The sequence below is a fragment of the Chelon labrosus genome, assembly GCF_963514085.1.
Source record: "Chelon labrosus genome assembly, chromosome: 10".
Taxonomy (NCBI): Eukaryota; Metazoa; Chordata; class Actinopteri; order Mugiliformes; family Mugilidae; genus Chelon; species Chelon labrosus.
In genome coordinates, this window is record NC_140360.1 from 25,751,235 (window position 1) to 25,890,779 (window position 139,545).

The 139,545-nt window shown below is 40.9% G+C and overlaps 7 protein-coding genes across 9 annotated transcripts; 2 read left to right on the forward strand and 5 right to left on the reverse strand.

The window, feature by feature from the left end:
- The first annotated feature begins 3,498 nt into the window (after nucleotides 1-3,498).
- On the forward strand, nucleotides 3,499-11,669 carry LOC311494681 (L-rhamnose-binding lectin SML-like). 2 transcript variants are annotated; one of them, XM_084553859.1, is made up of 10 exons: nucleotides 3,499-3,689; nucleotides 5,077-5,145; nucleotides 6,293-6,325; nucleotides 7,527-7,631; nucleotides 9,136-9,271; nucleotides 9,816-9,925; nucleotides 10,014-10,058; nucleotides 10,185-10,317; nucleotides 10,400-10,503; nucleotides 10,992-11,669. In XM_084553859.1, the coding sequence occupies exons 2-10, from the start codon at nucleotides 5,136-5,138 to the stop codon at nucleotides 11,015-11,017; spliced, it is 702 nt and encodes a 233-aa protein (XP_084409985.1). In that variant the 5' UTR covers nucleotides 3,499-3,689; nucleotides 5,077-5,135; the 3' UTR covers nucleotides 11,018-11,669. The 2 variants fall into 2 exon arrangements, with proteins under 2 accessions (XP_084409985.1, XP_084409984.1); XM_084553858.1 differs by lacking the exons at nucleotides 3,499-3,689; nucleotides 5,077-5,145 and adding an exon at nucleotides 5,282-5,417 and having other exon boundaries at nucleotides 10,992-11,667.
- An 835-nt stretch (nucleotides 11,670-12,504) lies between these two features.
- On the reverse strand, nucleotides 12,505-21,933 carry atp6ap1a (ATPase H+ transporting accessory protein 1a). Its single transcript, XM_084554215.1, has 11 exons — nucleotides 21,793-21,933; nucleotides 20,837-20,963; nucleotides 19,307-19,381; nucleotides 18,912-19,105; nucleotides 17,878-17,918; nucleotides 17,568-17,653; nucleotides 17,321-17,470; nucleotides 16,997-17,154; nucleotides 16,184-16,234; nucleotides 14,960-15,197; nucleotides 12,505-14,171 (listed from the first exon to the last, which is right to left on the reverse strand). The coding sequence occupies exons 1-11, from the start codon at nucleotides 21,921-21,923 to the stop codon at nucleotides 13,962-13,964; spliced, it is 1,461 nt and encodes a 486-aa protein (XP_084410341.1). The 5' UTR covers nucleotides 21,924-21,933; the 3' UTR covers nucleotides 12,505-13,961.
- A 359-nt stretch (nucleotides 21,934-22,292) lies between these two features.
- tafazzin (tafazzin, phospholipid-lysophospholipid transacylase) lies at nucleotides 22,293-28,810 on the reverse strand. Its single transcript, XM_084553665.1, has 10 exons — nucleotides 27,308-28,810; nucleotides 27,059-27,187; nucleotides 26,932-26,977; nucleotides 26,770-26,855; nucleotides 26,615-26,695; nucleotides 26,475-26,516; nucleotides 26,230-26,292; nucleotides 25,249-25,301; nucleotides 25,062-25,139; nucleotides 22,293-24,632 (listed from the first exon to the last, which is right to left on the reverse strand). The coding sequence occupies exons 1-10, from the start codon at nucleotides 27,414-27,416 to the stop codon at nucleotides 24,531-24,533; spliced, it is 789 nt and encodes a 262-aa protein (XP_084409791.1). The 5' UTR covers nucleotides 27,417-28,810; the 3' UTR covers nucleotides 22,293-24,530.
- A 935-nt stretch (nucleotides 28,811-29,745) lies between these two features.
- LOC311494574 (mitochondrial carnitine/acylcarnitine carrier protein) lies at nucleotides 29,746-36,662 on the reverse strand. Its single transcript, XM_084553672.1, has 9 exons — nucleotides 36,509-36,662; nucleotides 35,363-35,449; nucleotides 35,042-35,169; nucleotides 32,839-32,929; nucleotides 32,417-32,534; nucleotides 32,176-32,248; nucleotides 31,976-32,085; nucleotides 30,659-30,780; nucleotides 29,746-30,570 (listed from the first exon to the last, which is right to left on the reverse strand). The coding sequence occupies exons 1-9, from the start codon at nucleotides 36,608-36,610 to the stop codon at nucleotides 30,508-30,510; spliced, it is 894 nt and encodes a 297-aa protein (XP_084409798.1). The 5' UTR covers nucleotides 36,611-36,662; the 3' UTR covers nucleotides 29,746-30,507.
- Nucleotides 36,663-39,191: 2,529 nt separating this feature from the next.
- On the forward strand, nucleotides 39,192-43,398 carry ndnl2 (necdin-like 2). Its single transcript, XM_084553776.1, has 11 exons — nucleotides 39,192-39,260; nucleotides 39,507-39,569; nucleotides 40,181-40,303; nucleotides 40,402-40,465; nucleotides 40,912-40,991; nucleotides 41,127-41,215; nucleotides 41,357-41,436; nucleotides 41,548-41,590; nucleotides 41,664-41,726; nucleotides 42,667-42,781; nucleotides 42,876-43,398. The coding sequence occupies exons 2-11, from the start codon at nucleotides 39,519-39,521 to the stop codon at nucleotides 42,969-42,971; spliced, it is 804 nt and encodes a 267-aa protein (XP_084409902.1). The 5' UTR covers nucleotides 39,192-39,260; nucleotides 39,507-39,518; the 3' UTR covers nucleotides 42,972-43,398.
- A 137-nt stretch (nucleotides 43,399-43,535) lies between these two features.
- Nucleotides 43,536-59,072, reverse strand: LOC311494630 (6-phosphofructo-2-kinase/fructose-2,6-bisphosphatase). Of its 2 annotated transcripts, none has more exons than XM_084553775.1 (14): nucleotides 58,973-59,072; nucleotides 53,948-54,073; nucleotides 52,638-52,734; nucleotides 52,474-52,540; nucleotides 50,816-50,890; nucleotides 50,671-50,727; nucleotides 50,125-50,246; nucleotides 49,450-49,657; nucleotides 49,208-49,354; nucleotides 48,985-49,089; nucleotides 48,227-48,356; nucleotides 47,754-47,816; nucleotides 47,417-47,481; nucleotides 43,536-47,116 (listed from the first exon to the last, which is right to left on the reverse strand). In XM_084553775.1, exons 1-14 carry the CDS (start codon nucleotides 59,037-59,039, stop codon nucleotides 47,057-47,059), a joined length of 1,389 nt encoding a protein of 462 aa, XP_084409901.1. In that variant the 5' UTR covers nucleotides 59,040-59,072; the 3' UTR covers nucleotides 43,536-47,056. The 2 variants fall into 2 exon arrangements, with proteins under 2 accessions (XP_084409901.1, XP_084409900.1); XM_084553774.1 differs by lacking the exon at nucleotides 58,973-59,072 and adding an exon at nucleotides 56,867-57,341.
- A 7,081-nt stretch (nucleotides 59,073-66,153) lies between these two features.
- Nucleotides 66,154-91,234, reverse strand: LOC311494019 (neural cell adhesion molecule L1-like; the record flags this gene model as incomplete). Its single annotated transcript, XM_084552858.1, has 26 exons — nucleotides 66,154-66,412; nucleotides 68,583-68,655; nucleotides 68,747-68,878; nucleotides 68,974-69,123; nucleotides 69,321-69,434; nucleotides 69,544-69,714; nucleotides 69,808-69,930; nucleotides 70,680-70,938; nucleotides 71,305-71,411; nucleotides 71,803-72,028; nucleotides 72,121-72,191; nucleotides 73,468-73,677; nucleotides 74,577-74,678; nucleotides 76,077-76,204; nucleotides 76,411-76,570; nucleotides 76,704-76,864; nucleotides 78,150-78,261; nucleotides 78,366-78,509; nucleotides 79,186-79,317; nucleotides 80,517-80,701; nucleotides 81,143-81,260; nucleotides 82,016-82,186; nucleotides 83,196-83,318; nucleotides 85,803-85,975; nucleotides 87,189-87,283; nucleotides 91,064-91,234. 26 exons carry the CDS (start codon nucleotides 91,232-91,234, stop codon nucleotides 66,154-66,156), a joined length of 3,870 nt encoding a protein of 1,289 aa, XP_084408984.1.
- Between the last annotated feature and the right edge of the window lie 48,311 nt (nucleotides 91,235-139,545).

Here is a 139,545-nt window from a genome sequence, read left to right on the forward strand (position 1 = left end):
GTATTTTGCTTTTTCATAGTCATGGTTTAGTGTTTAGGTTTTCTGCTTTTTTATAGTCATAGTGTTTAGGTTTTCTGTTTCCTGTTTTATTTTGCTAAGTTCTCGACTTCCTGTTTTGTTACGCCATGTTTTCTTTTGATTAGATCATTGGTTTCACCTTGTGTTAATTCTTGATTTGCTTCACCTGTGTCTCGTCACCCCTGCTCCTCATGTGTATTTATAGCCCTGCCTTCCCCTTTGTCCCGGTCGTGTCATACTGCTTGTTACTGCTTGTCATACTGTTTGCCATGCCATGTGTTTCTTGTTAAGTGTTTCATAGGGATGGGCAGAACGAGGCTTTGTGAAACAACGAAACGTTCGAAGCAATTGCGCCGGAATTGTGTCGAGGCTTCGAAACAATCCGACACACGTAACTCCATGGTGACATCTAGTGGCCTGCTTTGCTGACACCACACTTTGACCATGAAGCGCAACTGCTTCAGACAAAGAATATAAATAACCGACATGGAACGCGATGTTTCGTCAACCGCCACGTGGTTCAGTGGTTAACTCACATGCACGCGGCCTAAACGGCTGAGGTTCGATTCCCTGCTGATGCTTAAAATGTCTGAACTAGTTTATCCCTAGAGTAAATTGAGCATTTTATACATATAGATAGGTTTTATTTGTCACATGCACAGTTATACATAGTACAATGCACAGTGAAATGTACTGCCAGTTACAGATGTTTTGTTATTTCAGTTTCATAGTATATTATCCTTTGGGATATACTCAAGAAAAATGTTACAGTGGTTTTAAAATGTATGCTTATGGCCCAGGCTTTTTTTTTTTTGGGGGAACATGTTGTAGGGAAATAAAGGATAAATGAATGAAGCAGGTTAGACTAATCAGGTTCAACATAAATTTTTATTTAAGAATAACAGTTGTTCTGCCGTCTTGGCATTTAATCTGTTTCTTGTTTTGGAGTCTCTATATGTCGTTATCTCTCAAAATCTCTCTCCTCACAAAAAACCCACGAAGATAGGATGTGTTTGAATGACTTTTAAGCATTGTGGGACTTGGCTAATTACTCGGCTCGGCAAGTGTGCCACCAGGTGAAACCAGTTTGAAACACCACGAAGCCTCGCTTAGCCATGGTCACGTGACATGGGCGTTTTGAACCACACTTCGAAACACTTTTCGAAACACTTGCGTTTCGGAAGCTCGACCCTGTTTCGAAACGTCAGCTTCGAGCGTCACACCCCTAGTGTTTCATGCCAAGTTCATGTCATAGATTTGATGCTACGTCATAGTTTTGAGAGTGTTTTTGATTCTTGGATTTCCTGCAACCTGAGCAGCTCTTTTTCTGTCCTAAATCCCAACCCCTGCTACCCCTTTGTGACAGTTTCTTGCAGAGAGACTACTATCTCCTCTGCTGTAACAGATGCATTTCATGTATACGTCCTTCAATGCAAGTCTATATGCTGAGTAAGCAGAAATGCCAACAGGGAAATTGATTTTTATCTAGTGAAGCTGATGAGGAAGTAGCCACACAGAGGGGAGGCCCCACAATGTAGTGGTTGGAAAAGCAGCACTGGGACTGTAAGGTCACATTTTTGCATCCCCCTGAAGTGCCTTGGCTAAGCAGCCAAACGTGTGTATTGAAAAGCTTTTTTAAGTTAGGCTATGATGAATCTACAGTGGTTATTCTTAGATTGTCATGTGATGTAATACTTGAAAACAAAACACTCTAAAGTGTTTTTTAGCTACGTAAAAATGTTTTTTCTAACTTTCACAGGAAAAGTAAACCTATTTTTATTCAGGAACTAATCATATCTATCCATGTAAATTTAGGATACAGTTACAAGAATATAATAGATTTTAATAGAGATGTACCTAATATAATCATAAAGTGTATGCACCGTATAACTGAACTGTTGCATGTATTGCATGTATTTTGAGACGTAGTGCTTGGTGTAATCAAGGATTAAAGTTACAACAGAGATCCACCAGCTAGGTTTCAGAGACCATGTACTACTGCTGGACCAGATGTAATAAAAACAGCCGAGTGAAACATATGACATAACATATCACATATGAAATCATATGTTAAAGTTAGTTTGGCCAGCTAACTAGTATTATTGTTACGTGTTTAAGAATTCAATAAAAAATGAAAATGTAGGTTTGTCTTAATTATAGAGCCACAGAGTAAGACATACAGCATTGTGTAACTAGTTTTTGAGAATGCAAATGGAAATGACTTGATGGTGATATAAAAAATAATGCCATAACTTCATAAAGTGCATCAAACAGAATAAGAAAGGACTCTTTAAAGATCTTATGATGAAAATGTATGTTCTATAATAAGTATCACTCATCATAAATACAAGTATCTGTGTTATAGCCTACGTAGATGACCTTTTGCAGGGAAAACCCTGCAACATGCCAGTTATCCAATCAGTGATGTACTGTATGTAAAACAAAACTTTCTAATGACCACACTGCATGCACACTGTCCAACTAAACCATGTAATTTAACTTTTAGCATCAGATTAAGTGGCAGTAACAAACGTATTTCAGTCATGTTACCAAGTATCTTCAAATATAAAGAATACTTAAAGAATGAAAGGATAGCCTCTGGGAAATCCAACCTTTAATAATGTTCATGGCCAGTGACTCTAATTTGCATCAGTTTGAATGATGACCTAGAAAAACTGCAGAATCTAAAATGTTTTGACCCCATGTTACATGTCAGAGCCTTGTCACAGCCTCTGCACACCCACTGGTTTTGCAGTGGCATTGCAAGTGGAGGTTGGTGCTTGTACACCTTGACACTGATAAATGTTTTCAAGCCCAAGGTAAAAGGTACACACGGAGAGGCCTCAGACGTCACCACTGTCTTGCTGCTAAAACTCACCGTTCTGTCTTTGTTTGCCTTTTTATGTAAACCTTAAATTTTTTGAGCTCTGGTCATGACAGCTTCTTGTGTAAAATGTTTCTAAAACCTGGTGACTATTTCCAGGTTCACATAAAAATGGGTAAAGATTTGGGGCATTTTGGGACATTAAAATCTGACAGGCGTGCACAGATTCAAAGAGCTCAGATGTTGACTCCTTTAATCAAAGTTCAAGCCAAGCTTTCTTAGTTCTTGGCGGTGAGAAGAATGACTACTCTGCCGTCACTAATATACGGTAGCTGAGAGAGCTCAACTTGAGAAAGTACATGCAAATGCAAGCAAATTAAGAAAATGCTTGAAATACTCACGACACAATTGAAAACAGAAATGTGCTGCAGAAACTCAAAACAGTTTCCGCTCATTTCCACTCATCAGCAGCAATCGTCAACAATTTCTTGCTGCTTCTTGCTGCGTGTTTTCGTGCTTGCAGGTGTTGTGAGTTTTGGCAACGGGTTTCGGCTTTTGGTTGTGTCGTGAGTACACGCCGTATAACTCCTCCAGAAAATGCATCATTCAGTTTGACACTGCAGAAGCATTTGCAGGTGGATTGCTGTCTGGCAGACACATTAGTGAGATAAGAAGAGAGGACAATAAATGAGAAACATTTCAACACTTGAGCTTTTGTCTCAGTATAATTATAATTGACTGACAGTTTCATATTTCCTGGTGCATTTTGGAGCCTCTTTGTGGCTATTTTTAGCTCATCTCTGCCATTTTCATACAGCCTCTAGAGAACAACAGGATTAGAGCCTCTGTAAGTAAAGAAGTTTGCACTGTTTGTACCGTTTGCACTGTTTTGTATTGCTTACATAGGCTTGCACACACACACTTTATGCTCAGTCACTTGTATTGTTCATAGTCTTGTGTATTCGTGTAGCTCCGTGGTCCTGGAGGAACGTCCTCTCATCTCACTATGTACTGCACCTGCTATATGTGGTTAAAATGGCAATAAAAACATCTTAGACTTTGACTCTGGAATCAAAACCTCTGAAAAATGACATAAAAAAACAAACAAACATAAATATGTGTTAACCCACAAACACTTCTGAAACCAGAGTTTTTACATCATGTATTCATTTTAAATAATCAAAATGTTTCTCTTTTTTTTCAAATTGCTCCCCACTGACCTAAAAACACAGAGGAAGGACAGATCCCCACAGTTTCTGGAACATGCTTCACAAGGGACACGTTAACAAATTGTTGTTCAAATTTATTAAAATTAATTCACATGAGCAAATATCTTTACTGCAACAATCCTGTTGTATGCATATGGTTGGCTCTCAAAGACAAAATACCTGTAACAGTTGTAGATTTCCATCTCTTATATCCTTCCGAGCAGAGAAAGACAGGTGTTGTAGGAATGTTGTTCGGCCCGTCTACCAGTGAAGCCGAAGTTGTTTTCCATGGCTGCATTTGTGCCTTTATCTTAGAAAGTTTCCTCATTTGCATATCAACATCAAACTGAGCCACAGTCTGCTTCCTGCTGGGGCAGAAGAGACGCAAACTACCCTATAAAGGAACATCTAGAGATGTTAGAAATGAACAAATAGTGCAATGTGAGAAGTGGTTAGCACTGATGCCTCACAGTGAGAAGGTCAACTTGCATGTTCTCCCTGTGTCTGCGTGGGTTCTCTCCGGGTACTCCAGCTTCCTCCCACCATCCAAAGACATGCTCATTAGGTTCATTGGTGATTCTAAATTGGTGTGAGCGTGAGTGTGAATGGTTGTCTGTCTCTCTGTGTTAGCATCTGTGTTAGCCCTGCGATGGACTGGCGACCTGTCCAAGGTGTACCCTGCCTCTCGCCCGATGACAGCTGGGATAGGCTCCAGCAGACCCCCGTGACCCTTAACAGGAATAAGCGGGTATAGAAGACGAATGAATGAATGAATAATCTAAAAATATATTTACATATAAACATATGTAAAACATATAAACATATTATACATATATGTATAAACATATATTTGGTTTGTTTAGCACTTTTAAGTGTTCCACAAAATTCCTTTTGTTTTCCTTGATAGTTTCGATGTCTTTAGTATAAATCTACAATAGAGAAAATAACAAAGAAAATGGTAAATGGTAAATGGCCTTGCTTTTATATGGTGCTTTTCTACCTATTGGTAATCAAAGCGCTTTACAGTCACAGACACATCTACCCATTCGCTCACACAAGCACTCTGGCTTTTTGGCTGCTACAGGATGTTTTCTGGTAAGTGTCTAAAATATCTTGTTTCCTCATTCACATTTAGCTTCAGGTGTTAAAACAAGATAATCAGGATCTTGATCTGACACCAGGGTTAACTAGTATTATATCTGTTGGATATGAGGAACATGTTTAGGTTTTTGGATTGACTTCTTGTTTAGCACATGGGCCAACGGAGAGGATAAATAGCATCAGTTTCAGCCTCCCTCAGCTCAGTTACTAACCTCCAACCAGATCCTGCCACATGATGCTCTGCTCCAGACTCAGCGGAACACTGTGTGAGTACAAAACGGACTGAAGAGAGAACCAGGAAACTCACAACTTATTAACTAAATCCGTCCTGTAGGTCGACATGTTTTTATAGACTTCTTGAAATTCTACTTTGCGCACTGAGCTAAATGTTTTGATTAGGTGTCCTAAAAGTGTTAAAATCAGGTTGACCCATTCACAAGGGAACCTGTTTTCTTATATATCTGCAGTACAGGTTCCAGAAACGTTTAATTTGACTTTTTTGCCAACACTTTATGACCTTCAGTGTTAAAGCAAGCAGTCTAAAAAATCTGTACTAGTTAATTTTTTTCCAACTACATTTGGAATATTAAAGTTTAATAAGTCATGGGTTGTTCCTGATGGAGTAAGCAGAGCTCAAATGTAAACCTACTTATCAGTTCAAATCATAGACTGTACAAATGCTGTATATATATCTTTATACAGTCTATGGTTTGAATATTTGTTACTGGAAGAAGCAGATACAGTCAGTCACTGAGGAATAAAATGAATTTAATAGCCTTGAAGGTGCATCTGTATGTTAAGGGCTTACAGGGTTAGTGTGTTACAACTTGAATACTAACAGACAAAAAGACATTGACGTTTATAACAGGACGTGACTTGCCAGTGTTTTCTTTTGTCTTATTAAAAAAAAAAAGAGAAAAAAAAGGCAAATATCATTTATTAGAATTAGAGAAACTGAGCCTCAGTCATGTGTTTATGACTTCAGTTTCATTTTACAACCTGGCAACACAGAATCAGTTACTGGCAAAATATGTATTTCCCATTGAAGAGTTACAATGTCAAACACCGTTAAAGTAGAATTACACAGAAGTAAAAAGATGTGACTATATAGACTAATATGGAGCATTCTCTTGTTTTTCAGTGCTGACAGCAGCCTTTTTGCTTATGGCTTCAGGTAAGTCTGTGTCTCAGTGTTGAATCACAGAGCTTGTGTACATATGTGCACTTAAATTGCCCCCCAGGGGATAAAGTTTTCCGGAATCTGAATCCGAAATCTTTAGTTCGGCTTACTCCATGGTGTCTCTAAAATGCCATCTAACAAAACAATAATTTTTTAAATGTCTTTCGTTCGTTGTTTCACATTCTTGTGCACTGTGTGTGATGTGCAAACCCAATTTGCCTCAGCTGTCATTCATGCATCATGTTCTAGAGCAGGGATGGGCAACTTGATAATTATAAAAATGTATCCTCTGCGGCACTGAATCAGTTGTAATGACACAGTTGGCCACTAGACAGCGCCTCTAATCCAGACGCAGCCTCGCACACGCTTCCACTGGAGACGTTGCGCCATGACTAAGAGCGGAGGAGAGAGAAAACTTGATCGAGAAAACCGTGTGTGTGTTTCAGGTGAAATGGGAAGAAGATTATCTGTTCACAGAATTTAAAAGCAAACCTAATGTTAAACTCTTTCCTAGTGTGAAAATGCACAAATTAGTTCTTGCAATTAATGTTTGTCTGCTGTTCTGCAGCTTTCTGCCATCCTTGAGATGGATAGTGATTTGTATGTTTTATTTTCATGAACCCTTTGCACTGAAAAAGAAATAAATAAATAACAGTAAGTGGTTATTTTTTGTTTATATATATATATATACACACAAGTTTGATATAAAAAAATTATATACTGTATATATATATATATATATATATATATATATATATACACACACACACACACACATATTTAAAATGGCAATTTTATCATATCTGGTTAAGTGTGCGGTCCTATGTGGCCCTCTGGTAGTGTCGATGAAAAATTGTAGCCCCCTCCATCATTTAAGTTGCCCATCCCTGTTCTAGAGGAACTATGACTTGGAAAGGAGACTTGAGTAGATGGCAGCCGCCTTCAGTCTATACAGGAAGCGACAGAAACCAACCAGACCAGTCTGTTTGTGCCTTTGTAAATAATACATGACTGAACACTGTGCAGATATGATCTGACATGAACTTGCTTTGGTATTCCCCACAGTTCTCCGATGCAGCTCCAGCATCCTCCTTGTGTGCTTTGTTTTTGGTATCATTGATACCAAAAACAATATATGTATTCCTCATTTATTTGACTAGTATTCACTAATTCTAAAACATTTTGTTCATTTCAGGCTTTTCCAGTGCCCAGCATATATTTCCCCACATTGTTACCCCGCTGTCCACAGAGAGAGTGATCACCTGTGGTGACCATGGCAACGTCCAGCGTCTGAGCTGTGGTATGACTGAACAACTGAAACACATATTCAACAGTCAGCAAGCAAACCCAACAGAGCAGAAAAAAGAAAGTTTGAAAAAAATCCACGAAAAGGCCAAAACCCGAGTCACAGCCTGATATTTTCAAACAACATATCACTGGACATCAGTATTCTACTAATAATCCAAATAAAATGTCTCATGTATCCACCTCAATAAGAACAGACTGACCTGATCAGAAGGAACTGTCAATCAGATTGAGAAGGAGTGCTGTAAACCTTTGGTCATTTGTTAAATAGGAAAAGAAAAGCAGGTCCATATATCTTTGGACACTGTAATATTTATTTTAGCTATCTTATTAGAACACATTCAAGTTACAATTATACAATATATAGGTGCTTAAAGTTCAATTTTAAGGGTCTTGACATCCACATTGAAGGGAAAGTGTAGGAATTATAACCATGTTTATTGACAGTGCCCTATTTTTAGGGGCTCATGTGATTGGACTGTTTAGTCCTTTTATTCCTTCACCTGTTAAGCAGGTAAAATGTCTGAGATTGATTCCCAGTGTGTCATTTGCATTTGCAAATGGTTACTGTAAACCACAGGTGTCAAACTGATCCGTGAAAGGGCCGCTGTGGCTGCAGGTTTTCATTCCAACCATGCAGCAGCACACCTGACTTGGCTCAATCAATCAACTGAACTGCCTTCACGCAGTCATTTCAGGTGTCCTCTTGCTTGATTGGAACAAAAACCTGCCAGCCACACCCACTGCATGAATGCTGCATGGTTGGAATGAAAACCTGCAGCCACAGCGGCCCTTTCACGGATCAGTTTGACACCCCTGCTGTAAACCAACAAAGTGCAATTAAAGCAAATCTGAGTGCAAGTAAAACCAGCTCATCATTAGATTGCAAAATCAAAAGAAGGCCATAGCCTGACATGCACCTCCCCAGAAATGTAACTACGCACCATGCCGACGCAGACTGCAAGAGCTGTGATTGGTCCGCTTGCTAGTAGCGTGGTAGCATGTTTCCGCTTAAGTATTTCTGGCTGCTTCTCCATCTCCGCAGATTTCAAAGTGATTGTTTTGGATGCAATACAAAAATGAACCCGACTGGCGTTGCTACTGAGCGAGTCAGACTGACAAACGCACAAGTATAAATTGCTTGCACCGGCATAGGCTGTCTGTGTCAGTTAGAGGTATAAACCTCAGTGTTAACCAAATGAAGCAAAGCTGATTGGATGACAACTGACAGTACAGATGGACAATGAGACATGTTCCTTCTTCCTCCATGAGCACATGCACAGATGTAGTTGCTGGAAATAGTGTCCATCAAATGCACTATTTTTGTTTTAGTGAAAATATTTAGAATTTAAAGTGGCCTTTTTTAAAAAAAGTTTCACTGTTTAGTAGCAACAGAAACTAGCCTCAACTTTGAAGTTTTTGAAGTTTGTTATATTTTTGCTATTTAAATATATTTGAGTTGGTTTAACTTCTTGTATCCCCTGTTGTCTTTCCGACAGAGAGCGGAGTGATCGTTGTGCAGTCAGTCCTGTACGGACGTGCAGACAAAGAGACTTGCAGTGAGGGGCGACCCCATCATCAGCTCACCAACACAAAGTGCTCTCTGCATGGAACTCTGGACGTCCTCAAGAAAAGGCAAGCTAAAGATTGTGGAGCAGCAGAACTGCTGTGGTCTGGCTGCAAAAAAACTCTTATTACCACTGGGTTCCTCTGAAAATAAGACTTTTTTTAGTCATCCACTGAACTGTTGGCATGTCTTAGTCGTCCTCAAATCGTCCTCAATTTCATCAACTCTGTGTTTGTGATTTCTCTGAATGTCTCTTAGAACTTCTTGTTTTTAAAACATTCTGATCATTTCCAGGTCTAGATATATATAAGACAGATTGTCAGTGTGTTCTCAGACGTTTAGACTGTGCTCTAGATGCAAAAAGTAAAGAATGAAGAACTGAAATTGGTAGCTAAAGATACCAATACCCCATGAGTCTGATTCCAAAACACAATAAAAACTGTTTAACTAGTTCCGTCTAGATTTCAGTAACTTCGGATAAATATTTCAAATGGCTGAATGCAATCAAACAGACCAGCCGTTGTAGTAGCTTGATTATGGATCAATAGTTAAATGATGTAAAAAAGTAAAGAATAAACTGTCTAACAGTACTGGATAAATGTGTCCCTGCAGATGTGACGGGAAGACTGTGTGTGAAATAAACACAAACGTGGTCGGCACTTCTGATCCCTGCTATGGCATCTACAAATACGTGGACACCACCTACGCCTGCTTCCCAGCCAGTTCAGTGTCTTTTGTGAATGTTAACAGTGAATCAGAGCTGCACATGAAACTGCACAGTGTCTAATGTGATGTCTGTTATTTTGACAGTCCGTACTGTTGCCTGTGAACACTCTTTGGCAAACCTTCGGTGTGGTGAGAGCACTGTTTCTACTTTTCTTTTTTAAATATATTTGTATTATTCAATAATGAAATACATGTTGTTATTTTTTTTTTTTTAAAGTTTTTGCACCTGAATGTTTCATGTTTCCTCTGTGTCAGATGAGGGGCAGGTGATATTTGTCTACGGGGCAGATTATGGACGCCGTGATCAGACCACATGCATTTACGGTCGTCCTGCCAATCAGATCCAACGTGTCGACTGCTCAAAGCCCACAACAAAAGTTGCTGAAAGGTACAGATGTCCACTCATTTTCAGATGACACCCATATTTTCCACTGAAGCTGGTGCTGATTTGCATGAATCTGAATTCACAGCTGTGATGGGAAAAGCAGCTGTGCTGTCAAAGCACGCAACTCTTTGTTTGGGGACCCGTGTGTAGGCACTTACAAGTACCTGGAGGTCATTTACGGATGCCAGTGTAAGTAGCTCAGAGGATGTGTGGACTGTTTCACTTTTGACTGGAGTATATCAGAGCTTAATAACTGGTAAAAAAAAACACTTGACGCACTTACTGTATCTTTATATGTGTGATATTATTGTTACATCCAAGACAAAATAAACATTTACAGATCTCTCTTCCTAGAGATCCAACAGTCTGACTTGCTGATGCAGATGGACACCAATATCTAAACCTAAAGCTTGACTGGTCCACTGAAAAAAAATTAACTACAGTGTGTGAATGTCTGTTCAGTTCTAATAAAGATCAACCATCTCTCATTCTTAACCAAACTGTTGCTGATTAACAACGTGAACTTTGGTTTAAATGTTCCAAACTAGACACTAAGTAGAACTGGAGTTCACAGGAAATGAACTCTGATTTCTAAAACAGTATAGTATCTGTAGTAATAGAACATTTAATATACTCCATTTTTTCTGAAATGTGCCTTTCTGTTTGTGCTTTTGCAGATCCCTCAGCTGACTCATATAACTGAAATGGATAGTAAATCACTAATCAACAAACCAATCAAATCAAAAATCAGACCATTTGTCATAGGTCATTGGCCACATAATGTAATAAGAGGGAAAGGGGAAGTTTTTGATTCATCTGTTCTAATGTTCCAAATCATTTTAATAATCTAATCTGTAGTTTTCTTTTTACATAATTAATTTTAAAGTATTCTTTCTAAAACTGGTCTTTGTTCATTTATAATAAATAACTTGTTCACACCTGTCAGACAAGACTTTTTTTGCTCTTTGGCGTCTGCAGGGATGCAACTGACAATTTGTATTTTGATTAATTAGCAGAAAAAATAATAAAGTTTTATGTCTGAGGAAATCGTTGATGGCCTCATCCTTTCATCATAAAAAGCTAGCGCATCTTCTCTGAGCATCTTCTGTTCAAGTGCTAATGCTGCTGTAACAGGTCAGTCCATTTTTGCTCTGGTTTTAAGAATCACCATACGTTCAGGTTTGGGCTTTTTCAGATTCTCCATTTCAGCGGAAGCCACCATAATCAGGGATGAGTGTAAATACTGCGATGAATGGAAGTTGTACACAACATACAGTGCATCGGAGTATTCACAAGTATTCAGTGATTCACTTTTTCTGAATTTTAAGTTACAGCCTTATTCCAAAATAGATTGAATTCATTTTTTTCTTCAAAACTCTATGCACAACACCCCATAATGACAGTGTGATTTCTTTTGTTGATATTTTTGCAAATTTATTAAAAATAAAAAAACTAAGAAATCACATGTAGATAAGTATTCACAGCCTTTGCCATGAAGCTCAACATTGAGCTCAGGTTCTTCTTCTTTCCACTGATCATCCTTGAGATGTTTCTACAGATTAATTGGAGTCCACCTGAGGTAAACTCAGTTGTTTGGACATGATTTGGAAAGGCACACACCTGTCTATATAAGATCCCACAGTTGACAGTGCATGTCAGAGCACAAACCAAGCACAAAGTCAAGGGAATTGTCCGTAGACCTCCAAGACAGGATTGTCTTTAGGCACAAATCTGGGGAAAGGTACTGAAAGATTTCTGCTGCTTTAAATGTCCCAATGACCAAAGTGGCCTCCATCATCTGGGAATGGAAGAAGTTCGGAACCACCAATACTCTTCCTAGAGCTGGTCGACCGTCTGAACTGAGCGATCGGGGGAGAAAGGCCCTAGTCAGGGAGGTGATGAAGAACCCGATGGTCACTCTGTGAGAGCTCCAGCATTCCTCTGTGAAGAGAGGAGAACCTTCCAGAATGACAACCATCTCTGCAACAATCCACCAATCAGGCCTGCATGGTAGAGGGTCAAGTATTGAGCAAAGGCTGTGAATCCTTATGTACATGTGATTTCTTAGTTTTTTATTTTTAATAAATTTGCAAAAGTTTCAAAACTTTTTTCAAGTTGTCATTATGGGGTGTTGGGTGTAGAATGTTGAGGAGGAAAATGAATTAAACCCATTTTGGAATAAGGCTGTAACATAACAAAAAAACCCCACTGAATACTTTCTGGATGTACTGTAGTTATGCAATCAACGCCGTGGATTAGATCACTGCATCCCTAGTCCTCTGACAGGTAGAAGATACTCTCAAAGCCTTAAAATATGCTTTGTTGCACTAAACAAACTTGAATCACCTGAAAAGACTCTGGATCTTTAATGACGTTTTAATGGGTTCACAGCAGCAGCACGACAACGGACCACACTCAGGACCATACATCATTGATATTCACTACAAATCATGAAAACAGAATAAATTAAACAGAAACATAGGTTCACATTGAGCTTCTTTCAGTGCACATCTGTTGTGAGAGCTTCACTTGAAAAAAATAAGACGGCCATAAATATCATTAAAACAACTGGAAATGTTTGACTTCTAATGCTTTATCAACTTCTTCATCCAAATGTCCCTTTGATCAAGAATACTAACGTTAATGGAATGCAGTATGACTGATTTGTGTATTCCCTTCATCCAACAACAACTACATCATCTATGCAAACCATCGTAAACACAAACACAAATTACAGATGTTTTACCAATAAATAGCATTTCATAATTCATTTTATACGTTATATTTGTCCCTTTATGTACAATTATTGTCTCCCATTCATGTGTTACATATTTATCATTTCAAATCTCAGAGGCTTAATACAAATGTACTGCTGTTCTGAAGGTATGGGAAAGTGTTTTGTGTTCTCTTGGTGAAAGTGTTTCACCACATTTGATACCGTTTCCTTTTTTAGGAAACAGTCCAAGTTTATTTTTTACTATTTTTAAAAGGACATGCAAAATAATGTAGTAAACTAAATGTGTGAACAGAGCTGGTACTTCACATGCCTGTTTTCTGCTTTCAAGTCACTTTCACCCAGAGATTGTACCTTAATGCTGCTAAGAAGACGCCCTTATTATGCCGCCTTGGCTTGTTCACACTAAACTGACTCAGTGTGTGCTCTCAGAGAACATGTCTGTGTTTTGGAATCAGACTCATGGAGTGTCCTAAAATGCTATGACACAGATTTCTCCCACTGCCCAATAAAAATCACCAGTGAGAGCATCGCCAATTCTGTCTCTGTACCTTTCACAAGAGGTGACACATAAACCTGCTGTGACTTTGGAAACACCTTCAGAACAGCTGTAACTATTGTTTTTTCTCCTCTGCATTTGTCTTTTACACAAACTCACTAACTGAGGAGAAACTGAGGCTTCCTGAAAATCTGATCTTCCAGTCTCAGGATGCACATTTTAGCTATAAACTGACAAGTTATTCAATGATGAATAAAACCTCATTATGACAACACCACTACTTATTCTGTATAATGTCCAACCACGGATGAATGGGGACAGGAATGTAAAGGGTGGGAGTGGAATCATTGCAGTGAGAGGGGTAGAAAGGAGGACAGGTGGAGTGTAACATCAGGGGACAGACTGCAGGTGTGTTTACTCTGTCTGGGGCACAGAGATGGCCGGGCCCTTGGGGTCATCAAAACGGTCCATAGTGCGGAGCTGCATGATCATGTGCAAGCCGTATGTGAGCACCAGGACCATGAGAAGGCTGGTCATCAGACCCATCCAGATACCAGGGGAGAAGAAGCCTGCACAGTCACTGGCATATGAGAATTCACTGCCGGTCACATTGAAGCCCTGGATCTGTAGAAGGTTAACAAACAAAACAAAACTGATGAGACTGAGGCTGCTTTTGGATCCAGATCTGGACTGAACGATTGTGCCTCTGTGTCACTTTAATGCAACGGAAGAATTCCCCAAATCCAACTGATTCATTAACACATGCAGCACTACTTTAGTTTTGGATGGACAGATTTTGTAGGTCCTTTCATCTAATCGAATCTCTAATAATTATTCAATTTCATTGTGAGACCAGAACAATCCTTGTGTTCAAAAGTACACACAATAACGCCTCCAAAGTTCACTGACGAGGAAGTTCACAAGATAAGTTGTGGTTTTACCAGCAGTCCAGCTAGCAGTAAGGTGTGGTAATTGTGATGGTGATTTTGTTATCTCAAAAAGACAGACAGACCAACCGTTTCCTCCTATTTTCTGTATTCATGAGAGACTATGCTAATCTACAATCATCACTTCAAAATACTTTAACAAGAGAGTCAATGCCTTTTGACAAAAACACCAAACTTTCCTTTAAATTAATTAACAGCACTTGTATAATCCAACACAATGCATAAAAGGAGATGCCTTATTTTTACTTAAGTCAAACCAGAAACTCCTCCAGAGGAAAGAGAGGATACTATAATAATTTCTACTTAAGTTTTGCACTGATGCTTCTATCAGACAGACTGTGTGGCATTAACAGCTTCAGTCAGATTTTGTTTTTTGTCAGTTAAAATACAAAATATTTCAAGACACTTTGTAGTTACTAACGAAGTATGAAGAAGAGAGCAGTGAATATTAAAACACAATCTTACCTGGATGTCCTCAAAGGAGACCCTCCACTGATTGGCTGGATCTTTGTTGGAGCGAGGGACAAGCAGCGGCCACAGGAAGCTGCTGACGGAGTCACAGCGGTACGAGTACTCTGCGGGAGCATAGATGTTTCTGGTCCCGTTAAACGTGGCCTTGGTGTCGTTGTACTCCAGCTCCACAGCGTCTAGTGTGAACCAGCGGCGGGCAGACACCTGGTAGTGACGCTGACTCATAACAAAGCTGGACACACACACAGAGAGCAGTAGATTTTAGACTTCAGCTTATTAAAATGAGCAAATCCTCAGTTAAAACAACATAAGCCATAGAAATAACCACTCATTGCCATAACATGAGGTACAATAGTGAAAACAAATGCATCTGAATAAAACAGACTTGCACTAAATACACCATCATGACCGTTAATGTTCAGTTCACGTTGAAACAGCATCAGAAAGGTGGTGATTACACTGTTCATTTTGGAGGATGTAGTTTGTGGTGCCGTTAACTAGATTTAATTAAGGTGTTTGTTATTTAGCGTAGCCCACACACTAAAAAGAGGTTGTGTTATGACTGTGGTGACATATGGTGCGCGTGTGTGTGCCGTCTGCCTGTGTTGTACTGTGCTCCCTCCCCGCCTGCAGGGGTTGCTGCTGCTTCTTTTATTTTTCAGCTTCCTGTGTGCTGGAGAGTGAATGGAGACCCTTTTGTCCTGTGAACCAACAATGCCGCCGACCATCATTTGTTCGGGGCCTTCATCTGAGAGTCTTGTGTATCCATGTGTTTTTAGATGGTTGAAATAGTTCTGAAGCAATCCAGCCAAGTAGGGATGAAGAGCCAGTTTTATTTTCCTGATGTTTTTCTCCTGTTTTTGATCTGGGAGCCTAGGGAAGGCCTACTGTACCTTTTTCCCATTTTAGTTTATTCAGATTATTAAGTTCAAACTTGTGTTTACTAGTTTTTTTGTCGTTGTCGTTATTTGGCCATGCCCACCGCAAAGCTTACTCATATGATGGTACATCACAATAAAATTCAATAGTACTACAAACCACAGCCTCCAAAGTGCACAGCTCTCTCAATTATTTTAAACCAATGCTGAATACCATGACCTTCATGGAGCTAAGGTTTAGTGCAGGAATGCATTCATTTTCACTAGTGTACCTAATGAACTGGCAAGCAAGTGTATATGAAAGGGTGTACTGTATGTCCTGCACGTTGCCCACACTTACATCAGTTTGAAGCTGCGGCAGTCGAGGACATTCTCATAATTAAGAACCAACCTGCAGAGAACCAAACAAGAAATGAGAAAAATGGTAAGATTTACTTTAAAAAACAAACAAAAAACAAAAAAAAACTGGCATTTCACATAAAAATAAAGACTTTAATTACTTCTTTAAATGCTATTATGTACTCCACAGAATTTAATTTTATGATCCTTTAAGACATGGCTAAGATTATTTTCAGAACACGTAAAGATTTGAGTTGTTGTCTTAGGGCCTACACCTTGTATCATACATCTGTGCCACCGGTTTAATTCAAATGTAGTACAATGAACAAGCTGTTGCATGAAGAGCTGAATCGAATGGTCAATGGTCAACAGTTTTGCTACTAACTTATTAATTTGGAAAAACATGCACAAAATACACCTTCTATGTTGAAGTTCTAACTGCTGATATTCTTAGTCTTTTATAGAACTGAACATCTTCCAGTTTTGGTCATGTTGAAAATGTGGCTCCATCTTGGTAATTTTCTTCTATTGAAAGAATTCCGTGTAATATTTATGTCATATTCCCAATGCTCCACAGCTGACAGGACCACTTTGTCAAAACTATCTATTCTGCTTTATGGCATGTAAACACATACCTTGACAGAATTTACATTGGTAAGTTGGAATCTCTGATCAGAATGATTTAGAGTTGATTGAAATCATTTTGTTGATATTGTTCATGTTACATTAGACAAGACTGGGCATGATGTTACATGTTTTATAATTTTTTCATTGCTTTCTCATTGCTCCTTCACTTTTTAAGTATATAAACTACCTGGATTTGGCTTTGTCACAGCTCGAGCCATGGAGTTTGGGGCTAACACCTTCTCCAAAGGTAGATGAGGTCAGGTCATGATCTTCCCAGCGACCGCTCCGAAGGACGCTCACTGATAGACCTTTAGCCCACATGAGGATGCAGGTGTCCTCCCCCTCCTGTGGAAAAAGGAAAGAGATGGGATATCAGACTTGAAATTAGAAGTCAGGTTATACTCTAAACTTTTCTTACTGTCAGCAACATGTTAATCCATCTGTCAATACTTTCTGTGGGCTCTATCTGCCTCATCCTGAGAGTTATAGCTGGACTAAAACAATGAAACACCTTAAACTCCACTGGAGCATAGATCCCAGCCTTCTCCTTGATCCTCTGCTGCCTCTCCCTTTCTCTCTCCCTCTCCTTGTATCCACCTCTGGCCTGCAGCAGAGAGCGTCCTCCTCCCAGACCTGCTTCCATGGAGAGAGACGCGGCCTCCTGCACAGAGACAGAAAGAAGGGGCAGTCAAAACGTATAATTAATAAACACCCACATATGAACAGTGACGGTAACTACACTGACGCTTCAAACTCACCCGTGAGGGACGCAGCGCCGTGTAAATGGCTGTGTATGGAACAGACTGGGCCTTCATGGTGCTCAGCACCTGACCAATCACCTCATCTGAAAAATAGGATGTTCCTCCGTTGGCAAGGTGTTGTCAAGCAAACTTTTACATGCTGAACAACATGCTGATTGATTATCCAAAACAAACAGGTGACTTAAAGAGAAAACACACTCAATACAGACACATTAAGGGCTCACTTAATAGTTTGACAATATACGTGGATCACATGGTACGGGCTTCAGAGTCATCAGAGGATTTACAGATCATGTGGCAGACTCACCATTTCCACTGAGAATCTCTTTTGCAGACATCAGATCAGCTCTGCAGAAAAAAAAAATCAGAAAGCAACAATGAGAATCTGACAGAGAAAAAGAAAGTGGTGAGGGGAATTATCAACACAGATAAAATCAAAACACAGATCAGATAAAGACCTGTTCAGACAAGGGTTGAGCGTTATGTACAAATTTTCTGTGCAGAAAAAAGTGTGCCAATTTAGTACTTTTCATTTCTTCTATGAATAGAATGAATAAAGAAATAAATCAGTAGAATAATCCCCAGACTTATAACAAGTAAAGTTAAATAACTGGCAAAATATTGTCCCATCTGACCAACAATATTAAAATGCTGTCTACAGTCTAAACATACCGGAGAAGGAATGTGAGGATTTATGTCACTACAATAGAACACTTTGTATGAGGTGTATAGGGAAAACTTCATTAGGGCCCTCAAAGACACCTCAAAGAAACTGAACAGCTGCTGGAGGCTGTGTAAGCTCTGAGGAAAAACTAAAAACTAAATGGAGCAATCTCCACGTCCGCATTCAGGTTTTTCAACCTTTAAGAGTTCTCTAAACCCTGAGAAAGCCTCACTGACATGTCTCCAAGCCTTCACCTGATCATAGCACTTCTTTTGTGCTATGATATGAAGAGGCGGCGGACAACAACCAAACAACAGCTAAAGACGACTTCATTGCCATTTAGTCACTTACTTTCTGTGAGCTAGAAGTCAGAGCAACAACATGCATTATATGTTGAACTCTAGCTTCAAGTTCCTATTAGTGCACAATCTGAATTGTACTTCAAAGGTTAAATGTTCACCAGGTTAAAATCCTGTAAATTAGCTACATAACATGACATGAATAACCCACCAAGAAAACAACCAACAATAGTCCAACCTTAATTCAGCCTATAGTTACGTCTCTCAGAGAGTTAGATCAGTAAGACCAGAAAATATTCTCTGAATAGTGCAGATATGTGCAGTTTTCATTTATTTCCGGTTTAACCATCACTGTGATTGTGTGTCCAGTGTGCCTACCCGATGCCGTAGGGCAGCCTGAACACTAGCAGAGCAGGCGAGGAGGCATTCAGTCTCAGCTGACTCAGAGTCTCTGGGTCCATGTACAGAGGGGAGGTTTCTAATTGGTCCTGCAGCTGACCAATCACTGCACTGGATGCAGGCCAGGACACAGCAGGCAACACCAGAGGAGAGGACGAGGACATCAAAGCTCCCTGTGACACAGAAGGGAAGTCAATGGCACAAGCCTGGGTATAAATAAAAAACTGCAACACACCTGTTACTGGATTCATAATTTATGTGCTACTTAAGTTCAGTCTGTTTGCTGCCTTTAATGTGCAGCAACAAAAACTCAAAGTAAAACATCACACAAGATTAATAGAGAATCACATCATAAAACACAACGTTGATCTTACCTCAAGGTTGGGAAAAACGCTGTCCTGCTTGTTTCCAAAAGCTCCTCCATACATGGTGAAGTCCTCTATGCTCATCTACAAAGAGGAGTTTAGTAAATAGTTTAATGTGTTTTATATGCACATTGCAAGAAAATAGAAATATTCTGAATTCAGATGAGAGTAAAAGAGTCACTTTATGACCCCACTGAGCTGTTGAACATTAATAATTATGTAAGAAACAAAGCATCATTGTCCTGATAACTGGGAGTCACCAGCACATAGCGAATCATTTATTTCTCAAAAGTGTCTGTACTGTGTAACTAAGAAAAAACTGAGGTGCAAGAATTCCTGTGTGACATCTGGATGTTGTTCTCAGAAATGAAAAGTGTCTTTATTTCTATAGAGAGGTGTGTTTACTTGTACATGATAGAGCTTCTTATAATAAACTTATTATGTACCAGTTCATGGTTGTATCAGAGAACAAAAACAATCAATCAGCAACTGGTTTTAAAATGCAGTCTTTGTTTAAAGTTAGTTTTCAAGCAAAAATGTCAGCTGTGTGAACCCTTCCTGGTCTTAAGTTATTTATGGCGTGAGATATTTACAAAAAGGTCGACTTTCAGTTTGGGAGCCTTTGTTCAGAATATTTTACCACTAATGTTGCATACACCGATCAGGCTTTGGGTCCTATGGGTTGAGGGGAGGGGCCTCTGTGGATCATCCCACAGATACTTGATCAGTTTGGGATCTAGTGAATTTGGAGGCCAGGTCAACACCTTGTGCTGTTCTTCATGTTTTTTGAGTTGCTCCTAAACCGTTTTTGTGTGTGTGTCTGTGCCAGGCTGCATCCTGCTGGGGATGGCTGCTGCCATCAAAGAGTGTCATTGCTATGGGGTGGGGGTGTCTGGTCTGGTTTAGGTGGGTGCTACATGTCTAAGTAACATCAACATGAATGCCAGGTCCAAAAGTTTCCCAGCAGAACACTGAATTGTCACAAGATGGTCAATGTTATTCAATTCTCCCGTCTGTGGTTTTAATGTTGTGACTGATCGGTGTACCTGTTTATGATAATTATTTATGACACGAACTGTCTTCTGGGAAATGTATTTATTTATGATCTTTAACAACTTAAGGCTCATTTAGAGTACCGTGGGACACAGACGCCGTAACCTGCGAACATAGTCAACGCCGGTGTGAGCCATTTATACTTGTGCGCTCAACAGGAGGAAACAGCCACAAATACTAAAGCGGAAACACACTACCACCAAGTGGACCAATCAGATCTCGTCAATCTGACGCATCAATCTGACACATTAGTCTGAACCGCCCATTATCCTTATCCTTGTTGAGTGTCGCAGGAGGCTGGAGCCACAGAGTTTGCGTTCTGTATCTGATATTTTTTCAGTTTAGGGGATTTTATCCATTTTTGTATTTTGTATAAGTTTATCTCAGGTTTTGTTCATCTGGGCAGTCTATAAGTGCCTTAGTTGCATACCAATAAAAAATAAATAAATAATGCACTTGTAATTCAAGTATGTGTGTGGTGTTTACCTTGTCCTGAAGGAACAACACTACATTTCTTGGACCGACTTCCAGAACTTTCTCCAGGTAGGAGGTCAGCTGCTGCTGTCCAACGATGTGTCCTGCTGTAGGAGGGGACTGCCTTGGTAGAGACATCCTGGAGATTCAAAGATGGAAGAAGTTCACAGATCATATACTGAAGTATCAGAAGCTATAAACCAAACTACTTATATGACTGGATATGGAAAACAAGATTCCTGTAAAACACACAGACAATCATACTTATTATATTTCTGGCTGTGTCACTTTAATGTACATGGCTTTGGACTATTTCAGAAAGAATGCAAAGGTGATTCTCAGCCTTCTGCAGCGCAAACACAACATAACACTCTGATGGAAAACCACAGAAAGTGAAATGCATAGTTTGTGACCTGTCAATGCAAAAATCTACATTTATTTTCGGTTTATGATTCAAATGTATTTGTCTGTTTGGTATCCGTTTAAAACAACAGCTGGTTGATATTATGTTTTGTGTTTATCTCAAGTATAATACAAAGTGAACAGGTAAGTGTCATTTTTATTTATGTTTATATATGTATACATGTTTTTAAAAATGTGTTTCATATTAAAATATTATCTAATCTCACCTATCCCATGAATTAAACTGTTTTCTTTCCAGCAGCATTAGCTTGCTAAATGAAAGGTGTAAATGCACCTGACAGTCACTGAGGCTACAGCAAATTCTCATGTTACGTCGCCTCGTGTAATGCCCTATTTTATTTATTTAAGTGTTTAAATGAAACATTATCCGATCCGTGGAGTGTTTTCATAATTTAGCAGAGGAACCAATGAACCAGTTTACATCCTACTAACATCATTTGACACAGCTAACCGTTAGCTGAAGACGACTTAGAACGTCAAACCCCGTTAACCCACGGAAACGCCACTGTGAGGGCAAAAACATCCGTGATATCAACACTACTCACCCTTCGCTTGTCCACATAATGAGTGGTACCTGCTCATCGCAATTTCCAGTGTTAAATATGCTTAAAAAACCGAGGAAAATGACCAAAGGCGCAGAGATGCGGTAGAGCTGCAGTGTCCCTGACGACGCCATCTTTACAATCTGTGACAGCAGGTGACGTTCGTGACGTTCAGCGGGATCACGTGAGGAAGATGACGAAGAAGCTCCTCTGCAGCGAAGAGCAGTTTTTTATTATTAAATACCATGTCTACATTTTATATATTTATATTTAATACGATTATATTATAAAGTAACTATTTTTCATTTCATTTCATTACAATTTTTTTATTATGGAATATTTTATTTTCTTAAATTCTGTTTTAATCTCTTAATTATTATTAAATGACATTTATTTCATATTGAACTTTTCAGTATTTACTTTGAATTACTAATAATTCAAAGTAAAAGTAATAAATATGTAAATACATCACATATGAAACAAAACTAAAACTATATGGTCCTTATAAAACATTTTCACTGCCAAGCAAACCAGTTATCTCACTCTTCCTCCCTATTAATTGTTCTATTTGTTGTTGTGAGCATGCTTTCCTTAATACAATGTACAGAGTACAAGACAAACAGGTGTAAGGAAAAAAATACTTGTGATAATTACATTGCACACTGATTATTAAATTTCTCTACAAATTCTACTTACTTATATTTTGAAGTAAAGCTATTTTTTGTACATATATAGAGACAAAACTTTCCTTCTGCTGCTCAACTGAAGATAGTCTGCAACTGTGTTAATTCAATTTAAACAAGTAAAATACAGCACAAGGTCATTTAAATCAATGGCTGCTTAAAACCAATGCATTTTAAACAGTTTAAAGAGTTAGTGTGGGAAATCATACCAGTACATCGAACATTAAATTACTACTGATAGCTAGTTATCTTAGTTAAGCAATAAGACTGGGCACAGGGGGAAACAGCTAGCCTTAATCTTTTGACAACACCTTTGAAAAGATACATTTTAAACTTTTTAATTCATTAATTTTCTTAAAAGTGAAGTTAAATCTCCAGATGCAAATATACAATGTACATTACATTTTTTATTCTTTGTCATTATGAATTGTGCAGAAGTGTTTAGAGATGAGGTGCAAGCGGTACAAATTAAAATATAGAAAAATCGAATATTTTATTGGCATTCACAGAGTAGGAAAGAGTGGCAATCACAGTAAGGCGGAACATTTATAAAACAACCACACACCATCCAGTTGTGGCCTTTTCTCCCTTATAAAAGCCATTGATGTTTATGATAAAATGGGTTATTTACACATCTGTGACGGGGCAGCATTCAGAGATTCTAATGATCTACAGGACAAAAAGAACTGCATTTAATAAACAATCCGAAAAAGAAATTACTTTGGTTAGTAAGAAAGGATCAGCAAAATCGATTTGAACATAAAGAGAGACTACAGGGAACAAGTGGTGCACTGAAGGTTTAACTGATTTTAAGATGCATGGATGTATGTAAAGCATTATCATCACACATCCTGACAATCATTTACTCTTCCTCTTCCTGAGGACAGCGAGAATACTTCTGCTGATTCCCTGATTTTTCATTAATTACAAATAAAAAAATCCAGGTCAATCCATGTTCATACTAATATTTAGTACTTCAGCAAACAGCAGCTTTGTGTAAAGGTCTCCTAAATATGGGGTAAGAGTTTGGTCTGACCCCATCGCCAGACAAGTACATCAAGATTGGATGATTCTGCAAAACCACTGATTACATTCAATGACACTTTCTTTTTTGTCACTTGGAAAGCAAATTACTGTTATAGTGTGTTCAGACAAGACAACAAGAACACAATTCTTTTCAAGAATTTTAACTATTTTAGCTTTTCTTATTATTGATGGAGTCCATCATTCCCACACTGGATTTAAATGACTTTCCTGTGCAGGAGGAACTCAGAAGAACCAAAGAAGCATGCAATCAGTGTAAGTGAATGTAACTGTATCTAACTGATTTCAGCCTTATTGCTAGCAAAGTAATGTATTTGTCAGCACTGCAAGATATTATTAATCATACATGCATCTACAAAAAAAAAAAAAGGTGATTAAAGACGTTTTCCACTTTGGCATTGAACATAAATTGTGAAGTGCTGAATCATCCAAAACTGATGTCATTCCTAAGGCATTGGATAGGTTGATTGTACCAGTGAGGTAAAGAGCTGAAACAGCTGAGCAGCTCAACTGAGCTGTTAAATGAGTAACACTGATAAAATTCAGTCCCTTGTAGAAATTAAATCTGGAGGCTCTAACAATTAATGACCTTTTTACTCGTCTGGACTAAACCATAAGTATATGTTCATCAAGTAACTTAATAATTCATCTTTTTTGCCTGTGCCATCCTAGGAGGCAGTGGCGTATCCTAGCAACTAAGTGTGTTAAATTAATCAAAAATGTGGTTAAACGTGCTTTTGAACAATGGTTCAAATACAAAGGAGTTTCTGTTGCACTTATCGTTGGAGAAATTAACATCAGTTTGTTCACCGGCTGAGATCCCGTTTCCAGAAACGTTCTGGAGCTTCTTAGGACTTTGCAGCGTGGAAGCGCTCCATCAGAGAGAAGGGGGAAAGCAGACCACAAAAAACGGCTCGGTATTTAAAAAGGTAGTACCCTCACAATAAAGGTAAACAGTTGTAAGTCCTGTTGGCTGTGAGGAGTGTAACTAGGCAGAGGCAGGGCAGCTGGGACTCAGGATTTGGTCTGTATCTGCCCATGGAGTGCCTCGGCCTGAGCTTTCAGGCTTCGAAACTCCACCTGGATGAAATCAGTCAAGGTCTTCCTCATTTCCAGCTGGAGGGAATATTTAAAGGAAGAAATTGTTGTAATAATACTTTCTTTCAAAGATAACCTCAAGTGACCCCAACAACACAAATAATTGGCAATTATTTTGACATTCATTACTTTTTACACTTCAATTTACAATAAAAGTTCAAAATAAAATGCAACAACCTCAATGTCTTTGGGGTTTGGATGGTTGGCTGGACAACAGGACATCACTTTTTCACCGTTTTGTTTTTATGTTTCGTAGTGAAAACCACTAACGAAAAAATGCAGAATGCAAAACCTCATAGTGGAAGTTTTTATCAAAATGATAAAACCTAAATATTTAACTATCTGTAGAAATCTGTTGGGCTTAAATGGTGTGTCTGTACCAGAACTGCAGCCTTACTCAACCTAAATGCATAAATTGTGTCCATAAGAAATCCATTATGTCCTCACCTGGCTCTTGTTTTCAGCTCGAAGGGATTCAACAAGTTCTTTGACACTGAAAGGTTTCCCCACCAGGACTGTGATTTTCTGGAAGCAAAGCAGCAGTTAAAACTACAGCCACGCACTGGAAACAAAAATGAATGATGGAAAAAACACATAAACACAATATTCTAGTGTTAGATTTAAGTGGTTCTACCTTCCCAGTCCGAGGAATGTAGGGCGTCACATTTGGCAAAACGTCGCTCAAGCCTGAGACAAAAGCAGAACATGTAGAAGACGGCTACTTTAGTTTTCATTTAAAGCAGCCAGCATTTTGTTTTCCACGAAAAGACGCACATTTTTAATGTATGTACTTTAAACTCTATGTAGCTCTCAGCTTCAAACCCCCTGGTTCCAGCAGTGGCGTTTTTTAAGTACCAGACATTACATTATTAAAGAAGGCGCAATCATTTTACTTAGTTCTTGTCAATTTGTTTTTCCGGTAAATGTTTTGGGCTCTAGAGACTATTTGGGGACAACAGGATGGTGGAACAGTTGTGTGGGATTGGAACATGCCTCCCAGTGACTGTAATGTGTAAATCTGACTGAGCAATGCCACAAGATTTATTTCTCTTTCTTTAAATTTGGACATATGTCTCTAATTGACAACAATAAAAAGCAACTTTTAGATCTGTCAGCCAAGAACAGAAAGTCTCCAATATCTGCCAAGGCTGCAGATGGTAGGTCAGAATCAACAGCATGAATACATGGAGACAACCAAGTTTGAGTCAACAGTCCAGAGTATTGCTGCTGATCATCATGTGCATCCCTTTGTAGCCACAGTGTATCATCTTCTAATGGCTGCTTCCAGAGGGATAACTCTGCATGCTACAAAGTAGTAATAGTTTGAAACAGGTTCCCTAATCATGAATTCAGTGAATGTTGAACGACCTCCTCTGCCTCCAGATCTGAAGCCAGTGGAAGACCTATGTGACGTGGTACAATTTGAGATACGCAGGGTGAATGTGCATCTGGCAAATCTGATGTGATCAGTCATGTAAACCTGGAGCAGAATCTTCCTTACTCCAAAGGCTGTTTTGAAGGCAAAATGACCAGGATGACCAGGATTAGTGTGGAGCTCCTCATTAAGTTCTCACCGAGTGTATGTGGTGGGAACTGTTGATAGCGAGTTACTCACCAACATGCCAGAGCGGCAGGATAACTGGATTAAGGGAGCACTCTGCTATCAGCCGACCGACGCCTAAAACACAAATGAGAAATGTTATCTCACTGAGCACCTCAACTACAATCACTTCATCGCTGACAATTACAAAGAGTCATTATACAGACAACTCACAAACCTACACGGTACACTCTTACTGTAGGTGGTCAACAGGTGTCATTACAGCGACACAAACACTCAAAATCATGCGTTCAACTCACCCCATTTTAAGCGTATGAATTCCTCAGTCATGTTGACTTTGCCTGTTAATTGAGAAAAGAACGGCTTATAAAAAAAAAAAAAAAAAAAGAGAGGGGAAAACAACTGTAACAATACAATGTGAGGAGGAGGGTTAGCATACCTTCTGGAAAAATGTGCACCCATTCTCCTCTGTTCAGTTTCTCCAGAATAAAATCCATTCCTTTCTGGTAAACACCATCGCCTGAACAAATCTCATTGTGTGAGTCGTTCGTTCAACAGACTAGAAGAAAAAGGTGGAGGCAAAGAGATGCTCACCTCTGCAGACGGGAACACACTTTCCACGGCTGAAGAATCTGGAGTAGAGCTCTTTTGTGAAGCAAATGTCAGATGCTGTTGGGGTCCTATTGCAAGTAAATAAACTATAATCGAGCTAACCGATATAAATGAGTGACTGGGATGAGGAATGATACAACTCACCACCGCATCTTGTTGAAGGTCCACAGCTGTCTAAGATTCAATACACCTGTCACACACAGGAAGTATTAATATTAATTTAACTACATGAAACAACAGTTTCAGTTTCAGATTGCGCATCTGTTCTTACCCCAGATATGTGGGTCGTCCATACAGGACTGGTGGTTGGACAGAGTGATGAGGGGGGTGTCAGAGGGCCTCTGATCAATCAGGTTCCATAAAACCTTGTGGTTGTGGACTGTCAGGGAGTTCATGTACTCTGAAGATGGAGAGATGACAAAAATGAGTGAGCAGAACATCTCTGTGTTAGTTCAGCAAAAAAAAATATTACGTGTGTATGCACTGTATATATATATATACACACACAAGTACAACTTACTGGTCCAGAAGTAGGAATAGGAGCCCACCATGCCCATGATCAGTGTGCTGGAGATCCTCCATGCCAGAGCAGGGCACTGTGGGAACGGCCATTTGACCTCCAGGGGCATCGCAGCACTCGACAGACACTACATCCACACATACACTAACCTGACACAAACACAGAGCCAAAGAAATAGTAAACAATGGATGTTATATTAAAGGAACACTGGAGTTTGTACACTTCAAATGTATAAAACAGAAAACATGTGCGAGCATTTGTAGTATAGGAAATTAGTTTTTAGAGCTGGATTCCAGCTGAGGACTGAAATTATGTCTCGGATAAATTTTGACATTTATTTTTAAATCATTTAATGTGTCTTTTGAAAGCCTCTTCAGGTTGCTGTATGAAGCAATAACCTAAGCTAGTGTAAACTAAGCAAAGATAGTGACAGATCCAATTTTAAATTCAATTTCCATTTTATTTATATAGTGTCAATAACAATTTAATTGGTGTCCACTTTACAGAACCCAGAGACTGAAAACCCCAGAGCAAGCACTAAGATGAAGGTGGCGATCCAAAAAACCCAATTTTAACAGGAAAAATCCATGAGCAGGACCCAGCTCATATAAGGGGACATATCTCCTTGAGGCCAGCCAGACAGAGAGACAGAAAACAAGGGATGTGGGACAGAAGAGACTGGAGGACATGAGGAGAAGAGAGCATCAGGAGTGACCAGAATTTATCTGGATACAGCATACATGCAGCAGGTATTATACATGTACAAATGTAAGATTCGGGCATCACCAGCTGTGGGAGATTTTACTGAAAGCCGTTACATTTTAGGAGTGTAGGAATTAAAAGTCAGGACATTTTGTCAAAAACGTAATCAAATCACTACAGAACTCGGTTACATGTATAGCACCTGTACAGCAAACACTTGAAAACTGTATCAGTCTGTAATTGCCATACCCCCATTTATCAGATGATAAGCTGACAAAACACTACTTAGTCTACTTAGTCAAAAGCGACTGTCTGTAAAGAGTCGTTTTCAGTCATACTGTCTTGCTTCCAAGTCTCTAGTGGTGAATTTACATTTCTCTTAGACATTTGAGGGGTTAGTGAGGTCGAGTCCGCTCAGGTCAAAATATTCTGGGCTCTGTACAACAGCTAGCTTAGCCAGCTAGCTTAGCCAGCTAACCACTTGCCAAAGTTTACAGACACTATGTGAGACGCGATAAATACGCCAACAAATAAGCTAGCTCTGTAGATATAAGTTCATAAACTGTAAAATAACAAATCAAAGCATGGGCTTCTGTCTCGGCTAAGGTTATACAGTGGATACAATCACATATTCATTCAAAACCTATTGCCTATTTACACATCACTGACACTCTGTAACTTAAATTAGCCAACAAACGGCCTTTTCGCTTTTAAATATACAAATAAGATGTAGAGCATCTTTGCATATATTACATCTAAACACGTTAAAACTCACTGAGTGCAAAAAAACCCATCACAAGATCAAAGATTTATCTCACCTTTCTTCTCCTGACAGCCTGGTGGTTCACCGACACCGGAAGAGACCGTACGCGCACCGAATTGTGGGTATTGTAGTTTTCAAGAATTAGACGTTTTAACGTGATAGTTTTTCATATTTGTAACTTGTGGTGGGCGTCCCTTTGGCTTTAAACGTATTCTCTCGGACTAGGGCTTCATGAATAATGACAGCGGAGGTCACATACTGTTAAACCGCGTTGAATATAGTAACACCACCCGCTTCCGGGTTGAGAAACTCGGATCTATGGGTAACGGATGCTGTGAAGTAGGCCAAAGGTCACACGGCTCTAGTGTGTTGACCTCCTGATACTCTTTAACCTAGGCATACACGAATGAATAAAAAAAATAAAAAAAATAGGAAAATAAATAAATATAATGACAAAAAAATTGAACAGAAGATATCTATGCCGTTATCAGAGCATACAGAAACCTAAAATTAAGTTATTATTTGCTAGAGAATATTTTCTCTGTAAAATATCCTTTATGTGCTGGCAGCTTGCAGTTCTCTGTGCTGCGTGTTCAGGAATGTGACACAAATATAATGCCATAGACTGGATGGTGAATATGATTATTTATGTAAAACAGAAAAATACCAAATCTCCCATTTGTTCTTTCACTGTATTTACAACAAAATAATCATTTTGTGATGGAGAGGAATAAACAAATGGCCCAAGGCTCAAACTGAACAAGTCACATTTGTCGCATATCCCCCCAAACTAGTCACATGTATGATTGTATCATGATTTTTTATTTTTTGCAGACTGTCTATATCTAGTTTTGTTTGTTGTCAAAGCTTCTGCTCCACCCTTTCCAGTGTTTGCATTTTTTCCACTCCCAATTTATTCTGCCTCAGCTTGAGCACTTTTGATACCTCACTAAAAGGCTCAAGATCTATATTATTCAGATTATTTTATTGAACATTCACCATGTAAACATAATATCTTAAAGTACTAAAACCAGCATACCGACTCAGGAAATCTAAGAAATACAGGTCCTCAAGGTTTGATGGAAATCACCTCAAGATCCTGACTATTTTAGACCACAGAGAGGTAATTAAGCACTGATGTAAACAGCTGACACAGTATTTTATACAGCAAATTGAAAACATTTTATTGAAATACTCATTCACAGATCTTATAAAACACACACTGTCCAAACATATTTATTTACCTTCAGATAAATGAATATACTGTAATTTTGGAAGTGTCAGATTAAACCATGTAAAACTAAAGCGAGTTAAACGATCTTATGTGACATTTTACAAACATCACAGTTTCCGATTCTTAAATAGTGACCAGACTCACACCCTTCCACGTCCCTCCAAAGAAAACTATATATATAGAATACTGAATAAATAAACTGTACGTATAAATCATACATTCATAAATGTGCATTAAAAGGGCACAGCTTTTCACAAAGTGAGTGTAAAATCTTGATTACGAAGGATGAGAATTAAAAAAATTAATTTGTAAAATTAAATGTAAAAGTACACTTAAGAATACAATAATCATTTACATTCCACATTCCTGAGATGTGACTCGAGAGAAACAATTCACTCACAAGACTGTTTGAGGTACGGAGAAGCTCTGCTGTAACTCAGCACAGAGTTTTGCTTAAGAGAGAAGCTGCTGTCACTATCTCTTCATAACAAACTAACTATTTCACCAGCTGGGTGCGAGAGTGTTCAGTCCCTTTAATGCCACCTCAAACCCCAGAAAACAGGCCTAAGAGAGAGAGGAAGACAAGTTATGATGTACTGTATATATATGTACAAATAGAGATATTAGTTTATATTTATTATTTAGGCATTACCGCGTTGGCCGGGAAGGCTCTTAGAAAGACAGCATTGAATCCCTTATAGAGGCCTTTAGGTCCTTCTTCTCGAAGCAGCGATCTCAGGACGTCGACCAGACCCCTGTACTTCCCATCTGCAGCTAAACCCACACACGCACACAGAAGGTAAAGGGGAGCAATCTTCTTTGTTAGTGACTGGCTTTATAAGTGAACATTTTTCTAACATGAGATGTAGCAGAGGTGTGATGATTTTAGTTTTGATTTGTGTAGCTTTATATTAATATATCAAGGGCTAGATGTTAATTGGACAGATGCTTTGCAGAGAAGACAATTAATGGATTATTAGGGTTTTTTTTTTTAACTTGGTGTAGCGTTCCGTTTTTTTCTTTGATTGATTAAACAAACATGTTAATTAGGAATGTGAATGTTAAAATTCTGTGACGAGTGACTTAAAGGATTACGATTAGCAATGACTAATCCCAGTTTAAATCCATTTAACAATTACGGTGTCAGTTTATCTGCTCTGTGCAGGAACTAGAGGTCAAGTAAGACAGTTAGCTCCTGAAAAAAGTTGTCCTTTTCACATATTGTTTTGCCAATATTAGGCACCTGTAAGCCTGCTTTCAGGAGTCACCTGAATTTTGTTCAAAGGATGTAGGAACCAGGCAGTGAGGTCACTGTGAGAACAGGATCTCTGGAACGGAGCAAACCACTGTAGCCTTTAAATACTAGGCTGACTTAATTTCCTATTTTTGATTCCAAGACATGTTGAATTGTTTCTGGTGGTGGCAGCAGGATCAAATCTAGCATGGTGGAAAGTGAAAAGCAGCCCTTCCTCATTAACAACCACGTGTGCTGTTAACTCAAACAGCAAAAAACAAAGACTGAACACTAAAGTACAGAGGATACAACGGAGCTAAGCAGAATAGAGTAGTAATTTAGTCTTTCTGTAAAGTAATTAGTAATGGAAATATCTTTTATATATGATTGCTATGATGTTTTTTCTTGTTTAACTGATGTTTAACTTTCCCAACACAGTGTGTCAGTTAGTGGAAGAGCTGATAGACACAGTGTTAGGACAGTTGTTTCTCCACTGCCAGCCTTGTCAGCTGTCGAGCTAAATCAGCTGTTTAGCAGCATAACTCAAAAAATTAAAAAAAAAAAATGTTTACGCTTGAGTGGTGATGACGAAAATTTCAGATACATTACTGTCTGCTGTTATTGCAGCATAATACACGGAGTACAGCAGTGATTCTAAATATAGATTTTTTTTCCTGTCCCTTTCTGTCTTCTATAAATCTCAATACATAGCTTTGCATGGACCTCAGGTCTAACCTGTCTGGAAGTTGGATTTGAGGACGTCTGGAGGAAGAGCGATCGTCCAGTTTAATATTCCCGCTACTCCACCAGCTAGGATGATGTTGGGAGTGCTGAGCTGAGAAACACTGACACACAGAAAGAAAGTGAAAAGTAAAAATTACAATATCTCAAAAATATTGGCTCTCAAAGTCTCTGCTGTCACCATGGCAACTGACCTTTGACCCTCAGGAGTCAGGAGGTTTTTCAGGCATTCATATGTCAGGAAGTACAGACCGTTAGAAGGCACATCTGAGACAGAAAGAAGCGCAAACATGTGAGGTTGTAAATCCGTTTTGGATTCAAAAACCACACCTATGAACAAAATCAGTCTTTTTGCTCCCTCTGCTGGAAGTTGCATTACATGTCTTAATCCCTGCCGTACACATGTAGATATTGCACATACACAGTTAAGTGTACCTCTGATAAGAGTCAGTAGAGTCCCTTTGTAGACACTGCGGATCCCCTGCTCCTTATAGAGCCTGGCTGCACAGTCAAATGGACCTGCATACTTAGACCCTCCACTGCTAGACTGCACCTGGAAAGCACACATTTCGAAACTAATCTTGACCTCATACACTTAAAGATAAACATACAACGAAGCAGTACTTTTATACTTTTATGTATTCCTCTTGTCTTTGTTTGGGCTTTGTCCAGTGCTGGAAATAGAAGTATGACATGCTAATCTACTTTATACTTTCACTCATCTAATTTTCAGAGTGGAATACTTTTTATTCCAACGCAAATGAATTGCAAATTTTTGTAAAGCTCATATTTTTGTAAAAATATATTGTTTGTTTGCATGTTTACACACACAAACGCACACACAAATCAGACCTTACCTGCAGTAAACATTTGATCCTTTCACCTGGAGCCACAATCACAGTAGTGAAGACTCCTGCCAGACAGCCAGACAGGAATAATTGAATCTTTCTAAATAGAACAGCATAGAACAGATTTCAGTACACAATAACTATCAAACAGCACAGAGAAACATCATCATCAGGATACAGTTGCTTATTTCCACATTCACAGCAACAATGTCATTCATTTGGAGGGGTATAAATCCAATATTCTCCCTCTCTTTTCTACACATACTACAATCCAGGGTGGCCTTATTGCTGCCAAGAAGCAAGCATCAAGGATGTGGAATACGGTCCACACCCTGACCCTAACCCATTGATTCAACGCTAATCCACGTGATCCAGTGCAACTTAAGTGTACAGTCCATATGCCTTTGGCTAGTCAAAGTGATCTCTCTGACCAGCTCATTTTTCACACGGTAAAAGTTACAGACCGAATGTCGACTTGGTGTGTTGTGGCAACCCTGTGCACCTCTGCACAGGGTTGTGGATGTGGACACAGGCCCAATGAAAAAGCCTTAAGTCAACTGGATAACCGATATTCGGCGCTGAGCATTATGCCAGTAGTAGATTAAAACAGTAACAGGCTGTAAAACCAAAACAATGAGCTGAATGATTCTAAAACACCCCACGGACCTGAGAAAAACTGCAGAGTTGTGGGATAACATCACCATGAGTTTTAAATAGTTCATTAATGCACTGCTGATGTAAAAGAATAAGGGCAGATTTATTAAAAAAACAAGCTATGTTAAACATTTTCCATAAATTACTACGATATTTCTGCATAAACAAAAACCAGCATTAGCGCATTAGCACACACTTCATGTTATAGTGCTTGTACGTTTAGTGTTGATGAGGTGGATGGAAAATACAGAATGTAACAGATGACAAATAAACACAGTATGCTGCCAGAGAGGTGGAAGAGGAACAGGTGAATTCTGCTCTCTTAGCTGAACGTGATATGAAAACTTTTTCAGAGGTGAGACAGAGGCTGCGAGTCGCTTCCAGCACGTGCAACACCGATATAGACGGAGAGGCAGAAGGGGACACATGACAGGAGCTGACAGTGGGGACGGTGGGTGTCTGGGTAACATGAGAAAAGGGGGTGTGAAGGGGGTGTGCTGCTGCAAATGAGCGAATGGCAGGGGAGGAGAGGCAGGCGGGCATATATATGGTTATATATAGAGCTGTGTTCCAGGTATTGCAAACACACTGGAGAGAAAACACTCTCACGAACAATGTGTGGGAGTGTACTGCAATCATCTAGGGGACATTCTGGCATGTCGTCACTGCAACAAGTCACTGTTTGATGGTTAGGAATGGGTTAGTTCAAGTTGGATACACAGTGTGAATGTCATATGGATAGGACTGGGACATGACCGAAAGATTGCCATGTCTCTTAGCTCTTTTTTCTGACTATTCAACTTTCTAGCATGACTGTCACTTCCTGCCGTCAGATGGGCTTGTGTTCATTGTGTTCATGAGCAAAGTCCATATGAGAGCCTCTTGTTCACAGTCTCGTAAGTGGAAGTTTTTGATAAGTCTAGAAGTTGTTACTTGATTACTGATGTTTTCAGAAATGATGGAGGTGGACAGTGAGTTACTATATTGTAATAAGTCATATTGATTTTCTAGTAATTTTCTTATATATGTGAAAAAATGCTGACATTCCCAACAGCGTCATTCTTTCATAACTCCTTTGCAAGCTACCCAGTCATAGCTTGCAAAACAGTTATCCTTGGTGGCTCCTAAACACCAACAGTTGCTTAGTACTGGTGTTTTCATGACTGTCTGTTTGAGAGCATGCAACAGCTTATATTCTCATTTGATTGGTTTATATGCCTCCAGGGCCCATATTTACGCTACATTTAGTATGCTACGTAAGTCTTGCACATTTCAGCTTTGGAAGCTTAGAAATGGACTATGTGAAAGAGGGTCCAAAGGTATAGAAAGAGAAAAGTTTATGTGTGTGAGTACTTATATTACTCATGTTGTGAGGTCATAAATCAATGTACACAGTCACGTTGTGCAGATGCTTTGCTCAGAGATTAAAATCAAGTCCCCATAATCTAAATGTCTCGTTTTAGGCTTAAGTTAATGTAGTGCCAAGGAAATTAATGTAAGTCATTCCAGCGTCCTCCGAAGTATTGGAAAAACAGCTGTGTGTGTGTGTTTTACTAACGTTAGTGGTTTGTCAGGATTCGTCTGCAGGAGTTGTTTTCCCAGACCGAAGCCAAAGAAGCTTATGGCCATCATGGGAGCCACGCCTGCCAGGGGAGCCCCCATCCCTTTATAGAGTCCGAGGATGCCCTGGACACACACACACACATAGGGGAAAGATGAAAGCATCAACACAGTGTGAACTTCCTTATAAGACATGAAAGACACAGAAATGTTCTCCACATGAGCTTCAACCGCAGATCTACTGTTGCTTTTCTTCTGTGATCGTTTAATGCCAATACTTCATTAACTACGCATTTAATTAAGTAGCGTGTGTGTTCACCTCTTTGGCTACAGTCTTGCGGAAGCAGTCGTACGTTCCTGTGTAGATCACATACTGAGCAGCTTTGGGTTGTGTCTGCAGTCTCACCTGAAGCACACAGATTGATTAGAAAGAAGGATAAACACAGATACACAAAGACACTGATCATGCAGTTTGAAAAGGGTGGATTGTTGAGACAAACACAAGATAGGGGAGACACCCATCGATGCCGCTGCTACTGGTCACTGATAAAAACACAAGCTGGCTGCATCCTGTCTCTGACAGTTACTGTGTGTGCCACACTTAGATAAACAGTCTCACATTATGAACAATCAATAGCTTAACAACAGTGTCACGCATAAACTGAAACACTGTTGAAATTAAGTTCCATTAAGAGGAAAGACTACAATTTTTAAAGGAATGAACAATAAATTATTTATTAGATTTTCACAACAACTTGGACAATTATTTTCTGATAAATGCTATTTTTAAAGACTTTTTTGTTATTTGACCTTTTTTTAAAGTAATATTTTTATCTTTACTTGTCATTTATTAGATTTTAGTTAATTTGTATTCACTTCTTATGTTAAGTCATTATTGTGTCATTGTTTTATGTTTTATTTCACAATTTTGACTTTATTTTATCATTTTAACACACACACACACACAGACACACACACACACACACATACACACACACACATATATATATATATGTCTTAAACATAACTTTTGATCTCATAAATTTTGTTTTTATCTCATAGTTTGGATTCTTTGACAAACTATATGACAGTTTTTTAATAATCCAAAAACAAAACAAAAACATTCATCTTTTATTGGAGATAAAATCTGAACTCTTCTGTTTAAAAATACCAATACTTGTGCAGCATTGCTGCCACAGTGTCCATTCTTCCATCTCCTTGTAGCTGTCTCATGACCTCTGTGACGTTTTAAGCTGATTTATCAATAATCTCCTCCACACCTACACGATTACTGACTTTTCCTGTCTGAAGCAAAAACAGAACAAAGCCTCTCAGCACGGCATAAAACAAGAAGTAGTGGTTATGGGATGATTCGGGGATGTTCTTTACGATTTTGATAAACCTGTGTTAAAGTACAGGTCGACCTGCAGCACAGATGGACCACACAGTCTGGACTGTTATTCACCTTGATGGTGTCCAGAGGGTGTCCGGCCAGCAGCAGACAGGCTCCACCGGCTCCTCCAGCCACGAAGTTCTTGAGCGGAGAAACTCTTGCTTCTTCGCCCATCCTGTCCCCGCATGGTCAGAGCAGACAGCCGGGCCGTAGTCCACCTCTCACAGCTCAGACAGTCTGCGCGCACTGGACCCGTGTCACGGTGAGGGGAGGAGTGAGACACTCAGCTGTCGGTCTGCCAAGCTGGACTTTGCTTCAGACAGCTGAGCGGAAATGAAAACTACTTTTCCTGTTAACACTTACTCTACACATGCACATTCAACTCGACAAAACACCACTAAACTCATGTTTTACTCATAAAACACTCAAAAGTATGTGTCTATGCTATTCTATAGCTACAATAACTATCTACCGTGTAGAACAAAGAAACGGCGACATCTGGTGGTAGAAATGAAAAACTTTTTTAAATTAGTGGTTGGGGGGAGTAAATAAACGTCAAAAACTGTGTAGAACGCACATTCTACATATTAATATACTGTTTTATTATCAAAAAAATAAAATAAAATAAACAATACTGGAAACTGGACTGGGTCAGTGCCTGGTTTCAGCTTTATCTAAATTTTCTTGTAGTATCATTCATTAGGGGAAGAAAAGAGGATCAAAACAAATTTACACAATTTTCAGGTCAGTATCCGGTCGTTACAGACTCTAGTCATGTGAAAAACCACCACCACCCACATATGTTTTAAATACAAACTTAAACTCCCCAGCAGTCATTTACACCTGAAGAGGCTGCTTGGATGGTTGGTGAAATGTCTTCAAGAAAACTCAAACAAGACAAATTAATTTGTTTTACCTTTGATTTATATATACCATGACCTGGATGACTGAGGACCTTCACAGACAGATCTATTTTAGTACTTTGTTTATTTGCAAGTATTGGCGTCACATGTGACACTGTGGAGGAAATGTACTAGTAAGTAAAACTCCTTTAGTATAGAGTAAATGCACAAAAGTATATTCAGACAAAAGCACTCAATACAGAAAAATGGCCCCTGATATAATAAAATGATATCATTAGATCAATATAGTAATTTACAGTAATTTATTATACTAATTTACAGCTTTTCTAATTTAGCAAATACTTTAACAGCAGGTTAAAAGTGATGAACTGCAAAATTCACACAGCCAATGAGTATATTTGTTTTGTATAACTTGATGATGATTATTGTGCTACCTATGCTGCTGGGTGGATTCATTTATGACTAAGCTTTTCCGCGCTTCATGAACTTTGCAATTAAAATCTTATATTTGCATTTACTCAAAGTGGAGTAAATGTACATACTTTTCACACTGACTGTGGTCCAGGAGGAATGAACTGGAATGAGCTGCAATGAGTCATTTATCAATCATTTATAAATCATCTATAAGAACACTTGGGTTGCCAGGTTAATAAACGCCTGCATGAAACTTTACTTTAACAATATTTATAAAAAAACGTCCCTCTCACCCTCTTGGGGGTGGTATCTGCATCATTCTCTCAAGCTTGGGTCCTCTACCAGAGGCCTGGGAGTTTGAGGGTTCTGCGCAGTATCTTAGCTGTTCCTAGGACTGCACTGAGGCTTCTGATGTTGTTCCTGCCTGGGATCTGTTGGAGCCACTCCCCAAGTTTGGGGGTCACTTCCCCGAGTGCTCCTACTACCACGGGGACCATGCTCGCCTTGACCTTCCACATCTGCTCCAGCAGTTCTTTCAACCCTTGGTACTTTTCAACCTTTTCGTGTTCCTTCTTTGTGATGTTGGCATCAGCTGGTATCGCCACATCTATCACCACCGCCTTCTTCTGCTCTTTGTCTACCACCACTATGTCCGGTTGGTTAACCAGGAGCTGTTTGTCAGTCTGGAAGCTGAATTCCCACAGAACCTTGGCCCTGTTGTTCTCTGCCAAATTCTGTGGTGCGGCCCATTGGGATTTGGGTACTTCTATTCCATACTGGGTACAGATGTTCCTGTACACTATTCCAGCCACTTGATTGTGCCTCTCCATGTACGCTGACCTAGCATCTTACACCCTGCTACTATGTGCTGGACTGTCTCAGGGGCATCTTTGCACAGTCTCCACCTTGGGTCTTATAATTTACTCAGGATACACCTCCAATAGGCTTAAGACTTACCTTACATTTACCAATTACCTTTGATAAGACCGTTCTTGACACTGTTATCAGTACTTTCAACACAGAACAAAACGAAGAAGAAAAAATGCAGCATGTGTCATGGAAGCATTAATGAGCCAGGTAATATTAAAGGGAACTGGCCAGTTCAAATGATTAAATATGAAAAAAAAAATCCTAAACTTTAAAGTTGATAAACCAATTTAAAAATTAATAAAATAATCAATAAATCTCACTGAAAAAAGGTTTAATAATGGCATCATTGCTACTTTCCACTTCAAATTATTAGGCAAGTTGCACTTTTGAGGATTAGTTTTATTATTTAACAACAACAGTGCTCTTGGTCAGTTCAAAATGTTAATAAACTTCCAGTTCAAATGTTTGAACTGGAATTTAAAATGAACAGACGATGGGTTAGAATAACCTGAGGGGGGCAGTAATGAGACATTATTTATTTATATCTTCCGTAAAACCTTAAAGAAGAAGAAAAATAAATTAGCGCATGCATTTTACGTCATCAGCAGTCGCCTGAAATCCTAGTCGCGGGAGTTCGACAGTTTAGAAAATCACCAAGGCGTTTGCATTTAAGCAAAGTGAGTTATTATTTTAGTTTGACTGCTTGTTTATATCTCTGGTGGTGAGACTGCTGCCTGCTGAGATGGAGAAGTGGATGTTAAATGTTAGGACTGTTAGCTAGTTAGCTAATGCTGTCTGTCTAGCCAGCGTTAGTCTTGTCACTTCCGCGTCATTATGTTTTGTTGATGTGATGCGTTTTCCTCGTTTAAAGTCATATGAAGCACTCTGACATTCTTTCTCTTCCGTTTTACTATGTTTATCAGCGGTGTGTCGCCATGACGCAGAGCCAGAGGCTATCAAACGCACATAGCTCCTCTCAGAGCAGAGTAAGTATCCTACAATATAAACATGTGGCGATTGTATGCTGTCTAATTTTAGGGTGCCATCCCCTTAGCTTTTGATTCATGTGCACATGCAGCGTGTATTGTTGTGAACGGCACCAATTTGAAAATAGGAAAACTTATGAGGAAAAGTAAATGAACACATTTCTTATAATACTCCACTCTCCAATGGACGTGAATGACAAGTAGCAGTATCATTCACTGTTTCAGATTTTTGGAAAGAAAGTTGAATTTTACTACCATGATCCTGTTTATACCACAACCAAACAGATCCAAAAACCATCTTAACTATCTCAAATGAAGAATTTGAGAGAGAATTTATGGACATATATTTTAGTGATTAGTCAAAAACGTTATTTATTTGTTTTGGTATGGTGTTCAGCTGATCTGCAACCAGTTTAGTAAATGCTAGTAACCCAGAAAGCCTCCACCCATATAATTCAGCTATAGTTGTAGCTGCATACCGGTTTGTATCTGGTCTTCAGCCCCACCCACCTCCATATCAATTACTTTTTTCACAAGCCAGTCAGTTACGTTATAGCTTGTTTGTGTTGTGTCGATTTGAGAATGACTTCAGCTTATATTTCTTCACATAGAGGCAACAGAGCACTTTGACTGCGCAGGAAGAGGATGATGATGATGGAACTTTCACTCAGCCAAGTATGTCACAGGTTCAGAGAGGCCTAGAGAAACTCACGTCTGCACAGGTTGACCAAAAGGTAATCAAATGGCTTACACATAGTGTTGTATGAAAAGATTGAAAAGCTTATTTCGTTTTATAAATGAATTCTTTCACAGACCTCTGTCTGTCTCGCAGGCTGCTGAGGTGGTGCAGTACTTCTTGGTGAAGGACCACAAGAAGATTCCTGTACGACGAGCAGGTACAGCTGTGTAATGACAGACATGCATGTTCACTAAATGACTCTGTGCAGAGCATTCACTACTGGTTTTAATCCACTGAACTTTAATATGAAATATAAGAAGTAAGTAGTCTTGATGAACAGAGAAAAGATGTGAAATGATATAAACATGTACAATGCAACGACAAACTGGAAAAGCAGGCACAAATGAAAGAGGTAAAATAGACTTTTGAAATATATAAATCTGTATCAAATCATGAATCAGAACAACAGGGGATACCAGTCATCTAATCATGACACATTTTCAAACTAACATATTAGGGGTTTTCTTGTCCTAAGTAAGCTTTGGTCTCAATTGCTCAAAATCGGACCTTGTCTTGTAATTAATTTGTTATGTTTTTTTTCATAATTAGAAAGCAACGAGAAATGAATGGCGTAATGACACTTTCTCTTCTTTCTTTTTCCAGACATTGTGAAACATGTTTTGAAAGAGTACAGAAACATCTACCCTGAGATCTTAAAGAGGGCAACACGAACGTTTGACCAGGTTTGTTTGAGTCCGAGAGGATCAATGTCAGCACTGACATCGAATGGCAACTTTCTAATGTCAAAGAATTATCACATTAAAATAAAGAAACAGTTACACAGTCACAGTCTATGTCTTTTCCAATTTTTCAACCAGGTGTTCGGGCTGAAACTGGTTGAAATTGACCACAGAAGTCACACGTATATACTTGTCAATAATTTGGAGAAAGTTGAATCGCCGATCAGGTAAATATACTCTACATATGTGATTTTCATTTTGGTGTAACTCTTATTACTACTATTGCATTGATACATGACAGTATTCATATAAACTGTATTTATTTTTAACACATTCTGACCAAAATCTTTGTTTTCTTTGGAGTGTAGTACCCCCACCAATTCAAAGATGGGTCTGCTGTTTGTCATCCTGAGTGTTATTTTCATGAAAAGAGGTGCAGTCAGAGAAAGTGAGTGTCAGCTTTCATCTATCTATGCCTCTTTTCAAGTCGGAAATGATTACACATAGTCCAATTACTATATTCCCACTTTCCTCCAACAATATTTGTTTTTGTTTTTAGACCTTATCTGGAATACTCTGAAGAAACTCCGTGTTGACCCAGGGTAAGGCAAGAATTTTAATATTAGTTTAAAATTTCGATTTGTTCTCTGCTATGACAACATCAAATCTCCCCAGAGAGAAACACGAGGAGTTTGGCGATGTGAAGAAGGTGGTCACAGACGAGTTTGTACGTCAGAGGTAAGAATTAACATATGCCATGTCAGGTCAGTTAACTAGAGGCCTGTATTTACATTGCAAGAAACCACCAAGACGTTCACAGTAGTAACTTTAAGTTGATAACCTGTAGTATTTCTCCCCAACCCATTTAAAAAAGGGATCGGGTTACTTCATTGATAGCTGGAGTACTGTAAACGATGTGATAGTGCACCTCCCCCACCACTGAAAATGTGGGCATTACCAGGTTAACTGGTTCTGAGGTCCTGCAGTCAGATGGTGGCTGACTCCAGTAACTGACTGCATGTGAGATATGAGATGTGTCTTTAGGAGGTCAGCGGTTCAAGCCTGTCTGAGATCATTGAATTGTACTGGTGTGTTCAGAGCCACTGTCTGTCAGACCATAGACTCTGGTTTATACCACACCACAGAGCAACAAGAGAGAGGATGAAACTGGACCACAGCAGCAGAGTGGCTGGATCCCCACTCTCTCCAAACATTAAACATTATTATGTGCCGCTTCATGTCTCATTGATTTTGGTTTATTACAGCATCATCACATTTCAACACTTAAAACACAGTCAGGATGGGTTTTACTTGACAACAAGTCATTGAAAATGTTGCAGAGCCACTGACTGCTGTCTATCCAGTGTGTGTTAATGTTAAGATGGAATATGAAATACTAGGGTTGCAACAAATTATATATATTTTTTGTCAATATATTAAAATATGGAATTGGATGATTTCCACTGTTAATGCAAACTGATCCCATATTTTAAAAATGTACCAGGAATTTTTAACATTTCTGACGCTATGGGGATATTACTGTCCTCTGCAGGGTAAAATTATGTAGTGTAACTGCACTTCTTGCAGAATTGCTGTCCCTTTATTTCTTTTAGATGCTATAATTTGATTAACTGCTAATTAATCTCTCCATTAATGTTAATATGCTTACTGCGTGCAGGTACCTGGAGTACGTGCGAATCCCTCACACAGAGCCAATAGAGCATGAATTTCGCTGGGGTCAACGTGCTGACATGGAAGTGTCAAAAGCCAAAATCCTTGAGTTCATTGGTCAAGTAAGTATCTTGTTTAGAGACCTGTTGTTCTTAAATTTAGTCCAACTGAATATTTATAACTAATATCATTGTTTGTCTCATTGTTTGATCTCAGCTTTATGGACAGGACCCTCAGAGCTGGAGTCATCAGTACAGAGAAGCTCACTCAACCCCCAATTCAAACCAACCCAGCAGCAGCAGTCAGAGATAACTGCACTACTGTCAGTTTCTTTAGCCTTAAACGTCCAGTGTGCAGGATTCAGGGGCATCTAGTGGTGAGGTGCAAACTGCAGCCAGCTAAGCCAGTGTTTAGTTAGTCTGTACTGTTACGAACTCCACTGAAAGGTAAAATAGATACAACAATTTGTAGTTACAGGTGATGGATACATTTCTGCAAGTAAATCTCCTCTAATTCTGCACACTGTTCTTTTAAACATTTACAATGAAAGAGAAGCTTTTTTTTTTTTGCCAAATTGTTCATAAATTGAACATTGTACAGATTTTGAACCTCATTCATTCTTAATTTTAGTTTTGTAAGCAGGTAAAACATTACACAAGAAGTCAGCGGTTTTATTTTTATTGCCTTCACATTAAGGTAACAGTTAACTTGTTCATAAAATAAAATATTTTCTAACAGATCCAACAGCAGTGATTGCATTGACTGACATGGTCTCCAGTAATTTCTCCCTAGCGATCTCATTGCTGTTGCACAAGAAGACACTGTTTGCTGTTGGTATCACTCAGACGCTACATATTGCAGAGCTCAGGCACAATTGCACGTTTACACGGACAAGAGAAGAGCAGTTTGACAGCTGTGGCCTTAGACACAGTCTGATCTGACTGAACAGAAAGCACCAATTTGCTCTTCTGACACAGACAGGAAGAACTGAACGTAGTTTTCTAAGACACTGGTTACACTGTGTGGACAGAAGGACATGCATGTATATTTACACTGTCAAATCAAAATAAGAATCCCTGAGGAATTTATTTTTTTCTTTATTGCTCCCTCAGGTTTCACAAACTAGAAAACTAGAGGCCTGCATTACATAGCAACATGAACGTGTTAGTTGGCTATCTGTAGGTTTAACTCTGGTACAGTGACATGAATCTGGCACACTTTGAGACAGTAGATCACCATGATAACCTCGGTATAAATATTGCACAGCCAACCAGAAGAAGATTTAGAGATTCATTGGTCTGAATACTCCCTTTTTATATTATTTATCATTTATCATACCTGTATCCAATGGGTTAAGGTTAGGGTTGTAAACTACTTTGGATGAACTGTTTATTTAACTATAAGTCATGCCATCCTTTAAAAGATACATTTGAAGTGAAACCCAGCTACTTTATTAGTTTTACAAACATCAAGGTTTCAGTGTTAAATAAAATAAAACCAAATGATCATAATTTATTATAGAAACCAACAGTTTGAGAAACTATTTTGAGGCAGTAAAGTTGTCTGTGGAAAAAAAATACGGTCATGAAATAATTAATTTGTGAAAAGGAACAACAAAGGAACAAATTAAGCGTAAAACATTTCAAAATGAGTTCATTAAGAGTAGCTCACACTGAATATTTTGTTACTACATACTATTCTGATTAACAGATGATTTAAACTTGATTTAATGAAAATGTTATTTTTATTATTTTGTCATTATCATTATTATTCCTTTACGGCTAGTTGTAGTTGTGCATGTGCTTCACCTTCCTGTATAACTCTTATTGCTTATGACTTCTTTGGCACTGTTTTTATATGTTTCCAATAATATTGCTTATAAGTGCAAATCTTAAACGTGAACATGCCTTCAGCAGAATTACTACATCGGACTTTAACAGAGCCAGTCGATAAATTCATGATACCAGTTCTCCATTATCACCGATGTATGACTCAGTGAGGCTGGGTGACCTAAAGACAGCCAGACTAAGCTGATACAGGCCTCTGATTCAAACTCAGAGATAAACCTGACCACAACATTGATACACTGAACAGATCATCACAACCACGGACAGTAAAGTTTCACAATCAGCCAGTCATCTTTAAAATATTTTCACATAGAAAAACAAGAAAATCAGATGCATTGCACCATAAGTGTTACTATTGCACCAGATCCAAGTATTAAATGACTCAATTAAAAAAGAAAAGAAATCACTCACACACAGGGAGAGTGTGTGTCTGTGTATGGAGGGTGCATAGAGTAATGATGTAGATTTTATTTATGAGGCACATCGTGATACTGGGCAGTTTAAAGGACCAAATGTCCACTCTAGTTTTACACTCAAAGGATTGTGGGGGTGTTTGATTTGCATCGTGTCAACTCTTAAAGTCCAGATTACTTTCATTTAACATTTATATGAAAGAAAAAGAAACAGTACCAAATCATTCACTAGGTTTACATGTACAAAATATTACTTTTTTCCAACGTATTATGTAAAAGACAATATTCCAAATTAGCTGTTTACCTGGTTAAATTAAAGTGATTGGTCCACTAATATTCCTGTTTACATGCAGCAGGAGTTTTTCAACAGCCTCCGTGTTTCAGCCGTTGAAGTCCTCTCTGTGATATATTAGACTGCTGTAGTTTTACGCACAATACCCACAGCAGGCAGCGAAGATCCCCACCCAAATGTATATCCCGAATGCATCTCATTCATTTCCAAATAATGCGCCAATATCAGCAAATCCCACGTCTTAATCTGTAAATGGCTATTAGGAAAAAGGCCTAATTAGGAATATACTGTTTATATGACCCGTAGCAAAATCAGAATATTGCCATTTTCAGAATAAGTGGAATACTAGTGGGAATGAAAAGCTAATGACTACAACGAGTCCCAAACCCACAGGCCATTTCAAGTTATAGGAATAGCTTGGCAGCATTTCAACTGTCCTAGGACAGTATTCACATGCCCAAAAGCAGAGTGGAAGAGTTTTTGTTTCGTCTCTAAAACAAAGGCAGTTTGTCTTGAAGACGTTTCACCACTGTTGCCATTGTTTGGATAAGCCATGACCTGAGTGAATGAGAATATTCACAGATTTTGTTCCCCAGCAGCTACTCAGCAGGTAAACACTGTCAACAGATATACACAGTGGGAATTTTGTACTACTGGAAAATGTTTACTGGTTTCCAAGCCAAATAATTTCAATTTTTTTTTGGAAAAAAAGGAATTAATTAGTATTTCTCTCCAGCGTTTCCAAAGTTAAAGCAGTGCAGATCAAGAGGATACGATAAAACCACTTCATTAAAAGAGCACAAGTCATAAACTTCCTCGTTACAGATAGTTGATGTTGTTTACCGTTTTTCATTGCGTGTATTTTCAAGTCTATTCCCTAATTTTTTCTAAATCAACGCATCGAATTTTTTTTGTATGGACAGAAGTAACAAATATGGCTCACTGCATATGGGCATGTAAATATTGTTTTATGATGCATTTGAACATTTCGAAACGTATTCAAGGAACATTTTGGATAAAGCTCTTGTTTGCGTTCTTGCTGAGGGTCCAAGAAATAAATTAAAGCCACATTCTGGAGTTTTGACCACTAGTAGTGCTGTGGAGCAATATTTCATTTGTAGTGTGCGTATGCAAAGCAATTTAGAGCCTGCTGGTTTTTGGTAAGGCACCAAATTCAAATTCAAATTTTGTTCAGGTGCTTCAGCAGGGTGTTTCAGCTACAAATAATAATATAATAGATTAGGTTGACAGGATACAACCTGTAAATTACACAACATGGTTAGGCTGTTTCCAGACGTTATGCTAAGATATGCTAAATCCTACCAATCTTCTCATCTTACTCTTGGTAAGAAAGCGAAAAACTCTCTATTGTCAAAATGTTCCTTTGGAGGTTCAGACTCTGTGCCACTGTGACCGCTATTAACCAAACCACAGCCGACCAAAAACCCACCTTGATCAGCAGTGGCATTAGATACTCATAATGTAGACACAAAGAAACATGTTTGAAAATGGCTCAGATCAACTTATCAGATCAAGGTACGGCCGACTGAATAGTTTCACATTGGTTAATCCATCACAGGTACGGGAGAGGAAAACCAGTGGCAATATTCAAGATTATCCAAACAGAGCTACAGGTCATCTGGCCAGTGTTCAGCACTAAAAGAGATCTCTTCATTTCAGACATTTGGCCTGAGCCCTGCATTATAAAGTGCATTTACAATTGAACCAGGTTGACATAGAATAAATGCCTAATTTTCACAATAACATTGATCTCTAGGATTACTTAAATTAAAAAATTAAAAGGCCACTTTCCATCAGGAAATGAAACCCGTTGTGTGTCCTCCTCTAGATGTGCTCAGGGACCGTCTCTAATGCCTCCGCCGGTTCTCTGTCCACATCCACGTTCTGAGAGAGACACAAACTGATGCAGTCAGTCTATGTTTGGATCAGGAGGAACTCTTTCTTAGTATATCTTAGTAAGATTGTGTTTGTTCTCCTCACTTTTCAAAGTCATAATTTTGTCCTCTACTTTTATTTTGTTCACTGGGTTTGTTCAGGTTGGCTGGCTGTTTCAAACATTTAATGATTACCGTTTGGTTGCTAACTGGTTATTGTCACAATACAAAACACTTACAGCATCTTTAATTATCACCATATGTCCACAGCAAGAAACCAAAAACTACTGCTAGTAATATTTTAATTTACCACTGGCTTGTCCCTGTGCGTGTTCACAGCTTCAACGTTGAGGAAGACAGACTCCACTTTACAACCTGAGAGAAAGACAAACAGCAACAGAGAGAGGCTGTGAAGTATGCGTCTCCTAAAAACACTTGCATACATGTTTAAATTTACATATAGAATATGCTACAATTTATCCAGAGGGGAGAATACATTTCTGAATCACACATCAGCCATTCATGAGTTGTTCAAGACTAACATTTCCATCCACAGAAAACAGAGACATAATAACAAGGTTGCCCATAACTAATGAGGACATTAAGGGAAGAAGGGCAGACAGAAGCAGACAGAAGAGAAAACTGACCGTAAGCAACTGGGGTGAGTTTCAGAACGGTGTGGAGAGGACACTTCAGGTAGGGCAGCTCATCTGAAACCCACAGAAATGTCATATTCATTTCTTCATTTCCTCATTCACAATAGGATACTTGTGAAAACGTCTATTATCATAGTTTCTGAGGGACAAAGTAATACAGAGTGAAGATCAGTGTGGGATTTTTGTAGAAGCCACTGTTGTTTATTAGGTAAAGAGTGAGGGGTAATAGCAACAATAAAAAAACAACTATGTGACATAGATCCACTGGGAAAAATTACTTAACTTACTTTCAAACAAGAAAGATTTAAGTTCTTCATTATAAACATATTCTTGTTTAGTTATAGAGGAAACAACCAACAGGAGGAAGCAACTGTTTCTGTGGTTTTCTAGTGATTGAATCTCACTAGAACCCCTAAAAAAAGGTGTCAATCTTCATCTAAACATCTTTTTTTTTTTTTACTCACTAGCACTTTTGTCCAGGAAGTAGGCCAGCAGACATCTCATGACAGCCTGGTGACAGATGACTAAAACGTTCTCCTGCCTCTCCAGCTCCATGATGACCGGCTCCAGACGCTGGACGAGGTCCTCGTACGACTGGTGGTAGAAACGGTAGAAACGACACACAGATATGTCAGTCAAGTGCAGTTATATTGTGGTTCCAGCTGACACAAATATGCAGCTAAAACACATACGCCACAAAGAAAGAGATTGTCATACATTAAGTGCACGCTGTTATTCAGCTTGTTTCAACTGGTCTTAATTTGTCCTGATGCTGCTTTTGACAAGTGGTTGTTTATTAGCAGTGTAATGACAAGACAAAATGGACACTGCAAATACTTTACATTATATAAAAGCTTTGTCATCTTAAAATGAGCCAGAATATTTTGTGTTTAAAGTCACCTCTGTCACTGACGTTAAGTAATTTATTGCTAGTTTTGCTAGTGAGTTTTTATTTTTCATATATGAAGCTGGACAGGCTTAAATCTCAGTCTTTGTACTAGCTTATTTTAGGTTATTTTGTGAGGGCTAGCTTTATTTCAGTTTCAAGAAAACAGGTAATTTTATCTTACACTACTTTAAGTAGTGACTACAGGATATGTTTTATGTTGTTCTGTTTGGATCAATCTCGCTATGTAAAATTATAAAATGAATCAGTAGCAGCATCTGATGCTCAGTGAGATGACAATGTCAAACCCAAGTTCTGCTCTCAGCCAACTCTTACCTCTCCTTTAGGGTAGCGGTAGCGATACTTGTCTTGATCCCTCAGTGCAAACTCCTCTGGGTAATTCTCCTGAATCTCCTCGTACGTCATCTCCTCACAAACCCCCTGAGGTGACAGACAGACTCAGAAAGGCTTTTCACCACCACAGACAAACAGAAAAGCGTCTGTACAACTGTGGTCCAACACGTTGTCTATAGGAGCTTCCAACACTTGCAACACTCACAGCGTCTATCTCATTGAGGGCTTTCCACTGCTCGTACTGGACTCCCAGAGCCTCTGCCGTCTGGATGGTCCTCTTCATGTGGCTCGTCCACACCTTCAGGTCACTGATGGACTGGCCACGCACGTATGTACCCAGAGCACTGGCAAACTGACGTCCATATATAGAAGAAGATGATGCTCAGTCACGACAACAGAAACAGCGTACCGTGTTACGTGTGCTTTAACGAAGCACAGACTTCTAACCTTTGCCCCGGAAGACGAAAGCCCAGAGTCGCCCCCAATGCGACCCACGACGTTGAGTTCACTCTCTCCATGGCGACACAGGTAGATGGATCTTGGGGTGACGTGGATGTTCATGAGGTAGTAGACGATCCTGCTTTGAATGTGGTCCTGAACCCGGTTTACGAGGTATCTGCTGCCCACGTTGAAGATTTTAATGTAAGACAAGTTCCTGTATTAAGAGAGAGAAGAACAGGACATTATGAACAAACCACCAATGTATTTGTCTCTCTACACTTTCTCTAGTTTGTGTGTGGCACTTGTTGCTAAACCCACTGGTTTCACTGAACATGTGTCTTCAGTAGGAATCTTTGATAACTCACAAATTCACACATATCGTTTTATTTAAAACTGATTTAAGTATTTACTGTAGGTTCAAGGATTTGTTGAAATTCGTCTAGTCGTTTGCTACTCCCTTTCTGCATTATAACTTAAGACTGTGTACTAGTGTGATAAACTGTTATTCAATCATAACTGTATCTATTGCATCTATTGCATCTATTCCCTTTTTTTAAACATGCCAACGGTGGTTAGCATGTTAAAGGTTGGGGAGAGATGGTGGCTATGGCAAATGAATGAGTTGTGGATGAGAATCATCCAGTACTGATGTAAAGCTGAGATGAGATCAGTTGCTGTCACCTGTCCTTGCTGTCATCCAGAGGAACGTAGGTCAGCTTGTAACAGTCAATCCTCTTCAAGAAGTCAGCTACCGCCTCCTCTTTGTCACAGTCTACATAGTCCGGGCTGCTCAGCTTCACTTGCTGTCATGAGAAAGAGACTATGAGGAGGGCTAAGAGTAAGGCAAGTCAAGGCTGCATAAAAAGTCCGTAGCATTGTTGATTTAATAAGGTAATAAATGAATTCACTGCATGTACAGCATCTAAGGTGATTGCAAACAAACAGGCAGCTTAAATTTCCTGAAGAAAACACTGACAGTGCAAGCCTGAAACCAGACGGAGAGTTGTTCTCCATATGTGCAAACCATCTTGTTTTAGAGCAAATGCCACACCCGATCTTGCCAAGACACACGTGACCTGGCAGTATGTGACTGGCACTCTGGCCAGAGGGTGCATGTTTCAATCTGTTCCACCGACAGCAAATAACAAACACGCTCTGCCTTGGCTTTAAGCCCAGCTCTCTCAGGGATTCCGTGTCCACATCTTTCCACACCCACTGTTCACTTACTTTAATATTCTCAGCGATTATTTCTGGATCATCACATATCGACTCCACGAAGAAAACCTGAAGAGGCAGGAAAAAACTGAAACTGTAGCATCATTTTTATTTACAGATGTCCATATTTAACAGAGCAACTAAACATGCGACAAACCTTGTATCCGTTCTCTTTGGCAAAACTGAGGATGACCTCTCTGCGATCTGGGGTCGTGTTGGTGGCATCAAAAACCTGACGGGGACACATGAGAGAAGATTTTTAATAAACTAAGGATATAACAGGTATTCTGTCCAATTATTTTCTACATTTCTAAAAAAAACAAAAAAACAATCTATTTCCTGTCCACTGATTATCATTACACATCTGATTTGTATCACTGAACCACAGCAGATAAGATTCAAAGTTATAATTCTTAAGATGTTCATGAAGTCACTTTCAATTAAGGGTTTTATTGTATTCAACAGTTTCCTGTTTTTGTTAGTGCCATAGTCTGCCATACATAAGGACGACAGAAACTGGAGCAGCATGTACTCAAGTATAATTTTTATCTCACTGATCAGAGATAAAAGAATTTGCTGATTATGCCAAGCCAACTTTTCATAGTTAAACAATCACGAAAATACAAAGCACTTGCCAGGATATCACCAACACAGCTTCGTCATCATAAACAACATGTTCACTTTCAGCCTTGGTTATAAATGTGTTAGGGGGTTAATTGTGAGTCAGGAGCAGCCACAGTGAGCTGACAGGTGCTGTTGTTCACCCACAACCAGGATCAGATAAGTGACTTTTGTGACAAAATAGCACAGCTTATTATAAATGGACTAAGCAATAGAAATTAAACTGGCTGTGCGGCTGTTATTTCAGCACCATGGAGAGCACCTTCTGTGCGATTGTATAAATCAATGGATGATCCATGTATTTTTCTACCTAAAACAAAGATGCAATCCTTTGACCCTGAACTGGACTTCACTGTTATAACTTTGTAGACTACGACATGAAAAAAAGTAGTAAATAACAACAATAAAAACACCCAAACATTTAAAACCACTTAACTACGCAGCTTACTTAATCAAAAATCAACGACCAAATCATCAACGATAAGAGATGACCAAATCATCAAGGCAACAAATTCACATCAGAGCCGGAATGTGGCGCAGCCACTGCTAGTGGAAACCCCGGGCAATTGGCATTTGGGATCATGTAACTCCAAGTCAGATGGGCTGTTCTAACATATAAGGCCACAATTAGCCGGTACATTTTTACACACATTGCTTGTGGCCTTGTGGCTCACCAGGCTGGACCATCTGGCATTTGCTAGAACTCTTCCTCCTCAACCTGCTAATTTGCTACCAGTGAGTGGATTTCTCACAATATTACTGTTGTTAAATGAAACTGAAGAAGAAATCCAAGTCTGAAATACTTGATCTTAAAGGAGCTGTGAACACAACACCATCATCACTTATTATACATCCAGCAGATATGGAACAAGATTATTATTGATCTGGCAGAGATACTTGGCTCTTAAGCTCTTTAGCCCTGTCTACAATCTCATTTCCAGCTCTGTGTCAGCTGTTCGATGTTGAGCAGGAAGTGTAAAGTGGCTTTGTATTGAAAACAGCTTCCTGCTACTCAAAAGGACTCCATGAACGTGATGAGATTTGAGTTGTAGGCCACTAAAACAGGTACAGAAAGACCACTGTCTGTAGGCTCATCACAACCAGAGATATCACGTATGTGCATTGTAACTTAATACATTGTTATCACAACAATATTGGCTGCGAGTGTCATTTTAATGGAGGTGTCTCACTCACCACCACCTGACCCAGGTCTCTGTTGAAGTATTCAGAAACATCTTGCAGAGCAGCAAGGGCACAGGCTCTGTGCACACAAACAGAAAAAACATCAGTAACGCAGTCTGATTTGGATCACGGCTACACTTACTCATACTTGACAGCGTAAAGCTGAAGGCTCATACTTGCGTATCTTCATGGCCTCCTCGTTGTCTGGTCTGAAGAACTCGAAGCTGTTGTAGGAACGGGTGGCATCTCTTCTATACTGTCCAACATTAAAGACTGTGAAAGAGAATGTTACACAGTGTCGTATGTCTTTAGTAAACCACAAAAACCTGATTTAAATTCATCATTTAAGCGTAATGTTCTATACTTTGTTTCAAAATGGCATCCCCCACTGTGGGATAAATTAAATGATTACCTTATCTTATCCTATGTACCAGCAGACCAGTGAACATACACTGATCAGGCATCAGACATTATGACCACCTTCCTAATATTGTGCCTCCAAAACAGTTGTGACTCTTCAGAGAATGGACATGGGCTTTCAGAGGGTGTCCTGTGGTGTCTGGCAACAGAATATTGTTAGTGGGGGCCTTTGGGTCCTATGGGTTGAGGGGAGGGGCCTCTGTGGATCATCCCACAGATACTTGATCAGTTTGGGATCTAGTGAATTTGGAGGCCAGGTCAATACCTTGTGCTGTTCTTCATATTTTTTTTGAGTTGTTCCTAAACCGATTTTGTGCGTGTGTCTGTGTCAGGCTGCATCCTGCTGGGGATGGCTGCTGCCATCAAGGAGTGTCATTGCTATGGGGTGGGGGTGCCTGGTCTAGTCTAGGTGGGTGGTACACGTCTAAGTAACATCTACATGAATGCCAGGTCCAAAAGTTTCCCAGCAGAACACTGAATTGTCACAAGATCATCCATGTTTAAACCACATTTTCCCTGAGATGAAACACTGAAGATTTATAGCCTGAGCTCTTCCAAATGAACCGGGACACAGAACAGTGCCCAACTGCTATACCACGACATATCAGCAGGAAAATCTCTTTCTTTATGACAAGTATAAACTTCTCCTAGAGATAAGCTAATAATACAGCTTTGTAAACAGTCTGTTTACAGCCTGCTCACGTCACTGTTAAGATAAAAACTGAACACAAGTCCAAGTATTTTAATGATGTTGTTTTAATGCTCTAGTATCTTTGTGGAAGTGCTGGGGTCAAGCCACTAGAAAGTGCTCCTCGAATTTTGTTTACACAAGTTAGGCTACTAAATGAAGCTCCCACACACATGAAAGAGAAAAATATGTGCAACATAAAAAGGAACTGTTTAATGAAAAGCGTATTCTGTTGCTGTGCATACTGACTCGTGGAAAAGGATAAAAACATTTCTCCAGCTCAGCTCAGAGTCCAATCTTTAAGCATGATGACTAGGTGTTTCAGTCAGTCGCAGTGAAATCTGAGCTTCAGTGTAATCCTGTGCTGTCAGGTGATACCTTTGGTTGTAACCCCGATCCAGTTCAGGTATCTGGTGAGCTTTTTAGAGATGTAGGTTTTTCCTCGAGCTGGAAGGCCCACCATCACTATCATGGTGGGGGAGTTGGTGAACTGGGGCACCGACGCTGAAACACACAGACACAGAGACAGAGTGTACAATGACTTTGATCACTTAATCATTGCAGGTTTATGGAGGAGTAGAAATTGGGAGGAGTGCATGCGTGAGAGGGATCACCATCTGCTATTTGAACTAGGTCAGGGAGTGTAAGGGGTTTAGGATCATAGGGTGAAATGTATTGGTTTGATTAGCTTAGCATAAAGGCTGAGAACATTTCTATATTGTTATATTGCTACTTTCACTCAAGTAAAGAATACATACCACGACTGTAAGTTAATCAAAAACTACTTCAGTAATCAATATCCATGAAGATGTATCAATCCTCTCATGCAAATGTAGACAAGAAAGCAAATGAGAAAATTCCTACTAAATAAATGCCTAAATAAATAAACAGACAGCAGCAGTCTTTGAACTGAACCACTTTATCATTAACCATGCTGCGGTCACTGCACTTGCACAGTTTCATCATGGATTTATCATTTCAGTCTTTTTTAAAAGCAAAAACATCAGAAATGTTTTATCGTACGTGATGCTGCCTTCAAACTGAGTCGTGTTCACAGACTTTTTGGGTAGAGTCCATCTGAACAGCGCCCTCTAGTGGCATTCACAACCGCATAACTGGACCATTTACATCTCAGTCTCTCACACACACACACAAACACACATTAAGTTACCCATGGGTTAGCTTGCTAAACTCTTAGCCCTGATGGCTGGCAATCAACAAGTACTTAGCAACGGTGTTCTCACGGGACGGCTGATACTACAGCGTATTTTGTGCACACGACACTGAAACAACGAGCTCCCAGGTTCCATCTGAACACAGGTTGACACCTGAACAGGGAGTTCTGGGACTATTGATTAGATGCAGCAAGCCACCCAGAAACACTGCCATAGTTATGATTAGATAATATAATTTCATCCTGCATAAAACCAATTATTTGATTACGTAAATAATAATTAGTTTTCTCCCCTGTCTTAGGCGACTCTCCTCAGGCCTAATTATTACAGTGTAGTCGGTGACTCAGTCTGCACTCTGTACAGTAATGCTCACTGACATCTCTGATCATCAGCTTTGTCACAGTGCAGCACTAACATTGCTTTTCCCACACATTACTGAACTGAGAAATATTTTTCTCTCGTAAAACTGTTGATCATGTTTGGATCAGGCCTTCACTTTGTCTGTTCACGCTCCAGCTACTGTCAGCACAAATCATTTAAGACTACTTTTCTTATTTTTGTAAAATAAGAGTCACAAGGTTTCGTACAGTTGATCAGAAGAAAATATAATTTGAAAATGTCAGTGCTTTCTGGCATTTTCTAGATTATTTAATCTAGCAAATATGCAGCAGATAAATCACAATTTCAGGAACTTTTTTTGCTACTGTATGGTACGTGTCCACGGGATTTGTCATTACCATGCTTTCCACTGTAGCACTGCACTGCATTGGAGACTCCCCGAAAAACTAGCAAAGTCCATCTAACGTCAAGACAGATACAGTATCCTCACGACTCGTTTCTCCTCTGTGCGTTTTCAGAAAAACATTCCACTGAACTGGTTTCATAATAGAAATGTTCTCAGTGAGCCTTCGTGTTGAAAACCAGGAGCAGACAGCTCATTAGTAAAAGCGCTCATCCAATGAGGGGCAGTCCCAAGTGTTTGGGCGGGTGTAGGGTGTAGCGTGTGTTTTTGCAGGTCAGTAGCCATGGAGAAACACTTGATAACTGCTGCGTGAATTTTCTATTGCGGAACAGCCTAGTGGCATTAAGTATCCAAAGCTGGGAAGATGGCTATAATTACGGGCACACTTCCAAATGCCTCTTATTTTCCAGGAGTTACGTGATTGAAAACAATAATACGGGTTTTACTTTGGTCTGTCATCAACCACAGCTAATCTGTGACAGCTGATATGAGCAAACCTGAATGTTGTAAAAGTTAATCTGTTCTGATGAGAAACTTAAGAATTCACAGCACACTCAGTGACGTAATGCAATTACCCAAGCCAGCAGTCAGAACAGGTTCACGATCTGTAACTTTCAATTTAATGTGCAGTGAGGTGCTGCGGTGTGCATCTGTGATTAAAGAGAGCAGCAGCAACAGCACCAGCAGGCTCAGATGGACAACACACAGTTCGCAGTGAAGGTATTGACTGATTTTATCTAAGCTCATACTGATCAATTCTGCCCTTTGACCTCTTACAAAACACCTCTGTGCATTTGTGGCTGCTTATCAGTTTTAGCATTTAGACATTTTATTTGTGTGTTGTTGCATGTTATTTCTTCTGCCATTGTGGCCCCTCAGAATTATCCGTTGACCTGGTTAAAGGCCCTGACTCCCAGGTTAAGAACCCCTGGGTTAAACTAAACCGTACATAAAGTTGTTAAATTCAGCTCCACTCTGAGCAACTCAAGTAGTAGAATACTGCTCACAAACTGATTCACCAGCACAATAGTGTCGTATAAAATAAGTGCCAGTACATGTTGTCGACGCTGATTATGCAATCAAATACTTTTATTTAAGTAAAAGATATCAGATATCTAATTATATGAAAGCCTACCCTGCATCGCCTGACAGTGACCGCATGGGGTGAACGGCCGTCAGGTCTCTCACACGCAGAGTCGCTGTGTCCTACATATGTAATCCTCTGAACAACAAACTGTTTAATGAGCATGGCTGATCTGAAAAATGTCTCATCCTTCTTTTAATGCACAAGTCTGGACGTGTCAAACTAATTGACTACTAACGAAAGCCAGGTGACACAAAGGCAGGCATTGCAGTATCCGCGTGTGTGTGTGTACTCACAGCCTCTGCGTTGACTCAGCCTGCTTTTCATCCATGGAACCCATGTCTTCTCCAGAGGATTTTGAGTAAGTTTTCTCTGCGTTTGCGGCATGGCTTCAGCAGCCAGGTTAGTGTGTCAATGTGCTGCAGCTGTGTCTCCAGGCTGTCCCTGTGCCTATGCGTGCGTTCAACCAAGGGAAGGACTAAAGAGAAGCCTTTCAGGTGAGCTTTCACATTTTGAACTTTCTCCCACGCTGTCACTGTGGGAGGTGTGGGAGGAGTCTGAGGAGATTACCAGTCAGTACACCTGTTTGGTTTGTTGCAGAGGATGCAGTCTCCAATTGGTCGGTTTATATGTCAGTCACGGTGAGAGTCCCAGTAAAACCCAGGAAGAGTTTATTCGCCAATCACCAAGTGGAACTCTAAACTTTGCCACGGCATACAGGAAGTGACGCAGCGTGGCAAATAAAAAACAAAAAAAACTGTAACAACCATACTGAGCAGCTCTGTTGTGATTTTTGTTATAAGACATCGGGTGAAAAGTCTTAAACTCGCCTAGTATGGGTGTGTGTGTGTGTGTGTGTGGTTGTGTAAGTGTTAAAAATGTACAAAGCTGAGCAGTCAATTTGATCCAAAATAAATATATTCAGTGACTGTTGTGATAAATCTGCAGCTGATTGAAAAATACAACCTATTTCTGATGCGCCAAAATAATTATTCAGATTTTTCTCAGTTGTGTTTTTTTCTGATGTAGTATTTAGTTTATTTCACGTTTTATAGATTTAAAAACAAATGTGAATGTCCGTTTCTGGCTAATCCTGTGTGAAATTAGCACATCACAAACTAAAATGCGTCACTCAAATACGAACTTAGATAAAATAAAGCTTGATAACCACATAAACAGTTTACAGGCTCCTGTCTGTGTCTAGGGTCTCTTACAGGGAGAGAAATGTGGTCTGTTTACTTTGTGTGCACTTGTATGTTTGGTCTCTGTGGACTTAAAAAGTGACATGAAGAAACATCTGTTCAAATCGTTAGAGTCAACCAGATAAGGAGGCACATTTTTGGGGAGAAAAATTGTTGTTCGAACACTTCAGCGGGCATTTTCACAATTTCTGATGTTTAGGAGGCTGTTTTAGGGATATCTGATATAGTTTAATGACAAACCCCTGAAGAACAATATCACCAAAGCCAGTGGGTTCGTGACAGACGCAGAGAAGGCTTCTTGTCCTACTGTTATACAAGGATTCTTGTATAATAGCCGGCCCTCTAAGTATAGAAGTCAGCAGCTTGCTTTGTAATGTCACTGTGACTTTTAACCACCAATCTCCAGTCAGTTCATCCTCGAGTCCAAGTGAAAGCTAAACAAGTAATTCAGAGAAACCCCCTCAAAGTGGAGGCACAACAGTGACAGCATTTACATGACAATATTCCTTTAAGCTGACTGAAATCATTCTGATCAGAGATTCCAATGCGACTGTCACACTAACCAAGATGGAGCCACGATTTCAAAGAAGCCGCTCACCGTGATTCTTGCTTCCACTCCTGTTTTTCCGCTTTCCACTGCAGACACACATCAACCCCAGCACACTGTTTTCATATATACACAGAGCTGAGACCATTTTGGAAAAGACTTGTTTTTGTCCGGGTAAGGAAAACTCCCTTTTAACAGGAAGAAACCTTGAGCAGAACCCAGCTCATATGGAGGGACCCATCTAATTGAGGCCGGACCGATAGATACAGAAATAGAGAGAGAAGAGAGAGGATAGGAGGAACGAGATAAACATACATCTTTCATAGATACGTACATCTGACTAAAGCTTACATGTAGAATCTAAACGTGAACATTTAACTGGTGTCCAACAACAACTTTCCATCCTGTGCACATCATGATATAAATCCAGCCATGCATCCACCGCCACTGTCACCTCACATGACTATGAGCAGCAGAGTTCACATTTTTCCCAGGAAACTGCTTTGGAACTGAGTCAAGTCATGCAACGCCTCATCCAGTGTTTGCAATTGGAATGAGGTTAGGGAGTGTATGTGTGCATGAGCAGGATAAAGATTGAGATAGATAGATAGATAGATAGAGAGAGATCTGCATGTTGTTGAATCAAACCTCACCTGTGCTCTCACACCGCCTGCGCCGTTGTTGGCACACCTGAGGCACGCTGTGCAGCTTGGACTCCATTTGTTTCTTTACGTGAAGACTCACAAGCCACGTGTATTTTCTTCTGCTCACACTACTCCCCCAACCCCCCACCCCAAAAAAGCCGGACACCCCCCACCAAGCTGCAGCCATGCCTCCTCCAGCATGCAGGTACGGCCCCCTATAGCCGTGTCCCCTACGCACGCTGCAGCGGGAGACACGCAAGCAGCACATGCTTGTCCCATATGTTGGGTAGCTCCCAAAATCCCATAGGCTACCGCGAAAATACCACAACATACTTACATAACATTGCACAAGTGAAGTGTGTGCTTGTGTGTCGGAGTGTGTGCAGACACACGGACCGCGTGCGCACGGAGCTGGATGTGATCTGATTCAAATGTTCTCTCACTTTAAAACCACAGATGATCACCACGCGCTCCGCTCATGAATCAATGAGAATGATCAACAGTTCGCGTCACGGCGTCGCGCACGCGCACACCTTCTCTCTCGCACAGTGGCGGACAAATGAATGAAATAAGAAGAAGGGCTGCCGTGCCATTATTACACAACTGCTGTTTTTGGTATCCTGATCTTGGACCACCATCAGCTGTGCGTGTGTGTGTGTCGCCGTCACTCACCGTGCGGCCGCTGGAACCGGAGCGTCCTCCCCGGGCCCCCCTGCGTCTCGGTTCCGTCTTGCGTAATCGCCGCTCCGTTCATCCTTCAAATCTATTCCTGGCGGATCGTGTGTGTGTTTGTGTGTGTGCGCAGCGTGTGTTGAGGCAGTGTGTGTGCATGTAGCATGTACGGACTGTGTGTCCCTGCCACTCCGCCGTTGCCGTGATGGTGACTAGATGGACGCAAGTCGCAGCCTGCCTGATAGTCCCTAAATAGCTGCTGTTCCTCCTCTTCAGTGTGTTCCGTCTGGTTTAGTGTATCGTCAGCTGGCCGGTCACACACACACACGCATGCATACATATGCGCAGACACGCCGCCGTCTGCGTCAAACCAGTCCTCCAGGTTTAACCTCTCTCACCGCGTCCTTCTCTGACAGTGAACTGCACACACCAGTCACTCAGCAAATAACTGTCCCATCATCCGCCATGCCTCTCTCCTCTTTATTTGTCCTGTCCTGCGTGCATGGGTGAAGCAGAGCGTCCAGTAAGTGAGCAGAAAGTCTGACTTATTCATTGTTTTGTTCCCACGAAACAGTCACAGCAGAACTTAAAGAGCCACTCCACCCATATCTCAAAGGTCACTTTACTAGATAAGGATGCGGACAGTCACCAGCAGCTGAGTAATACGTTTTCCTTATCACCAAGGGCTGCACAGTAACTTCTATGTGTAAACATACTATACTCCTTTCCAACTAAACTGATGAGTTCCCTCAGCCAGTTACAATTTAGACTAAGTTATACATGCATTTACGATAATACACAAGGAAACACTGCAAATTTAGTTTCTCTTTCCCTTGTACATCAAGACGCAAAAGATAGTCAATAGAGCATGATGCACCATATGATTACATTGCCCAAGAGCAAACAAAATATTTAACACTGATCAACCTCAGCAGTAAAATGCTGGCTGCATGCTACATCATCATTAGTATAGCATCCACTAGCTGTCTGAATTAAATCAAGCTTTAAGACTATTTCAGATGTTTTCATTGTACAGTTCTACTATTTAAATCTGAATACTTCTTTCTCACACACCCACATCTGCTGGTTAAATGTATGAGTGTATCAAGTATGGGTCTTAGCTTCATATCTTTCAGATTTGTCACATTCTGTGGCAGCAGTGATTAAAGGGAGTGTTGGGAGGAAGGTTTCCAAAGGTTGAAAGCACGTTGATGTGTTAACCTCATGACTGGTCTTCATGTCTGGAGTTTGCCTCCCACACTTGACATAGTTTAAGCAGTGAGTTAACTAACTGGGGCGATGTGCTACCTTACAAGCTAATGACTGCTGTCTGAGGAGGTGGATGAAGAAAACACTTGTTTGCTTGACTTTTTATACCAATCGTCACCTCATTTTAACCATGACCACAGTGGTTATTGTCATAATCATGACAAAAGTCTCTTGGCCTTAACACAGAAGAAGTTCTGACCACGAGAATTTCTGGATAACCAAGCCAAATCACAAAACGTTGCACACTTCATCAGTATTTTGTGGCTTTTTAATTGTGTAGTTTAGAAAACATCTGGTTTTGTGAGTCCTGCAGAATTATGGAGGTGCAGAACTGATTTGCTGGAGTAAACAAGAGGAAATGTAGGATTTGTAACACCAGGTGAAAATGTCAAAATGACTGCAGGCATACTATGAGTAAATTATTAGATATTATATTATTATATGATCATGCTGCAAAGCCAAACGCTTCATGTCCTGCAGCATGAGACACAAGTGGAGAATGGTGCACTGCTGCAGCCCACTGCACTCAGTGTCATAAAGGGTATAAGATAAGTGTTTTAATGTTTGGCCGTCACTACACGGAGACTTTTGAAAGTATTCAAAAAAGGAGAGAACTAATTCTTCCTCTTACAGATGGAAAGTTGAATAGTGAAATAAATGGCTTGTGGACCATTTTATTTACGTACCACTTTTGGCTACAGGGGTCGCTATCCTTCTTCTTTTTTTAAAATCTTTACTGAAGGCTTTTACAACGAGGACCTAACCAAGAAGGCAGAAAATGTACTGAGCAAAACTTAATGTGGTATCTTTAGCTTAGCATAAATACTGGCAACAGCCAGCCTGTGAAGGTAACATAATCTTCCTATAGCATCATTAGGAGGCTTAGTAGTAACACTTTTTTTTTGCTGCATTTGATTTATCCGCAATACTAGTCTTACTTTCACTATGAGTTTTCCAGTGGAGATTTCGCATTTGACATTGCGCTTGCCACTGAAATGGTTCGAAGTATGGTCTGATGATGGGGTCCTACACCACAATGGTGTAGATGGATGGGTTTCCAATGTCATTTAAATCCAGTCATCATGAATTTGCCTTAACCCTACTTTTGATTACACTTATTCCAGAGCCCTTGAACATCACTGGACCCTTAGTGACAAATGAAGACGACAAATTCATTGACATTCATGGCACATTTTATTTATGTCCCAGTTAAATTCAGTTGAGTTCAATTAAAATTTATCAAAATTACTTTAAGAAACCTGAAACCCCCAGAAAAAGCACAAAGGCACAGATGGCAAGAAAACCCTTCAACAGGAAGAAACCTTGAGCAGAAGCAAGCTCTTATACGAGGGTCATTCCGCTTGAGTGACAGAAAAAATGTAGAGGGTGGGACAGAAGAGAAGGGAGGAGTGGAAGAGAAGCAAGCAATTCTGCTCAGTGCACTGTGGGAAGTCCCCCAGCAGCCTAGGCCTATAACATTATCACTAAGTGAAGGTTCAGGGTCACCTGAGCCAACTGCAATCATAAGCTTAATCAAAAAGGAAAGTTTTAAGCCTAATCTTTAAAGTAGAGAGAACTGGAGCCTGAAAGGTGACGGTCAAAATCTCATTCTACTTTTTGAAACCACAAGTAAGCCTGCACTTTGAGAACAAAGTGTTCTGTTAGGCTAGGGTAATGTAGTACAATGAGGTCTTAAAGATCAGAGAGTTTGGTCATTAACAGCCTTCTATGTAAAGATTCTAAAATATATTCTAGGTGTTAGAGGGAGCCACATGAATGGCATGTCCAAAAGTTTCCCAGCAGAACGTTGTATTGTCACACAAGATGGTCAATGTGATTTACATCTCCTGTCAGCGGTTTTAATGTTGAGGCTGATCGGTGTACCAACCACCAAAACAAATTCCTTGTATGTGCGAACATACTTTCCAATGAAGACATTTCTGATTTTGATAATTTAATTCACAGTTTTTGGTAAAATCTTGACTTGTCCACCACGCACCCACTCACACCCATCCACACACACGCACAGAGGAACCAGTGGAGGTCTGTTCAGGATATGCGTAGTCCATGTTTATTTATTAGTTGTTGACAGTCTGGGTTAGTTTGTCAGATACAGTACAGCGCACAATGCAACAAGCAGGTACAACATCAGCACACCTCAATATTGCAGTACAACCCCCCACCCCTCCCATATATGTGTGTGTGAGTGTCAAACCCCACTACTCCCCTCCCTCCCACCCTCCCTCCCTCACCCTACACACACACACACACACACTGTACACAGTGGCCGCCCTACCATCTTCACTGTAATCTTGAACGTCCCTGCTGGATCCTGTGATACTGATACATTTCATGGTGCTGATCCTCACTACGTATGACAACACTGACCGCGTCATCGTAACTGATAGTAGCACTGTTGTGGTTGTTAGCAGTATTGTTAATATTTATACCTACATTTTTTTTGTCTTTATTTTTAATTTTTTTCAGTTTTTATATTGTCTTTTTTCCCCCCAACATGTTCGTATGTATAAAAGAAGGCTGCAACAGAGACAGACGGACAGGGCTTTACAGACAGTCAGCAGTGGTGTCGGAGCAGAGAGGAGCATGGTCGAAGCCTGGGAGACGTTCAACAAGGCAACAAGACGAGGATGTAGATTGAAACTTCGAGAGATGAAAGAGGGAGGACTGTTTTGTGTTTCTTTTATCCTTGGGTCAGAAGTTGTGTGTATGTAACCATATACTGATGGATTTGATTCCTCTGAGCCACTGAGCTCCATGGTAATAATAGCCTCACTGTTGCGCTGAGTGCCATGTTCCTTCAATACCAGGGACATATCCACCGTAGTTTATTGGGGCACTAATCTCACTAGAGAACTGGAGAAGCTGGAGAAATCACATCCATCACCACTAAAGAACCAAATGTGGATTGATCTGCTCTCTACTCAGTTTGACTCATCAGGCTCGTCTCTACAGTCCCTCTCTGCTCCACGGACATTAAAAACAAACTTCAGCTCTGGGTCCAAACACACAGGAACTCCCTGGTGTGTAATCATTCGTCACATATTTTGTCACACTGGGTTTGTCCGGCACGGCTGGAGCAGCACCTGCAAGTGCAGCCTTACTGTCACTCAGAGGAAACAAAACAAACCCTCCAAGCAATAAGACTGATTTACAGTGCTGGTCCATCGGTGGCTGCAGAAGACATCAATGCGCCCTCACTCGTGTCCATTAAAACAGCTCTGCCTTGGTGAAGTGTATAAATGTAACATTTATGACATAACTTCTTAATAATCAATATTATCTGTTGCATCTCTAAGCGCTATAAATAAACGATGAAGGGGCGGGTGTCTGTTCACTATGATTCTAGTCTTCTCTAAACGTCTCTAAGCGACACGAGAGGAAAACTTAAGAGGAGACGATGGTGGGGTTGTATGATACAAATCTTACAGCGCAGCGGCGCTGCAGTACAAAATCAAACGGAGCAACGGATAATAAAAAAATTACAATTTGATCATCTTATAAAAGAAGCAATGGAAATAAAAAATGACAATCTTAAGGTTCTATTTACATTCAGAGAATGAAAACATCTGATTCTCTATTTCTGTCAACTTTCTCCTCCTCCTCCTCCTCCTCCTCCTCCTCCTCCTCCTCCTCCTCCTCCTCCTCCTCCTCCTACGTTTCTGTCCCCTCTGTCATTTGTCCTCCCTCGCTCCTTGAGAGGGTCCGTTTTGCTACAGAGGACCGACCCTCATGGTGTCTCCACTTTATGTATTCATCAGTATGTTAGTGTGCATGGTGTGTGAGTGTGTGTGCATAGGAGTGTCTTTCTGTCTCTGATCGCATTCTACAGCAGTCCTGAAAGTATCGGTGGGGGAACAAAGATTTCTGAAGCAGCTGTTTTGAAAATTGTGAAATCCAGACGATGCATTCCCACTATAGAAGCCCACCCCCTGTTCAGTGCAGGACGCATTTCCGCGAAGAGTGGGACATAAAATGATGCTGATTTAGGTGATGAAACATGACTTATTGTCACCACAACTTATAAAACACATGCAAATGAAGAACTTATTGTATCCAGTTTAGCAACACACTATAAAGTGCGAAAAGACAACCGAACTTCTTATTTTTCAGCCGCTGTTCTCTGTCAGATTTATGAAGCTGTATCTCCTTGCATGTGTTTTATAAGCTGCACTGCTCTCAGGGCCACTGTATCCTGGTTCTGCAACACACGATGATGATGGGAGAACAACGAGTGCAAGGAGAAATGACTGACAGGCAGAAAGTGGGAGGAGAGATGGAGGAGGCTCAACTGGATTCTCTTAAGGCAACAGATTTCTCCTCGCTGCAGGTCAATGGGCAGGGACGGAGAGCGTGACACAATCGCACACAAAGACATAGTCACACTTTAAACTCATGTGCTAAGCATCAACTAAATGATTGAGGAATGCCCCAGGCCAGCATGCATCTTAGATTTGGGAGCTCTGACACGCACGTCAATAAATATCAAAATCATTCCCAGACGCATGCACACAGACAAATAAATATCCTGAAAATGAAGACACAGAGCGGTGACCTTTGAAGTGAAACAATATAAGTGATATCGATGACATTTATATGAAGAAATGAATATAACCATGTTCATAAAACAAGATGAGAGTTAAATGCTGTAACAAGATGAAAAGGTGTGGTTGAGACGTTTTGGTCATAGATGATCATCACACTGGCCGCCATCTTCCTCTCCTGGGCTGAGATGCACCAGCTGTTCTTAAATTCCTTGTCTAGGCCTCTGAATTGTTGTTTTTATTCATGTGAAAGTCAAATCCTACATAAGAATTAGGTTTGTACGGTGCAACCCACAGCTGAACTCCGTAAACAGTTCTGTTATAACTGGATAACTTTGAACTTATGAACAGCTGGTGCACCTGCCTCCTGTTCTCCACCTCTCTCTCTGTCTTCTCTCTTACAGAAGAATGAAAGGCCATCTGATTATATGGATTAAGAATTTGCTTGTAGTTGTGTTTTGCATGTGTGTGTGTGTGTGTAAACCTGGAGTAGAAAAGGCAAGACATCCTGTAAACAGCTTCACTGCATAAACATGTGGAATGTATTGAGACAGTGTGTGTGTGTGACAGGCGTGTGTTCTCACACTTTGACATTACAGGCAGTGGAGTCAGGAGTGGTCTGTCCCTTTGTGTTGGCATGTGTGTGTGTGTGTCTGTGTGTGTGTGTTTTGTAGAGTGTGTGTGTGTCTAGCTGGGCAGGTTGAGGATGCTCGACATGGATGGAGCGATGGGAGGAGGCGGGGCCGCGCTGACAGGGGAGGTGGGACTGGAGCTCTCGTTGCCGTGGGGCACGGGCCCCCGGCCGCTGTACTGGCCGATGAAGGAGCCGTCCTCGTTGAACTGGATGTCCACGCTGTCTCCGTACTCGGCCAGGGAGTCGTCACTGCCCACCTTACTGTCTCCACTCAGAGACGGCTGGCTGTCTGAGCGCTTCTCATCTCTGTCGCTGAAAACACAGAGAAAAACCCTCGGTCATTACTGGAAACATCCTGTAAAAGATTTAAACAATGTTTCAAGTAAATAACGATAAAATAAAACTGAAATAAAAAAATCTGAGTAATAAAGATAAACCTTTTCTGTGGCACTGAATTGAATTAAAGCCTTGGACCAGACATTTTATAGGGATATATTCAGGGTAAAAACATATCATTCTTGCTGCGTTAGTAAATCAGTTTTGACAGGAAAGGTTATAGTAAAATAAATTGGGGATTGGCAATGGTTTTCTTTGTAATATCTAAAACAGCAGCACTTATAAAATTCTAATGTCACATGTCAGTAGCTTAGAACACAGACTAAATTGTTTATTAGCTGAGAAACTCTTGTCTATTTTAACTGATCCCTGCTTTAATGCAACACCTTGTTAGCACAAAGTGACCCAAATCAAATAAATCAAATCGAGTTTCCTGGAGGTAGAAAAACAACCAGTAGTTTGAAAAGACGAACAAAGCCAGAGTCGATGTGCGCAGCAACATTTAAAACGTGCCTCCACCCTGTTCATCTTTTTCTACTGAATGAATTCAGTGTTGCCAATAAAGCTGGTGGGGAAAAGAACTTCTTCTTTGGTTATATTTCTGTTGAACATGTCAATCAAATTTGGATTGATCATGCTGCGTACCTCAGTGAAGCTTTGTTCTTTCTTCTGTTAAAACGTGACAGATCACAGAATGATCTGAATTACTACACGTAACTTTATAGTAAGACTTAAATTCTTGCACAAAAGACACAAAGCACAAAAAACGAGCATGTCAGAGTTGAACAACAGGTTAGTATCCTCACCTCTCCAGAGATCTGCAGGCAGGGCATTAAAGGAAGAAAGAAAATGTGATGAAGAAGAAGGAGAGATGGGAGTTGTAAGATGAAACAAAATAAGCAGCTGAGAATATTAGTCCAAGACAAAGGAAAGAAAATTAAATTTAGAGGGTTCATTTCAAAATAAAGGTTCTGAAATTTGGACTAAAAATGGCTGCACCAAGTTTGTACGCCAGAATTTACTCAGATGAACTGATTTTCTTTTGAAATGAAAGCCCTCAGGTTTTTATGTTACTGAAATAGTGATGCATTGCTACAAGCAGCGAACCATTAAGCAGGCCAGGATAAGCAGCCCAAAACTCAGTGGAAACTCAGCGGATTCTCAGTGGGTGTGTTAGAGAGACAACTATTCAGAGTCAGTCTAATGAGTGTCTCCTCTTAAAGGCTGCACAGCTCTGTAGTGGAGAGGAGGGTCCACACTGACTTCATGTTCAGAGAGACAAAGTAACAGATAAAAGCATCATGAACCTCAAAACGTTTGGCTTCCTCTGCTCTCTTTCTCTCTCCCACTGTGTGATTGCATGATTGAGAGTGAGAGATCCATTAAGGTCAACTCTGCCTCCTCCAGAGACTCGGGGCTGGCACCCCTGTGTTTCATCAGCTCATCATCTCACATCTTGAGAACCCTGGTCTTCCAACCACTCATCGCCAGACCACTTCCTTCCTGGTAGGACATGTCAGACCAGTCTTTTGCTTTTCTCATGATTGCTTGCTTATCAGCAATTCTCTTTATCTTGCGCTGCAGATTTCCCTCGAGCCATCCAGCAGCTCTCCCTCTGGAAGATCTCACTCTGGATCTCATCTGCACTCTCCAACCCACCATTTGTTCATATCTGAGACTTCTCTCCACATTGTGAAACACCTTTGATCTCTGGTTATCAATAAACTCCCCGAGGTGTAGCGTGGTCTGCGTATTAAGAAGTTCAGTAGGACAATGCAGCCTGGGACCTAAGGGGAACTGATTTAAATAGAAGCTAATGGAAAGAAATGTTACAACAAAAGCGCAACAAATATTCTTTTTCTATATTCCCTTTTCCCATTTAATAATGAAACTATAAGCTCTGTAGTGGAGAGGAGAAAAATGTTTTTGCAGATGTCAAACCTGACACTAGTGGCACATCTGAAACTCCGGCTGCTGTTGGAGTTTAGCAAGATCTGGCATCACAAGACACATTTCCATTTAATTGGATGATATGAAGTTAATCTCCAATAAAAATCACAAAAACAAGATGCTGTTTGTCTATATGTGCACATATGGACTTAGTTGATGATGTGCCTGTTGTGTTTAAGGTATTAATAAACCCCACCTGTAATCTCCGTAAGCCTCATCTTTCATCGGCCGAGCTTCAGAGTCAATCTCTTTTTCTTCTTTGTCCTTCACTGTAAGGAAATAAAAAAATCACAGCATCAAACTCTGGACTTCACATCCAACCCTGTGTGCCTCGGTGTGTGTGTTTAGCTGTGAGCGTACCTGCGTATTTGCCGCCCTTCCTGCGTTTGATAAGACAGAGGATGAGCAGTATCAGCACCAGCAGCACGATGGCGCTGATGAGGCCTATCAACCAGCCTTGGGCGGCGAACCCACTGGGCATCTCTGACGGCACTGAGAGACAGAAGGAGAATGAAATACCTATGACAGAGGGAACCAGGCCTTCATTGGCCTTATATTGGAGAGAGGCCTCTTTCTGCACTCTGTACCTGGTCCTGCTGTCCAGATCACATTTTCCCACTGAGTGTTGTTTTCATACATGATCATAAGGTGGTACTGAGTTCGTGGCTCGAGGCCTGTCAGTGAATAGAAACCCTGTTGGGAGCTGACCTCCTCTGACTTCTCCCATGGCCCTCCAGCTCCTGCACACACATACAAACATAGAGGAATGTCGCAGATTAGTGAAGTTGCGTCTCTTCAGCAGTGACGAGCCACACTTCATCTTTTTCTTCTTTATGCTCAACAGTTAAAACTGCATCTCCTCTATGATGACCTTGTACTCTCCTTTCCTTCTCCTTTCCTCTCTGTCTCTCTCTTCTCTCCATCCTTTTCTTACCGTTCTTCCTGAGGCAGCGGATGCGTAAGCTGTGTTCTCGGTCTCGCTCTCCGGGCACCCAGCTCACGTTGAGCGATGTCAGCCCAGATTCTATGGTGACGTTTGTTGGAGGAACTGGAAGGAGAGAAAGACAGGCGGAGGTTTCAGAGAAAGTTGAATTGACTGTTTAGAAGCACCTGGCGGCATTGGCAGTAGAATATGAGACGAATCGGTGCAGCATCACCTCCGTCGAGCAGGGTGGCGGCAATCACTGTGGTGGGAGGTCCGTCTCCGCTGGCGGTGCGCGCTATCACGCTGAAGATGTAATGACTGTTGGGGTCCAGAGAATCGAACCCAATGTGAGTCACCTTGGGATCTCTGATGATCTCTATCTTCAGGTCATTGTTTTCCTCCTCTGCAGATGAAACACAAACCAGTGGTTACTTCTTATTCTAAACATTTATCTGACACTTACACTTATTCTCGTAAAACAACTAAAAGTGCTCACCCTTTTGGTACTGCACCATGTATTCCAGCAGTATGCCGTTAGTTTCATGTGGAGGGGTCCAGTGGAGGATCAGCGACTTCTCGGACGGGCTTTCAAATGTAATAGATGCAGGAGGACCAGGAGCTACACAGACACACACAGACAGTTAGAAATGTCCACATGCAGACACTCAAAGACTTTAATGCTACCTGAATTAACTGCCTCCAACTGATTTTCTTGCAACACATCAATCATAATTTGGGATGCACTTTGAAAGTGGTCACAATGCCTAATTTCCTTCATCAGTGAGATCTGGCTGAATTTCTGGCATCATTTTGGTCGACTTTTGTGCAGTTTGAGTTAAAATTAATGTTATAAAGAGTTGTGAGTTTGCTGTTTTATAAAATAAAACTGAATTGACCCAATATTTATTTTAAATGCACACTGGTGTCCTGGTTTTGAGTCTTATCCCGGTTTAGATCATATTTGGGACACAATGTCACAACGGAAGATGACAAATTTGTACTTGATTCTAACAGTATTCGGGCCATGTGTGTTGATTTCTCACTGTCTCACCAACAGAAAAGGTTCAGAAACCTGGATAGAGTGTACATGCCACAGCAGCTTTACAGCTAGCAATATAGCTTTCCCAGATATACTAACACAACCAAGATACAAGTGCGCAAAGTGACATACTCACTGTCTGTAACCTACAAACAACAGTGATTCCACATTTATTTTTGAAATATTAGAAGAATCAGCCAGGGTCCAAATCACTGACAGATTTGTCCATACAGAAGGATGATTACAAGATGAGAAGAAAAAAAGATTTTTGAAAATGCACACACTGTTCAGCTTTACTGTTACTTGGCCACAAAATAGCATAGACCCACCTCCTTCTGGGGTGTCAAAGACGTGATGCGCGGAGGGAGGGCTCTCCCCCTTGCTGTTGAAGGCAGTCATCACCACGTCATATTTAGAAAAGAGGCGCAGACCAGTCAATTCCTCTGAGGTCTTGGAGCCATCAACCTCCACCACCCAGTTGTCCTTGTACTCCTTTGTCCCTCTGCGGCCTCTCTCCTCCTCGTCGTGGTGTGATCTGAGTGACCTCCGGCTCCGTCTTTCCTGAAGACCCAGCCACCTGATGTAGATCTGTTGAAGGCAAAGAAACAAGTAATGAGCTTTTATCTTCTTGTTCCAGTTTCCTAAATGGGATTTTTGTTGTTTTAACCATTTGTTATTACAGAATGACAAAATACAGATTTTGGAGGACACCCAAATCTCCTCCAGATATTTCTAGCTTTGCACCAGAATGAACTGGGAAAAATGGATATCATTTTAAATATTTTTCTTCCAGAACTTTCCCTGATAGATTGTCTTGAAGTGAGAAATGCAAATGAATTTTGCCTCCAGGCCTCATTGTTGAAAAGCAAGAGTAAAATGCCCTAAAAGTAGCCTTGTGGTGGCGCTATCTACAGTTGTAGTTGAACTCCCCACCAAATGAATAATAACTGGTACCCTGTATCCTAGCAGCAGACCTCGGACCTTCTGGGCTTCGTTCCACCTCACTATGACTGTGCTGTTCATCACAGTGGTTGAAACTCCAGTGGGACCCTCCTCTGGTGCTGAGAGAGGAAACACAGAGAGGATTACTCTGGATGGAGATGGAGAAGCAAGCAACACATCATCAAGGCTGCAGTAATAATAACAATAAGCAAGGATTTAACATAACAGCAGTGTATTTGCCCTTGTTGCCTTCTAAGTTGTATTTCTATGAATGTGTTTGTGTCTACATATAGAAGCGTACACACAGACAGGCTTGTCCTTCCAATATATGGACAGTGAAGTGTTTGGCCCTAAGACAAGTTAGTTAGCTTCATTACTATATTTTTTCTCCTATGAGTTTGACTTTTTTCCCCCACATAATTCAGATACTGAGAGCAGTTATCTCACAAAGTAACTGTACAGTCTGCTCTCAGCCACAAACCAAATCACAACACAACAAAGCAGACGTACTGTCTTCTCCGGAGTGTCCAGTCGTGACGTCTGGTTCCGGTCCAGCTCCGATTCCATTGGCAGCCTGGACTCTGATCTCGAATGGTTTGTACGTTCCTGTGTCGTTCACAATGAACGGTGGAGACTGTGCGTTGCCAGTCAACCACTGTAGACTGGCTCCATCGGCCTCCCGATACAACACCTTGTAATAGAAGCCCTCGCCATTGTGGAAACGCTTGTCCATCTCCTGCAGAGGCAACAAAAAAATTCGTTTGGATCAGACTTGAGCACATTTTAGAGGATGCTCACATACACATGCATGCAGACTGAAGTACTCACATCCCATGTAATGATCAGTGTCCCTGGGTCTGAGGTGATGCTGCGAACACCAGTGGGGCTGAGGTCGGGAGCTGGAGAAAGACGAAGTGGGAGAAAGACATAAAACGCTTAGATGTGTTTTTTGATTGCCCATCACTATGAAATTACAACCAACAGCTGGTTAACTTAGTTTAGCATGTAGACGAGAAGCGTGGAGTAGAGATGTCCAAAGCTAACAAAATCATTATAACAACACCTCAACTTTTGTTTAATCGATAAACAACACATTGTTCACCAGCTCAGGTTTTTGCAGGAATTCACTTTGCAAATGAATTTCCCCAAACACAGAAATAGTTATCTTAGACCAGAATGCCTCAATGGGAAGCAAATCTAAATATTTATGCAACTGCAGCGCCACCATGGTTGGATTTTGTTGTTTGCCTTCTCCTACAATGTGTTTTGCATTAAGGTCTAACATGCTTACTCATCCACAGGAACATTTGACTGTATACGACACATCTTCCATACGTCCCCCATAAGTATCTCGAAGATCATTTTAAAGCTCATTGTGGTGGCTCTGTCGGTCTCCATCCTGACCGTGTCTTACCCCACCTAACTCCTGCTTTCAAAACTGGTCAACGAAAAGAAGCATGAGTTGAGCTGAAGTGGAGAGGTGACTCAGAGGCAGATAACTCAAAGCAGTCACACCCCAATTCTCCATAAATTCAAGCTTTGATAAACTTTAAACCTGTGAGTTATGTTATAATGTTCCCCGTACGGTTGTCACGAGTGTGACATGAGGTATGTTTTTTTTTTCTACCCAGTGAGGAACATGTGTATTTATGTTGGACGTTTTAACTTGGAGGTCTATGGAGATTGACTGGCTTTTGGAGACAGCCTCAAGTGGTAATTTGGGGAATAGCAGTTTTTGACACATCTGCGTTGGGTTCATAATAATAAATAATGATAATTTGAACAGTACTGATCCCACATGGGGAAATTCTTTCTTTACTTTTAACCCATCCATTTCTTCACACAGTAGTATGTACACTCTGATCAGTGGGCGGCCATCTGTGTAGCGCCAGGGAAGCAGTTTGGGAGTTAGGTGCTTGCTCAAGGAACCAGTGCCATGGATGTGGGGGGATGCAAACCTGTGACCCTTTGGCTCCAAAGCTGCTTCTCTAACCACAGCTCTCCAAAAGCTGGTAACATAGCATAACCTTTGACCTCTGGGTTATGGGCCCAGCACACTTCCACTGCGCCACTCTGCTACATTCCCTAGGTGGAACTTGAACCCACTCTGCCTGCACAACCATGAATTCACTGCATTGCTTTGGATATTTTTCTTTTATTTACAGTGCAACTTACCAGCTTGTGGTGTTCTGTGTCTTTCTGAGTGATTGCTGGGGTTGCTCTGGCCAAGCTTGTTGACAGCGATGACACGGAAATGGTAGATGGAGAAGGGGCGAAGGGTCAGCTGCGCATGGTTGAAGTCCCCGGGCACTCTCTTCAATTCCTCCCACCTTGATTTCCCTGACTCCGTGTGCTGCTGCTCCTCCCGGGCCTCCACGATGAACTCTGGAATGAACTCTGGAAGGACATTAGTTATGTATAGTTTCTGAACAAACCAGAATAACTTGTTATGTTTGTGCATTAAATTGAATAAATATGACAAACAAGGCTATTATCCTAAGAGGGAATCCTCTGTATTTCCTCAGAGTGCAGAGTTAGCTATTTAAATATGCAGGTTGATAGTTTTGAATGGAAACTAGTCAGGAAGAAACACCACTGCCCTGAGATGAGACTCACAGAACACTCTCGTATATCTCTGCGCTCATCCAGCCGCTTCCATCAGCGCGGTGGAGTCGTCAATAAGTGCCAGGGCATTTAGTTCCATTAGCATGCCCAAACCACACCACAAGCTCCACCATGCTTACCAGCCGAAGTGGTGCCTTTGGCTCAAGAGTTGCATTTTTATTCTCCACTCTTCCCGTTGATAGCTTTTGACTGCTGTTTCTTCAGCTTGTTTGGTTGTGTTTGTGAACTGCAGCCTGGTCTCTGAGTTTCTGAGGTTTAGCAGGAGTTTGCACATTGAGCTGAATCTACTGACCTTCTGATCATAAACATTTCTTCCTAACTGATCTTAACTCTGTCCTGCCTAACTGCTCCTCTTCATCTGTTTTAAAAGGCAATTCTCCGTCAGCTCTGAGCCATGTGTCAGCTCTTTTGTGCATGAACCCAGCTGTCCAAGAAATGTCTATAATACTTTTATCTGACAGCTTTTCTCCCACAGAGTTTATGTTTTGTGCCAGTGTAAACCTTCTCAGCTGAAGACATTCCCAAATTAGTTCTGAAATAGTTTCTTGTTAATGCAGGGGATTTCAAACCAGCAATTTCAAAAGCGGACATTTAGACATTCAAAGCATGGCCATACAGTGTGTTTTGTGTTTCTGTACGTGTGTATGTGCAGTTAGTACCTGTGATGGGGCTGTTGTGTGAGGATCCTGGGGCCCAGCTGAGAGTCAGACTGTGGTCCTCAACATTAGACAGAGATAAATGGCTGGGAGGATCCGGTGGTGCTGGGGGTCCAACAGAAAACTATTATTGCTAAACACACACACACACACACACACACACACACACACACACACACACACACACACACACACACACACACACACACACACACACACACACACACACACACACACACACACACACACACACACACACACACACACACACACACACACACACACACACACACACACACACACACACACACACACACACACACACACACACACACACACACACACACACACACACACACACACACACACACACACACACACACACACACACACACACACACACACACACACACACACACACACACACACACACACACACACACACACACACACACACACACACACACACACACACACACACACACACACACACACACACACACACACACACACACACACACACACACACACACACACACACACACACACACACACACACACACACACACACACACACACACACACACACACACACACACACACACACACACACACACACACACACACACACACACACACACACACACACACACACACACACACACACACACACACACACACACACACACACACACACACACACACACACACACACACACACACACACACACACACACACACACACACACACACACACACACACACACACACACACACACACACACACACACACACACACACACACACACACACACACACACACACACACACACACACACACACACACACACACACACACACACACACACACACACACACACACACACACACACACACACACACACACACACACACACACACACACACACACACACACACACACACACACACACACACACACACACACACACACACACACACACACACACACACACACACACACACACACACACACACACACACACACACACACACACACACACACACACACACACACACACACACACACACACACACACACACACACACACACACACACACACACACACACACACACACACACACACACACACACACACACACACACACACACACACACACACACACACACACACACACACACACACACACACACACACACACACACACACACACACACACACACACACACACACACACACACACACACACACACACACACACACACACACACACACACACACACACACACACACACACACACACACACACACACACACACACACACACACACACACACACACACACACACACACACACACACACACACACACACACACACACACACACACACACACACACACACACACACACACACACACACACACACACACACACACACACACACACACACACACACACACACACACACACACACACACACACACACACACAGTGACATACCTTCCACAGTGATGGAGCCAACGGCATTCACATGGTCCAGTTCAGTGATGACCTCGCAGGAGTACCGTGCGGTGTCGTCCAACTGGATGTTTGTCACTTTCAACGTGCTATTCTCCAACACAGTGTACCTACACACACACAGAAGTTTAAGGAGAATCAATAGCAAACCTAATGTATTTTGTATTACTTGAACAGTGTGTGTGATTTATATTTGATGCACCCAATACCCCATTAAAAGCTTTTAGGGAAAACAAAAGGACAGAGGTGGTGATGTTGTTCTATATAAATGTGCTTTAGCTCTGGGGTGGAGTGAAACGTCACAGTGTGAGTTTACTTGTCATCTGATGACGACTCCAGCAGTTTGTGTCCGTCTTTCTTCCACACAACCTGGTAGTTCTGCAGCCGAGGATCTCGGTAGAAGTGGCAGTCCAGCAGAGCGCTGGTTCCTCTGACAACACGAATGTCCTGAGGACCCGTCACTATAACAGTCCGATCTGATGGAACAGGAGAATACAGTCCAGGCATATTGGAAAGCACCTCACACCTGAATAAACTTTTGATGTTTTGTATTCTATTCACAGATTTTTCCTGGTGATTGCTTGGCACAAAGCTACATGTGTGACTCACTGAAGACTTCCAGGTTGGCAGTGATAGAGATGTTGGAGTTTCTGATAGAGCAGGTGTACTCTCCGCTGTCAGCGTAGCTGACGTTGGACAGCACAACTGTCCCGTTGGTCAGCAGGGAGACACGAGGGTCCGACAGCAGAGGAACCATGTCCGCATTCTCCCTGCAGACAACACACACACACGAAGACAGTAAACATACAGATCCTTACATACATTAATCAGTATCGACGCACCTCTGGCTCTCCTGAGTCTCTCAGGGTTCATTGCAACGTCAGACACACAGAAATGAATACCACAACAAAAGCAGAACAACTCGATCAATGCAAGAGTGTTTCCTGGCCGATTAGTGAATGGATGATAGACTGAAGGAGATCAATAAATGATGAGACAGGAGGGAAAAAGGCAATATCAATTTGGAGTAATGGATAAGACTGTAAAACTTACACTCTCTCACTTAGAAAAAGCACATTTTGCAAATCTATATAGTGAACAGTGTAAAGAAAGCTCCAGACTCAAATTTATATCCTTAAGTATTAAAAAATGAATGTCACAAAATTTCAAAATAAACCTTAAGAGCAGAACACTTTGACTTTGGGTACATTTTACCTCTGTGCATTTCCTTCAGTAAGATTTCAAATGCAGGACAGTAGTAAACGAGAATTAGCCGCTTTCATTTAGTAAAAGACCATCACACTTTTTTCACAACTGCCCCAAAGATTTGCCGATGTGAAAGAAGCCATATCTGTGCTGTTAGTGGTGGCTGCACACAGGAATGATTTTGTATCTTTTATGTCTGAGGAGTTTGCCATCAAAGCAAACCTAAAGGTTTTGTTTTGTTACCCCTTTGCTTTCACACATCTCCTGGAGGGAAAGTGTATATATTTATGCATAAAAACACACATGGAGGTGCTTTACGGCTGACTTCAGCCATCTGATGTCCTGCTTGCTGCTCTGTGAGGCCAGATATGGGTGTGGTCAGGTCCTGCATGGGACACTGCAAGAGCTACACAGTGTTTTCTGTCAATGCAACCACACGGGGGCGCTGCTTCATCCAAAGTAGGGATCAAGGTCGAGAAACGAGTTACCGTTGTTCAGTACAGGATCATTCCAGACACATCTCATGTGCAAAACTAAACTGACTGTGCAAACAAACCTTAAATTTGAAGTTTCAAATCCTGATATTATCCTCTGCTACAAAGTTTTCAAAACACTAGTAGGACAATGAAGTGAAAGCCCCTTTTCTGTGGAGAAATGTCCTTTCACATTTTTAGATTATTACTAGATTATTATTAGTGAACAAATATCACAAATATTTTGGTACTTCAGTCCTGTGGTTCCCAACCTACACATTATATGATTCATAGGAGAGAAAGGTGACATTTATTTCAGTGAATGTACTTTCCATCGTGACAGTGTTTTCAGACATTCATACTGTGTGTGTCTCACCATGTAATGTGTGGTCGCGGCGAACCGAAAGATTCACAGTGCAGCTGGATGTCTCCGCCCTCAATGACATTGTACACCACCGCGTCAGAGGACAGGATCTGAGGAGGGAGCTCTGACAGGCACAGACACCGCTGATCACTAATCAGTCACACGTTAGAAGTAGAAGCAGTCTGGGGCAGACAGAGAGGACGGCAAGACACCGGACGGCGTACGTACCGACGACGTGGAGGAAGGTGTTGAGGAGGATGGAGCCGTGCACGTTGCTGGCTTCGCACTGATACACGGCGTTGTCCGCCAGTTCGACGTCCCTCATTATCAACACGCCGCCTGATATGCTCCGACGAGGCTCGTCGTCAACGTCTGCATCGAGGGTGAGAAAGAAGAGGGGGAGGCGGGGAGGAGGTGAAGAGGGTCACAAAAGGAGTTTGGAGCTGAACAGTCGGACAATACTGTGAGTTTGTCAAACAGAAACAAACTGAGACAAATGTTTAACCAAGAAACAGCAGCTGGTCCACACACTGACCTCTGTCCACTTCCTGTTTCAGACTAGATCTGGAACTCGAAGGAGGCAACGATGAACTTTTCAGCGTCTTTTTCAGCCTCTTTCTTTCTTTCTTTAACTTTCCTTCCTATTTCCTTCATTACTGCTACCTTCCTTCCTCTGCTTAATCCTTTCTCCCTTCTTAAACGTCTTTGTTCACTCTCTCTTTCCCTCTCCCTGGGAGTCAATCAAGTATCTGAGTCCATCTGAACAAAAGTTTCCTCCTTAATTCATCTGAGCTAAGAGGCTCTCTGCTATAGTGGACAGATGGACTACCCGGAGCCAGGAAATGGTCACTCTCTTCTTCCCTGAAATCTATCTGTGGCTATCAAGCTTTAATATAATGATCCAATAAAGCTACGAGTGAATTAAAGGGAAGGGTGGATGGAGTTGAGTGGCCCAACTATTTAAGTTATTTAAAGATACAAAATGTGAAAAGCAGTAACATCCTCAGCGTTCAACAGAGATCACAGTTCACTGAGGAACTTGGCATACCTGAGAGCAGCTGGCCGTTGATACTCCAGGTGATGGTGGGGGTCGGGATGCCTTCAGCCTGACAGTCCAGTCGAACTGTTTCCCCAAGGGCATACTGCAGGTTCTGGGGCTCCTTCACCCAATAAGGAGCCGCTACAAAAACAAACAGAATTTCACATAATCATAAAGTTTAATTATATTATAATTATATTTTATTATTTTTTAAAATAAAATCAGCAATGAAAACAACAAAACTCAAGCAAAGGCATGAACTTAAAGCAGTCAGCTGCATCAGTAATACATCTTTCACCGATGTTGGAGCATCAGCGCAGATATGTAGCTGTAAACGTAGGATGTTTTAAGTATATCATCATGACTAGGCCTTTTCCTGGCAGACAATTTGACTTGTCATACAGCTGAAAATAATTAGTCTAACAATAATTCGATTGAGTGTTCCACTAAGCCTTTTTTCTAGCTATGTCATGCCAGATGTGTCTGCCAGAAAAAAATGCAAGGAGTTTCACTGGTTAGTGGTGGAACTGCCTTATGTTCAATGCCTGCAGTGAGTTCTGAGGGGAGCTCAGTTAGAAATTAACCCTGATGGTGTTTGAAAATATGAACAAAGCAAGAATCCATGTGGACAGCAATGCTGAACATAGGTCCATCTCAGTCATCTTCCTCTACTGAATGATTTCCATGTTTCTTGGCAGATTTGATGCTCCAAAGTGGACAGAAAAGCTTCTTCTGATAGATGTTTCCTGGCATGTAAACACACATCTTATCGTATCATTTCATTTAGTTTTCAGTCAGGTTGAAGAACTATGGTCCATGTAAACGTAACCACTGACATAGATCTGAATGGTGATTGAAGCTGCTGATTCCATCTTAAGTTTTCTCTACGTCTTTAGCTCTTTAGCACCACTGGCACCTCATGTGACAGTTTCTCGTCAAAATGCACATTTTGTAATTGAGGAATTCATAAACACCAGATTCTGTAAAGCATAGAGCATAAGTGAAAATGTGATTTTGACTCCCAGTTCACAACTGTATTAAAAATGCTATGAAGTTAACATTATGGGAATTGAAGGATGCAATATCGGTTTTGACAAATTTTTATTAAAACCTTTTGGAAGTCTCTCAACTTAATAAATAGCCCATTTAATTGGTGGATTGCCATTTTCCAGCAGTGAAAACTTCCTGGCCTTAATTTTAGTCTGAACATGTTCAAAGTTCACTGTTTTATGGCCTCTCGCAGCAACAGTGTCCTCTTTCTATTTTCTGCCATTGAACATCCAAAACTCAGATGATCACTCAGAGCAGAGGAGCATGTCTCCTTATGCTGAGCAGCCTACCTTCCACGGTGACCGTGAAGGAGTGTGTGATGCTGCCGTATATGTTGCTGGCTTCACATCCGTACTCCCCGTCGTCATCCTGGGTGATGTGGTCAAAGCGAAGCCAGTGGTTGTGGTTGTCCATCTTGCCGCTTGTCTCTTCCAGACTACCATCCTTCTTTCTCCATTCCACCTTGGGCGTTGGTCTGCAGAGATGGAAAAGAAAAGCAGAGAAACAGGCAGAGAGAGGATTGATCAGGCAATAAGTGATTGAGGCGCTACGGAGGAAATTAGAGTTGAATGATTGCAGACGATATTGCTAACGATGTGAAATCTTGTTTCAGAGCTAAGAGAAAATTATAAGGAGAGTCCATTTGTTGTCATGGAGAAGGACTCTCAGGGAAAGAGGAAACACTAAGGAGCAATGCAACACAGGAGAGAGAAAATGTTTTCATGAAAAGGATTAGCAACTGCTCACTTGCCATTCGACCTCTTGGTTTATGGATTTCTATAAGTTCTTCACGTACACCAACAACGTGCAGGAAAGTGCATGACTCAAAATGTATAAAAGGTGGAGGAGCGCACATACAATCATGAACAGCGTGTGCTGCACACACTTGTAAACAAAGACACACTGAGATCCTTACAGGCCTTTGGGGATGCATTCAAGGATGACGCTGTGACCCCTGAGGGCCAACAGCGAGGTGTGGGACGGGTTGACAGGACGCATAAAGTGGGGCTTTCTGCCGTGACTGACATCATTACCTGGTTAGGAGGAGAGAGAGAGAGAGAGAGAGAGAGAGAGAGAGAGAGAGAGAGAGAGAGAGAGAGAGAGAGAGAGAGAGAGAGAGAGAGAGAGAGAGAGAGAGAGAGAAAGAGAGAGCGCTTATGAAATCAATACCTGCTGAACTGTAATGTACGGCGCACATAAAACTGATACATGTTTAATTTTTATTAACATTCTATAAATTGAGCATTGACGGTTTTAAAACAGACTTCACTATTAACCGGAGATGTGAGGTTTGACAGAAGTGGGTGTGCAGGAAGCAGGAAAGGTCTAATTAATTAAAGTAAGTTGCATCATGGGAAATGTAGGAACCTGTGTATTGAGTATGCAGTTGTACCTGTTAGTCAGGATATACAGTAGCTGCCTTTGAAGCTTCAACTTTCTATCTTTTGACTCTTTCTCTTTAAGTAATAACATGTTTAAGAAGAAGTGTTTGTTCTGTCTTTAGTTCTTTACATTTGCAAAAGCAATGACAAAGAGAACCGAAGCTCTTCTCATTTGTATCTACTGGTGTTAAAACAGTTTAATTAAAGTAGGACAGCAGCTCAGTTAGAGAGCTGAATCATTTACTATCCAGGCGGCAACTACTACTGTTTTTTAACAGTAAGGAAGAAACATTGCATCCAATGCGTGTTGACTTTCATCCAGTTCAATGAATGCAATGTTCTTCCCAGAGTCCTGTTAGTTATATAAATCTGTGTTCATGAGTTTGCCGTCCCGTGTGTGCACTCACTGGACATCACAGTGAGTTTAACGGCAGTCGCAGGGAGAATAGTCATGGCCGCTGTGTACTGGGCATGGCAGATGTAGTCGTCTCTGCTGTCAGTCTTCAGGAGATTGGCAAAGTACAAGTTCCCATCGAGGCCGACCGTCACTCTGTCACTCTGCGTAACGTGAATCATTTCTGAAAAGAACAACACGGCCAGGAGAATTAGATTATAGCGAAGGCAACAGGGTGAAGACATCATAACAAAGCAGAGAAATTAGAAATGGAAGATGGAATGTTTTTATTTTATTTTTAGTGTAATAGAGAGAATTCCCACCCCACAACAGCAGTTTGAAGTGTGTCATGACTTATAGTATAGTGGCAGTTTAAAAGACAAAAAAAGTCACAGTTTGAAGGAGGATTTAGCTTAGTTTGAAAAGGCTCTTTGAACTATGTCGCATCACATGTGGAGTTCATGGCACGATTCAAATGGGATCATCATTTCTCTGTCATCACTGACTACTGTACATGTGTTTTTTTCTGAAATAACATCCCATACTGTCCACCCTAATCGGTGTAACCTGTCTCTATGTTAAATTGATGAATCTAGTGCAAATAACCATAAGACACATGTTCTGAGCAGGCCTGTAGAGACCAGACAACAGCCTTTAAAAAAGGAAAACAGCAAAATAAGCTCAGAGTGAGCTTCCTCAGCTTTCCAAGCGTGTCTTTAATGGTTAGTATTAAAATAGTCAAGCTCATGCTCCACCCAAAGACACTTGCCCCGCCATGCCAAAGCCGGTGACTGTGCAACTCTCTTTAGTGGACTGCAGAATTGAGTTTTAAGTTTGTGACTTAAACTAATCTGACAACTTAAAAGGTTCTAATTCATCAGGATGAGACAGACAGTGAGAAAGAGATGGGAGGACAAGGAATGGAAAAAAATAAATATATAAAGAGTCCAGAAACATCAGCTGACAGTGCTGCATTCATTAGTTTGAGTGGAAATCGTCTGCAATGCAGTGCTGTGATGCAAATCCATCCACCGGCACTCTGAGCTTTACACAATTCTTTAAAGCGACTGCAATTCTAGTGACTTACAGAGGCAGCTTGCTGAGAGACATGCCGACCGGACAACTAAGAGGTACAAAGTGTCTGTCTGTCACACAGACAGAAAACATCAAGCCACAATGACAGGCAGACTCACTCTTGTCCATCCAGTGGATTGTCGGAGGAGTCGAGCTTTCAGGAGGGTTGCAGGACAGGATGATGCTGTCTCCCTCGTGAGCACTCTTATGTGCTTTCTGTTGCTTTAGAAGAACTGGTTGAGCTGAAACACAAACCAACAGAATATGAGTTAAGAGGAACTTCACATGCTTCAACACAACATCTCGACATCTTTCACACTGAACTGGTTTAAGATTAATCGCCTCAAGCTTCAGTTTGATTCTGTGAAGATACGAACGCTGTGTTGCATTTACTGTGCTGCAGAACAATTTTGCTCAGGAAGCGGCAGATGATGCAGCAAAACTCTGCAGGGAGTCTGCAATGAGTCAGAACTCCTTCATAAGCAAGGCCAGTTTATTTTTATAGCAACACAACACAAGGTGATTCACATAAAACAGGAAAGGCCTGAGGAAAAGAGACACAAGACAATATGAGGAGACATGCATGTGGTTTAAAGAGTAAAATAAGGTAAAACTGAAGATTGCTTTGCAGTTTTCCTTTTTAAACTTGTTTCTCTGTGGATTCAGATTGCTTCACACTGTACATGGTATTTGGTATTTCTTTAACGCATGCATTATGAGATCCATTACAGGCAGAAATGAAACAAAAAATAGCTACAGTTTCTTCCCCATTTTACATCCTGCATGTTAAATCATATAAACTGATTGGCTATTCACAAATCTAACAGACATTATCACAAGCTTCAGCTTCCATCCAGTCCAACATCCCCCACTCTTTTAGCTCTGATTTTGGTCTCTACCAACTCCTGAGGGACATATGTGGCTATTTATCAGCACTATGTTCACCAGCTGGTTGCTGGTTGCTGACTGTGCCCGTAGGTCTGCTGTGTGTTCACAGAGCTGACGGAAGCTGCAGAGTCAGTAATATTTCTCAGTGGGTTTGTGCGATCCCTTATATGTACAGAAATATTGATCAGACAAGCTTTAAGCAATGTATCCAACTAATTATAAATAGTAAACCATTTGTCATCACACATTCTGTACTAGTCATCGGGCTTTCCCTAGTTCCCTTTTTTAAAGATCTGTTACCCTAAACGGCAATATTATTGATCAATTTTTATTTTATACTCAGTTCATATTCACACTCAAAAGACGAATGCTGGTTGAGGTTAGTCGTGCACCCTGAGTAGTGCCTATAGTTTTAGTCTTGAAAAAGATACAGCCAGCTCTACGATGCCTGAAAAGTGAAATTTAGGAATAAAAACGTCAACAAAGCTCTCTCTGCTGTTGCTGAGTGCACACCGTCTCTGGGTGTATCAGCTAAATTTAAAATTCCTGTTTTTTTCCCAAGTTGGTGCAGAGCATACAGAACATACAGCACTGGATGACACGGCTGGGAGATTTTAGAGAGTACATGCAACTGCAACAATCCCCTTTCTGTCAATTAGAGCATCAGTGTTTTCCACCCGGTTAGCTTCATAACTAAGGCAGCGCTCACTAATTGCCCTGCCCTCACCACTCTGCTACTTCTCTGCAACTGGTCTACGCAATCTCTTCCAGCATTGGCAACATTTTATTTCAAGGCCCATGGTGTCCTTCTGACTGAACCCTTTCAGATCGTGTTTTGTGGGAACTGGGATGTTTGAGGTCCTTACCATGGTTGATGTCCATGTCTGTCCCATCCTCCAATCAAACTGCAGCAGTCTCTGCACCTGCCTTTAAAGGGCCCTAAAATGTCAGTGAAGGAGTCTATGATGTAGTGTGAGCCGCTTCCCTCAACGTCTCTTGTTCTGTCCTTGAGTGACTATTTGTTGTCTTTATGTATCTGTAATCACTTGCCAGTGCATATGTACATATAGCTTTGTTATTTCTGTGTCTACTTGGTTACTAGTTTTTGTGTTCTCCGTTGACACTTAGTTTTGTTCATTTGCTGTACCAAGACACTTGTTAAACTTGCCAGAGACTGAACCATGTTTAATGAATGTTAAAACTTGCATATGTTTCATCAGCTATCAGTTATTAGAGGAAGGGTGCTGGCTGCCACTGTTTTAGCATTTTGTTCAACAGAAGCATTCTGGGTTATACTGGATTTAATTTAGGTTTATTTGTTTTATTTATTTACCACCTCTTGCTCGTTTTTACTCGTATTCTGTATAGTTTTGTCTCATTTGTTGTTTTGTTGATTTGCTAACAAACAAGAACATAAGCTGTTCCACAGCCTTAATTGAGCAGAGTCACCAACGCAAGCTGAAACTGTAACAGAGACAAACAATCTCCTCCTCTATCAGTGACCAGTGTGTGTTTACTGGAGGCTGAACACGGTCAGGTGAAACACTGACTTCCCAGCACTGCCTCACGCTTGGCAACCCCTATGCAGCCTCCCGACCAAGTGATGTCACGGCTCTGTTTCCAGGAAATGGTTACCAAGGTAACAAGAGATGAGCGAGCAGAACAGATGGCCCCATTCAACCTCACTGACTCAGTGAAATGTGCCTGTGTGTCTTACTGTATATCCCTCATAACATTTCATTTACGTTATATCCATGAATCAGCATGGGTGAAGACCACCGTACTGAGTGCATTTGTATTTACAGTGCACAGTATATGTGTGACTGCGTGTGACTCACACTCAACGATGACTTTTACTGTTTGCGTCATGGCGGTCCCCAGGGTGTTGGAGGCGTAGCACCGGTAGTACCCTTCGTACCAGTCCAGGGTCTTATTCAGATCTTGGTCTTTCAGCGTCCCGGATCCTGTGCGTTCCGGCTCAAAACTCTCCCCGTCCTTCACCCAGCGGAAACTAGACAGAGGAGAGAACGGCTGTCAGCACATCAACACTTTAAACACAATTTAACAGCAACAAATACTTTAAATGGCACGGAGAACTAAACAAGAGTGGCCACAGACATAACAAGTCAATCAGAAAGTATTGAGATGCAGTAAAGACTAGATTTGTTGATATAACCAGTTTTATCCTGAAAACTGTGGAGATGTGGGTGCTAAAAGAAATTCATACAAAACAAATATACACAATATCTGAATTTTTTGTTCTTGAATCTGTGCATAAATATTTGATAAACACTTGCATCCCCACAGACTAACTCCTGATTGTAAAAATGACATCTCCGGTATAGTCAGGGTACAGAAACATGCTTCAATCTCTAATCTGTGGGAGTTCAAAATCCCATGAAGCTGAACTGCTGCTGCAACAAAGTGGCTTTCCAGAGGAAAAGAGTTTAAAGAGCAGCACTCAACCTTGATTCAAACTATGCATTTGTGGCTGATTCATAAAGAAGCACTCACTGCTACGAGCGCCCTTTATGCACAAAAAAAATTGCAAAGTTGACAGCAATCATCTTCTAACTTGCTAAATAACTAGCCACACTTAGCGACTGATAGGTTCATCAGATCACATGCAGAGTATTTAGTGTTCTTTTCCAGTTTCCAAAAACAACTTCTCAAAGAGTTTTTTGCAGCGGTTCTGTCAGTTTAACGCAGACGATCGTTGTAAAACTGGGATGAAAACAGTTTGACAGTTTGGCATTTCATCTGCCTGGACTTTGAAACGCAGCTACATCCTAATTGGGTCTCATTTTTAAAATGCTGGTCGTTAAGGTGGTCTGGCAACGCAAAAAATTTGCATCCTCAAAATGGGAGTACACTTGTAAAAAAACATAAAAGACTGATCTAAAATACTAAACTCCAATCTTGAATTCGAGAAAGAAAGACTCAGGTAGTCAGGTGGAGGGAGAGGGACCAGGGGGACTGAGGAGAAGCAGGAAGGAGTGGGAGGTATGGAAAAGATAAAGAGAAGCGGAAAAGCAGAGATAATTCTGTTTTCGCTGTAATTTCATTAGAAGAACATTTATCGCCATGCCAACAAAAGGCCAGACGGAGGGAGAGGACAAGCATCAAATTTGTCCTCTGTGTTTCATATCGCACTGACACACACACACACACATGCACACACACACACTGGCTTAACGACGCACGGGTCTGGCTGGAGTACGTACATGGGTGTCGGGTTTCCAGACGCCTCACAGGGCAGATAGATGTCCTCTCGAGAAAAGGCTGTGTACGATGTTGGCATCTCTGTCAGCAACGGAGGCTGCGACACTAAACACAGACATACACACAATAATGAAATCCTCCTGGGCGTACGAGTGATTGCACAGTAATTACAAATGAGCTCAGGGAGACAAACCAACAAGTAGAAATAGTGGCGGCCAAAAATCTCATACACCCAGTGTCATGCACCGTATGAATCAGCAAATGTAAACCATTATGTTTGCAGTGATTATCATGATAATCAATTATCAGATCATGCCCCTAAACAGAAACATTTTTCTTCATCAAGAGGCCAGACTAATCTACTCGGACTAATAGATGAAGTATTATGTTGGCTGAATAAGTAGCGCGACTATTTTTTCTAATCAGCAATGTGCATTTAAGTGAACTGTTTCCTTTTTGCCAGTTCAGCCTATTATGCAACAGAGTGAGTTAGCACTTACTGGAAATAATTTGCCTTATGTTTGCAAAATAAAATATGACACCAGTAAAGCTTCTATGATAAAAAAACAAAAAACAAACAAACTTAAACACTTCAGTATCTAATTCAGAGTAAATTTTAGCGTTGTGCCAGGATCGAATGCAGATCTGAAAAACTGTGGTGGGTGTGATAAAATTGCACAGTGATGCTTCACATATATTGAAAAAAGAGCGCTGGGATTTCAGCTATGATAACCACTACACATGGTTTATATTTAGCATTAGTTATGTTTTTAGTCACCCATACAGATGTATTGGCTCTCGTATCCAAGGCTATGGTCAGCCACTGAGCCTGCATTTGTACAGGGCACTGAGTTTTTTGTGCTGAATGACATCTCACTGACACCCACTATCCCACTGTCGGACACATGACAGGTAGTGGGATGTTACTGACACCAACAACAAAAATATTTATCCATAAAAATGTTTCTTGAATTGACTACTTAAAATATCAGAAATGTGGTAAATTGTCAGTCAGGAAGCAGAAAATATTTAACAGATTGTTTAAATTGTTATCCATTACTTTTACGGTTTGTTAGAAGATTTAGATGAAAGGTAATAATTGCTAGCAAATGTGTGATTTCGAGATTAGATTTAATGATTCCAGTTATATGCAGTGAAAGATAAAGTCATGAAATGATCCAGAAGAGTACAAAAGTGCTGCTATTTTCAGTAGTGACTCTTATTATGTTATATATATTATTATAGGAATATTCTGACATTTTGTTAAATACACTTTGTTAAAGTTAGATGAGGACATTAATAAAAGGATTCATCGATGGATTCATTCGACCTTAGCACAAACCAGGCAGTTTCCTCATTTTCACTTTGAATGCTAAGCCTGTAGGCTCCTGTCTGATGCTTTCTATTTGTGAACATACCGTATATAGTAATACTTAGTCCCATCTAGCACCTAGCAAAAAATACTGACTATTACTTGAATTTTGCTTTAATATAGAAGGATGTCAGTGAAATGCATAATTCATGTGGTTCTGGAGAAGCACACAAGTTGGAGAAGCATCGTTATTTCTTCCTGACGGCGATATTATATTTTTAACTTTCCTGTCAGTGTGGGAAAAAACAGCCCGGGCAAGAGAATGTTCTGCTGTGACTGTTTTCAACCTAACTAGTCTGTGTCTATGAGGCCGACATAATCAGGCGTTGGTCACATTCTGCAGCGGGTGACCGCAGAGACAGAGGACGGTAAAACAGATTGGACTGATGGACTGCATCTATCACAGACGACAGGTTTGTGGGAATGCACTGATGTAAGTGGTCCAGAGCCAACACACACACGTTCATTACTGCAGGAAGGAGAGTCACTTACTGTTATGCATTTTATCTGTTTGTCCACACGAAAGCAGTGACAGGAGAGCAGAGAGGAAACAGACAAGGTTAGACATACACAAACTCTGGAGGTGTAATCAGTTGCTGAAGACGTGTTCATTGGTGATGCTGTCTTCAGAGCGGGAGCATTTATTTGATTAGAATTACCATGGCACTGTAATGACTCGTCTAAAGGATTTGCCTTCCTCTTGGTTTTCTGACTCAGACTCATTGGCGTCCCGGATCAGTTTACATCTTTCCTCTCTCCTTATTTTCCCCCTTCTGCGTCTCCATATTTCACCCACTATCTCTGTTTCTTTCATCCTCTTCTCTCTCTTTTCTCTGCTCATCTCTTCACCTTCCAAGTCCTTCAGCATCAATCCAATTCTACATCTTCTTTCTATCCCCCTCTTCTTCTTCTTCTCCACTCTATCTCTTCCTCTCTCGCTCTTTCTGCCACACCCAGTAGAGAAGGTCGTTTACTGAAGGTCAAGCTGAACCTGATTCCTCCTCTCTTCCTCTCCTCCTCTCCTCCTCTGGGACCTTCATGGCTGAGCCCGCTGACCTCTGAACCCAACCCCTGGGAACGCAGGTCATTCTAACCCGATTGTGTGGATTAGTGTGTTTATGGTTGTGCTTATGTGGATGTGTTTAAATTGCCCCCTTTGTCAAGGCCTTATTTACTTATTTTCCAGGAAACAAAGAACAGAACAAATGAAAGGACATGCGAGAAGAAGAAGAAAAGAAGTCATTCATTTCAGATTGATGTGAAAATAAACAGTTGTCACGAACAGCAGCTTGCTTTGTTTTTGGATCCATGAATTATTGAAGAAATAAAAAAGTACTAAAGTAAACGGTGTATGTGTGTGTGTGTGGTAGATGTAGAAATAGCTTGATTTGTTTACCCACAGTGACTCAGCAGGGCATGGGGCTTGATAATTATTATATATCTAATATATATCTACTGAGGTACAGTTTCTCTTTCCATCCTTTTCTCTTTGCTGTAGGTCATGTGTCACAGACTAATATGAATTTAATGAAGAATCTGAGTCCGGTCTCTTTATGGCTGTAATGTGTGAATGCATGTGGAGGTGATAAATGGGATGAGCTATTTCGAGCACATTTGGTTTCAGGAGTAAAAATCCTGTTCCGTCTCTCACACACAGAATTAGCTCAATGAGATTTGGGGCACTGGTGAAGGAACTCTTGTAGAGAACGCTTGAACAGGAATGAAACTCTGGGGGTTGAATGAAATAATGAACAACTCCTTCTCTTTGATGAGAAATAGGACAAGCCATAATAACTGAAGCGGAGAAGTCAGTTGTGACTCCCAAAGAGTATTTTGGCAAGAAGTATTTGATCAAAGAGTTACAGAGCCAAATTTAAAGTATTCTGACTCTGACACACCTCTTATTTTTGCATCAAAATGTGAACGAATTAAGACATAAACCTATGTTATTATTGCCTTGTCTGGGAGCATCTTGTGTTAAGCGAGTCATGAAGTGGGAGGAGCAAATTCAGCACCAGCAGCTCTGGGCAGTAACAACCATATTCTGTCTGGTTATAGAAAGGTGGGCTCAAGCTTGGGTACATACAATTTTCTGGGGAGGCCTTAACTCCCAAATTGCATTTCAGCTGGAACAATCCAGTAAGTCAGATTGAAATGCAGTCATGTGAGCATGACCAATGGCTGAGAGGTAGTAAACACTGCGGTGTTCAGAAAACACAATCTGCAGCCTAATTTGGCTCACGTTTAAATTCACAGCTGTGACCCGCTTCCTCACCATAGCAACAGCAGCCAAGGCCCGTGGGTATTGTAGTATTTAGACCTGTCCCCAATGTCAAAATGCCAGACAAAATATGGCTTAATCTGGGAGAGTGTGTTTCTGTGTTCTGTAACTATATGGATCATGTTTAAAGGAAAACCTGAAGCAGCGGTCCCCTCTCGCTTTCTATTGACAACTCCAGGACAACGAGACTGGAACGTGTTCAAATACTGAAAGGAGACAACTACATCTGGAACAAGCATCTCCATCAACTTATATATCTGATGATGTGTGTGGTACTCACATGCTTTGGGGATGTGGATAGCTCCCAGAGCAAACAGAGGCAGGAGGAGGATCAGGGGGAGGGCGGAGCACCAGAGCCCCCTATAGCCCATCCACCGACGCTGTGACACACACATCTTTCAATGTCCCATCAAAAGTGATGCAAGACACCCACACACTCATCAACACATAAAAAAAGCACACACACACTGTCCGACCTTTCGCACCAAACCAGACACACACTCCTGGGACCTCCCAGACCCTCTGGAGAGTGGAGAGGAGTAAACAACAGTGCGCTTTAAGTTGGTGGGTGTGTGTTTCTTTCACAATCCAAAGTGAGAGGCCGAGTGAAGCTCCCGTCTCGCTCTGTCAGATCCACAATCCCTTCTTCAGCGGCCGACTGTGGAGGGGAGAAAAAAAAAAGGAGGAGAAGGGGGGAGGATTGACCCCGAGAACAAAAGAGGGATCAGGGGGGAGGAAGGGAGGGCACATGGGATAGGAAGAGAGGAAAAAAGAAAGCAAAGAGATCATTAATTTCACCAAAGATAAGTCAACAGTACAAGAACAAATATTCATATATTCCAAAGTGGAAATCTGACTTAATGTTGACCTACAAATAAACGAAATCAAAATTAACCCCACTGCAGGTATGTGGGTGAAAATTATAATTAAATCTAAATGCAATTTGAATATTTTTTAAATAAACAAACATTTCAGTCAACTGACATCTCTCTCTCTTTCTCTGTCTCTCTCCATCTCTTTGCCTTATTAAAGACAAGTGGGTAAGGTCATGCTGATAAAGTCCAGATCAGATCAAAGCAGCAGGAAACATCTCCTCTACTAATGACATTACAAAGAGAGAGTGTGTGTGTGAGTGTGTGTTTCTGCCACACTGACTGCATTTCCATTCATCTTAACATCTTCTCTTTTGTCCCAGCCTGGTGACTGAACACTGACCCGTGACAGCAGGGGTGTTGGGGGGGTTGAAAACAGACACAGATGGATCAAGCCTGTTCCCTTTTGTTCCCTCGTATTGCTGCATCATCACACGGGCCAAAGCCTCACAACTCCAAGTTTGGTCTTCTTCTTGTTTTTGCTAGAAGGGGAGGATTACACTCTCCTCCACGGGTTGATCTATGAGCTTATAAAATTCTTTCAAAATCCACTCGGCACTTTAAAAACTCACCGTCGGTCTAAAAATAACCAACCGTGCCAGTTCAGATCCCTTGAAAAGAGGCTTTGGCTCCATTTATGGGCACACTATCATAAAACAAAGCCTGAAAAAAATTAATTCAAGGAGATCCCTCAGATAGACCAAAGACCAACACAGACCGTGCATTTCAAAGGTGACAAACAGTCTTCTCTTTCCTTTTTTGGAGTTTCCTAAATAATTTCTGACTACACAGCATCACTGTGCAGTTAATTACTGTGAATTTGCATGACCGGTTACGTCTTGCAGGTTGGTGAAGTAAACTACTGTTAGGGCAAGTTTAGAAAAGGATTGCGCCCTTAATTAAATACTTTAAAAAATCAGTGGTGACCATTAACCATAACAAGTAGGACATATTTCCTTTATTCGGTTGAAGTAAGACCATATAATTGATGTAATTCATTAGTATTTCACAACTTAGCATTCTAACAGCTCCATGAGGCTAACTTACTGATGGTTAGCTGGTATCATAGATATACCATGTCATATCTTAGATTAGCGTGCTAGCATGCTAACATTTGTGGACAAATGTTGACAAATTAAAATGTTGATCTGGTGATGGCACTAAAATAAAAGTTTATGGATCACCACAGTCATTCAGAAATACTGAAATATTGTATCCTCAGGGAGACATTAATTTGTACGTAAAGACCCTCTGTAACGTCACTTATAGAATGTCTAAAAAGTCATTGTGAATCTCAGTCGTATTTCTGGCCGTCGCCATCTTGGCAGTGTCTAAGCTAATTCAAAAACGGTCAAAGAGGTGGAATGTGAATGCATCTAAGACAGGCAACCTCTGTGAGTCACATAAAGTTTTTGGCACCAGGCTGTAAACATGTTTATTTCTGTCGTATAGTTGGATATTTTAACATAGAGGTCTATGGGTATTGACTCGCTTTTAGAGCCAACCTCAAGTGGACATTAGAGGAACTTCAGTTGTTCTCACGTCCAGTTTTGCTAACTTTTCATTCCCATAGTCTGCCACTTGCAGAGAAGGCCCTTCATTTAAAACCACAACCTAATATCAGGAGATCACCAAATTCTTTAGGATACAGTATGTGCTAACTAGGAATCTCAAATTTTATCCAGTCTGTTTAATAATATTTCACCATATAAATGGATCCCACATGTATTTTCATGCATCCTCTGTGCATCATGAACATTTTTTTGCTGATATCAGCTGACCAACAGAGCCATGCCTCAAGCATTATAAAAACAGGCTGCATATGGAGATTTATGTGACGACACAGCAGGTTGAAACTGGTCAGACTGTACCGACACCACGCTGATACACTGGAGTCCTTAAAATAAGAACAGACAACAAGGGCAGAGGAGGTGACAGGAAGTGTCATAACTTATCAGTCTCCGAGTGCAACCACCAGAAGTCCTCAGCCGAGGCTCGTCTGAGAGGCTGCTCTTAACATGGGGTGAGGGGCCACGAGTGACAGCTGGCTAATGTAGACCCCCTCCAACATCTAATAATTACACAACCTGTCCCCGGCACACATCCCTCTCACACACGCATTTGTATATCTGTGCTTGGGAGGAGTCTTATTGACGCGATGAATTCCCTTGCCTCTTGCAGAAGTGTTAACTCTGAGCCAGACCTTTGAAATGTAATCATTTTCCACAAATGCTCTCACTGCAGAGGTCTGCAACTGAAATAGGTCCTAACAAAGACCTCAGCTCTCATTGTTGTCAGATCCTCACGCATCATGTCTGCTGTTGTTGTCATTTAAGAGCATTGACTCACACACACACACACAACACACACACCTGCCCTGCTTCATGGACACTTGCACACACACGCATGCATGCACACACACACACACACACACACAAAAGGAAACACACACCTGCCCCCAGCCTCTGGGGCGGCTGTTACCTGCCGTGCTTATTTACAAAATAAATGACCCAAACAGAGCAGAGCGACAGAAGGTGCGTGAGAGTGTGTGTTGGGCATTAATGGGGGAAAGATAACGACCGGCGGTAGGGGTTCCCCAGATGTAATGAGGGCAGACAGAAAATGTAACAGACATAATAAATGACGTGTGAGGAAAATATCCCAGCATGCTCCAGTCCTAGTGATAATATCCTCCTCGCACTTGACGACTGGATATTATCTGAATAAAGAGGATATTTATGCAGACTTTTTAAAAATTTAAATATTCATGGACCTCCTATTGGGGCGCTGAGTTAAGGATGGGGGAGGGCCGGTGCTCATTAATGAATTAAGTCTTAATCCAAAGGAGCACGATGGCAGATTGCTTCTTTTTCAAGCTTGGAGTGTTCTTGTGTGTCTTCATTGAGGTTGCAGCTTAAAGATACTTGACCTTTCCTCTTTCAGCTGCAATCCGCTGTTTCCGTTGACATTAAATGCTCAGTATTGTTCTGTTGTGTCCACTTGAATTGGAGAGAAGACGGTTTAAAATCGTGTTAGTCTACAGTAGAATCTGACTTACAACAAAGCACTATGAACATGTCTTTCTCTATTTGGTCAAAAACACTAATATACGGTGTACTATAGTGTCTTAGTCAATTAACCCACAGAGAGAACTAAAGGCTGATTTACATTTTTTTTTATGAGTTCAAGAAACACAAACGGAAGTCCAAACTACAAAAACACATCTATACCATGGCTTAGCTCTTCCAAACCTCTCAGCAAATAGAAGCTCTTCTGGTTTCCTGGTATTTCCAGGCGCAGAACGTATTTGCCAGCTGGCAGTTGGCTGTAGTCCTAGCGACGAGTTCATGTTAAAACTTTTTGGTCCAGACAAAAGCGACGTGAGGTGTTCTTCAGTAGTTCTTTGAAACCAGCTTGGCGAGTCTCTAATTTTGTAGCTTCTAGACGTCAACAGTTGCCTAGCAGCAGATTTCTAACAATTTACAGCTGATGTTACCACGTGAACACCAACAATTTGAAAAAGTCAGATCGCTGATTTTGCTGGGAGTATAAAACCCCCTTGACTCTGACAAGCAAATAGCTGTAAAAGTACAAGAAGAGAAACCCAAATACAGCTAGGATTAGGAGGAGTCGTGTCAGACTTACAGTTTGCATCTATGAGACTTCAAATAGAAGTAATGTTTCAGTTTCTAGTGGAATTTCTAAATATCCTTTGACAATATTTATAAGCAAATTCTCGGAAATTTAGGAAAAGTCAGGAAATATCAAACTGAGATGTCATAAGCTAAACATTAGCTTTAAAAGTGGTGCGCTCAATTGAAGTAGATTTTCTGACTGTAACAAAATCATTTTAACACCTGCCGTAAATCCCACATGCAGCGTTACAGAGTGATTTCAGACCCTGAGGGCAGCCATAATTCTGTTCTGTCCTGGTTAACATTAAACATACTGTACCAATTTCCTCTCTGTGCCCCCCTCGCCTCCTTCAGGGTCCTGAGCTGTCCCACAGAACCTGAGGGGCTTTAGAGGGCAAAGCAGGCGGACCAGCCAGTCCACTGGGAGGCCTGAGGGAGGCATGGGAGGAGAGAGGCAGGGCGAGTGCAGGTGGGACGGTCTACTGGGAGGGCGGAGGCGGGAGGGGATCAGAGAGTGAAGGGAGGGGATGCAGGTGGACGGATAGAACGCGACAGAGCGAGAAATTAATTCATTGATAGATTCCGATCTGCGGAAGAGAATTGGGAAGTGTGGATGGAGAGATTAGGCGAAGGCGAGGAGGAGAAGGAGGGGAGACACGGAGGAGGATGCTTCCCCTTCACACACACAAAGACGTACAAACGTGGAAAGAAAGAGCTATTCTCAGTCTGTCCCTCCCTATTGGCCGCGTGACCTAAATTCACCTAAATTCATTATTCATTACATACCTCACATTTACTGCTCCACACACACACACACACACACACACACACACACACACACACACATAAATGCTGACCATGGCGCCTGGAGCAAAGGAGGGGTGAGCAACCTATAGGTGATTTCATCTAAATGTGTGTGCGTGTAGGAGAGACTGTGTGTCAGTCTGGAGATCATTCCTCTGATGTCCTTCACATCAGACCTCATGAATATGTAATAGAAGTGTCATTTTAATAAAGCACCACTGAGTTAAAGATGCCTCTGTCTGCTGGCAAAGAGGATGGAAATAATATGTGCGCAACCCAGGCCCATAGAAATGACATTTATATAGTATTCGTCTGCAAAAGCAAATGAGTTTTTAATGAAACAATAATCTGCCTGGATTACATTAGATGTGGGAATGTGTTTAATGAACATATCTGACAAGGTACAAACGTCCATACACAACTAATAACATGCTGTACTTCATTTGTCTTTGTGACAATATCTGCCTGACAGCAATTAAAACATTAATAGTTATGATTAAGCACTCAGAACATTTGGTTAGAAAATGAAAAAATTCACGAAACGTGTACCCCCATGTGAATATGTCTATAATTTCAAACAAAGAGCTTGTCTTTAGATCTGAACCAAAACATCACCCAAAAACTACCAACAATGAAGGCCGACTGTGACGTCTCTCGCATCGTCTGCATCTGGGCCAAATCTACAGTTGAACACACCGCAAAGACAACAGTCAACTGCTAACTGTTCATACTAGCAAGTGGCAGTAGTCTCTATTCAAAACTCAGAAGGGGAAAGCAGAAGAGCTAGGACCAGTTTACTTTTGCATCTTCCGTTTCTCCTCTCGTGCACCCGTTCGCTAAGCTAAAAAGCCAATCAGAGTGATCTCTCTGACTGAGGCGTCGCAGACTCAACATGCTGAGTCGTCTGAAAAGCCACTGACAGGTCTCTGACTAGCTGCAACAGTAGGTGACACGATGCAAAAAATGGGTCCACAGATGCTCACTGATACCGACGCGCTGCCTGATACCATCCACGCAACCAACAACCATCGGCTTTGCGTGTCAAGGAGTCCTGAACTTTTCTAGCCAATCCTCCAAATCAACTACCTCTGTGTAACAAATATGGGCAATGTTGCACGTCCAGCACTCATACAACCACTGCATCTACACACAATAAAAGCTAGGATCACAGGTTCCTCCTTTCTGCGAATATTTGCATGAAACTACAGTGAACATAGTTTTTTTTTCCTTCTTTTGCAGTAAAAGTACATATTTGTGAGAGATAAAACTCTTGGTTGGTTTTGTTTTCATGCGATTCATTGAAAATAAAGTACATTGCTGGCATAATCCTTTAAAATTTAGTAATTTTGCTGTTGGTTTGTTTTGACAAACTGGTAATAGCCTGGCCTTTTGAAGAAGGAACATTTTGTTTTTGATGAAACAGAAACAACTTTGGTGTAATAGCAGTCCATTTGTTGTGATTTCAACAGATTCACTTTCACCTCCCTGTCTTTCTTCTAACTGACACACTGAGTGCTTTATGTCCTTTATGACGCTGTGACACTGAACAAGTCATCTCCTTGACGTCATCATCCGCTCCCTTAGTTTAGGTTGATGACCTAAACTCCAGGGAATCACGGACGGACACACACACACAAACACACATGTGGACACACACACGTGTCTGTGTTAAGCTGCCTTTGTGTCCGTGCCTAACTAGACTGTGATTTCCCTGTGGAAGAGATGAATAACTCAATAAACACGAGGAGGTTTCTGACCCTGTAACAAAGCATATCCACTGACAGGCCTCCAACCACCCGCCGTCTTCTTCTCCTTCCCTTTCTTTGTTTGCTCCTTGTTTGTGCCTGTTCCTCCGTCATTACCCACTGTTCTGCCATTCTGTTCGTCTGTGCAGCTTCTGGTTTTCACTCCGCGCCAGTGATATGTCTCTTAAATTGCTCGAGGGGAGGCTTTGCCATGAAAACTCTCCTGTCTTATCAGCAACAACCATAAAAGAGATGCAGTGGTAACGACTGGAGCGTCCAGTCCCTGTTAATGGAGACCCTGTATTTTCAGCCATGTTATTGCCAAGTCTGAAATGTCTCTGCAGCTATGAGCTAGTGCCAGAACCAATTATTTTAGTGTGTTCTGTATAACCCTGGTGTAGTCTCGCTGGTTCATTCCCTTGGTCTAAGGCTAAGCATTTGAAACTTGGAATACAAAATAAAGAAAAATGTAAGATGGTTGGTTTCATGAGCAGCAAAGATCTGAAACATAAAACATGAGTTATTATACTCAAATACATTTTAGCCAACCTTTCTGAATTGTGTGCATCTATTTAGTTAGTGACCAGTGCTGTTTTCTTAAATAACGGATAAAACTGTTCGTTAGTCTTTAAAACTAAAACAATACATATACTATCACATGCAAAAAAGCAACTCAAAAAAGTCATGAAAATATAAATTTTCTTTCAGTCAACTAATTGATTAATTGATTAATCATTTCAAATCCAGTGTCTATAGATATGTATGCCCTTGTGCCATTGTGTCATTTTCTGTCTATTTGCTTTCAGATGGGCTGGGGGAGACATTTGCCCGCTGCTCCCAGAGCACAACTCGACGCTTTTCACATTCAAATGAGCTCTTATTGGTGTGACATTGTTTAGCCACCTCTGGATTACCACCGCCCTCCTCCAACCGCCCACACGCACACACATCTTCGCACACAAAGCCAGTATCATGTGTTTTTTTCTGATTCGCGTTTCTCCGCACGACAACAAATGAAGCGACCGTACGGGAGCGCATAAATCAGTCATTAGTGACGGTATGTTCCTGGATAAACAACAGCTCCCACACCGGGTGGCTCCCAGCCCGACTGGGGTCTATTAGATTTAGCTGAGGGGCGAGTGGCACCAGCTGTGAGAGGCCACAGTGTAACGGAGCGCTCAGGGCGGTATATACAACACCCTCAGCCACACATCTATCACTGCCTTCACACAGATTAAACACTATGGAGAGAGCTGACAGGGGAAGGAACATAAAGTAAAACAGGGTCATATAGTAAATCAAATATTAACATATTTAAGAGAGAATAAAAAAGATATGAAGGTCACATTATAGCCCCTTAGCATTAAATTATTAATCTGATGTGATGCTATTAATACAGCCTGGATTCAGACATGGAATCATGTCAGCATTGTTACTGATGAAACCCTTAACAATACTGTGAAGGCTGCAGCCTTCACTAACAGGGTAAAGTGTCCCAGTAATGACATGGTTCTCTGCATTGCAATGTCAATCAATATGTGGCATGATCATGTATCACGCGTGTGACGGGCGCACTTAACTGGCACCATTAAAACACTGCTGACCGGCAAGATCAGTGGCTCAGATTCTTCTCTCCTTTCATTTCAGAAAGAGATAATAGCCAGCATGGTTGAAAGAGGAAATCACACACAGGGTGATCATCACCTGCTCCTACTGATTTTAGACTCTTTCTTCCATGAGCATGAATCACACCACACGTTACAGTGCTTTCTGTAGTCTATACACCTGATTATGTGATTTTGCACAAAATGTAGTAAACCGAGTTTGAGGAATAATAAATGAGAAATAAAAAGCATGACTTTTTCCTTCAGGGCCAGTCATCAGACAATTAATCTGTGAATAAAAATTATTAGAATTACTGCTGACTAGGGGTGTAACGGTAGACACAAGTCACGGTCCAGTACGTACATCGGTGTGGGGGTCACGGTTCGGTACAGTTTGGTACAACGGGAAAAAAGCAACAAAAACTTACACATATATAAGACTAGCTTTTGTCATTTATTTTTAACAGATACCAACTGACTGAAAAAAAACTAAAAACCACCTCCTGTTAAAAAATATACATATTGGGAGATGCCATCTTATGGTTTCCAGCTACGTACCGCACCTCTGTGAAACATCGTCGGTAGACAGTCTTTGTCCGGTCCACCACTCGCGTGCCATCACTGTTATGTTGCAAACCAAAGTGTTCCCACACTGGTGATTTAAATGAAGCTAAGTACATCCATGCTCCACACTCTCCATTACTTTTCTCCTTTGTTTGTTTTTCTTCTTCTGTAGGCTAATAACGTTTGCTGGCACCTTTTAGGCTCATTACCGCCACCTGGATTGAAGTGAGGACTCGACTTTTTCTTTTTTTTTTAATAGGCTACTCACTCAGACGTATTCGCCGTATGACTGCGTGCACCGAACCGTGACGACCGTACCGTGACACCGTGGGACGAATACAAATGCCGTTACACCCCTACTGCTGACCACAAATATTTGCATTATGATGTGAAAACACAATGTTTAAGCTTAATGTGGCTTGTTAAAGAGGCGGCTGAGGTAACAATCAAAGCTTTAAGAAACCGAAGTTGACAGAAAATAAAGACGCATGTCATATTCTGAAATTTCTCCCATAAGTTTAGTTTATAAGTGTGCGCAGAGCCTATGTCATGGGGAGGTGCTCGTCAGGCTGAGGCGTGGACCTGACACATAAATCTTGACTTTGCGGCTCTAAAATATCGTTCCTCCTTTACTCGTGATGACGTTTGAGGTAAAAGTGCTTGGTTGCTGACGATTACACATTAACTAGAAAAAAAGCTAGTTAATGTGACACTGAAATATCATTGTCTTTTGACCCAAAGTTCATCCTCAGTTTTTGGTCCCCATCAGCCCACTTGAGAACTATTTGACTCTATAGCTGCTATATGTTCAACTTTAGTTGAGTCCGTCTGTTGTCGGGTGCTGAGCAGATAGTGTATTGTGGGTCGTCAAGCAGTTTTTTTTTCTGTGAAAACCTCTGTCTACCATCAAAAACTAGGCAGATGCAACTTAACTAAAACAGTAAAGCCATAAAACCAAACTGGTTAGCTGAAAGACGCTAAAACACTTGGTAAAACATACATTAGAAGTAAGCTTGATCTAAACTGTTAAGTGGATTTTTTACATAAAAATTATTAAATTGTTAATATCAAGTGGCATTTAATCATCATTTCTAGGTTCATGTTGAGTGGGCGTTATTGCTTCTCTACAAAGCATGGCTGTAAAACTTTGTGAGGCCTGAGGTGATAAGCAGCCAGAATGAAAATTACCCCACATTATGTAAATTAGTTCCAGTTAAATGTTGTCACCACTGGCACCATCTTCGCACACGTTATCCTCCGTACGCCAACACACATCCTCTCTCGTGTTCAACACATCCACCCACGCACACCCCAACTCAGAGGCTGCTCTGACTCGCCTCCTCACACTCTTTCCTCACAGCACCTGACAGTCCACTGAGACTCACATCGCGCAGAATCCCCGCTGGCAGGTAGAAGACGTAACCCTGCGCTTTGATTTTGGGCTCCTCACATAATAACCTCATCCTCTTGATCTTCGAGTTGTGAGGTCGAAGCCGGCAGCTGCTGTAAAGCTCACTGGGATCGGCTGGGAAAACGTGACTTTCTTTTGAATGCGGAGAAGAGCCACAAATCACAGGAAGTAGCGTTAATGAAATGAGAAAATAAATTTTTTGGTTTAACATTTTACATTGATTGAATGATTCAAGTAGCCTCAGCCTTTAGCTGCTTAGCAAGTATCTTAAGTGAAAGTGAAAGTATTTCCTATCTGATTTCTGTTGAGTCTACAACCTTCTACATTTGTTATATTTTATGTTTTTGCTGCAGGTATCTGTATTTGTTTGTATTTTCAACCATTTTTCAAATCCTGCTCATTTTTTTTCCTGTTCATTTTCTTGAATTTTTCTCTATTATGTTTTCTAAAGCCTTCCAGAGAGGCAGAAAATAACGCAGCTTCATCATCTGTTATCAAACCTCTTCACCCTTTCTCCAGAAACCACAACTCTGTCTCCCAAGTTACACCGCTCCCAGGCGGGAGATCGCATTTCTCCATCCCTACTCTACTCTGAGAGCCTCTCTCTTCATCTCCTGCTCTCCTTCATCCCTCCGTCTGTCCTCCCCTCACCCCACCCTGAGAGAACAGGAAGGAAGGTTTAAATTAAAAGGAGATTTGCTGCTTATCGTTTTATTTAATCAGTCGGCAAAAATGTCAATTTACATTTTGTGTGTGTGCGTGTGTTTCCAGTCTCTCCCATCCCTTTCTGTCGTTCCCCCATCACCATGGTAACCCTCTGACTCCAGCAGCAGCAGCACAGCAATATTTCCTATCCCCCATCCCCCACGCTGCCCCTCCTTCTTCTCTCCCATCCCCCACTCCGTCCCTCCACACCTCTCCTCGCTTTCTCTTGGGTGCCACTCCCTTCATCTCCTCGACTCACCTCTCCCTGCCTCTCTCTCTTTCCGTCTCGCACACACAAACACACGCATACAGCAAAAATGCCCACATGCACGTCTTCTATTCCTATTGTCTCAGTGGCCACCTGCCTCTCCTCCCCGGTTCGACTCGGCAGGAGTGTGTTAAAGCAGACGGCTTGTTTCATCACTTTCCCTCGTTTTGCATAGCTTCTTTAAGCGCGGCAACGCACACATGCACACAAACTTCTGCGAATATCCCACACAAAGAAATGTGACACATGGTCACTAGAACTTTTGGCATCAGTGAAAAACATCTTGCTGCAGGTATGAAGAGAGAAAAGAGATGAAGAAGGAGGAGAACGATAGGTAATGTGGCAACTTGTGCAGCAAGTTTTAAAAATTTTATCAATTCAATTTGAATCTTGGCAGAATTGTAAGATGATTACACATGAAAAAAAGGTGAAATATGCAAAAAGATCTTTGTGGAGGAAATGAGAAAATCCTTCCTCTGAGGAATGACGCAAAGACAGCTGGCAGCTTAATTCAATTATATCAGACAAATGTAAGGCTGCAAACCAAGATTAACTTAATTACAGATTCATCTGTAATTTATCTCCTCAATCAATCAGTTGTTTCTTTATAAAATATCAAGTTAATTGAAAAATGACGGCCATAAATTCTCAAAGGTTACTTTCAAATGTCTTCTTTTGTCTGACCAGCAGTTGCAAACCTAAAGATATCCAGTCTATTATCACAGAGGCCAAAGGAAACCAATCAATGTATAAACTTGAGCCTGTTCAAATACAGTACAGCTGCAAGTCATTATTATTATGACGTATATTTAATCCATCTGCAGATTATTTTTTAATTGTTTGATCAACAAACGATCAGAAAAGAGTGAAAATGGTTTCCAGAACCCAGGACGATACTTTCAAATCTTGAGGCGCCCATCAGGGTAAGACGCAGAAATGCACGCTTCATTTAAGACAAAGAAAAGCTGCACATTCTGCTATTTAATCTCCAAAAATACGCATTATACATTTTATGTAGACTGGCTGTGCCCTGTTGCTTTATTTTTATTTTTTCGCAGATAGTCCAGCTATAAGATATAATGATGAGATGAGACACGTCTGGGGTATTTCACAAAAAAATCAAAAATTAACTGAAAAGTTCCAATTGTTCACATCACTCTGTTTGTGAGTCAGATTTCTGTCATATATTACTCAGCTGCTGGTCTTTATGTTATGGACAGATCTACTGGACACCACGTGGCTGTTAGTCATTTGACTGATGATACTGTTTGTCAGATATTTGGCTGATAATGTGTCCTCTGTGTTTGTGGTCACCCTATGAATGGACTCTTGTCATGGTTTAACCACACTCTCCACAAAAGCAGACAGAAGTCACATACTTCCTACAGGATGTGTGTGTGTCTGCGTGTGTGTGTGTATGTGTGTGCCATGTTCACACATATGTGCTCACTGTATGTGTTAGAGCCACTGAAGTTAGATTAGCTGTTTCTGTGGAGATTAAAGCCTCAAACGCAGAGGGGCTGTTAAAACCCGCCTATAGTCTCTAATCCGGGCTAATGGATGCACCCCCAACCCAACCCATCCCAGCACACACACGCACAAACACATGTCTCACACACACACACACACACACACACACACACATACACACAGGAAGAGAAGGGCCGAACGAGGGAGAAGAAGGAGAAGAAGAAAGGAGGGAGATAGTGTAAAGAACATTCCTAAATGTTTCTCCACACAAAGGGTTCATTCTGTAGGAGGAAAAAAATGGAAGAGGAAGAAGGAGAGAAAGGCCAAATGAGGGGAAGGATGGATTGGAGGGGAGGCAGAGGGGGCGTGAGAGAGATGGATGAAGATGGATGAGAAATAGCACAATATGAAATAAAGAGAAAACCAGCAATAGTCAGACAGACAGACAGAGGAATTGAAAAAGAGCAAAAGTCAGGCTAATCTCATTTTCGCAACCCAGACATCCATCTGACCCGTGGTCCTGCAGCTCAGACCTCTTAGTCTGGCTCCAAACTGTATCGTCAACTGTTCTCCTGAGACTTTTATTGACTGTATAGACCTGCCAGGACGAGAGAAATTCATGGTGGCCTTTAAATCCGCACAACATGACACAAACCTAGCTACCGTCAGGAGGCCAGACAGCCAGTCTGACTGGGTTCCTTGTCCAGTTTGATGAACAGTCAGACAGAAACTGACTCTCAGACTATGAATCAGAGTTAAATATCGGAATCAAGATCAAAGGGAAAATGTCAAGGCCAAAAAACAAAAAACCTTTATTGTGAGTTTTCACATTTAGGAGCCATTTCAAATTCAACTCAACAGTCATCTCTTACATGCCAACAACCTATCAGAAAAATTGACTTTAGATTTATGATTTAAATTTTAGTAACTTCAGTCTAAAAGATTTCATTACAAATAATAATAATAAATACTACAGTTGATTTAAATGTCTGCAATGCGGTAAGTCATATCCTTTCTCATAATAGTTAGATTGAAGATGCTTTACCTATAAAACTACTCAAAAATGGACATCTTGTGAAGAAACAACTGTCACTGCTCACAACCCCTTACAAGTGCCTTGTACTTCTACGTTTAGCTTACACACAAGAATTGCAGCCTGATAAATCCGAGCTCATTGCTGTACCACAATACAGAAACAGACTTTCCATCACACAGCTAAACATCTGGGTTCCAGTTCAGCTCCAGTTCCTCTTTAATAATGTCTTTATGCAATGAATTGGTCTGTTGGATATTTAACTGTTATTCTGATTTCTCAACATGTAGAAACGGATGTCTAGTAATATAGATATTCAGCATTTATGTCTAAGTAGGGCTTCTTAAGTTTCTTGTAAATCACTTCTTAAAACCCATATGTACCGACTTGCTTTTATTAAGGGACATCATCTTTTAGCTGGTTTTATGGTCTACTTATTGTTCTCTTTTTCTCATACACATACTTTTTATTTGATTGGCTTTTTTAAATGTCCTCTAGATCACTGTTCTGTCTTTCTACTGTGTTTTTGTATTTATTTGTCTTCTTCTTTTAAAATTTCTTAACGTTACTCTGATCTCCGACTAACCTTTGCGTGGCTACAGGTGATATTAGCGGATGGGTGGCACTGTGAAGTTTAGACTAATGTTAGCGACTGTGCTTTGCAAAGACACACGCCATATAAGCTCACTGATTTGTCCTCATCCTCTGTCTTTTTTGCAAACATTTGAAGACAAATAGGCTGTTTAAAAACCTAAAACGTTTTTAAAAAAAAGATCCAGCTCATTTTTTAGCTAATTTTTTACTAAGCCAATGCATCCATACAGAGTAATAATAAACAACTGACTTTTGGATATGTCTTCCAGAGCAATATAAATACATGTAAAACCATTTAATACAGGTACATTTTCAGCCAATCCACTTCAGTTTAGTTAACTGTTTCTCAAACAGTGATTTTGATGAGTCATTATCGTTATAAGCTGCGATGTGTCTTTGTGTCTGTCAGTCTGGAGGGAGGAGAAGTCCTAATATTAAATTCCAGCAGATGGTCTCAGTCAACTTGATTACTGCCAAGCATGCAAGGAGGGGCAAATAAAAAAAATCCTCCTATGCCAATGAACTTTCCCTCCTCCTGATCCACATCCTCCTCTGCCTCATCCTCTCCCATCATATTCCCAGTTCAGACTTCCTTTCCATGTCTCTCTCTTCTTCCCCATCCTCCCTTTTCTTCTGCTTTCTCTAATCTTTTTGGATTCGTTCTCTTCTGGGTTTAATCTTTCAACTCCCATTCCCATCCCTCTCTTCCCGGCTTATCAACTTTCCCTCCTCCAGCCTCCTCCCTCTGCTTCTCCTCTGCCTTATTTCCTTCTCCTTCTCCCCCTGCTCTCAGGTTCTGGCCTAATTTGAGGTGATCCACTGCCAAAGCAACCACAGTGAGAAAACCCCACAATGCAAGTGACAGGAAGACAGCGAGGCCTAAATGATGTTGCTATGAGGAAAAAGAGGAATTCCAGAGTAAACAGGGAAACAGAAACCTGGTGAAAAGTATGAAAAGGACAGGCCCATCAAAGACTAAGAGAGACAAAGCGTAAGGTTTTTCTGCATTTAAAGGAACCACTTTGTAGTTAAATTAGAGTTGCAAGGATAGACTGGCTTAAAGAAAATTAATCAGCACGTACTTGCAGAAGACAATTTATTGGTTCTAACTTAAAACCAAGATTTCATGATTGTAGTTAACTTACCATCTCTGTGTTTTGGACTGCATTTCAGACCAAATAAGACATTTCACAGTTTTATACCCAAAAAACAATCATGCATTGATTAACTGAGAGACTCCTCTGCAGGTTAATCTTTGATGCCTCTCTACATCAAAGGCGGAGTGATGTGTGATGAGAGCTGTGCCACTCCAGTTACTCAACACAGAAAACACCACTTACACTCCAAACAATCTACTGTCCCATCTTCAGCAAGAGATGTATTTTAGACAGCATGAGTCAAGAAAACTGGGTGGACGTGAAGCGGCAATTTCTGCCACCTAATACGAAGGCGAAACCGATCTAAATCATTCGTGGCAGCAGAGTTTTAACATGAAAGGGTTGAAAGGAAGCAAGCTACAAAACAGCTGTGAATAATTTAACACTGTAATGTTTTATAGTGCAGCATTTCATTCAATATTCATAAAAAACGTCTGCTGCAGATGACATATCGGATATTAGAAAGCTGAATCAAGTCAATCAGGCACTCCCTGAAGGCTGGGTTACTCACACACTGCCTGTTTGTCTGCACATGGAAAAATCATGAATGATATTTGGTGTAGTTCTCAGTTCTCAAAAGGTGCAGACAGTGAAAGCAGACATATGCACATACACCCATGCATGTATGCTCATACAGTGACACACACACTCATATTTGAATCAACACCCAGCACAGTTCCTCATAAGTGCCATCGTATTATGTAAGAGATCATTACACCCTCTGGCCCACATCTAGTAAAACCCACTGACACATACACTCATGCATGGACACCGCCGACACCGGCAGCGTGGAGGGATGCTATTGTTTTCTTACCTCTGCAGGTGTTGCTTCTCTCCCACTGCCTCCTCTTTTCTTTAATCCCTTTCTCTACTTTTCTGCTCCCCACACTCTTGTCTTCGTCTCTCTTCTTGTCTGTATTTTTTTCAGTCCTGTCCACTGACTCGTGTCGTTTCTCTAGTTCTTTTTTGCACTGATGCTGCAGTGGTACATAAAACACACCCTTCTGAGCTCTGCCTCTCCTCCCTCCCTCCCTTGCCTCACTGCTGCTCTCTGATTGGCTGCTTTGGAGAGATGACATCAGCCTCTTTCATTCCAACCTCTCTCTCCCTCTTTCTCTCTCTGTATTCCCCTGGTACCTCCTGCCCCTCCCTTCTTCTTTACCTCCATACCACCCCCCTATTTTTACATCTCTTCATCCTTCTGTTTCCCATGTTCTGGTTTTCTTGTCTGACTGGTGGCTGGCTGGTTGGATTGTCGGCACGTCAGTGAAAAGAGCCTGAATAAAGTGAAAGTATTTAAATAAGTAATTAAGCCACAACTTAAAAATGTATTCTTTTTAATGGTGTGTGCAGTTATTTATTATATTTACTTATTTTTTATCTACTTTGTCAACCTAGATAAACCATTCATTTATTCATTTGATTAAAATCAATCAATCCTTTTTATTAAGATCTCAGATCTCTCTCATCTAAATCTCTTTTAGTGAATGATCTGATAACTGATCATCAGATTGATCTATTTAGTTTGACTGAAACGTGGCTACAGGATGATGAATATGTTAGTTTAAATGAGTCTACTCCACCCAGTCATAGTAATTATCATATTCCTAGAAGCACAGGTAGAGGAGGAGGAGTGGCAGCAATCTTCCACTCTGATTTATCTATTAATCCTAGACCTAACGAGAGCTTTAATTCATTTGAAAGTCTTACTCTTAGTCTTCCCCATCCAGACCAGAAAATACAAAAACCAATTCTTTTTGTTGTGGTGTATCGCCCACCTGCTCCTTATTCTGAGTTTTTAGCTGAATTCTCTGAGTTTTTATGTGATTTAGTTCTTAGAACAGATAAAGTCATTATAGTAGGTGACTTCAACATCCATGTTGATGTTGTCAGTGACAGCCTTAGCTACTCATTTACATCATTATTAGATTCAATTGGCTTTTCTCAGAATGTAAACGGATCAACTCACTGTTTTAATCACACCTTAGATCTTGTCCTAACATATGGCATAGAAACTGAAGGTTTAACAGTATTTACTCATAACCCTCTTTTGTCTGATCATTTCCTCATAACCTTTGAATTTGCAATAATGGATTACACAGGAACTGAAAAGACATTTCATTACAGTAGATGTTTGTCTGACAATGCTGTAACTAGATATAAAGAATTAATTCCTTCTTTATTTACCTCAGTGCCATGTACCAATGTTGTGGACGACAGCAACCACAATTTAACCCCTGCACTAATAGATTATTTTGTCGATGGCACTGCAGCATCGCTTAGTTCAACTTTAAACTTAGTTGCTCCTCTGAAAAAGAAGGTCATAAATAGGAGGAGGCTAGCTCCATGGTATAATTCACAGTTGCGCTGTTTAAAACAGGCAGTCCGAAAGCTAGAAAGAATTTGGCATTCCACTAATTCTGAAGAAGCTCGCATAGCCTGGAAAGATAGTTTAACAACTTATAAAAAAGCTCTCAGTAGTATTAGAACAGCATATTATTCATCATTAATAGAAGAAAACAAGAACAACCCCAGATTTCTTTTCAGCACTGTAGCCAGGCTGACAAAGAGCCACAGCTCTGTTGAGCCATCTATTCCTTTAGCCCTCAGTAGTAATGACTTCATGAGCTTCTTTACTAATAAAATTGTCGGCATTAGAGAAAATATTCAAGGCATCCTTCCAACAGCTGTTAAAGATGCAAGTACAGCGACATTAGAAACTTTTGTAAGACCTTATCAATATCTGGAATCCTTCTCCCCAGTAGATCTTCTTGAGCTCTCTTCAACAATTACAGCATCTAAACCATCAACCTGTCTTCTAGATCCAATCCCAACTAAATTGCTCAAAGAAGTTTTTCCATTAATTAACATCTCCATATTGAACCAGATAAATTTATCTTTATTAACAGGATAAGTGCCTCAGTCTTTTAAGATTGCTGTAATTAAGCCCTTACTCAAGAAAGCCACTCTAGATCCAGATGTTTTAGCCAACTATAGACCAATCTCCAACCTTCCTTTTATTTCCAAAATTCTAGAAAAAGTTGTTGCTAATCAGTTGTGTGACCACTTAAACAAGAAAGGTCTGTTTGAAGAGTTTCAGTCAGGTTTTAGAGTTCATCATAGTACAGAAACAGCTTTGGTTAAAGTTACCAATGATCTCCTCATGGCTTCAGACAGTGGACTTGTCTCTATACTTGTTCTGCTAGATCTTAGTGCTGCATTTGACACTATTGATCATAATATTTTACTACAGAGACTTGAAAGTGAGGTCAAGATTAAAGGAACTGCATTAGACTGGTTTGAATCCTATCTGTCTGACAGATTCCAGTTTGTTCATGTCAATAATGATTCCTCTACTTATACAAAAGTAAGTTATGGAGTTCCTCAGGGTTCTGTGCTAGGACCAATACTCTTCACATTATGCATGTTGCCATTAGGCAAGATTATTAGAAAACATGGCATAAACTTTAATTGCTATGCAGACGACACCCAGCTATATTTATCTATGAAACCAGATGAAACTAATCAGTTGGTTAAACTCCAAGCATGCCTTAAAGACATAAAGGCTTGGATGACCTGTAATTTCCTACTCTTAAACTCAGACAAAACAGAAGTTATTGTATTCGGTCCTAAGCATCTCAGAGATTCATTATCTAATCACATGGTGTCTTTGGATGGCATTACCTTGGCCTCCAGTACTACTGTAAAAAACCTTGGTGTTATATTTGATGAGGATATGTCCTTTAAATGTCACATAAAGCAAGTGACCAGGACTGCCTTCTTTCACCTGCGTAATATCGTCAAAATTAGGAACATCCTGTCTCAGAGTGATGCTGAAAAACTAGTTCATGCATTTGTGTCGTCCAGACTGGATTATTGTAATTCATTACTGTCTGGCTGTCCAAATAGCTCTTTAAAAAGCCTCCAGTTGATTCAAAATGCCACAGCAAGAGCATTGACAGGAATTAGCAAGAGAGATCATATTACTCCAGTTTTAGCTTCTCTTCACTGGCTCCCTTTAAAGTCTAGAATAGAATTTAAAATCCTCCTCCTTACATACAAGGCCCTTAAAGGCCTAGCTCCATCGTATCTTAAAGACCTTATTGTACCATATCATCCCAGCAGATCACTTCGGTCTGAAAGTGCAGGCCTACTTGTGGTTCCTAGAATTTCAAAAAGTAGAATGGGAGGTAGAGCTTTCAGCTATCAGGCTCCTCTCCTGTGGAACCAGCTCCCAGTTTGGGTTCGGGAGGCAGACACTCTCTCTATTTTTAAGGTCAGGCTTAAGACTTTCCTTTTTGATCAGGCTTATAGTTAGGGCTGGACTAAACCATCCCTTAGTTATGCTGCTATAGGCCTAGGCTGCTGGGGGACGATGCACCAAACACATGTCCTCCTTCTTTCTTCTCTCTCCCCTCTCGCATCCTCCACTTTCTTTTCTCTGGCACAGAGCTCTTGCCCTCTAATTTCCTATCTACTACTAGTCATACAATTCTGTGCTATTACTATGTAGAATGTTTACTGCTGTGTGTGTCCCCCCCCCCCCCCCCCCCTCTTCTTGTGAGTATCTCTGGCCTGGAGTGGTGTGTTTCCCGTGGAGCTCTATACTACATCTGTTGTCGTGGTCTCATCAGCCTGCCTAGTCTTCATGGAATCCTGCAGTTATCCACTCCTACCTGAATGAACAATTCTCCAACCTGCCTATGATTCCTCTTACATTTTCAAACTGTCATGTAACATCATCAGTTTGTATCATAAGATTCCACATGTACACTTTAGTCAGATATGTGTATCTATGACAGATGTATGTTTATCTTGCTGTTCTCTTCTCTTCTCTCTTTGCTGTTCTCTTCTCTCTTTCTTCTGTCTGTACCCGGCTGGCCTTAGGCAGATGGGTCCCTCCATATGAGCTGGGTTCTGCTCGAGGTTTCTTCCCGTTAAAAGGGAGTTTTTCCTTGCCACCGTTGCCTTCAGGCTTGCTCTGGGGGTTTCAGGCCGGGATTTTGTAAAGCGTCTTGAGACGATTTGTATTGTTATTGACGCTATATAAATAAAATTGAATTGAATTGAATTGAATTGAATGCTGTTATTGGCTAATTGACAACATTAATGTATAAGCTTTCTCATCAGTGTAATAAAAGCTGGTTTGCAGGTTCAGTCACAGCCAGAGAAAACCTACTGGGCGGGTTTGTGTTTTAGTTTTAAATTGTTTATGATTATAATTTTCTTTGGACAGCTGGGATAGGCTCCAGCCCTCCCGTGACCCTTTACAACGGTTACAGAAGAAGATCATTTTCTTTGTGTGGATGGCATTTTTAGGTTTTGTAAATGTCATTGTGATCTTGTACACTTTAGAATGTTTTGATATGTGGTTTTCTTGATAAAGCAACTGGACAAAATGAATTGTTCAATAAACCATCTGGACTACATTGATGTATAACATTATTATCTTGTGGTGACACCACAAGTCTGTGATATACTGTTTTAGAACAGTGAACAACTGGTTCTTGTAGACTGGAAAAATGGCAACTATGGAGAAGTTCTATCGGCTTACACAACTGAAATGTCTTGGTGCCTAAAACCTCAGGGATCCTTCAGGGGCAGAATCCACCTCTGATCTGTTTTGATGGCATAAAAAAGATCAACAACTTAAGGCGGACACAATGTTTTGGCTCATTGGAGAGGCTGTTCAAATCCAAACATTTCCTGAGACACTAAATAAATGCCCCACACTGCCCCCACCGTCACCTATGTTAGTGGTTGACCTGAGTGAGAATAAAGAGAAACCAGAGAAGAATGGAGGAGATGAGGCCTTCCTTTCTGTCTTGTATCTGAGCAACACTCCTGTGTACTCAGGCAGCGATGCGTTCAAAGACCTTTTGGTTCCTAATGAACTCTCGCTTGTTATCACCATAACGATAACTGCACATTAGATGCAATGTGATCACGGTAGCAGTTCATTTCTCATTGTTTATAAGAAGCAAATAAAATGTGTGTTCAACATCTCAATGCAAAAACGTAAGATACATGAAACTATTTAACTTTAATTAAGACATGAAACAAAAGCTGTGAAGTACACCAGTTGATGAGTAATTTGAGCGGGTTTTCAATCAGAAAATGACACTTGGCTTTCTCTGCAAGTCATACCAAGTGCCAACAGTACTTTTGCTGCAAAGTTTAGTGATGAAATTTAAAAAGTTTTTTGAAGACGTTTCGCCAATCATCTAAGTAGTTTCTGTTCTGTTAACAGCCAGACCCTTGTTGCGCAAGTTTCTGATGGGAAACACGCACAGATGTTTCAATATAAACCCCAACTAGCCTCTTGGATAAAGTCCACTTGCCCTCGTTCCAGCTTGTTTTTGGATATACTATGACCTGCATGACTGAGAACCTCAAAACCTTCACAGACAACTAATACATCAAACTACTGGCTAGAAAAGCCAGCATGCTGTGATCTTCCTATGTAGCGTTGCAGAGTGTGGCCTACACATGTGAAAGTGTGAAAAGTGATTATATTTGAAGAAAATGAATCTTGAATGGACAATACTTTTTAATAAATTATAAATGTATTGGTCACACAAAGTATTAGCACATTGTTCTATGTCACCGAATAAGGAATTTGTGAGTGGTCCGTGTTTCTCAAAAATGAACAACAAGTTCAGTTATTCAAGGTTTATGCCTGAATTTAGCAAATTGATTGATTGCTGAATTAAAATGAAGTGCACCAAGCTAACAAGCCCAGGTTAACTTCATTTGAGCTACCTAAAATGCATGTAAAGCAACTTAAAATTAGTGCAGTCCCTGAACTCACCATTAGTAGGATGTACATGTTTTGGTACTTAAGATACAGACACAGAAAGCTGTCATCAACTAAGTACCAGCAACAAAGGCTGACTGTGATGTTGTCTGTATCTGGACCAAAAAGTTGTACTTGAACCCACCACAAAGACTACAGCCAATGGCCAGCTGGTACTGCATACATTAATTCAGTGCCTGAGTACTATTGCGTACAATTAGGTAGAGGTTAGAAAGCTAGAGAGAGCTAAAAACTGTGGTACAGACTCTGCTAAATCCTGTTGATCAGTTGTTCTACACCGTATTCATTACAGAAGATCACGTTTTTTGTGAAAATACTTTTTTGTGTGTGAAAGTTGCAGTGAAATAAGAAAAGCCATCTCAAAGTCTTTAGTCATTTTGTTCGCTTTCATCACTTCCATTCTTTTCTTGCGCAATGGTTCGCAGTATTTCCAGATGTTTTTCCGCTCAGCTCCTCAGCTGCTTCCTCCTTCCCGTCAGCAAAACAAAAATTCTCCTCTCTGGTTGTCTAACTGAGGCCAGTGACACCCATGTGGCATTTTGTTATTTGCCAAACTGAGCCGGCAGCCAAAACACCCCCGCTCTTCCTTTTGTGTGCGTGTGTGGGAGAGAGAGAGACATACACAAAGAGGGATGTGAGAGAAGACAGATGGACAAGAAGGCTGTCTGTTTTTTAAGGGCTTTTATTTGGCAGGAGAGTGCATAAGGCTGGAGCAGTGTAAGAGTGACCAGTTTGTGTGCATGTTATTCTTACGCTTATTTATTCATATAACACACAAACCAGCAGTCAGACTGTTGTAAATCTTCACTGTGGCTGCGAGACAAATATTTGAAGCTGAAGTCTTTGGATCTGGTTTGAACGAAACTCCTCTTCTCCTGGTTCCATTTTTGACGCTCCTGTAAAAGCGGTAAGTACTCGCGGATCCACCTCTTCCAAAAGAGATCCGAGATGTACTGGGTTTGTTTCCACCTTCTCCTTGCGTAAACATCCCTTTTGTCGAACAATCCTGGTGGGAGAACTGGTTTTCCTTTAAGGAGTAGCAGATGGTTTGGCGTCAGTGCCTCAAGGTCGTTGGGGTCCTCTGACAGCCTTGTGATGGGGCGATCGTTGAGCATAGCTTCAGCCTCACAGAGCACGGTATGGAACCCTTCGTCATCCAAGGTTTGCTGACGGAGCACAGAGCACAAAATCTTCCTAATCATCCGTATCATGCGCTCCAAGCGCCACCATGATGTGATCCAGCTGGAGGGTTAAAGCTCCACTTGATTCCCTTCTTGGACAAGGCTCTTTCAATGCGGTCATGATTCAAAGAGGCTAAGGCTTCTCGCAGCTCCCTTTCTGCACCCACAAAGTTGGTGCCATTGTCGGATCTCAAGTGTGAGACTTGTCCTCTTCGACAGATAAACCTTCGCAATGCGTTGATGCACGAGTCTGAGTCAAGGGAATAGGCCACTTCCAGGTGCACGGCCCTGCTTGTCATGCAAGTGAATACTACTCCATATCTTTTCACGATGCTACGACCTCTTTTCACGTCAACTGGCCCAAAGTAATCTACGCCAACGTTAGTGAACGGCGGTAGATCAGGAACCACTCTCTCTTCTGGCAGGTCTGCCATTTTTTGCTCACCGGTTTTTCCACTATGGAGCTTACAGATGAGGCATCTTGATATGATTTTCCTCACTGCAGTAGGTCCACTTGTGATCCAGTACTTTCTCCTTGTAGCGGAAAGAACATGATTTCTACCTCCATGTCCAAGCTGTAAATGGATATGACGGAGGATAAGGTCGGAGATGTGTTGGTCTTTTGACAAGATGAGAGAGTGTTTAATGTCCTCAGGGATTGCTGCCTTTTTCAGCCGTCCCCCAACTCGTAGAAGTCCTCCTTCTAGAACCGGATCCAATTTGAGGATGCTGCTACTTCTCGGCACTTGTGGCTTGCCAGAGGTTAGTGCAGCAAATTCAGAGGGGAATCTCTCTTGTTGGCAAAAAGCGATTATGGAGGTCTCAGCCTCCAAAAGATCTTCCAGCGTCACCTTCTGATTCCCAAGTGATGTTGAGAAAGCTTGCATCTCCTTTTGCACATCCAACCTTGCTGCTCCAATAGCACTAGTGTTTGCACGATCCAACTCTTTTCTTTTCTTCCTCAGTTTGAGCAGAGTTCCTTTCAGCTTAATGAGCCACGCAACTGCAACCTTCAATCTTTGCCAATCAGAGAAATGGGTCATCAGTTGCGATGTGGCGTTGATGTCAACAAGTATTGCATTGATCGTCAAAGTTCTCTTTACTTCTGGGTCGTCGGCAGTGACACTTGTATCCACAGGAAATGTTGGCCACATTTCTTCAGGTTCCCGTAGGAATTCTGGGCCTTCTATCCATCTTTGCTTTACAAGATCTTCTGCCTTCAATCCACGTGAAGCATTGTCAGCAGGGTTCAGGGATGTGGGAACGTATCTCCACTGCTCAACTTCCGAGTTGTCCCTGATGGTGGTTACCCTGTTTGCTACAAAGGTTTGAAATCTTCGGTCCTCATTTTTTATGTACTTAAGAACTGAGGTGCTGTCACTAGTAATGACTAGTAGTATATAGGAAATTAGAGGGCAAGAGCTCTGTGCCAGAGAAAAGAAAGTGGAGGATGCGAGAGAGGAGAGAGAAGAAAGAAGGAGGACATGTGTTTGGTGCATCGTCCCCCAGCAGCCTAGGCCTATAGCAGCATAACTAAGGGATGGTTTAGTCCAGCCCTAACTATAAGCCTGATCAAAAAGGAAAGTCTTAAGCCTGACCTTAAAAATAGAGAGAGTGTCTGCCTCCCGAACCCAAACTGGGAGCTGGTTCCACAGGAGAGGAGCCTGATAGCTGAAAGCTCTACCTCCCATTCTACTTTTTGAAATTCTAGGAACCACAAGTAGGCCTGCACTTTCAGACCGAAGTGATCTGCTGGGATGATATGGTACAATAAGGTCTTTAAGATACGATGGAGCTAGGCCTTTAAGGGCCTTGTATGTAAGGAGAAGGATTTTAAATTCTATTCTAGACTTTAAAGGGAGCCAGTGAAGAGAAGCTAAAACTGGAGTAATATGATCTCTCTTGCTAATTCCTGTCAATGCTCTTGCTGCGGCATTTTGAATCAACTGGAGGCTTTTTAAAGAGCTATTTGGACAGCCAGACAGTAATGAATTACAATAATCCAGTCTGGACGACACAAATGCATGAACTAGTTTTTCAGCATCACTCTGAGACAGGATGTTCCTAATTTTGACGATATTACGCAGGTGAAAGAAGGCAGTCCTGGTCACTTGCTTTATGTGACATTTAAAGGACATATCCTCATCAAATATAACACCAAGGTTTTTTACAGTAGTACTGGAGGCCAAGGTAATGCCATCCAAAGACACCATGTGATTAGATAATGAATCTCTGAGATGCTTAGGACCGAATAAAATAACTTCTGTTTTGTCTGAGTTTAAGAGTAGGAAATTACAGGTCATCCAAGCCTTTATGTCTTTAAGGCATGCTTGGAGTTTAACCAACTGATTAGTTTCATCTGGTTTCATAGATAAATATAGCTGGGTGTCGTCTGCATAGCAATGAAAGTTTATGCCATGTTTTCTAATAATCTTGCCTAATGGCAACATGTATAACGTGAAGAGTATTGGTCCTAGCACAGAACCCTGAGGAACTCCATAATTTACTTTTGTATAAGTAGAGGAATCATTATTGACATGAACAAACTGGAATCTGTCAGATAGATAGGATTCAAACCAGTCTAATGCAGTTCCTTTAATCTTGACCTCACTTTCAAGTCTCTGTAGTAAAGTATTATGATCAATAGTGTCAAATGCAGCACTAAGATCTAGCAGAACAAGTATAGAGACAGAATGGTGACAGGCTTCAGTGGGGCCACTCGGGCTTTGCCAAATAAGAAAGCAACATGAACCCTCTCATCCATGTTCTGCATCCTCAGGTAAGTAGCCGTACCATAGCCGTTCTCACTTGCGTCGGCGAAATGATGCAATTGGGCGCTGACAGTCCTCCCAAATCCTTTAGGCTTCATACATCTGTGTATCTTGAAATATGCCACCTTCTCAAGATCTGTCAGCCATTTGTTCCACTTCTGCTGGAAAGCTGGAGGTATTGGATCGTCCCAATCACACTTCGTCCTGTATAAGTCCTGCAACAGCAGCTTGGCGGGGAGTACTAGAGGTGCCAGGAATCCTAATGGATCGTAGACCGAACTGATGATAGATAGCATGCCTCGCTTGGTTGCTGGCTTCTCCTTGACTTTCAACTTGAATTTAAAAGTGTCCGTCTCGATACACCACTGCAAACCCAAAGCTCTGTCCAACGGTAGCTTTTCCCTGTCCAGATCAAGCTCATGCAGGTTCTTGGACTTGAGGTGCTCTGGGAAGCTTTGAAGCACTTCTCGACTGTTACTGATCCATTGAGTGAGGGTAAACCCTCCCCTGCCGCAAATGGTTATGAGGTTCTTAACCATGGTGACTGCATCCTTTTCAGAGGGCAGACTCTTCAGTAGGTCATCCATGTAGAAGTTTCGGTTGACCGTTTCAATCACTTCTGTTGGAAAGTTAGCCTGATTGTCTTCAGCGGTCTTTCTAAGAGCGAGGCAGGCGACACTGGGTGATGAAACCGCTCCAAATAAATGGACAGTCATGCGATGCTCTACAACATCTTGCTCCAGGTTACCTTGAGGCCACCATAAGAATCTTAAGTAGTCCCGGTGTTCCTCTGCTACCTTAACCTGGTGGAACATAGCCTTTATGTCCGCCATTATGGCCACTTGTTCCTGTCTGAACCTCATAAGAACTCCAATTAACGAGCTGGTGAGGTTCGGTCCTTGCAAGAGCTGACTGTTGAGTGAGACCCCTTTGTACTCTGCTCCACAGTCAAACACCACTCGTAGCTTTCCTTTTCGTGGATGGTACACACCGTGGTGAGGGATATACCACACCTTCCCTATTGGCGTTTCCAACTGATGCTGCGGCACTATTTGGGCATAGCCATTGCTAATGACATCAGCAAGAAAGTTGCTGTACTCCTCATGAAAGCTTGCGTCTTTCTGAAGTCTCCTTTTCAGACCACGAACACGTTGCATGGCAACACAGAGGTTGTTCGGCATTGAAACATCTTTCCCTTTGAAAGGCATTTGAAACATGTAATGTCCGTCCTGAAGCTGAGCAGAGCTTTCCATTATCTCCACAAACTTCTTTTCTTCTCTTGACATTTCTTCCTGTTCTGCAGAAGCTCGCTCATTGAAGTCGTAGTTGTACTGGCTGGTTAACAGTTCTTCAATTCTGTCAATGGCAATTCTGTTGGCATAAACTGAAGGGTGGTCATTTCCACAGTCACTACCTCCCCGTAATGGACCATTTATTACCCACCCCAGTAGGGTTCTGATCGCGTAGGGTCCATCTTCACCTCCACGACTGTTAATCACCTCCCAAGGCTCCATCAACTTGGAGGCGTTTGTGCCAATTAACAGGTCAACATCAGCATTTATGTGGGGAATCTTTACATCCTCTAAATAAGGCCATTTTCTCAGCTCCCTTTCGCTGATTATGTTGGCTGTAGAGACAGGCATCTCTTTCTGTGTACATACTTTGGGAAGTGGATAGAAGCACTCACCAGAAAGTCCTGAAATCTCCAGACTGTCAACAACGGAGCTTTCTACTGCGTTATTATGGCCCAAGGTGCGGATATGAATCTTGAATTTGCGTCCTTCCATGTTCAACTTGTCAATGAGCTTCCTGGTGCAGAAAGTTCCTGTACTCCCTGGGTCCAGAAAAGCATAGGTTTCAATAACTTTGTTTCCCTTTGAGCACTTCACCTTAACAGGCAAAATGGGAAGAATTCCATTGCAGTGGCCAGCCCTTATAAGACTGCAAGCAGAGTATGTTGTACAGCTGTCAGAAGTATTTGACTGCTCAGTATTCTTCTGCTCACCATCCTTCTGATCCTTCTGAGTAACCCTTTCCTTCTCTCCTATGTGCAAAATACTGGGGTGCGTTCGGTTGCACTTGTTGCAAATGATGCGCCTGTCGCAATTCTTGCTCAAGTGTCCTGTGCACAAGCAACTGAAACACAGACCTTTCTCCTTTAGATAGTCCAGTTTCGCCCTGTGTGTCTTTCTTCCCAGTTTAAAACACTGTTCCAAAACATGATTACCAGCAGCACAATACAGGCAGGAAATAGAATCAGTCTTGGTAAAGGATGTCACTTTGTTCTGAGCCTTTTCTTTCTTATTACCATCTGGTTTGCTGCATCCATCCTCATTCTTGTGAGCGTCTGCTTTGCATCCATCCTCAATGGCCACTTGTGTTGCAAAGCTGTTTCTTCGCAGCTGTGGTCTCACCTGTGACTTGCTTGCTTTTGTAGCACCTTTGATAACAGGTGAAGTGTCCTGTATGTCACCAAAGACTGCATCTGAAATGATTCTGACCTGGTGCTCGATGTACTTCACAATATCTGAGAATTGTGCTCTTCGACCTGTTTTCTCCAGTATCTCACATGCCTTTGTTCTCCACTTGTCCCTGAGTTTATACGGAAGCTTCTGACTCAGAATCTTTATATTTGCTGGCATGTTAAGTTCCTCCAAGTACTGAAGATCATCCATAGCGTTGGAACACTCACGGAGGAAAAGTCCATAAGCTTTGAGCGCTTTGGGGTCCTCAGCTTTGATACTTGGCCATCCTGTGACCTTCTCCATGTAGGCCGCTGTTATCTTAAACTCATTTCTTAAACTCAAGTGCTCCTTGAGCAATTTTTTGGCAACAGCAAATCCCTTTTCTGCAGTCATATGAAGGCAGCTGCGCACAATATCCCTTGGCTGCCCCCTAGTAAATTGCTCAAGATAGTACAAACAGTCTCCTTTACAGCTGGTCTTTGCTTCCACGCAGTGCTCAAAAGCCTTCATAAATGTGTTGAACCTTAGAGGATCTCCATCATAAATTGGAATTTCTCAGCGTGGCAGCAGTTGTGACGTTTGCATTTGAACAAGGAGAGCTATTATGTCATTCTGTTGTTGCAGCAGATTGTAGAGACCTGCTGTCGGATTTTGGCCTTGCAGGGGTTGAAACACTTGTTGGCCTAGATTGGGTTGAAAGCTTTGACTGAAGTTAGTCTTTGATTGTAACTGAGGGGGTTGAGAGCCTTGAATGACAGTTGGCTTTGGCATGATAGTTGACGTGGCTAATGGTGAAGTATTGCTTTGCAGTGGTAGAGATGCATTGCTTTGCAGTGGTAGAGATGCATTGCTTTGCAGTGGTAGAGATACATGTCGCTGTGAGGGCAGAGACACAAATATTGAGGCCTGTGGATTGAGAGAGGTGAGCGGGAGCTTAGATCTAGCCCCTTTCCTCATGTAGGAAGCCATTCCATCAGATTGCCATGAATGGACGCTGCTACCAACCTGTAGCACTGCTAGCTTAGCAGAAGTGGCAGCTATCTCAGTGTCCAGCTCAAGTTGCTCCCTTTTTCTCCTCAAGATGAGCTCCTGCTCCTCCAATGCATGCTTATCCTTTAAAGCCGCAGCTCGAGCCAAAAGCGCAGCCTGTTCCGCCTTCGCCCTGCGTCTGGCTGAAGAAGTGGAGGATCTGCTACTTGAGGATCCGCTACTTGAGCCATGGTGCCTTGAGTGCACATTTGAAATGGTGTCTTGAGGTCGAATCTGATCCTCCTCTTCCTCATCCTTTCCACCAGCAGCTCCATTTCTATTGCTGGCATCAACCTCATTTCCATTTCCAGCATTGACATCAACAGTTTGAGAACCATCCCTTTCATGTTCCTTTAAAGTGTTGTCAAGAACCGCGTGTGTTTCTGTTGGTGCAATTACATTTTTAGTTTGGACAGTTTGAGTTTGCTCAGACTGAGTTTCAGTTTGACCCGGCAAATCATTATCATGATCATCACCCACTTTGGTAGCTGGACAAGCTTTAGTGTCATACAACCATTGATTTGTACCCACAATAAACTCATTGATATTCAACATTTTAGCTTGGTACCATATTTCATGTTTGTTTGCTTCATCAGCAGGCAATAAACCCAATAAAGATGTATGCACCTGCTGTATTTTGTCACACAACTCATTGAACATGTTAAATTCATTTTCAACCTCACTTACATGCTCTTTATCACCCATCAATTTAGCAATAGATTCTTTTGCGTTAGACAGTTTAGCAAATTTAGACTTTCTTTCTTTTTCTAAAGAGCTTATTTTTTCCAACAAAGCTTTGGATGTTAGTTTAACCACACGTTTTTCAGTTACAGATTTTACCCCTGCACCCACACAAAGTTCTGTCTGAAGGCCAAGTTGGCCTTTTTTCTCTTCGGCCATAATGACCACGCAAAGTGAACTGGCTTGTTAATCAATAAGCCCGCAAAACAGTTTGTGTTGCGCAACAACTCATCTAAACGCGCAAAGTTATTTTGGACGGTTGCGAGTTTGCTACCAATGCATTGGGTTTACGCGAATGTGTGCACACAAATTACAATGGCCATTCACAATATCAGCGCTGATCACCACGTACCCCAATCGAGCGTTGGCCGGCTTTGATGAATGGTGTCCCGGTGTGCTGATGCTGGTATTCCGGTGGCCTTGTAGCTCGCTCCGATGCAGCTCCAATAAGCAATCGGCAACTCCAAACATTTGCCCACCTCACATCAGTGGTTTCCAAACGAACACCGTTAAATCCACAATGAAACAGGTCCGCGTCCTCTCGATGAACAGTTATCCAAATCGAAGCAGTTTTCGACCTAAATGTACTGACTAAGTCCTAAACCAAGTCTAGTACTGGTTGCTAATATGGCGGATTAATTTTAGACGTGCGCCCAGTACGCTCGAACATAGCAAACGGAGAGTTCCTTGTTAAATTTATCTCGCCCGGTTTATTTACCTCCATATACAGCGGCAATAACTTTAACTTCTAATACATGTAACCAAAATAACAAACCGGATTGCTCACTACAAAGGCAAAACACGTAGGTACATAGGCACAATCGAAAACTGTTTGCTTCCCAAATCAGCAACACTGTGTCTGGGTTTCTTCTATGTTAAATGGCCTACCTGGCTGACCGCAGGTCAGCTGAGCCACAAAGCACATACAGCCCCCTAGTGGCACAGGGCAAAATTACATGAAATAATACAAAATGAATATGGCTCATACAACTACCATGGAGTAAAGTTTCTGGGATCATTACCGATGGTGCGCCTGCCATGGCTGGTGAGCGAAGTGGATTGTCCACACTGATCTGCAATAAAGTCAGCGAAGAAGGAGGTAACGCTATTAAACTTCACTGTATAATTCACCAGCAGGCTCTCTGCGCCAAACATCTCAAATTTGATCATGTTATGAAACCAGTGGTAAAGGCAATCAATTCTATTCGCTCTAAAGCTCTACACCACCGACAGTTTCAGCAGTTCTTGCTTGACATTCAGGCCGAATATGGAGACGTAATATATCACAACGATGTGAGGTGGCTAAGTCGGGGGTCCGCAATGCAGCGATTTTTCTCTCTCAGAGGGGAAATTGGACGTTTTTTATGTGAGAAGAGGCAACCGATGGGAGAACTGTCCGATCCTGTATGGCTGGCAGATTTGGCTTTTTTGGTTGACATAACGAAGCATCTGAATGCGCTGAATGTTAATCTGCAAGGACAAGATGCAGTGGTGAGCCAGCTGTACGTTCACATCAAGGCCTTTAGAACCAAGCTGCAACTTTTCCAAAGACAATTGTCCCAAGCAGAGCCCTGCACTGCGCACTTCCCAGCTTTGAAAGAGGTCATCGACAGTTTCCCACAGGACAACATCGGTGCGCAAATGATGAGTTATGCAACAGCTATCGCATCTCTTTCTATGGAATTTAACAAACGCTTTCGGGATTTTGCCGTTATTGAAAAGGACATGTTGCTTTTCTCTTCTCCCTTCTCCGTGGACCCTGACGATGCTCCTCCACAGCTGCAGCTGGAGCTCATTGAGCTGCAGTGTGAGGATGAGCAGCGCGGTAAACACCAGCAGCTTTCTCTTGTTGACTTTTACAGGCAGCTGGATAAAGGCAGGTTTCCAGAAATGCGAACATTTGCTAAGAAAATGCTGAGCTTATTTGGCTCCACATATTTGTGTGAGCAGACATTCTCTGTCATGAACTTAAACAAGAACCGACTGAGGTCAAGACTAAGTGACCCCCACTTGCGTGACATTCTACGCATTTCAACCACTTCCCTCAAACCAGACCTGGCCTCTTTACTGAAATCCAGATCTCAGTATCACCCTTCTCATTAGTGACAGCAAGTTATTGGTTTCTTGATCAATCTGAAATTGAATGTTTTAAATCTGTCACTATTAACAGTGAAAAGCCAAAAGCATACTTATGCACTTGGACTTATGGCACTTTTTTTATTTTATTAAACATCTTGAATAAGATTTGGTTATAACTGTTGATGTTGTGTACCTGTAGATGTGTACTCTCTGAAAGATCTTGTAAAAGACAAGAGCAAAATTAACTTGTTTTAAACTTTAGTGATAACAGACAACTTTGCATTACATATAACTCCTTTAAAATGTTCATGAAGCAAAGATAATTATCAAACTCAAGGAAAATTAAGGTATTCCATACAGTTCAATGTTCAATGTTATCTGACTCTCCAGATATGAATTAAAGGCAGAATTGTGTTTTTAGAGTTGTTCACGTCTGCCTGAGTGGCTTATATTTGGTTACACTGCCATTTAAAAAATAAAGAGAATTGTGACAATGAAAATTGTTTTATAATAGTGCACATTTGCATGTGACTTTTGTTGTTAAAAAAAACATCAGAAGGAACTACTGGCCCCCGGGCATCTTCACTTTATCAAATCTGGCCCTCTTTGCAAAAAGTTTGGACACCCCTGCCTTAGGCAGATGGGTCCCTCCATATGAGCTGGGTTCTGCTCAAGGTTTCTTCCTGTTAAAAGGGAAATTCTCTTTGCCTCCGTCGCCTTCAGGCTTGCTCTGGGGGTTTCAGGCCGGGTTTTGTTCAACAGACTGAACACACTAAATCTGATGGGTGGCGGAATAACAGTCAAAGTGAGATAGTGAAAACCAACCACGGTGGCCTTTAGACAAAAAAACAGGTTACTTCCATGTCCTCATGTCTAATTGTTTCATCCTCTGTTTCGTTTTCATCTTCTGATCTCCCATTAAGCAAATTGAGTTTCCTCTCAAGAATACAGCAGTTCCATTATCTCCTCCACCTCCCACAGGTTGTTTCTTTCCTCCAATACCTTCCCTCCATCTTCATGTTCTCCCTCACTTAAGGCCTAATTCACTTAACCTGTGCATGTGTGTTTGTGTGTGTGTGTGGGCGTAGACCGATGGTTAAGATGCAGTGATCAATACGATAGATGAGGATCATTCCCTCTCCACTCTCATGTCCTTGTCTCGTGTCTGGCATTGTTTGGGACATGTCATCAACGCACACGCATACACCCACGCACACACACACACACACACACACACACACACACACACACACACACACACACACACACACAGCCACACAGACGCATGCTTTCCATATGGGTGCTGTTTACCGTAATTGTGACTCAGCCTCCCTGACTGGAATACAGAATATCAGCCAAGGAACTGCAGCACACACACACACACACACACACACACACACACACACACACACACACACACACACACACACACACCACTTTTAGATTAACGATGGCCAGTTCTCTTAAGTGGGAGGGGCTGCAATGGAAAGGGAGCTCAAGAGCAAAGAGAGAAGGTTAACAGGTTTATTTTACTTCACATCAATAAATCCTGTGAGGCAATGAGACCCATCAGACTTATGAATGCTATGCCTGCTTCAGTTTTTATTCTTTTTCAATGTTGAACTTTCAACCTCATTCATTTCTTGATTCTTAACTTGTATCCTCAAACAATTAATCCTCAGACTACTTTTTACCTATGGCACTTCCAAAATTCTGAATTCAGCAGCTTAACTTTTCCATCAGATTAACCGGTAAACAGAACACGTGAGATACAGTGCTGCACTGACAAAGACACAGTGTAAACAACGAAATAAATAATAGATACACAAGCAAATACATGTTAATGTAAATGTTGAATTTGACTCCATGTCCTCTGGCATGGTTACTGGCTCAAACAGCAGTTTTACCTGAGGAGCCTTTATGTTTTTAATGAGCAGCCAATAAGTGCAGTTGTGTAGGGGAACCAGTCATCCTCTCAATTCTCCCCCTCTCTGGAATTTAAATTTACGAAGTTGTTTTGCAGAAGAACTCTTCTAACAGATCAACCTTTTACACCTTAGCCATAAATGTGCCATGTCCAGATGCTGGACAGACCCACGCTATCAGACCTCCCTAATGCTGAGGACGTCATCTGAGCCAAAAGGACAGATTTACACTTCTTGTGGAATTTCCCACTCTTGTTTCTGGACTAATTAGTTCTGAATCGAAAGAACATCAACGCGATGTCAGGAACTACAAAGAATTAATTAATTGACTTCTACTTCCTATGGACAAAGTCTAGAAACCTTAATGTGATGTTCAATTATGTTTTAAACTTGTGATGTACTAATTTTCCTTTTTCAGAGACATACATGCAAACATACCATTTTAACAGGTTTTGCTCCCCCCCTCTCCGAGAATGACCAAGAGAGTGAAACACAGATAAGAAGGTCGTAAATAACTTTCTTTCCCCAGAACCAGACCCTGATCTGCATTTCTCTTCTCTAAAAGAGCCTAAGTTTGATAATATGACTATTGAAAATGTAATAACCTGGTAAGTTATATATTATTGTTCAGGAAGTGCTTACGATCACAATGAGACGATTTTGATCCTTGTACGATAAAGCTAGCCCAAATTCACATAATTTGTCACAGTAAGGATGGATCAACATTGCCATCAAGTGGCTATCTTTAAAAGTATTTTCTCTCTTTTAATCAATTGTTGAAGTTAAAGAATGTTGAAACTTAGGTATGTTCTTATACTAATAGTAGCTATTAGTTGAAATCATAACTGTTGAAATTGTTATTTTAGAAACCCCAACCTTTTATTATTAGCAAAATCTCAATGTAAAGAGAACTTGAGTTTATTAATTTATTGATGCTTTTGAGTTACTTTGATGTAGTCATTCTGATACGTCATCTTGTCATGTTGTAATGTTGAGTTTTGTCGCATACAAAAAAACATTGCTAACGAGCCATGATAAGTGATGGAATGGTTAAATTGAATAATATAAAATAGGTTAAGAAGATCAGGCAATAAGACATCTCGAAACAAAGGAGAAGGCGTTCTCTTCTCTTTCCGCGCGAAGATTCTGGAAACCCGATCCAAACACGCCCTGAATAATTAACTCATAAAACCAAGGAGACGCTCCTTCTTTTCCGCTCTTTCCGCCGCTCTTTCGCCGCTCTTTCTCCGGACTTTTGCACTTTCCACTTTCCATTCACGTTTACTGTTATTTTAGTTTTCTTCTTTACGTACTTAGTCACGTTTGTACTAAGTAACTTTAAGAACAACTTGAATATTGACAATACGGTCCTTTTCAAGCTCTGTTTGTTTCTCGTCGGATGTTTTTCCCGACGTACGATTTTTATAGTGACTTCAATATTTTTCTAGTTTTATTCATTTTATACTCTACGAACCGAAGTACTAACCAACATCGTTTATAAGTTAGCCAGCGTAGTCAGCTGGGATATCAGAGAAAGACCCAATCTCTTCGACGGATCAAGAAATCAAAAAGCTGTTGCCATAGCAACGACATCAAGAAGACGTGACGATCCAGTTTCTTTCTTCAAACACAAAGACATTGCCAAGTGTCATCTACTGCCTTTGACTGAACACCTAACGCTCTCAAGCAAAGCTGGGTGTTGGAGTTGCAGACCAAGCAACGAGTCCTATCTACCGGTCCAAGAGAGACCTGCATCAGCTGTGCCGCTTCGTCACCATCTCGTCACACCGACGCTCCGCCATCACCGACGCCGAGAAGACTCTACGGAAAAGTAGGCTTGAATCGTTCCTACCGCTTAAGACAAAGAGTTGGTGTCACTACTTTGAAACTCCCTACTAACATATTTAGAGAAGATTGATTAGATTAGATATCAAATCTATTCCCTTTAGTTTAGGACTTAAAACATCTCCATCTCTCACCATCGCTCCAGAAATTATTTCATACCTTATTATATTCGTTCATTTGATTACACTCCTATATTCTATTAGTCCCTCATTTATAGTTGTCACTTTATTAAATAAATATTTGTTCACACTTAAGAAGTTGTTTGTGATGTTATTTTACGGCAGAGAATGACTGGTACAAATTGTAGTAAAGGATTCACTCCTTCAGATATGCAAATTATTTAACTGAGACTGATAAACTGATTTAAACCGTGTTCTTCCTACGATAACAGGAGGTGGTGCCCTAACGAGACAATTTAAAGGTGTAGACTACCCTACAGTTGTTATGCAAGTACTTTATAAACTCATTACAAAGGAAAAAGAAGAAGAAGAATCTATATTTAGCTGTTTTTATATAAAAGCTTATTTATACACGCGTTCCACAACTGGTTCCATAAAGAATCAAGCATCATTCTTTACCTTTATTCTAACTCAGACCTGTTCAGTCTCACCATGTGTCTTCTGCTGATTTCTAGTCATATCAAATCTACTTCTGAGTTTTCCTGAAAGCTCAGATAAATGTAACAATTAAAAAGTTCCTAACAATCAGCAAAAGCAAGCAGTTTAGCTGTGAAATACCACATAAATCGTAGTTTATCGAACAAGCCATCGTACTTTTAAGCCTGTAAACAGCCTCTTAGCATTATTACATTTAGTTCTACTCCTATTGATCTTAATTGTGTTTTCATCAGATTATTTGTCTGCTCATGTTGAGTCTGATTTGTATTGTATATAGTGTGTAATGATGTACACAGCTGGAATCTCCATAGAAAAAGATATCTACAGTCAAGTATATAGACTGGAATAGCATAAGAATAGAATAGAATAAAATGAGTACAGCGTCAGTGAACGTAGATGGCTTTACAGTAACATCTCTCACAGAACAAGATTAAGATTAGTCTCTAGCCATGCTAGCAGCTCTGTGAGACTGCACTTAAGCTAAGTGGAACCTCAAGCTAAACACTAAGGTTTTGCGTGCAAACATGCTCAGAAAAATAAATTTAAAAAATGCTTCTGTTCAGCGGGGATGTTTATCACATTTAAAAACACAAAGTACGGCTGAGGCTGGAGGGAACTTTGTGGTTGCAAACTGAAGTCTGACAAGTTAAGACCCTGAGCTGATGAGGGCAAATTGAAGACATTAATTAATATAATCAGTCACATTTCTGTCTGGAACAAAGTTGTGCTCCAAGTAGTGATCCATGGGAGGAAACAACACATCCACCACGGCAGACAAACCACCACCACCCTTCTCCTCAGAATACAAAGCATACAAAGTCACAGTAACGTTGTATGCTAAAGTTTCTCTAGTTGTGGTGAAACTAGAAATCAAGACACAAAACCTTTACACTCATGCGTGGCCCCGCATGTAAATTACAGATGATTTTATTTTTTTATTTTTTCGGCTAATCAATTCAAACAGTAACTTATCAATACCTGATCACTGGAGAGGTATGCACTGATGACATATCAATATGATCACATGGAGGAAACACTGTCAGGAATCACATAAAATAATTCAAACAAACTCAGCATGCAACAGTCATCTCCTCTTGTTAGTGGACTAATGTGAGCTAAACACTGACTGACAGAAAATGACAACTGATTATCGAAGAAACCTAGCACACGAATCGCAGACCACCAGAAAATCAGTTTTTAAACACACAGTAGCAAACACACCAAAAGATGTGTTAATATCGCCTCCTGCAGGCCTCCCTCTGAACAGCACTTCACCCTGCCTGCTTGGAAATCTCCTCAGATGGGACCGCACCTCACGAACCAGTGTTTGCACCACACACAGACACGTGACCACCGAGCATGACAGGGAAATTTAATTACATTCACAGGAAGAATAAAAAGAAGATAGATATCAGATATTGTCATCTGAACAGATTTTATATATTGTATATTTAATTCAGACATTTAGTGGTCTGTTAATGCAGGGGTTCTTAACATTTTTGATGTTGAGGCCCAACTTTTCTAGTACATAGTGGCCCAGCGTCCATTCAGATATTAACACTGTATTGGTTTAATGATCTCACTCTTTGTATTCAGTAACTAAATCAAATCCACTTACAATTTAACAAGCTTGTCAAATAAATCACATGATACAGTGTGATCATCACAAAAACATTTATTTATCATGTGTATGTAAACCTGCACGTACTACAAGATGCCGAACAGACTAATAATTCATGGAACAAATGAAGCTGCTACAAGAAAATTTAAAGGCTCAAGTCAGGCTAATTAACATATAGATGGTCTTCTTCTGCTCACTGGAGCTGACTGACATACTGCCGCCACTAAGTGGTGGGAAGCTGTATTGTAACTGAATGCCTTATGGATAATGATAATATCTCTGGTGTCTTTAGTTGCAGTCCCGCATGGCCCACATGTGTAAAACTGATTCGACCCTCCAGGTGACGCTTGTGGCCCAAGCATGGGCTCAATTAAACCAATGAACGGAGGTACGCTGCAGGACTGTCAAACTCTTTGAGGCCGTCTAAAAATAAAATGAGAAAGGGTCTCCCCATGTGGCTACCTTTTGGCATATACTGGAATGAATTCCCTTAAACCCTTATAATGTATCAACAATACCCTACAACGCCCTTCGGATTCTTCTGCATACCCTATGATAGATTTCTCCAGTTCACACTGCCTACGTTTAGTTTGTTTGGGTTGAACACTTGAAAACGGAAATAGTACCACGACCTAGGATCACCACCACATTTCACACATCAGCTGAGTGAGGACCCTAAAGTGTGCCAGCTGATCTGTTATTGTTGTGTTGAGCGGTGAGGACACACAGGACACAAGCTGAGGCAGATGGCGGAAACAAAAGAACTGACTTGAAACTGGACTAAGAGAAAGACAGGATTGCATATACACCAATGAGCTGAGGGGTAAACACGACACAGGTGAAACTATGAAGGAGGAACACACAAGGAGAAACAGTCCCACGATGGAGCTTACAAAATGAGGAAATGAGGAAACACAAGACAAACCAAACAGGGTACAGAAAACATACTAATGTCCATGCCATGACAAATATGGGATATAAACGATTTGTTACCCATTCAACGTTTTTTGAAAGCTTGGCTCTATTGATTTTTTATCTTTATTTTTTCTGTGAAATTTTTGTGAAGCAGTTTTCCTTTCTGTCACTGCCCACAGTTAGACCTAAAGACATTTGTTTGAGATCGGTTACTTACTACCTCTATCTGTTTCTATTTCTAATCTATTTCTGTCTTTCTCAGTCATCTGGGTCATTGTAACCAGAAATAAAATCTGGACTCGTTGTAGTCCCATACACCTTGTTAAACTCTGTTTTATAGATATCCAAAGACTTTGAATGAATTGGATATATAATGATGACACACAACTCATCCTTTTTGCATAGAAAGTTAGTTTCAGAGTGACTCATACTGTACACGTGTAACCACAGAAAACCATATATTAGACAGATGGAGAGATTCAAACATGGACTGGCATACAGAATCCTCTAAATTTAAGAAACTGTTACACAAGCGAATATACAACATACATAAAGTGACAGAAATACAGCAAGAAAGATGAAGACACTAACGCATGGCAGTCTTTCTTCACTTCACTCAGTTTTTGCCCACTTCTCCAAATAAAACACACACTTTAAGTAACAAAAGCTGCATCCCCTCTCTGATAGTGTTTAATAATTCTTGTTAGTTAATCTGTATGTCCACACTTCTTCATCTTACACGTTGTCTTTTACTGGTTTCGTTAGGTTTTAAGGGAGGACGCATGTTTAAATGAATACTAATGTCTTTAAATACGATCAGACAAAATGAAGTTGACTCCTGCGTGAGTAATAAAGAAAATGAGTTCATATAAAGATACACTTCAGATAACGTACAGCACAGCAAGAGGGTACAGCCTGTAGAATTTACATACTGAGGAATAGCTCTATGCAGACAGTTATGGGATTTACGGCAAACACCTGGAAGCATGACACTTGCTCCTAAGAGTTGAGCTCTTTCGTTAGCTGTGTGGAAGGAACTGGAATACAGTACAAACACATTACATCGTGTTTACTATTCTGTGTGTGAATATGGGCAATATACACCAATGGAGGCCTCTGGCTAGACGGTTTAACCATTACAAAACTCTTCTCATTGTCCAGCAAGTGGTGGTAACGGCTGCTGAACAGCAACACCTTTGGCTGCACACACTGGCAACACCGGTCCTTTGTTGGAGAGGGCAATGTTGCTCTGATACCTATGGAACCAGTAACACTTTAAAATAAACTGACTTCACTCAGTCATCTGATTCAGTTCATCTTAGGTGAACTGAACTCATTTTATTTTAGGTGGGATTGAAGATGTGCAATGAATTCAAGTGTAATCACACAGTTCACTTGTTAAATGGCCTGAAACTTACTGTAGAATGAAACTTTGCTGTGTCTCTTTGTCTCTTTCTTTCAAAGCAGTAAACTGACCAGTTATACTTACTGTGAAGTCATGTTGCTGTCGTGTTCTCTCTGCACAGAAAGCATGACTGGTATATTTAGAAGTTCCTGACTCATGTGTTTCACAGGAAGCTCTTGATCGCTTGATAAATGGATGCCCCAGGCTACGTATGACAGAGGCAATTTAGGACAAGAACCCAGTCACATTGCATTGCAGCGTCAGCAGTTAAAAGAACTACCACAGCATGAGAGTCTATGAGAAGGATCTGAAAGATTTGCAGTGATAATGAAATTGGTCAAAAGGTCTACAAAGGCGCACTGCTGGCCATAATACAGCTGATCACCTGCCATCAGAGCTTGAATCTACCCGAGGTACAGAGTAGATAACATCACTGGAGTTACTGCTGGGAGCTCTGTTGGGAAAACCAATGTTCCTGTTGGAAAAATTCACCTCAGAGTAGGCAACTTCCCCGAAGTCATTTTCATCCTGAGAAAAGAAAACAAGCACCTGAGCAGTTGCACTGCTTGCACTCAATGGATGTGCTGTACCTGAAACAGCACATTTGAAAAGTTGAAAAACACAGTATTCAGAGCAGTTTGAAGGCTACGTTTAACTCTGTCTTTGAAACATTAGCACCTCACGCTTCAATTCAGCTGAGGAAAATGTCGCAAAGGTTTGACGAAGGTAATGTAATTTACAATCTCCAACAGTCCTAAGCTAATGCAGACTCAGTGTTGGAGGCCTTTATAACCCACATCCACTTATCTCCAGCTGGTTTGGAAAGGCATCTTTAATGTGACTCAGGTATGCAGACACATGTGGACGCATGCAACCCAGACCACCTCCAGATGTGGTCAGAGATCGGATCACACAGAGATCCTGGAGGTGTTCTCACCTGTCTTTTACGTGATCGGATCGCCCAGATCGGATCTTAACGCAAGGTCTGAACAGGCCCCTAGTGTGTCACATCATCAACATGGACACACACGGTTTAGGGTATATAAAGAGTAAGAGAGAGTATAAAGAGTCTGGATTAAAACGTATAAAGAGGAGGACACAGGCCTGATTTATTTTATAGCTAGAACTACATCACTTAATGACTAATATCAGCTGAGTGAACCCTTATGATTAGCGAAGCCATTAAAACATTAACAAAAACAGCGTTTCTATGCAGCATAAAGCTTTTTCTGAGCCCCAAAACTGAATTCCTGTAGTTGTTATTCCTTACGTTGTGCTGAGTGAAACAGCTGTAGTCATCATCATCGGTTTCAACTCCAGTTGCTTTGTTGAATATGGCACAAGTGTAAAGTGAATCGATTTCCACAGCAGGTGCTCTGCTCTGTTGGTTGTGGCCAATATCCTCGTACACTGCGTTGGTCTACGGGAGAAGAAGAAGGATTTCTTTTGTTTTGGTATAAGTTGGTTTCAACAGCACATATGATATGTCTGAGGTTCCTCAGGCTCACCTCTGTCACAGCAGCATAGTCTCTTTCCCCAGGAGGATCTGAAAAACACGTTTAAGCCTTTATATGTGAGGTGGAAGAACAGTTTGCATTTTTGATGCAGATTTCATTAACCAGATTTTTTAAAAGTCCAGTGACCACTGTCCGTACATTTATGCTTGCACTGCAAACAGGAGCTCCTAATTTAGTACTTTTCTGTTAGTTTGTCAGTATGTAAACAAATGTTGGCCAAAGAAAACAAGGTTCAACTTACTGAATCCAGAGCGTTATAATCGTTCCCTAAAGCCCCATCATTGAAATCATAGTTCCAAAATTATTACTATGTATTAATGACCAGAGTATGTTCAGTGTCTCAGCTACATTGCTCTGGTTTTCTCTCAATAGGTGAAACTCAATTGTGTTCAAAAATAGACATTTATGTATCTCTGTGGAAAACCAGAGTCAATATCCAGATATTGACTGTGCAGCTGTCTCCATTTGTCCTGAGGGGGTCCAGTTTGAAGACCCCAGCAAACAGATGTCACTTGTCTGTATGATTTTCCCACTGAATGATTCTCCTCTTACTCCCAGTTATAAATGGACAGTTTAACTGACCAGCACTACATTTCTTCTAAATTGTGTAACCTTCACTCCGACTTTTCCAAATATTACTTTTAGTTTTTTATCTCTGTTCTTCTTAGACTTACTACTTCAATTTCAAACCTTTGTTGCATTTTTCTGAAAAAGGGGAAGCTTCATTACGGAAGCTGTGTGGGCACATGTGTGTTTCCTGTTGTCTCACCTTTAGATTTAGAAGATTTCCTCCTGTAGATGATGAACACAACCACTGACATTACAATGACCGTGACAACCAAAGACGGACCCACGTACAGCATGATACCTGTAGAAGGTTGAGAAGAAGGTCCTGTTTGTTATGTGAGGGTATGCATTCGGTTTATATACATTAAACTGTACAGTGTACAATTTTATTTTCTGACTGGAGACTCCGTTTGAGTTTGACTTACTTTATTAGCTTGATAACACGTCAGTGGAAAACACTCATTTCTGATTGGCTGGCAGTGTGAAACAAATCATTTCACAAGACACCACAAGCAATGGTTTAATCACTGTTCATCATTACTGAAGATAACCACTGTGAAATAAATACTTTTTTGAACTCTTTTAATCTAAGGTGTTCATTTATCACAAACATACCTCTGCTTGTTGTTCCGCCAGGGTGAAACTGTTCAGACTGATCAGTGTTTTCAGTCACATTTGGTTTAGAAGTGGCTGAAGCTGTGAACAGCAAACACAGACTGAAAACTCCCAATGAGAGAAATGAATGAATGACTCTTTAACTTATATGCTGTCTAATAGAAACTGATTTCTTTTTTTGATTGTGAAAAGATGCTTGTGTTTGTCATTAATGTTCAAGTTAACTATGGTGTGTGTTTCACTGTTGGAGTTAAAAATACAACTAATAAATGAAAGCAACGTGATTGTTAGATTAAATAACAGCAGGTGTCAATGAACAAAAAAAATATTCTTCTGAAAACTTGTTCAGCTTCAGTAAGAACTCACCATCTGAGACAATCACCTCAAATTCCCTGTATGAACTGATTCTAAGGTCTCTGTCCAGATAACATCTGTACCATCCTGAGTCAGACGTGGTCAGATCTTTAAGAGTCACATACAGAACTCCTCCCCTTGGAGGTACTTCTTCATATCCAATGCTGTATCTGTCTCTTTCAGCGCTGGTACCGTCTGTTTCATCAAGAATCTCGCCTTCTTTACAGTCCCCCCTGCAGAAGGACTTTTTTGTTCCAGGCACAGAAAAGGAGCACCCAACCGTGAGAGAGCTTCCAGGCTTTGTAAAGAAAGGTTTCTGAGAAGGATCATAGTTTTCATCCAGCAGTGCTGTGAAAAGATAGTACAATCAGCAGTTCTGATCACAGTAATTACAGTTTTACTTCTGATCCACAGTTACACTCGGAGCTGCCCAAATCCAAGTCTGGAAGACATAATTCAACAGAGATTTTTTTTTCTTATTCTTATTATTTGAATTTGACATATGAATATTGTCTTAAAGTGAAGATTCCCAGCTTTAATTTGAGTGTATTCACATCCAAACTGAAGTAAAGGTTCAGTGGCACAATGTTGCTTTTACCAGTTTTTACCAAAGTTTTTGATTAAGTTTGATGACAGGTGAGCACAAAGAAAAACACAATATTCACTATATTGCTTCAAAAGCACATGGTCAAACTGTAATGCTTTAAGAGAATAGGTTAACTTCAAATTGAAATCCAGTTCTTAATCATATAAATATGACTTGTAACATAAAGTACGTAGTGTATGCGTGGGCTCCACTAATATTCAAACATGTGTCACTAATAAAGTCAATGTATCCAAATGAAATGAGCATTCATCAGAGTGTGAAAGCTTTGTTAAAGCCTCATGCAGTGAATACTGAAACTTTTCTTTCTGAGACATAAAAACACAGACATATTTCCACAGATTTGATACAAACTCACCATCTGCAACTATGATTCTAAATGACACTGATGACAAACGTCTGCCCAAACCACATCTGTATCGTCCTGTGTCAGACTTGGTCAGCTCTGTGATGCTCACATCCAAAACAGGAAATAAGCCATCATTATATTTAATGCTGTATCTGCCACTCTGAGCTCTGTCATCAGTTGTTTTAATTAGAGTGCCTGTGGTACATGTGTCCCTGCAGAAGACCTTCCATGTGTTAGAGCGTGGGATCCGGCATTCAATTGTGATATTTGCTCCCATTACTTCATAGAAAATGTTCTCGCCAGGATCGGCGTTTCCATCCTGCAGTGCTGTTTGAAAAGATGAACCATCAATAGTTACTGTTTGTTCTTGCTGTAAGATGCTGCAGTCTGATCACAACTTGGTCTGCTTCACGTTTCCACACATCACATACGTTTAAAATAGAATATTTGTGTCCACAGTGGTAGAAAAACTGTAAATCATCAAGACAATATGAAATGAAAGTTTGACCATAAAATAGTGACAGCAGCAAGGTCACTGAGAATGCTGCAATGAAACAGACTTGTGACACAAACCGCTATGAGCTCAGGGTGACTTTCAACATCATCTTCTGTTTCTCTCGTCTTCCCTTTATCAGAATAAGCAGTCATGCCATGCAGTGGTTTCTGTAGTATTTGTTAGCTATTTGTTAGTTATCTTTGATTAAAAGGTAATCAGTTTTAATTCATCCCATATCATTCTCTACTTTTGAGCTCCAACAGGGTGAAGAAGCCAACATGTCAATTTTTCACTCATTTGTTTACGTTTCAAAAAGCTGATGCTGACTTTAACTGGCTGGTTTATATTAGTTTGTAGGATATAACCTCTTTTTATGAAATCTGCTGCAAAAGTTCCTCAACGTTTGTGAAGCAGAAAGAACAGAAGCCCATGTTTCACTGTCTTGTTCACTTTAATAGATTCTGATCACCCCGTTAATTAATGGCGGCAAGATCCCTCCTGTCATAAATTAAAGCTATTGCAGTGTCTTAGAAAAAGTCCACAGTCTGTGTCCAGCATTTCAATAAGTTCAGCAAATGTGAAGCTTCCTTTTAAATACAGGCTTTATTAAATGAAAACATCTATATTAAAGTGACTCATACCTGACCCTGAGGATCGGGTCGAACATTTCAAACTAGAGAAAAGTAAAGCGATTGCACTCACAAAAGAAGAAGATGCAGATCAAAGTGTGTTGGACTTTCATGTTGAGGCACTGATGGTTTACTCCCTTCTTTCTTCACTGAAAGCAGGAACTTCTGATGCCTCACTTTTTTAACTGAACATCTCCCTCCTCCAAACATGACAACACATCTCTACACCCCTCCCTCCCCGTCGCGATTTATGTCTGAAAAGTGACATTTAAGTAGTATTCCTTAGTGATAATACAATCTTTTTAGGCTGTATGGGAAGATAAATTGTATTTAGGTATTTCAGTTTAAGTTTTGGATCATTTAGTGACAATGGCAGAAATAACGGGAGCTGATATTTTACTATTTAATTGGTCATCAAAGGTTTACACCATAGCTCTCAGTCTGACTGAAATCATGCCAAACGTTCATACCTTAGACTTGTGCACTATGTATGTGAGCCAAGACACGTTACTTCCATGCATGTTTGATCAGGGCAAGAAACTATTTTTACAACTGAACTGTTTCAATTATTTGAGTATATGAAATTATTTTCTGCTTCTCAGCTGTAAATATCTGACAGTTCATTTGTCATTGTTCATTTTGCCTGGCCAAAAAAAAAAAAAAAGTCGCCTCCTGGATTTAACTAAGCAAATAGGTAGGAGCCCCCTATTGGATAATTACTGCATGGGTGATTATCTTTCAGCTGACAACAACTTATTTAACCCCAACTGATGCAATGAGTAGCTTCTCATTTCTTAAACAACCATGTCTAAAGACACATCCTGTTGTCGTGGAAAAGATGTTAGTCTGCTTGAGAAGGGTCAAATCATTGGCATGCATCAAGCAGAGAAAACATCTAAGGAGATTGAAGAAACTACTAAATGAGGGTTAAGAACTGTCCAACGTATTATTAAAAACTGGAAGGACAGTGGGGAACCATCGTCTTTGAGGATGAAATGTGGTCAGAAAAAAATCCTGATTGATACTGATCGACGATCACTTAAACATTTGGTGAAATCAAAGTGAAGAAAAACAACAGAAGAACTCAGGGCTATGTTTATTAGTGAAAGTAAGAGCATTTCCACATGTACAGTGTGAAGGAAACTCAAGGGATTGGGACTGGACAGCTGTGCAGCCTTAAGAAAACCATTAATCAGTGAGGCTAACCGGACATAAAGGCTTCAATTTCCTAGGGAACATAAAGATTGGACTCTGGAGCAATGGAAGAAGGTCATGTGGTCTGATGAGTCCAGATTTACCCTGTTCCAGAGTGATGGGGGCATCAGGGTAAGAAGAGAGGCAGATGAAGTGATGCACCCATCATGCCTAGTGCCTACTGTACAAGCCTGACCAGGTTATTCCATCAATGGAGTGTTTCTTCCCTGACGGCACGGGCATATTCCAAGATGCCAGGTGAATACGTGCTGTAATCAAAGTTGAAGGTGAAACATTAGAGTGTGTGACCTTTTTATTTGGCCAAGCAGTGTTTATATTGAATAGGAGTGAACTGGTCAAATAAAACAAGGAAACGACGACTTCACTTTGGTGTCTGGGAAAATTATGGTCACTTTTTGCAGATTCTGAAATTTCGTGGACAAGACAGTCAGTCAAATAGTTGAAGAAATAACTTGCAGATTCACTGACATTATGTTCAGGCCTGCTAAGGTTTGATGAGACTGGTATCTGAGGATCGTTCAGTTCAAATCAATCAAACTGCACACCCATAAGTGTGTGTGTGTGGTTTTTCCAGTCGACATGCTGCTTTTATAGAACTTCAATGCTACAATCTGAAAGGAGTCGTGGTGAAAACAATTATCAGCTAAATCTAAAACTCTTCTTGGCTTTATCATTTCATAATGAGTTCACAGGTCATTCCCAACAACTTTATTGTTGCAAACAACACATACACAGTTCGAGATTACCTTTTAAGGATAGTCAGGCATTAATAGAGCAAGTGCAGACCTCAGAGAGTCATTGTGACAACTTTTCTTCTGTTTATAAAAATTTGAATGGTAGAGTAGTTTTGTTTTTGTGACACATCTGCAGAATCTGCTTTAAATTCAAATTCAGCCCAATACATATTAGGACAGTCGTATACAAAGACACGTGTTACAAATCACTCAACCTCACTGTTAGAGAACATTAAAAAATAGAAATAGTTCCGTAGACTTCAGTTCCCACTTTTAGTCAAATTAAAGACTTTTAGAAACAACTGTGTGTGGCCAAATGGAAGGGAAAAGAGAAATTAAGGAAGTGAGAGGGG

Coding starts and splice junctions, on each gene's coding strand:
- LOC311494681 (XM_084553858.1), top strand. CDS start 5,384: ATGATGCTCTGCTCCAGACTCAGCGGAACACTGT. Junction 9,272..9,815: donor CTGGACGTCCTCAAGAAAAG/GCAAGCTAAAGA, acceptor GTGTCCCTGCAG/ATGTGACGGGAAGACTGTGT. Junction 10,318..10,399: donor ACAACAAAAGTTGCTGAAAG/GTACAGATGTCC, acceptor CTGAATTCACAG/CTGTGATGGGAAAAGCAGCT.
- atp6ap1a (XM_084554215.1), bottom strand. CDS start 21,923: ATGGCGTCGTCAGGGACACTGCAGCTCTACCGCATCTCTGCGCCTTTG. Junction 20,964..21,792: donor ATTATGTGGACAAGCGAAGG/GTGAGTAGTGTT, acceptor TTGAATCTCCAG/GATGTCTCTACCAAGGCAGT. Junction 16,235..16,996: donor TGTGACAAAGCCAAATCCAG/GTAGTTTATATA, acceptor GGTTCTCTGCAG/GTTGGTTCTTAATTATGAGA.
- tafazzin (XM_084553665.1), bottom strand. CDS start 27,416: ATGCCCCTGGAGGTCAAATGGCCGTTCCCACAGTGCCCTGCTCTGGCA. Junction 26,856..26,931: donor ACCTTCAACAAGATGCGGTG/GTGAGTTGTATC, acceptor TACTTGCAATAG/GACCCCAACAGCATCTGACA. Junction 26,696..26,769: donor GTGTGTTCCCGTCTGCAGAG/GTGAGCATCTCT, acceptor AGATTTGTTCAG/GCGATGGTGTTTACCAGAAA.
- LOC311494574 (XM_084553672.1), bottom strand. CDS start 36,610: ATGGGCGAAGAAGCAAGAGTTTCTCCGCTCAAGAACTTCGTGGCTGGA. Junction 35,450..36,508: donor ACCCTCTGGACACCATCAAG/GTGAATAACAGT, acceptor TGTGTGCTTCAG/GTGAGACTGCAGACACAACC. Junction 30,781..31,975: donor CAAATCCAACTTCCAGACAG/GTTAGACCTGAG, acceptor GTGTGGGTTTAG/CTGCAGATGGGAAGTACAGG.
- ndnl2 (XM_084553776.1), top strand. CDS start 39,519: ATGACGCAGAGCCAGAGGCTATCAAACGCACATAGCTCCTCTCAGAGC. Junction 40,992..41,126: donor CAACACGAACGTTTGACCAG/GTTTGTTTGAGT, acceptor TTTTTCAACCAG/GTGTTCGGGCTGAAACTGGT. Junction 41,591..41,663: donor AAACTCCGTGTTGACCCAGG/GTAAGGCAAGAA, acceptor AAATCTCCCCAG/AGAGAAACACGAGGAGTTTG.
- LOC311494630 (XM_084553774.1), bottom strand. CDS start 56,957: ATGCCGCAAACGCAGAGAAAACTTACTCAAAATCCTCTGGAGAAGACA. Junction 52,735..53,947: donor GATCGGGGTTACAACCAAAG/GTATCACCTGAC, acceptor TCTCTTTCACAG/TCTTTAATGTTGGACAGTAT. Junction 52,541..52,637: donor GAGGCCATGAAGATACGCAA/GTATGAGCCTTC, acceptor TTGTGTGCACAG/AGCCTGTGCCCTTGCTGCTC.